Source organism: Panthera uncia, chromosome F1 (genome assembly GCF_023721935.1).
Source record: "Panthera uncia isolate 11264 chromosome F1, Puncia_PCG_1.0, whole genome shotgun sequence".
In the NCBI taxonomy this organism is placed as follows: domain Eukaryota; kingdom Metazoa; phylum Chordata; class Mammalia; order Carnivora; family Felidae; genus Panthera; species Panthera uncia.
Window position 1 is genome coordinate 56,271,490 of NC_064813.1, and position 142,679 is coordinate 56,414,168.

The following is a 142,679-nucleotide window of genomic DNA, read 5'->3' on the forward strand; positions in this document are numbered from 1 at the left end:
GGGACTCTGACTCTCTATCCCTGTTCCTCTCCTTAGTAGATGTGAGGGATTCTCCCTCATTTCCCAAGTTAACAGCTATAATTGGAGCCAACTGCAGCTCGTCTACCTCAGGATGGGAACTTTAAAGAATGTTCCCAAGCAGTTCTTGAAACTCCATTTGTTTCGGGGAAATTCCCGGTCTTCGCTGGCATGATGTGGACTCCATATTTCCACTCTGATGGAAAAAAAACATGGCGTCTGCTCCTCTGTCTGAGTTACGGTTTTGAATTAGGTTTTCCTTCTCCACCTTCTACTGGCACCTTGCCTCTTCGGCCTTCCCCTCCCCCTGCTGTTTATGCACCAACTTGGGTGTGGTCTACATAACGGGTTCCTTATACCTTCCTCGTTGCCTCAGGCACCATTGGCTCCTCCTCTCATCCTCAAGGTCAAGGAGTAAAATGCACCCCCTTCCTTGGACATCAAGGTCTTTTCCAAGTAGAATGAATTGCTAAAGCTTTGATTACTGAACATAGGCTTGTGTTTTTAACTTATTGCAGAGAAATTAAGGCTATTTGGACCTACTGGAAAGCATGCTTTGTACTTAATTGGTTCATGAATTTACCATCTAAAGATTCTGGTGTAAATACCTCTCAGTTGGTTACTAAGTCCTCAATTGGAGACTAAGATTTCCTAAGAGTTAAAACTCTGCTAAGTGTACTTAAGACTGATGAAAATGAGGAAAGCAATTCTGTATGTAGGAAAGTAGGAGGTATGTAAGAAAGATATAAGGAATGGAAATACATTTTTGTTGAGGGTAGAAGAAAGTAATTTTGTCCTAAATGAGACTGGTTATTTGGAGAGAAATGGCTTTGGGACAAAGTTTGAAGACAAAGGAAAGTTGCAGAAAGTTCATGAAGGGAAATCTTTGGAAAGGAATTTTATGTATGCTCAGGAAGGACTAAGGTTGAGATGAATGGCATTTTTTTTTTTTTAATTTTATTTTTAGGTACTCTCTATACCCAACATGGGGCTTGAACTCACAACCCTGAGATCGAGAGTCTCATGCTCTACCACCTGAGCTAGCCAGGCCCCTGGCATTTTAAAAGTATACTGGTATAAGGTTGAAATTCTTCTTTTCTCTCTGCTCAAATGACAAAGTTTTCTTGGACTGTTGATCTGCTCTTGAATGCTGTAACTGTCCAAATATATATGCAATTCCTAAGGTTTTAATGTTTTGGTATAAGGTCATCACTTAATATTGTGATTACTTGAAGTGTTATGTGTCACAGAAATAACCGAATTTCTTTGTCAGTTGCATCACAATGAACTCTCATCAGATCCTTAACAATGTCTATTTCTGAGATTTTGTCATTTATAATTGTTCTTACTCTCTCACAAAATGTGTTTCTTCTTCAAGAAGATTTATAAAAAGGGCTTTGGGGACAAATACAGGTATTCGACATCTTTAAGATTAGTACTAAAATGGGTAAGAATTTCCAGAACTAAAGAGCTGCATTCAAATTGAACAAGAATTAGGAACATGGGATTAAATGAACTGAGGAAGATTATAGTTTTGTGATTCTTGCTGAAAATAATGCTGGTTCTCTAATGCTTGCTCTTCCAAATTAAGGAAACTTTCTCTTAAGATATCTATGATATACAGAAATGTCATAAAGTATCCGTTTGTAAACTGACGCATTTATCTTTTCTCTCTGCATAACTCCCCTGAAATTCAAAAACTTTCAGTGAGTATTCTTTCTTTCATGGCAATTACAATTGTTTGCATGAGTTCAATAAGAATCTGTTCATCTTGTAACAGGTTGCCGTTGGAAATACTGGTTATTTTACCAAGGCTTTGACTGGAATGTCATATTTGAGAGTGACATTCATAGACTCAGTTATGACCACACAGCTTTAAGGAACTAAGGTTGGCTTTATGAAACGTGGAGCCATAAAGCCCCTTGGAAATGTTGGCCTGATGCCTTAACAGAGTTCCCAGCAGCCTCACCAGGTGAGTAAAGAAGGCCACTTCCTGGCAGGCGCAGGAACCTCAGGCTATCTCGGGGACCTCATGAAGAGGAATTCGCCCAATTCTACAGGTATTGCAGGCCTGTCTGATAACAAGTATCTGGCTTGACTTCTGGCCTGGAGAGGCTGCTGAAAGTTCAACTTGGAGATTCTTTCTAAAAGGTTCCAGCAAAGCAAACTTTAAAAGATCCTCATGATCAATCGCTATTCTTGCTGAACTTATGTAAATAATTAAGACAGGTTTGTTAAGACTGGATTTGTTCTACAAATGCGTTGGTCTCAATTTGGCTATCTCTGGAAAGGGGGGTTTTTTTAGAGAGAAAAACTATGTTTCAACAATGCACCATTATGGATGTTAAATTCTAGTACTGATTGTCTTTAAATGTTTGTTATTGACCTAAACTAGACAACTTGAGGTAAACTTCAGAAAAATTGTCACAGTATTTCACGTATAGACAATCTTCTGGGCTTGTTATTCTGTGGGGATAATACTAAGAGCCCACGGGCATAAGATTATTTAAACAACTGGAAAACAGGATGGATCTCTAAATATGCAAACCATATCTTCCCTAAACCTGATCTGACAGTTACCAGAAAACCACCCTTTTCGAAGACTTGGAGGTGAACTTTACAGATATACAACCAAACAGGGGATTCAGTTTCAGGTATCACCCCATGGCTCCATCACTCTAGAGCTAAGAAGGCCAACTCAGAGGAACACTCAACCTGGCGAAGTGATCCAGATCTAGTCAACCCGCTTAAACTGACCCTCAACAAGACACTGGCCCCTGAGATCTCCAGCCCTGCTCCAGCCACACCCCGGAAGCCGGCTGGCCTGTGCCTGGCAGAAGCTTGAGTAATCAACGTATGGACCGAGCCCAAGGGGGTTCGGATGCAACTCAGCCAGCCCTTGCCCCTTACTGGTGTCATAGCCCGCATCTTGCTTCTTGCTGTTGGGCTAACAGAGACTGCACCAACAAGCTGGACATGGGACAGCTGGCAGGAATCCCTGGTAACCTTACAAAGCCAGATAAACTCCCTGGCAGCAGTGACCCTCCAAAATAGGCGAGCCCTCGACCTCCTCACTTCAGAAAAAGGAGGGACTTGTATCTTTCTGGGGGAGGGATGTTGCTATTTCATAAACTAGTCGGGAATAGTTAATACTAAGGTGAAGGAACTCAAGGAAAGAATTCAACGTAGACAACAGGAAAGTATCAATCAATGGAAAGGATGGGATCTCCCAGACTGGGCATCCTGGCTCCCTGCCCTGGCGGGGCCCCTCCTTTCCATAATTTTACTTGTGACCGTCGGCCCCCGTGTACTAAATGCCCTGGTACATTTTATTGAAAACACTGTTGCTCGCCACGCATCTTAGCTCTCTGAGGGTACCAACCCCTAGAGCTAAAAAGGGATGCCTAATAAAAGATTGTTTAAAAAGGCATCAAAGGGGGGAATGTTGGGAAAATGAATAAAGTTTCACACCGTAAGATGGCCCAGGGGACTAAAACAAGCTCTGGTCTCCGGCTTGGAGACCCCTCTTCCGGGTTCTTCCTGCCCTGTTTGCCGCTCGAGGGAAAACCCGCCACAGATATGGAAGCTGACAACTGTTAATTACCCTTCCCCCTTCATTCGGAGCTCAGATCTTTGGAGAAATGTCTCCTCTGAGCCCGCCGGTGTTAAATAAATCTCTGATCCGCTGAGATCTCTGAGTGCCACTTGGTTTGTCCGCCAGCATTCCAGCCTGGTTCCGTAACGCTATTACTGATGGAAATCTGTCCTTACCACTTTCGTGTGTCTGATTTTGTGTAACATCTTTAACCATGTAAGTTCAGCTAAGCCCATCTAAACAATCCCTGATTGCTCGGGTTAAGAATGCATAGAAGAGGGGCACCTGGGTGGTTCAGTCGGTCATGATCTTGTGGCTTCAGCTCAGGTCATGATCTCGTGGTCAGTGGGTTCGAGCCCCGCGTCGGGCTCTGTGCTGACAGCTCAGAGCCTGGAGCTTGCTTCTGATTCTGTGTCTCCCTCTCTCTCTGCTCCTCCCCTGCTCATGCTCTGTCTCTCTCCTTCAAAAATAAAACATTAAAAAAATTTTTTTTAAAAAGAATGCATAAAAGAGACATTGAACGATAAGGGATAAGAAAGAAAAAGGGTCAAAAGATATAAACTTTCAGGCTTAGGGTAAATAAGTTGTGGGGATTGATGTGGGAAACAAGGGCAGAAGGAAATGGCAGATAAAATTGAATTTCCTTATAACCTGCAGCCCATCGACAACTACTTGAGGCCAGCAGAGTAAAACATTTCCCCAGGAACTCCCTACTGTCTTAATGCTAATGCTTTGCTGGAGGGAAAAACAACGTTAGCTTGACAATAGCTAGGCCTCCTGTATCCTGTGGGTCTTCTTTAGCATAAGAAAATCTCACTGGAAACTTCCCCTGGATTTTAGTTCCCCCACCTCCATAGTATATAACCAGTCTCTCCTCATGGTTCCAGAGCAGCTCTTCCTGCCCACAGGTCCCGTCCCTGTGCTTTAATAAAGTCACCTTTTTGCACCAAAGATGTCTTCAAGAATTCTTTCTTGGCGGTCGGCTCCGGACACCACAAACCCACCATCACCCCCAAAAACCTCATCAGGGATGTCACATACAGCATGCTGACTGTAGTTAACAAAACTGTATTGTATATTTGAAAGCTGCTGAGAGAGTAGATCTTTAAAAAAAAAAAAAAAAGTTTATTTATTTTGAGGAGGGGAATGGCAGAGAGAGAGAATTCTAAGCAGTCTCTGAGTGAGTTTCCATCTCACCAACCATGAGATCATGACCTGAGCTGAAATCAACAGGTAAATGCTCAATCGACTGAGCCACCCAGGCGCTCCATTAAGAGAGCAGATCTTTTTTTAATGTTAATTCATTTTTGAGAGATAGAACGCAAGCAGGGGAGAGGGGCAGAGAGAGAGGGAGACACACAATCCGAAGAAGGGTCCAGGCTCAGAGCTGTCAGCACAGAGCCCAATGTGGGGCTGGAACCAAAGAACGTTGAGATCATGACCTGAGCCAAAGTCGGACGCTTAACCAACTGAGCCACCTGGCGTCCGAAGAGAATAGATCTTAAACGTGCTCATCACAAGAAAGAAAAAAATTGTAACTATGTGAGGTGATTTTTTCAACAGTGTTTTTTAGGGGGAAGGGGGCACCTGACTTCAGCGCAGGTCATGATCTCACAGTTGGTGAGTTCAAACCCCACTTTTGGCTCTGTGCTGTTGGTGCGGAGCCTGCTTCAGATTGTCTCCCTCTCTCTGTCCCTCCCCACTCTCTATCTTCCCTCAAAAGACAAAACAATACTATTTGTTAAAGTTTACTTATTTTGGGAGAGACAAAGACAGCGTGAGTGGGGGAGGGACAGAGAGAGAGAGTGAGAGAGACAGAGAATCCCAAGCAGATTCTGCACCATCAGCTTGGAGCCCCATGCAGGGCTTGAACTCACGAAACCGAAACCGTGAGGTCATGACCTGGGCCAAAACACAAGAGCTCAAGAGTCAGATGCTTAAACGACTGAGCCACCCAGGCGCCCCTGAGGTGATTTTTTAAATGTGAGGTGACTGATGTTAATTGTGATCTTTTCACAATACATACATGTATCAAATCATTATATTGTATACCTTAAGTGAACACAACGTTATACATTAATTATACCTTGATAAAACTGGGGGGAAATGGAAGGGAACTTCACACACTGCTGGTGAGAATGTAAAATGGGGCAACCACAGTGGAAAACTTTGGCATTTCCTCAAAAATTTAAATGTCGAGTGACCATAGGACCCACCAATTCCAGTCCAGAATATATCCAAAAGAATCAAACACATATGTTCCCACAACATTTATACACAAATATTTACAACAGCATTATTTATAATACCCCAGTGTGGAAACCGATGAATGGTATATCCATTCAATGAAATACTACTCCTCCACAGGAAGGAAGGAAGTGCTGACACATGGTACAACAGAGATGGACCCTGGAAACATTCTACTAAATGAAAAAACCAAACACAGAAGCCACATGTTGTAGGATTCCATTAACATGGAATGTCCAGAATAGCAAAATCCACAAAGACAGAGAGCCAGGTGGTTGCTGGAGAAAGGAGGTGGAGGAGAGGTACGGGGCTTCTCTTTCGTGGTGATGGAAATGTTCTGGAATGGGATAGAGGTAATGATACTAAAACCCCCTGGATTATACACTTTATTCAATTTTTTTAAATTAACTAATTTATTTTAGTTAACATACAATGCAATATTGTTTTCTAGATCGTACATTTCATCAATTTAAAAAAAAATTTTTTAAGCGTTTTTACTTATTTTTGAAGGAGAGACAGGGCATGAGAGGGGGAGGGGCAGAGAGAGAGGGAGATACAGAACCGGAAGCAGGCTCCAGGCTCCGCGAGCTGTCAGCAAAGAGCCCGATGCGGGGCTCAAACTCACGAACTGTGAGATCATGACCTGAGCTGAAGTCAGACACTTAACAGACTGAGCCACCCAGGCGCCCCTAGATTGTACACTTTAGAACGGTCAACTCTATGTTATATGAGTTGCATCTCGAAATTTTTTTTTTTCATTTTGAAGTTTATTTATTTATTTTGGGAGAGAGAGTGCACACACGTGCATGCATGCAAACAGGAGAGGGGCAGAGAGGGAGGGAGAGAGAAAATCCCAAGCAGGCTCCACGCTGTCAGCACAAAGCCCAACACGGGGCTCGATTTCAGGAACTGAACCATGAGATCATGACCTGAGCCAAGATCAAGAGTTGGACGCTTAACAGACTGAGCCGCCCAGGCACCCTGGTGAATTGCATCTCAATTAAGAAAAAGAACACAGTGCTTGCAACCCAAGTGTCCTAGAGTAGATTGTACCTGTGTCATTAGTTTTTGGTCATAGTGACTGATAGGGGAAATGAAAGCCAAAGATAAAATTTAAATTTCCTAACAACTTACAGCCCATTAACAAGTCCTTGAGACAGGCAGAGTGGCATTCCCCTAGGGGCTTAGCTGCCTTGGACACTTTGCTAAGGGCAAAAGGCCCCAGGATCCTGTAAATCTACTTGAACATATAAAAGTTCCTTTGGAAATGTCCTTTATCTCTACCCCCTAAATATTTTAGCAATTATCCTCTGAGTATATGGCCCACTGGTACCCATCTGAAGGGTCTCATGACTAAGGTTTTACGGAGCAGTCATAAATGACCTTTTTTTAACAATAGCTACCCGCCCCCAACCTCCCTTCCCTCCCCCGGCCCTGGAAACCTTGTTTCCAAAATACCTTGGAGGTTTGTGCTGTGCCAAACTCCCTCCCAGCTTGAAAGTACAGAATATAATCAATCATCCATCACCGGCCCATCACGGCTCTTTCTGTCCACTGTCCTGTCCCCACGCTTTAATAAAACCACCTTTTTGCTCCAAAGACATGTCAAGAATTCTTTCTTTCTTGGCTGTCAGCTCCAAACCCCAATATTTCCACATCAATTACTAAAGACGTTCAAGACTTTTGCAGCTTAAAAAAATAAATAGAGTGGAAGGGAGCCTGGGAAACAGAGGTTATTTTGAGGCTAACCTTGGGTGAGGAGGCACTCTGCCTGATGTTTTCTTGGGGAAGTGAGTGGAGAGAGAGAGGTTGGAAGGCCATTACTTTACAAGGGCTGTGGCTGTGTTTGGAAAGGAAGCCCCAAGCAGGGAGATTCTCTTCCCTTCCCAGATGACTGTATCCTGTTGTAGCCTTCGTCCTTCGTTCTGACCAGTGCACATGCTGCTCAGATGAAAAGCAAATCTTCCTGCAGCTGCCAAACAAAACAGACACAGAGAAAAGCAACCGAAAATGGAGAGGAAGTAGGATTCTGCATCCTGGCTGATAACATCCTCAAAATCCAAGCTGCAAGGACATTTGGCTGTGGCCACTGGGAAGCTTGGGGGACACCCAGGACCAGACTGGCCACATGTGAGGGGGGCCTCAGCGTCATTGGTGCAACCCCACAACTTTGCCTTTGACATCAAAGGGACATCAGTGTCCTTCCTGTATACAGGTAGAGGCCAACGAACCCCTTGCATCACCTCTCTATAAAATATAAACTGATGGGTGCCTGGGTGGCTCAGTCGATTGAGCGCCCGACTTCGGCTGAGGTCATGATCTCGCAGTTTGCAAATTCAAGCCTCACGTTGGGCTAGCTGCTTTCAGTGCAGAGCCTGCTTTGGATCTTCTGTCCCTTTTTCCCTCTGTCTCTCCTCTGCTCATGCGTGCACACGCGCTCGCTCTCTCTCTTAAAAAATTCTATTTTAAATACAAATTGAGATTTCGTTGTGCCCGAGATACACAGGCCGACCTCCCAGCAGGTTGAAGGCAGTCTTACTTGGAGGATGTTTGCTGGGACAGACACATGTCAACTTCTTTCTCGTGGCCCATCCATTCCTTGCTCCCCTTTTCTAGCCACATGTTCTTGACTCCCTATCCTCATTCGGGGCTTTGTCTCTCCCCCTCCTTCTCCCTATCAAGGGACGTGTGAGGAAGCCACCGCCAAGGGGACCTGCCTCTTCCTTGCTGGGTGGGTACTCTTAGGAAGCGAGCCGAGGGTTCAAGGGACTTGGCTAAAGCAAGTATAACACCTTTTCCTATATTTGACCCAGGATTGCTGGAAGGACCAGATAACATTCTGTCTCTGACAAACGTTTATTGACTCCAAAGCATTATTCCAATGTCAGGGGTAATATAAAGTGTGGGTTTGTTTCTCCCCTTCTATTTCAAAATACTTGGCCTGCGACTGGATTTTACTCCCTGACCCTTCACTGTGTTGGGCCACAGGAAGCTCTGCCTTAGGACTCACGCTCCAGGAAGGAAAGGAGGGCCTCCTTTCTCTGCCTGTGGAACCGGCTCCGGGCACTTCCTCCCCGCCCTTCTCTCCAAAACGCTGATCACAGCGCCCCCTGGTGGAACCCCTCGCAGACCCAGGACAAACCCAAAGCCTGTAGGGTTGAACTTGGAGGTCAAGGTCATGTTGTCTGAAGGGACAGGTTCCAGTCAGGTCCCGCTGATTGCTGACATGCAGAACACAGATGTCGCATTATGTGGTATTAATTTTTCAAGACCAGCTAGAAACTTCCTGATTGAAAAACCAAAACCAAAACCAAAAACCAACTGTAAAAGCCAAAGAAAACAAGCGGTGGGGGAGAGTTTGGGCTGCAAACCAACAGGAAGCCTTGATTTTTGTGGAAGAGACCAAACATTGATAACAGTTAATTCCAACACATAAACAAAGAACATCTTGGTAATGGAAATCTTTTCAATGACATATAAAAATCACAACTATGAACATATTTGACAAGGAGAAAAAAAAAAGAGCAAGCTATTTACTTGCTTTGGAACTTTCCCATATTTGCTTGTTATACTGATTTTTTTTTAACCTCTTATATTAATCAACAGAAACTGGGAGGTTTCAGTAACAATTATGGGAAGAAAAATACAAAATACAAAAATTGTTTTCATAAGTTATTTTTTTCCCTGCTATTTGGGAAAAATATAAATCTATCCTAAATTTGCTACATAGTCACCAGCTGCCAGAATACCACCATCCGTGCAGGTATATTTGAACTTTCTAGGAGAGAAAGTCATCCACCTTTAGGAAAGAAATTCCTCTAACATGCGAAGCCTGCACAATTTGGCATCATCTTGCCTGATAGCCTCACCTCCTACTATCTCCAAAAGTATTTTCCTCCAAAAACATTTCAGTCCTTTCTGGGAAGTTCTAGTCCTCTTTGAGGTCCTCCTCTCTTTTCCAGTTCTTAAAGCTCCGATGCATTCTTCAAAACCCAGTTTACATGTGACCTTTCACCAAAATCCAGATTACGTGATACTTCCTCAAGCCTTCGGGCTAGTAAACTGCCCACCACCAACCTGTGCTTTCAAAGTTCTAAGCCCAAATCTCTAGTATAACGATCACTTTGCTTATGTTATAATGATTTGTTTATATATCTCTTGACATTGGCTGTACCCAATGGTAGGCTGTGTCTCTGATGAGATGTATTGTTTTGAAAAACACCTCCTAGGTTGGAAGCTGGTAGGGTAGGTTTGCTGTCTGTTATGCTCACCCAAAGTTTAGTACACAGCTAGGCTCATGTAAGTAGTATAATTAAAAAATATACTGTAAAAATACTTTTAAAAAACGTTTATTTAGGGGTGCCTGGGCTGCTCTGTTGGTTGGGCGTCCAACTTTGGTTCAAGTCATGATCTCACCACTCGTGAGTTCGAGCCCCACGTCCGGTTCTGCGCTGACAGCTCAGAGTCTGGAGCCTGCTTTGGATTCTGTGTCTCCCTCTCTCTCTCTCTCTGCCCCTCCCCCGCTCACACTCTCTCAAAAATAAGTAAACATTAAAAAAAGTGTTTTTTTTTTAATGTTTATTTAAAAATTGGAAACAAAAATTTAAAAAAATTTTTTAACGTTTTTATTTATTTTTGAGACAGAGAGAGACAGAGCATGAACGGGGGAGGGTCAGAGAGAGAGGGAGACACAGAATCTGAAGCAGACCCCGGGCTCTGAGCTGTGAGCACAGAGCCCGACGCGGGGCTTGAACTCACAGACTGTGAGATCATGACCCGAGCCGAAGTCGGACCCTCAACTGACTGAGCCACCCCAACACCCCCAAAATACTTTATTTTGGAATTTGTGGAATTTTTTGGAATAAGTCATGATTTTCATGGCTCAAAATGCAAAAGGTATCAATGTGTACAAACGACAAGTGTCCACCTGTCCCTTGTTTCCAACCACTCAGTTTCTCTTCTTATCAGTAACTAGTTACTCATTTTTAAACATCGTCTGGATGAAGGTCATATTCTTTTACACACAGTGGAATTCTTCCTGCCATCTGGGTTTGTTTATCTTCCCAGCCCACTCCCTCAACCCCGCCTTTGCCCCCTACTTTCCAGCCTGTACTAAATTTAACTGCTCAAAATGTTCTCTGTCAGACTCTCCCGCGACCCTTGCATCAATTAGCAGTATGTTTCCCATGAGCCTGGCCTCAGTTTTTCTGTCCAATGGGGGACCCGTTGTGCGTGAGGCTCCAGGAGCTCCCATTCCTCCCTTCCTCCAGTTCTCTTGATTCCCTGTTTACTGATATGGATCCCAGGCAGGCTTCTGGCTCCTTGAGATCTGAGACTCTTTAGTCATTATTAAAGACTAAAGACCAAAGACCAAAGTCTAGCCCACGACAGGGCTGAAGTGAATGTTGCTGTCCTTTGGACGACGATTGGCCATTGTACTTGTTGTAGAAACCTGAGTTCTCAGCCTCAGGGAGTTTTGAGACTGACGTCTGGCAGCTAAGGCATGACCTCCGTGGTGTCCCCACCCAAACTCCCCCTGTAACAATCTGGACGCGTCTCCTCCTGGCAGCCTGCAGGCGGCGCCCGCCTAACACGCAAGGCGGTTGTTCTCCCTGTTGGATCCTCATTGGGAGGAAGAGGCATTATTGGTCACACTGATGTGCAAGCGTGAGGACATATTTCTTATTATGAATGAGTAAAATGGCGCGGATGTTTTCATCATCAGTCTCCTGTGAGTCTTTTCAGCAAGGGTTCGTGTCCCTGAGTCCACGTCAACTCCCGGATACTGAAAAGTTAGACTTTCTACTTTAAAAGGCTAAAAGGCAGATTCTGAACCATGATGAATTTGCCTGGATTAAGCCTCCCAGTGGGAACTTTCGAGATGGACACCCCACTGTCTCTAGTCTTTGCCGTGCCCCCAACCTTCCCAGGGCAACGTGCAAGCTTTCTTTCTCTCAGACTTCAGCCCCGACCTCTCTGCATGCCAAATTAGTCCATGAATTGTAAAGTACTATAAAATGCAAGGCGTTTTGATGATACCATTACTATGATATGAATACAGATTCTCACACAAAATTTGCGTATGGTAACTCTGGGGGGTCACGAAAGCCCAGCTATGTGTATATTTTGTGCAAGGACCCTAAAGCCCTAAAAAAGGCTACTTTTTTTTTTTTTTGTTATTTTATTTCCTTAAGTTTCAAGTTCAAAAATCTCCTTCAAGCAAGGGAAATGCCGTATGATTTCACTAATATGTGGAATTTAAGAAACAAAACAGATGAACAGATGAACACTGAATTTTACTCCTGAAACCAATATTGCACTACCTGTTAACTAAATAAAATTTTTGAAAAAACTCCTTCAACGTTTCTTTAAGATTTTTATTTTTAAGTAACCTCTATGCCCAATGTGGGGCACAAACTCACAACCCTGAGGTCAAGAGTCACATGTTCTACCTACTGAGCCAGCCAGGGAGGGGCTCCCAAAATCTCCTTAAATTTTTCTTGGCCCTCCTTTTTTCTTAAGATATTTTATTTTTATTTATTTTGAGGAGAGAGAGAGAGCGCTCACATGCGCACAAGGGTGGGGGGAGGGGCAGAGAGAGAGGGAGAGAGAGATTCCCAAGCAGGCTCCAGGCTGACAAACATTGAGATCATGACCTAAGCTGAAAACAAGAGTTGTTTGTTTGACCCATTGAGCCACCCAGGTGCCCCCAAAATTTCCTTAAACTTTTTTTTTTAAGTTTATTTGTTTGTTTGAGAGAGACAGACACAGTGTGAGTGGAGGAAGGGCAGAGAGAGAGGGAGGGAGAACTGTGAGATCAGGACCTGAGCCGAAACCAAGAGTTGGATGCTTAAGGGACTGAGCCACGCAGGCTCCCCAATCTCCTTAAATTTTAAACTCACTTTACATAGCTTATTATTCTTCTTTTATCATTCATTCTTTTTTTTTTTTTAACAATCACTTTTATTTATTTATTTATTTATTTTTAAATTTTTTTTTAACGTTTATTTATTTTTGAGACAGAGAGAGACAGAGCATGAACAGGGGAGGGGCAGAGAGAGAGGGAGACACAGAATCTGAAACAGGCTCCAGGCTCTGAGCTGTCAGCACAGAGCCCGACGCGGGGCTCGAACTCACGGACTGTGAGATCATGACCTGAGCCGAAGTCGGACGCTTAACCGACCAAGCCACCCAGGCGCCCCAACAATCACTTTTAAAGGGGCTTTTGATTCATGTTTGGCATTAAAGACTTTTGAATTGCATTTGTAAATTTAATGTTTTTCTTTCTAAGTACTTCAACTGTTTGACTAATAGAGATTTCCAAGTATTTCAATAGTTCGTACAATCTAATAAATGAGATGTATAAATATTGGAATTCTTTAAAAATTTTTTTTAACTTTTAATTTTTTTAAGTTTAGTGAGAGAGTGAGAGAGAGAGAATGAGTGGGGGAGGGGCAGAGAGAGGGAGAGAGAATCCCAAGCAGGCTCAGCACTGTTGGTGCAGATCTCCATGTGGGGCTTGATCCCACAGACTATGAGAGCGTGACCTGAGCTGAAATCTGGAGTCAGCTGTTCAACCGAGAGAGCCACCCAGATGCCCCTAGGACATTTTTTAGTTATGATATTTAGTCACCAAAAAAAATCTAAAGCAAGCAAGCAAGTGCACAACTTAAATTGGAATCTCAAGGTTAATCCTTTAGATATTCTTTTTCTCCCCCCAAGTTTTTATCTGCCTTCCAGTTAGTTAACATACAATGTAATATTAGTTTCAGGTGTAGAATTTAGTGGTTCATCACTTCCATACAATGCTGGATGCTCATCACAGCAAGTGCCCTCCTCAATACCCATGACCTATCTCACCCATCGCCCCACCGCCCCACCCACTTCCCCTAATCTTTTAGATATTCTAACATTCCTCACTATTCTCTTATATATTTAACTCACTTAAGTATTAAAATACTTGAGCTACCGAACCTGCAAAGATTATTCCTATGTTTAACACTATTGTAATAACTTTTACTACTGCATTATGTCTCAAGTAAATTCTAAATCTTCCTGTTATTTCATTAAGTTTGAATTTTGGAGATCTTATTGCAGGTGAGTGAGATTTTAAGTTGAGCAAATATTTTGGCTGAGACAGGGGATTCTAGAGCTATAGACACCCCAAAAGATTTTTCTGATCCGCAGGCTAGGAGGTGGAGCCCTTTTACCAGCTATTACGCCAATAAACAACTTCAAGCTCATGTCCTATTAATGGGGTAGCTGCTCTCCTATTCCGCGATCCTCACTACTGATGATTTTGCAATGTCGGCCAGGTTGCCACAGCACTTGACTGAGCTCAATCAGCGTACTGCAACGTCCATTCCGTTTTGTATTTTTTTAAAATTCTTACTCACTAGCAAGGCCACACCTTTTGCAGATATTTAAATGCACCCGTCTTCATGTAATTTATATATGTGGCTCATGCTGTGGTTACAGTTTTAATGTCCTTACGTCATTCTATGAGGAGCAAGAGGCAAACTCCGCACCAATACCCTCCCTCCAAACTCAAATAGAAGATGTCATTGTTCTTTGGGAGCGGGTGTTCCCTGAAGTCCGGAAACTCACTTGCAATTAACATGAAAACAGAGCCATTGGTGGGGGGCAAACATATGCCTTTCTCTAGAAGAAAACTGTACCAGCATTCGATAAATGAAATACTATTAAATGAAATGAAATCAATTATACATCTGCAGGCGGCCTGACCTAGAATGAAGCAAAGCATTCCTAAGCTTACTCTTATATGGAAAAGCAAAGGACTATCCATAGGAACGTTGCAGTGGCAAAAAATACGTAGTGCCAGTTGTGGGCACCTATTTCTGCCAAACACCGTGGCCTGAGACCGAGCATCTGAGCATGGGAGACGATCGCCCACAATCCCACAGCGAGATCTCTCTCTCTCTCTCTCTCATTGGTTCAGTTGGAACCAATCTCATTGGAATCATTGGTTCAGTCGTGATCATGTGCCATTTGACATCACATACTACTCATATCGCAAGACATCGCTTGTTTATCAAGTTAAAATTGGTTAGAAATGTTTCCTTGTGTTGTGGACCACTCGCAGAACAAGCTACTCGCAATCCAAGGCTTTATTTCATTTTCTTATTTTTAGAAGATGCTCAAATACTTAAAAATAAATGCCATGATGTCTGCAACCCATTTTGAAATGTTTTAGGCAATATATGTATATATACATGGAAAGAAAGACAAAGAGAAACACATGCGGCAAGTTAACTACGTATAATGTATACATTTGTTTTGTTTTATTTATTTTTCAGAGAAAGAGAGACAGAGGATGATGGGGGAGGGGCAGAGAGAGACTGGGGAACACAGAATCTGAAGCAGGCTCCAGGCTCCGAGCTGTCAGCACAGAGCTCAACGTGGGGGCTTGAACCTGTGAACCACGAGATCATGACCTGAGCCACAGTCAGATGCTTAACTGTCTGAGCCATCCAGGCACCCCTAATCATGTATAATTTAGATGAAGGATTTATGTAATTTAGATGAAGAATTTCGATGAAGGGAGTTGTATCATACTTCTAACTTTTCTGTAGGTTTTTTTTTTTTTTAAGGCATCTCTACACCCAGAGTGGGACTCGAACTCATGACCCAGAGATCAAGAGTTGCACACTTCACTGACTGAGTCAGCCAGGCGCCCTTTTTCTGTAGGTTTGAAATATTTATAAATTGTAAGTTGGGATGAAAGAGAGATAGTGATCATCGGGGCAAAAAACAACTACCAGGTCCTATAAAAGCAGAACAGGGGAGAGAGGGACATGTACGTTGGCTTGGGAAGGAGCAGTTCAAGACGTTGTGAGGATGGAAGCCAGATTGTATGGAGTAGCAGGTGAGGGGTGAGAAAGACAGGGTCTGTAGACAATCCATTCAAAAGTGTGATTGTAAACAGGAGGGGAAGGGGATAGATCAGGGAGTGTTTGTAAATGATGGAAAATCCTTTTGTGTGTTTCAGTCAATGAGAGAAAGCTCCTGAAGGCTCAGGAGAGAAAGGTGATGCTGAGTCAGTAGATCCCAGGGCAGGGACGGGATCCCAGGCGCCAAGGCTGAGTGAGCCTCAGGCAGCAGAAAGCACATCTGACCCGCCGAACAGGAGAAAGGGGAGAAGGGGCGCACAAAAGGGGTGAATGAGAGTGTGCACATTTAGGGGCACGGAGGGGGGGAGGGAGGAAGCCTTTTCTGATGATGCCTTCTATTGCTCCAAATCTGGAAGCAAGGTCGTCTACTTAGAGTGAGACAGGGAGGAAGACAGAAAAGGATTTGAGCAGAGTGGAGCAGAGTGGGCCCAAGAAACCACCGCTCAGAAACATGGGGCTGCTGGAGATTTGTTCAGTGACCCTCCTTTCCTGCGTGCACCTCCCATTTATAATTTCTTAGCGCTCTTATTGGGCCACTTTGTGCTATCCAATAAGGACTTTTCTTGCCACATAAGGTCTTGGATCAAATCACTTCATAGATGGTTGGTTGCCTTACTGTTACTTCTGGTTTCATGGTCAGTGTAGTAAAGATCTACTGATTCAACACAGGAGGCCCATGTAATAGCACGTTTGTATAGAAATAATCCCGAGGGGGCTATTCTCCGAAAGAGGCTCTGGGTGCTGCACCAGCACGGGTAGAGATTGCTCGTGTTATTAGTTCCACATTCACCTCTTCTGGCTGGGAACAGATAGACCAGATTTCGTATCCCCTCCTCCCTCTCTTACTCAGCTATACGACATCTGCCGTGAACAGCCCCGCACACCGTCGAGCCTCTCAGCCTTTCTACTGATGTGGCTGTGTGCTTGGATGGGTGTAAGAAGAGTCGTGCGCTACTTCTAGGACCACCCCGTATAAAACCTGTCACGCAGGGGCGCCTGGGGGGCTCAGCTGGTTAAGTGTCTGACTTTGGCTCAGGTCACCATCTCACAGTTCCTGGGTTTGAGCCCTGCTTCAGATTCTGTGTCTCCTTCTCTGCTCCTCCCCCACTTGTGCTCTGTGTCTCAAAAAAAAAAAGTGTTAAAACCTCCAACTCAAGAGCCTTGTTTTCTTTCTCCTTTCACTGGCTGAATGCGGAGGTCGTCCAGTGTCTAGATGAGGGGAGAGCAACAACCTAGAAGGTGCCTGGGTCCTTGAATGGCTGCATTGACTAGGGCTCCAGTGCTGGCCTGCACTGAACTGGGATCTAAGCGAGAAATAAATTTTTACTTTATTAAACTGTTGAGATTTTGAAGTTGCTACACTATTTTAGCTTGTCTCACCCATAAGACCTGTTATATGAGTTGAAGGTTGATTATCACCATACTCCGATCATCTGATTTGCACATCTCCCCAGGAGAGATGTACTACTGGGTGGCCCTAATTAATATTTCTGTTGGTTGCTCTGTTGGCTGCCGGGAACCCACCTTCCCTTCGAGGGGCTGGCTGGACAAGGGCAATATTCACCTTTTAGACTCTTTTTTCCCCCTCTGCTTCCTGGGTCGGTACTCTAATCAACCGTGTTTTATTTAGATATATATTTGGAGAGGGGGAAGTTCAGGTGGGGGTTTGACTTTCACAAGGAACAGTGAGAGGGAGCCTTTCTCCTCCAGCTCCCTTTCCCTTCTCCAGCCTCTTCCCGCCGCGGAAGATGGCCCTCTTCCCGGGAGGGTGACTGATGCAGATTTGGGAGGTGGTTCATGGTTGCCTTCTTAAATGTTCCCAGAACTGTGCCACAATTTAAGAAACTTTTTTTTAACTTTTTTTTTTTTTTTTTTTGAGACAGTGAGAGACAGAGCATGAACGAGGGAGGGTCAGAGAGAGAGGGAGACACAGAATCCGAAACAGGCTCCAGGCTCTGAGCTGTCGGCACAGAGTCTGACACGGGGCTCGAACTCAGGGACCGAGAGATCATGACCTGAGCCAAAGTCCGACACTCAACGTACTGAGCCACCCAGGCGCCCCCCTCCCCCCGCCTTTTTTTTTTTTTTTTTTTTTTTTAATAATAAACAGCCTCAAACCTGAACTAGTCTAAGAAAATCCCCTGTTCACTAAATAGCCTGCATGAATGGAGCTGGTCAAGATGAACTACAGCCAGACATTACTTAAAGCAGGGAAAACAAATTTTATTCAGTAACTAGTGACAGGAGGGGAAAGAGCTGAGATTCAGTGCCATTTGGGCAGAGGCAACTGGGCAGGTTAAAGGGAGAAGGGGGGGTGGGTGGCGCTCAAGTGAAAAATGACAAAAGGCTGTGTCTGCCAGCTGGCAATTACTGAAGACAGGATTCCGTCCTCCCACAGAGACCGGAGACAAGCCCTGTCCTTCTCGACGACTCTCTTTCAAAAGAAAGGCTCTCAGGTCCCTGAGAAAGACATTTCTGAGTTGCAGAAGATACATGCACATCTCAGAGGGACAGAGGAAGGATTCACACTTGTGAGCCCTTCTGAGCGAATGTTCTAGGACCTGGAGGTCAGGGGTGTGTCCTCAGATGTGGGCCGGAACAAGCAGTGAAGCGTCCTTGCAGCAGGGAGCTCTGTCTCGGGCAGGCATTTTATTGGAGGTGGGGGGCCGGGGTCACCCCGGGGACCGGGCCTCACCCTGCCAGAGGCCACGCTGGCCTTGAGTCCGCTGTCGGTGCAGAGGTTTCCGGGGAGCGGGTGGGGGGGCCCAAGTCCCGCAGTGCCCGGAGGGATCGGCCAGAGCAAGTAGTTGCTAAACATTTCACAACCTCGTGCTCCCCCGTCTGCGGTTTTGCTTCCCGGGTTCCGTTGGGAGCGCGCGACCCGGCCGCCGAGAGGCGCGCGCGAAAAGGGGCGTGGAGAGCGCGGGAGGGGGGGGCGCGGCCCGAGGGGTGGTCCTGCGCGGGGACCGTCGCGGCGCAGGCAGAGGGCGCACGCAGCGCGGGGAGAGCTGCGGCCTCACGTCCGGTTACCGCGCGGCCGCCTGCCACCTGGACGCGTGCTGCAGGGACTAGAGGGCCGGCGACCCGGCGACCGCGGCTCGTCCCGCGCGCCCCGAACCTCCAGCGCCCCCGCGCCCCCCCCTCCGCCCGCGTCCGCTCCCCCCCCTCCGCCCGCGTCCGCTCCCGCTCCGCCATGGGCGCCGCCGGCTCGTCGGCCCTGGGCCTCCTCGGCCTCCCCGCGTCGCGCCTCCCCGCGCAGCCCCGGCCCGGCTGGCTCGCGGTGACCGCGCTGGGACTGGCCGCCGTGGCGCTGGGGACCGTCGCCTGGCGCCGCGCGCGGTCCAGGCGGCGCCGGCGGCTGCAGCAGGTGGGCACGGTGGCGCAGCTCTGGATCTACCCGGTCAAGTCCTGCAAGGGGGTGGCGGTGAGCGCGGCGGAGTGCACGGCCCTGGGGCTGCGCTGCGGCCACCTGCGGGACAGGTAGGGCCGAGCCGGGCCGAACCGGGCCGGGGCTGCGCGATACCTCCCGGGGGTCGGGTGGGGGCCCGCTCGCGGGAGGGAGAGTAGAGGTTTGCCTCCGGCGTTTCCTGGGCTGCCTGTTGGACGCCTTGCCTTTGATCCTTTACCTGGGAAGGTCAGTTCCTGTCTTGTTCAGATTTGGAAAGGTAGGTAGGTAGGGGCAAACCCCTGCCCCTCTCTAGATGAGAGGTTCCTCCTTTGTAGAAGGACAGGGCTGACCCGGTCGTCTCCCAAGTCTCTTGCTAGTTCTAAACTTTCTGATTCTGTCTTAGGTCTGTAGCACAGTGGTAGAAAATAAAATGCTATGAGCACTCGTGGGCGGACCGCAGCAACGCTGAAACCAAGTCTTGTTCAAGGACACTGGCTTTGGGCTTGCTGGAGTTTGTTCCTCACACATCTCTCTAGTCCTGGGGAAGGTGCCTAGGAGAACCAGGAGGTGGGGAGACTTGACCCGCTTTCATAAGTAATGAGCAGAGTGAAGTTTTGTGTTGGGGAGAAGGCGTATGGGGGGCTGCAAACGTAATATTTGCCATTAAGGGAAGAGTGTGTCCCCTCTCTCCAGAGGCAGAGTGGTCCTCAAGGAAGAACTTTGGGTAAAGTTTCCACCCACATAAGGCCTGGCGCATGGAAATTTCATTTCTCCTCTCTCAGAAAAGAAAAAGGTATCCTGTCATTTAACTCATCCCAAAGGTGAGGCTACAGAAACATACTCCTTGACACAGAATTATGCAGGATATCTGGAAGGCTCGCTCGATATGGTGAAGGATGCTAAACTCTAGAAAGAGTGAACAAGGAAGAACAGAATGCCCATCTTTTGTTCGTTTCAGTTAAGATGCCTTCCTATCTGGGATGGTTTTGCTGTGGTCCTCTCTGTATAGGGAGGAGGAGGTTTGCGAGGTGATTGTTCAAGGAATCTGCTAGCAGCGGCCGTCTGCTGCCCTGAGGTCCCTCTACGACACATGGATTCACTATTCTCCGAAGACAGCTGTCTTTAACAAATGTGGACGCTCACAGCTTTGAAAAACTCCACACCCTGTCCTAGAGAAATATCGTGTATGCCGACCGTGTAACTCTTGGGGAGTTTCCGTCCACCTCCTTCCGGATTTCTAATCCTGGAGAGATTTTTAAAACTTAAATGTCCTGGGAGTCCCATCCCAGACCTATGGGATCAGAATCACCAAGAGTGAAGCCGTCTCAAGTCGTGTCTCAATCTCCCCGGGGGAATCTGATTCTGTGATGAGAGGGTGGTGTCTGGGGGCCAGTAAGGAGAAGAGCTTGGTCGCAGCTTGTTCAAGCGTGACCGATTAGAAAAGCCTTCTTACTGCTGGGAAGACCACTTCACTTTAGTGATACTGGACAGACTCCAAAAACAGGGAGGAGCGAATTCTCATGATGCACATCCAGAGAAAGTGGCTGTGCTACTTCCTTCCCCGCTTGAAGGACCGAAGTGATTTCTCAAGAGGGATTTCCGGTTCCTATCCGTGTCTCTTTTGATCGTCTAATGACTGTTTTCCCACTTCTGGTTGTCACTGCTTCGCTGTGATTATTGCACTTTCAAAACAACCCCTTTCTTCCGTCAATGAAAAAAAAACAACAACTTTGTTTTGAACGACAAATGCTTGGGGTTTTGTGCGGTGGTGGGGTGTGGAGACTGGGATGAGACAGGGCAAGGCAGGGGAACGTTGACTCAGTGCGTCGGATGCCTCAGACCCCGAGCTGAATCCTGTCACGTAGATGATCTTATGCAAGCCTCATCACAGTCTTGTGGGCTAGATATTATCTCCACTCTGCAAAACAAACAAACAAGCAAACAAAAACAAAACACAGTATCAGAAAGGATGAGCGTCTCACCCAAGATCACCAAACAGTTATGTGCTGGGGGGATTTGAACTCAGAGCTCTGTGGGTGCAGCAATCACGTGCTTTTTTCTGAAGGCAGTGTGATTTAAAAAAGCAAAGGTTGTACTGAGCCTCAGGAGACCCGGGCCCAGTCATCTAACCTCCCTGCACCTCATTTTTGTTTTTCATTCACAAAAGAGAGGGGTTGGACTTGACGGTCTCAAAGAGGCTATTTAATCTAGGTTTCATTTATTGAAGGATAATCGAAAGCAAGCTGGAAAGAACTCTGCTAAGTGACCGCTGTTCTCTCAACCTAAGACTTTCATAACGAAACTACTACTAGCCTTTAACGCAGGAAAAGACCTCTCGTATTTAATTCCATTTTGAACCTGTGTCTTTGGAACCCTTCTAAGAAGCTGGGTGGGTTCTTCCTCTCTAAAGGGCTCTGTGTCTCCGACTTCTAGAACTGTTTGTTCAGAGCTCTGAACAGATCTGTGAATGTTTGGCTTGGGCACCCTGAACTTTGAGCCGGTTTAGAGGCCGCCTAGCAGAATGCTGGCCTTGCCTGATTGGCACAGACAGGGGGAGGGTTGGCTGCCCTCCTTGACCTTGTAAATCCGGCTCTCCTTAGTGGGCATATATGACTCAGTCTTTTGTGCATCTGCCGTACCCCTGCTGAAGCCAGCCCTTTATGTTTTGTGCACAGACTGTGATCTCCTGGAGAAATGAGATTTCTAATTTATTATCCTGAGTGTCATTTCCTCCTGACTTTACCCTCCTGCTGTCACCGGGTCCCTGCTCCCCCCACCCCCCCCACCCCCCTTTTCAGGCTCAGGCACTTCCACTTCCCAGGCCAATTTCTAAGTTTAGAAATAAGGTTTTCCAGCTGTCCTGGGCTCTGCTCTCCCACCTCTGTGGCTGTTCAGGGCACCGCTGTGGTTTTTTTTTTTTTGGAGAATATGAGCTCCAGCCTCTGCATTGATTCTTACACCACACACCCATGCTTTATGCGTAAAGGAAGGTGTTCGTTTTGGGACAACTTGGTCATGAAGAATCCACAATCCAGACTTAACGTTCTTTCAGATCTGGCAGAACAGAGATGATTGTTCATTCACTGGGCATCATTTGTGTGCAAGAGATGACAAATGGCATTACCCCAGTGGACAGGGTAATGAGGGTGGTCGAGGTATGTTACAGGCAGCAGCGTTTTATCTTGGGTCGGTGTCTCTGTCCCGTCCCGGTGTTAGACTTCCTGCAAGCTGCCACTTGCCTTTCCGGTTGCAGCAGGTGGCGTAAAATGTCCAGCGCCCCCCCCCCCCCCACTGTGAACACCCAGGGGTGACCTCCTGTGCTGCAATACCACTGGCTGGAGCGCAGGGCGGCGCTTGTGAGCCCGCGGGAAGGGCTAAAGTGGAGGTGGATGGGGAAGGGGGGGCGGGATGAGAAAACTCAGCCCAGCGAGGGACTCGCTGTCAGAAATAACCTGCAGACACCTGTTGGGACATGGGTCTGGCTTGTGTGCAGATCTCAGAGGGAGTCTTGTTTGGTGCTAAGACTTGTGGCCAGCTCGGAGTGCCGGCGGCAGTGGTGGGGTTGACCAGAGCAGGGTCACCCGGAACTCCGCACCCACGGATGAGGCTGGAAATAGGAACAGGGCCCAGCCCGGGGGGGAATGGAGCTGTAACGGAGGAGCAGGGATTCCCTTGGCCACAGAACCCCATAGGTGAGTAGGCCAGACAACCCTGGGAACCTTCTTTACCTAGAAGGAAGGAGGTGGCTTCTCAGAGGGATGGAGCCTGCTACTCCCCAGCGTCACCAGCTCCGGGATGGGAACAGCCGAGACAGTTCCTAAGATGCCTTTGCACGGTCCTACCTCCACTGCCATACCTGGACACCAACACGCATGCTGGTTAACAGGGCACAGGTGCCAGCGAGGGGGGAAGGGACACCACTAGGGTCCGGTGAAGGCAGGGACTGAGCTGTCTGCACTCTGAGATCAGACATCCTCATCAGGTTCTTGCAGGCGTTCCCACTTGGTTCCAGTCATATTTGGAAATGTCTCTCTTAGAGGAGCTGCTCCTCATTCTGGAAGGCGCTGTCCTTTTTGTCCTACTCACGTTTGGAAAGCCCCAGCTTTCAGCTGCTGCTTGTACATCAATGCCCGCAGAGTTCCTCACCCGCTGCACTTGTGTTCTGTCTAAAATGGGTATTGAGGGGCGCCTGGATGGCTCAGTCAGTTAAACATCTGACTTTGGCTCAGGTCATGATCTCGCAGTTCGTGGGTTCGGGCCCCACATCAGGCTCTGTGCTGACAGCTCAGAGCCTGGAGCCTGCTTTGCATTCTGCGTCTCCCTCTCTCTCTGCCCCTCCCCGGCTCACACTCTGTTTCTCTCTCTCTCAAAACAAGTAAACATTAAAAAATGTTGAAAAAAAAGGATATTGAAACTAACTCTCTAGAGGGCAGAACGCTTTTTAAATTCTTTTTTTTTTTTTTTTTTTTTTTTTTTTTTTAGTAATCAAAGAGTTGTGTGGAATAACCCAAAACATGCACTCTGCTGAAGATCAAAGCATAGGCGACCTCCCCGGACCAGCCTCCCTCCCCCTTTCCAGCTTACCCATCCCCCCCACCCCCACCCCAGATAGGATGCGGTGTGAAAACCGTGGCCAGAATAGCAGCTCTCTAGAGATGAGTCGAGTTCTGATCTAACTTGTGGTTTGTGAGAATTTTCATTCTCTGAATCAGAACATGCGCACAAGGAAGAAAGGCTAATTGGGGGTCTCCTGACGACAGATCTGCGGGCCATGGGAGGTTAAACAGAGCGGAGGCCCGTTTGCATCCTTCGGAATCACAGGAATAACAAGAATCTGTCTAGGGTTCTAGATGACTTGGGCCAGCAGTTTTGGCCCCGTCTGGTTCCACAGCGAAAAGACCTAGAAGACGTTTCGCTTCAACCAGGGGCTCGGAGGAGTGTTGAACAGACACAGGGAAGTTTCTGACCAAAGCAAAGCCCCAAACTGAGCACCATAATTACTTAAGCGGTGAAGGGAAGGTCCCTAAATCAGCCTCATTTTCTGGATTTTTGGAACTGGGGATTTTCTTTTCTTCAAAAAAAATTTTTTTTTAACGTTTTAAATTTTATTTTTGGGAGACAGAGACAGAGTGCCAGCAGGGGAGGGACAGAGAGAGAGGGAGACACAGAATCCAAAGCAGGCTCCAGGCACTGAGCTGTTCAGTACGGAGCCCGATGTGGGGCTCAAAGCCACGAACCGTGAGATCATGGCCTGAGCCAAAAGTTGGACGCTTAACTGACTGAGTCACCCAGGTGCCCCTTTGTATTTATTTATTTTTTTGATGTTTATTTTTCGGAGAGAAAGAGAGAGAGAAAGAGATGATGTGAGTGCACAAGCAGGGGAGGGGCAGAAAGAGGGGACAGGGGATCTGAAGTGGGCTCCATGCTGACAATAGCTTCAGTGCAACAAGCCTGATGTGGGGTTCGAACTCATGAACCACGAGATCATGATCTGAGCCCAAGTTGGACTGAGCCACCAAAGTGCCCCAAGAACTGGAGATTTTCACGCATTGGCCACATGTTCTCTCCCAGGGCTGTTTCTTGTAAAGAAGCTCCTTTTGGGGGCACCATGTTTTGGACCCAAAGAATTTGGCCAGGTCTGGATAATTGTCTGGGAAAAAATGGTTGGATCCTGAGTGCGGGTAGGGGGAGGGTTTTGGTGAAATAGAAAGCTAGACGGAAACCACTGAGAACGTGGAAGAGGCCTTTCTGAGTGTGTTCTCGTCTGTTCCTTGGCAGGTTTTGGCTGGTGATTAAGGAAGATGGGCACATGGTCACCGCCCGGCAGGAGCCTCGCCTGGTGCTGGTGTCCATCACCTATGAGGGCGACCGCCTGATCCTCAGGGCTCCGGGCATGGACCAGCTGGTTTTGCCGGGCAAGCTGCCTTCTTCAAACAAGCTGCATGATTGCAGGTGCGCTGCCTGGGGCCCCCGGGGACCTGCAGCGGACTTGATTTTCCTGCGGGCTTCTCCCTGCACCCTGTCTTGTTACAGTGTCTATAGTAGCTGATGAGTTTGGTCAAGGAAATATTTTTTAAAAATGTTTGGTTATTTTGACAGCAAGAGAAAGAGAGAGAGGGGTGGGGGAGGATTCCAAGCAGGTTCCATGCTATCAGCATGGAGCCTGACTCGGGGCTCAATCCCATGAACCCTGAGATCATGACTGAGCCGAAATCAAGAGTCTAATGCTTAACCAACTAAGCCACCCAGGCAGGTGCCCCGGTAAAGGAAATATTTAAGAGGTTTGTCCTGGGCTGGGATCAATCCCGTGGTCAGGTGCGAGTGGATGAGGCAGAGAGCTGTTTCCAGGGTCCCTGGGATTTGTCTTAATCGGGTATGCTAAGGAGTGCAGATGTGGAAATGACCGTGATGTGTAAGGACATACAGATCCCTGGAAACAGGAGGCTTGGCATGTCATAGAGGGCCACATAGAGGGACCCCAGGGTTGGTCAGGAGGTGGGGGCTGAGGTAGGGTGGGAGGTCAGGGGGAACTCGAGCAAGAGCCTTTATTGTGGTTTCCACAGGAGGTACCGGGCACGGCAGGATAAACAGCTTTAGGATTGGCTGGTTTGAGTAATTCCAGTGGTCTCTGGGGCATAGAGGTCCTGTCTCTGTTTGTCTGGTACCTGGCCCTGAGTATTCGGGCAGGGTGACAGTGGCCTGGAGCATAAAAGCAGACAGGGGAGGAGGCTGGGGTGGGGGCTCTGGATGGATTGTCATGCACACGAAAGGCACCCTTGCAGGTGGGTCGTTTACTACCCGTAGGAACTGACCAGACTTGGGAAGGACAGTTCCTTCCACGTCGGCAAGATCCCAGGATGTCAAAGCATCAAAAAGACAGGAAATACAAAAGCATGATTGATACATATGGGGGGAGGGGGCGGACACAGGGCCAGTCTTTAGAGTTTGTCTCTGTTTATTCAAGTTGGAGGGGCTTCGCTTCAGCAGTGGCAGCCCGCGCCCAGCCAGGCAGACGAGGCAGTGAGTGGAGACTATACCAGCCGAATCTCAGGGTTGGGTGAGAGGGGTGCAGGAGCTTCTCGAGGTGATGTTGCAGCCTCTCAGGTCTGGGATTGAGACTGAGGCACCTGTTGCACCAGTCAGATGTGGGAGATTCCCACCTCTGGCCTCCTAGACACGTCTCCAGCCCTGGGCTTCCTTCCAGTCTGTAGGACCCCTGCAGGGCTGTCAAATGCCACGGCTCAAGGGGGCCTTGTCCGGTGCTGCCCGGAAGTCCTAGAGGCTAGGGCACTTGTCATTTTCAGCATGTGGAAACTGAGGTTGTCCATAGGTCCCCAAGGCTCAGAGGACGGCCACAGAGTGCTCCCTGTGCCCTGATTGTATACTTTTTCAAGCAAAGTGTCTGAGCTTAAAACTACCCTTTGGAGCGCCTGGGTGGCTCAGTCAGTGAAGCGTCCAGCTTCAGCTCAGGTCATGATCTCTCGGTCCATGGGTTCCAGCCCCGCGTCGGGCTCTGTGCTGACAGCTCGGAGCCTGGAGCCCGCTTCGGATTCTGTGTCTCCCTCTCTCTCTGCCCCCCTCCTGTGTGTGCTCTGTCTCTCTCTCTCTCAAAAATGAATAAACATTAAAAAAATTAAAAAGGATTATGGAACATTTTGTGTCAAATGTGGAAGAGCGTGGATTTTGCATAACATTCTGGAAGAATAGGAGAAGCCGAAGGGTTACCCCTAGAATAGCTGAGGGGTAGGTACCGCCTGCTGCAGGGATGGGGAAGAAGGGACCAGTGGAAGGGCAGCATTCGGGAATGAGAAAGAGGTTTCGCTGTTAGTATTTTCTTACCCACCGGCTGCTTTCTACTTTTCAAAGTGCCCACAGTAGGCTCACCTGGGGGACAGAAGCGTGTGCTCATCCACGGGTGTTGCTGTGAGGGGTTGAGGAATGTGCTGGATCCAGGAGCAGGTGCTGTGGGAACTGATGAACAGTGGGGTCGAGTCTGTTCCAAGTAATTTGTTGTTTGAGGAGACTTTTAGGGGCAAGGCTGAAGGCCAGGAGGGGACCTTGAGAAGGCTTTGGGACTGAATTAAGAATTAATCAGAGGTCAAGCAATGGGTCCCTGAAGAGGGGTTAGAGAGAGAGAGAGAGAAAAAAAAAAGAGCCCATGAAACTTGAGAGCAGCATGGAGATTTGACAGGGGGCTGGAGAGGCCATTTGAAAAGAAAGTGAGTCTAAAGGTCAGAGTGGGACTGGGGACATCGGAGAGCACAGGGCTTTTTTAAAAAAAATTATTTTTTTAATGTTTATTTACTTTTGATAGAGACAGAGTGCGAGTTGGGTGGGGGATTGCAGAGAGAGAGGGAGACACAGAATCTGAAGCAGGCTCCAGACTCTTAGCTGTCAGCACAGAGCCCGATGTGGGGCTCAGACCCACAAACCATGAGATCATGACTGAGCTGAAGTCAAATGCCCAACCTGCTGAGCCACCCAGGCACTCCAAGCATCCGACTCTTGATCTCAGCTCAGGTCTTGATCTCCAGGTCGTGGGTTTGGGTCCCGTGTTGGACTCTGTGCTGGGCTTGAAGCCTATTTGAAAACAAAAAGTAGGGCGCCTGGGTGGCTCAGTCAGTTAAGCATCTGACTCTTGATTTTGGCTCAGGTTGTGATCTCACAGTTCATGAGTTCGAGCCCCATGTTGGGCTCTGTGTTGAGTGTGGAGCCTGCTTAAAATTCTCTCCCTCTCTCTCCCTCCCTACTCCCTGCCCCGCCACTTTTTCTCTAATCATGAGTATACTCTTTTTCTCTGTAAAACTGTCTCTGGCGGTCTAGTGGTTAAGATTCGGCACTCGTGTCTCTAAAAAAAAATGTGGACTATTAAAGAAGACCTTAACCATATGTTTTTAAAATGGATGGGAGTGGGTGTCAAACCACCATGGCATTTGGATTCCATTGCATGCTTTCAGGGCATAATTTTATATATTTGTATATTAGTATACATAATACACTTTATAATAATTTTATTTTTATTTTTTTAAGTATTTATTTTGAGAAATAGCACAAGTAGGGGAGGGGCGGGGAGAGAGAGAGAGAATCTCAAGCAGCGCACAGCTTGATGCAGGACTCGAACCCAAGAACCTCGAGACCATGACCTGAGCCAGAGTCAGATGCTTAACGGTTTGAGCCACTCAGGCGGCCCTGCAATAGTTTTATTTTAAATGTCAGTATTTATAACTCAATGGAACTTATATCTTCCACAACAAATTAAACTTACCATAAAAATAGTTTACATGTCCACTTGCAATTCTGTGAGGGGTGCGTAGCTTTTGAACATTTTTTTTTAGTAGTGCTCAAGCAGAAAAAGCATTGTGTTATCTAATGGAATCTGTGCCTGCCTTGTGGGTAAGTACTGTATTATTATCTCCAGTTTACAACCGGAAACAGCGTCAGGGGAGTTGAATGCTTGGCGTGAAATCACAGAGTAGAGCACGGTGGAGTTTCAGGTGCTGCCAGACTCTAAGCTCAGGCTGCATCTGCCACACCAGAGTCCCTTCTGAGAGCATCCTGCATCCTTGCTACTCAAAGTGTGGTCCGTGGACCAGCAGCTTAGCCGCCCCGAAGCCTGTCAGGCATGCACAGGCTCAGGCTCCAGTCAGACCTTCTGGATCAGCGTGTGCATTTTCACACGATCCCAGTGATGTGCAGGCATATTAGGCTTTGAGAAGCTCTTCCCTGGAGCACATTCTGCAGATTCCCCTCCTGCTTCTGTTCAGCTTTGGCCGTTGGCCTGAAGACGTGCGGTCCAGCTACTCTGTCTTTACAAATTTTTTTTGAATGTTTATGTATTTTTGAGAGAGATTGAGACCGAGCATGAGCAGGGGAGGGGCAGAGAGGAAGAGAGGGAGACACAGAATCCGAAGCAGGTTCCAGGCTCTGAGCTGTCAGCATAGAGCCCGACACGGGGCTCAAACTCAAGAACCGTGAGATCGTGACTGGAGCCAAAGTCGGACGCTCAACCGACTGAGCCACCCAGGTGCCCCCAAGCTGTTCTGTCTTTAGCGCTAATCTTTCAGGGTGTTGAGGCAGGAGAATAACTCTGGTGTTCTCTTGTGACCCTTCCAGGCTGTTTGGGATGGACATCAAGGGCAGGGACTGTGGCGACCAGGCAGCTAAGTGGTTCACCAGCTTCTTGAAAACAGAAGCTTTCAGGTTGGTTCAGTTTGAGGATCACATGAAGGGAAGGTCATCGAAGAAAATTTTCTCTACCCTTGTACCGAATTACCAGGTGAGCTTACAGAGAGCTGCCCTTGGCTTCTGCCAGTCAACCCTCTGTGTCGGGCTTCCTTCTTGGGATCCCAGTTAGGAGAGTGTAGTCATGGCCCAGGGGAGGAGGACGGAGGGTGCATTCTGGGCAGGTGTTGGGGACGGAGAGGGAAGGGCCTCCAGGTGGAGCGTGGAGGATAGATTGCGGCAGGTACCATGGAGGGAGAAGCTAGGGGTGACCCCCAGGGAGGTGGGGGGCTCAGGAGAAAACAGGTTGGGAAGGTGAAGTGAAAGGTTCGTTTGGGACTGAACCAGGTTTCCTAAAATTACAGAAGCGGGCTTTCTCCCAGGGCTCCCTTGGCCATCAGTGTGGTGTGGTTATTTCGGGCACTGAAAGGGTATCTTCTGAAGGAGGCCACCTCTGGGTCAGCCGTAGCCCAGAGACCACAGCCTTTGATTTTGCAGTGAGAGAAGGTTTAAAATGCTAGCTGCTTAGGCAGCCCTCCCCTTCCTCCCTGAACTACAAGCTTTTTGAATGCTTTGTTCACTGCTGTTATGCCATCTAGAACAGTGCTGGGTACAGAGCAGGTGCTTAATAAATGCACGTGGAGTGAATGGGTGCCGCCTGAAGAAATTATGGGGACAGTGTGGTGGATTGGCAGCCTGTTTTACAGCAGTGCTGTGGGAAGGGGGTCACTGCTGGGCGCTGGAGTGAGGAGCAGGGGGAGTCCTGGAAGGTGACGCAGCCCTGAGCCCTGGCTGTTGCCTTGTGTGTGTGTGAAGGGAGCCCCTGCGAGGCTCCGCGGCAGGAACCGGCCTGGCACTGACTTTGGCTGTTTCTAAGACCACGGGGTCTTCTCCCCTCATTGAACACCACTGTCCCTCTGCATTGTGCCCCCTGTACACACCACTTCCAGACTTTGCTTAGCTTTCTGTTGGGCTGAGGCATTTCACGGGCCAGTGAGGTCTGATGGTGCCATGTTCTTGGCTCAGGTGGCCTACCCAGACTGCAGCCCGATCATGCTCCTCTCGGAAGCCTCCCTGGTGGATCTGAATACCAGGCTGGAGAAGAAACTGAAAATGGACCAGTTCAGACCCAGCATTGTGGTGACAGGCTGCGATGCCTTTGAGGAGGTAAGAGGCTCATAGCTTCTGTGCATTAAGCTCTAACGTGCTGATGCTAACAGAGCTGCTGTTCCTTTTACCCAGCGCCAACTCAGACCCTCCATGGGGTCTCTTCTTCCCTGAGACTTACCTTAACCTTGTGGACTTGTGTCCCTATTGCTGCCACCATCACCTTGCTGGCCTTGGGTGAGTTGCTCACCCTTTCATGCCTGGGCCCCAAAGTAAGCAATCAGATCTCCACATTGCATTAAGTCTGAAATGAGGCTAGACTGTATCATTATAGCTCAGAGATCACTAAAAGGAAATGAAGATGAAGAGAACAGCCAGGAGTGCTCAAGGATTTGAGATTCCCGGAAGGCCCAGACCCCAGAGTGGAGGCCGAGAGGATACAGGAGATCTGCCTTGTGAACAGGGCCCTGGAGACATTGTATGCCATGGCCTGAGTTCTCTCCCAGAGGACCCACATGCTCTCCTGCATGGCTGATGGCAGAAATTTCCACCCTCTCCAGACACAGCCCCTTGTAGCCCTAAGGGGACAAGCACATCAGAGCCCAGCTGTCCTGCAGTCTGTATGGAAATACATAACTGGGTGTTGCTCTGTGCTAAGAAATGTTGGCAGTCCTATTAAACATTGGGGGTGGGCTAAGCTTTATGGACCCTGGAAGTAATGACAACAAATCCATTTATTGGGTGTTTTCTGGGTACCAGGCACTGAACTAACGTATTACTTCATATAAATTACTCATTTGATCCCGACAAAAACCCTGTGAGGTCTGTACTATTGTCTCCTTTCTATAAGGAAATTGAAGCTGGGAGGTATTACCCACTTGTTGGTCATGTAACGGATGGTTCTGGCATTAGCACCTCAGACTTGTAACTCCAGTTTCTGAGGTGTAGGAGTCGTGGTTCCAATTTAGAAATACCAAATAGCTGACTCTGAGGGGAGAGGCTCTCCATTCATTGCCCCCTTGGGTGGTTCAATCCGTTGATATCAGCTCAGGTCATGATCCCAAGGTTATGGGCTCCATGCTGAGCGTGGAGCCTGCTTAAGATTCTCTGTCTCCCTCTGCTTCTCTCCCTGGCTTGTGTTTGCTCTTTCTCTAGAAAAAAGAAAAAAAAAAAAAAAAAGAATAAATCTTTGCATCCAGTGTAGTATAAATTCTTTCATACGTAGGCACTTTATTGTTTGGTAATTTAAAAAATAGCAGTGTATACAGAAGTTTTCTACTTGTTGATGTTATCCTGTCATATGTTATCTATTTCCTATAATTTCTCTTTACATTCATTAAAATGTTTTTCTTTTAAAGTTTATTTATTTTTTGAGAGAGAGAGAGGGCACAAGCAGGTGATGGGCAGAGAGAGCAGGAGAGACAGAATCCCAAGCAGAATCCCAGACAGAATCCAAAGCAGGCTCCAGGCTCTGAGCAGATAGCACAGAGCCCTATGTGGGGCTTGAACTCATGAACTGTGAGACCATGACCTGAGCCAAGATCAAGAGTCAGATGCCTGGGGCATCTGTTGGTTAAGTATCCTACTTCAGCTCAGGTCATTATCTCACGGTTCATGGGTTTGAGCCCCGTGTCACGCTCTGTGCTGACAGCTCAGAGCCTGGAGCCTGCTTCAGATTCTGTGTCTCCCTCTTTCTCTCTCTGCCCCTCCCCCACATGTGCTCTCCCTTTCTCTCAAAAACAAATAAATAGACATTAAAAAAAAAGTCAGATGCTCAACCAACTGAGCCATCCAGGTGTCCCCAAAATGTTTTTTTTCCCAAATTGATAATCTATAATGGGCCAGGCACTGTGGCTGGGAGCCCTGGATACAGAGGTGAAAAGATACAGATCCTACCCTTCAGAATTCCGTGATATGAGCAGAAGAGCCTCAAGGCAATGACAGCTTGGTGTGAGAAGAACTGTAATGCACATGCTTAGCCGGTGCCTAGGATGTTTAGAAGTAGAACTGCCTAAGTCTGCCTGTCGAAGGGGGATGTGGGGGTGGGTCAGATCAAGCCACCTCGAAGCCATGCTGTGTATGTGTATAGCTGTGTGTGCTCTGTGTGCCTGCAAGGGTGAGCGAGGGTCGTTGTGGGTATTAGAGGCAGCCAGTTGAAGACCTAAAAGCACGAGAGGCCATGACATTGAGGGGTGCCCGGGAGCATTTCAGAAGCACAGAACTCTGGGGGCGAAAGAGAAGTGTCAGGAGGAGGCTGGACCCGGAGCTGGCTGGATCCCGCCAGGCCAAGGGGTTTGCATTTTATATTGTGGATATTGAAAGCAGGTGATGGTTTTGAACAAGGAAGCAATTCGTATTTATATCCCTCAAGCAGATGTTACTGAGGGGAGCACAGTGTGCCAGGCTTGCTGTTACTCTGGCAGCTCTCTAGAATGTGCCCGGAAAGGAAGGGAGACCCAAGACTGGAACACCAGTGCGGTGCTTAATCACCAGAGGGTCTTTTTGAAAAGCTGTAGATTAGTGGGCCTTACCTGGAGCCCGCATGAAATGCGTGATAAGGCCCGTGACCGCACTGGAGGCCCCAGCCCGCGGGAGTCTCATGCCAGCGGCTACAGATGAGGCAGGACAGGAAGGGACCTTGATGCTCTTGGGCTGTCGGCACCTTGAGGGAAGAGTCTTGATTTTTCTCCCCAGGAATAAATCCAGATTTTGTGGGACTTAGAGTTGATAACAGTCTGGGGGGCTTCCTTTAGAAAAGAAAATAGCAGTTAGGTACAGGGCCTAGAAAGGGTCTGGTGCAAGAGAGGGGCCTAACCTGCCTGTTTCTCCCCCGTGGTCTAGTAGTGTGCACGAGGGTGGAGCCCTTAGACGCTGCATGCTCTGCGGTAATGCAAGTGGCCGGGAATTGGATTAGAAATTAGTCCGTGGGGACGCCTGGGTGGCTCAGTCGAAGTGTCCGAAGTAAGACACGATCTTACGGATCGGGAGCGCGAGCCCTACATCGGGCTCTCTGCTGTCTGCGCGGAGCCTGCTTTGGATCCTCTGTCTCCCTCTCTGCCCCTTCTCTGCGCTTTCTCTCTTTCTCAAAAAAAGAAAAAACAAAAAAGAAATTAGTACATGAAGCAGAAATTCTGTCACAGGAATCCTATAATTGCTCCATCATTTTCTGAGGAATTTTATTTTAGGGAATACAATTGTTCTTGATTTATCTCTACTGAAGATACGAATTTAAAAAACATTTTTTTTAATGTTTATTAATTTTTGAGAGACAGAGACAGAGTGCAAGCAGGGGAGGGACAGAGAGAGAGGGAGACACAGAATTGGAAACAGGCTCCAGGCTCTGAGCTGTCAGCACAGAGCCTGACTCAGGACTCGAACTCAAGAGCTGTGAGATCATGATCTAAGCCGAAGTCGGACGCTTAACCGGCTGAGCCACCCAGGTGCCCCTGAAGATACTAATTTTAGTAAGATTTTGAGCCAGGGGAATAAGAAGAAAAGATACTTTTTTTTTTTTTTTTTTAAGTTTATTTATTTTGAGACAGAGTGAAAATCCCAAGCAGGCTCTGCACGGTCAGCACTGAGCCCAACGTGTGGCTCAGGGCTTGAACTAATGAACCGTGAGATCATGGCCTGAGCAGAAACTGAGAGCTGGATGCTTAGTCGACTGAGCCACCCAGGCGCCCCAAAAAGATGCCCTATAGCCATATTCCAGGCTAAAGATTTTTGCTTTCCTGGAATTTGCTAAGAATTTTTGTTCTCCTATAACTTGTCAAAGTGAACCTAAGGCTAATGTGAGCCTAATCTCATCCTCTTAGGCAATTTGAGTAGGTGGAGTTTTATTTTTTTTAATTAAAAAAAATGTTAAGTGACCTTGTGTTCTCTGTTTTATTCCTGCATGGTGATGGGCTTTCTGACATAATACCTAAGGCAGAATACTCTTTTTTTCTTTATTTTTAAATGTTTATTTATATTTGAAAGAGAGACACAGTGCAAACAGGGGAGGTGCAGAGAGAGGGAGACACGGAATCTGAAGCAGGCTCCAGGCTCTGAGCTGTCAGCACAGAGCCTGTGACGCGGGGCTCGAACCCACAGACCACGAGATCATGACCTGAGCCGGAGTTGGATGCTTAACCGAGTGAGCCACCCAGGCACCTCGGGCAGAATACTCTTCTTTTTCTAGAAAAGTCCTCTGATGGTACACATTTTAAAAAATCCTTGGTATAAAATGATGCTCATGTTGCCAGTTTATTCTGCCTGAAATTAGGAAGCCCAATAATTAAGGGCCTGATGCATTAACCTGTCTACCCGGTGCAGTTGTACAACCATAACCTTTCAATTAGTGGGACTGTATGAAATATTAATGATAATATTCATAAATATTTAATAGAGCAACTAATAATAAAAAAATAGCAAATCTAAGCATGGTGCAAAAAGTCAGGCCATTATTTATTGCAAAAATCCAGAGCAATAGTAGAATGCATTGTGCAACATTTACTCTTTGTAACCCGAAAAGTACTTTGTACTTTTTTCTACTAACTCCGAATAGTAAGCACATTTTCAAAGGTGGCGTCTCTTGGGCCAGTGCAGTGCGTGAGGGTTCTGGGAAGGCAGAGCAGTGGAATTTAAAAAGAGGACAATTGACTAATGCTTCTTATCTGTGTGGTTGGCCATTGCAGGGGTCAGTGTTTCCCAAACTTTGCTCACTATTCTGGTGAACAGGACTTGGCTTTTTCCCACCCCCCCCTGGAATATGTTGTTCATATCCTTTCTCACTCCGCAGTATGGAAGAACTGGGGAGAGCCTGCCAGAGATTTGGTGTGTTCCCTGTCACTGTCACTCTGTCACTTCTATTCTTCCAGAAGCTTCCAGAGAAGTGGTAGGTCTTGAAGCCAGGCGGCTGTGGTTGGGTCCTGACCCTCATCACTCTCTGGCTGTGTGGACTGGGGGTTCTCAGTACTCTCTCCTTTGCAGCTGCTGAAAAATAAAGTTTTTGCAAACCATCATCCCCCACATTTTCATTCCCCCAAATCTGATTTGGGACGAGTTGGGATTTTATTTGGGGGCTTAGATTAGAAGTCTCCATTCTGGAATAAGAATGTCCTCTGCCTGGCTTCAGGGATTCCTGAAGTAGCAATGATAAGAACACCATATAAAACAGGAACAAAACAACAGTAACCACAACACTCACAATTGTCATGTGTGTATTAAGTCACAGGCACTATGCCGGAGGTTCACATGGGGTATCTGTTTTTTTTGTTTGTTTCAAGTTTATTTATTTTGAGAGAGAGAGAGAGAGAGAGAGAGAGAGAGAGAATCCCAAGCAGGTTCCAGGCTCTGAGCCGTCAGCACAGAGCCCAGCTTGGGGCTCGAACTCACGAATGGTGAGATCATGACCTGAGCTGAAGTCGGCCGCCCAACCTACTGAGCCAGCCCAAGAGCATGTGACTCTTGATCTCAGGGTTGTAAGTTCAAGTCCCACATTGGGTATGAAGCCTACTTAAAAAAAATTGTTTTGCAAAAATTTTGTTTAAGTTATGTCTGCTGTGTGCATGCATGTGTGTGTATGTGTGTGTGAAAGAACATTAAGAAACAGTGTGAAATGTGATTTTTAATTTATTTATTTTAATGTAATTTTTTAAAAAACACTTTTATTTTTCTTTCTTTAAAAATTTTTTTTAAAATTACATTTATTTTTGAGAGACGGAGTGAGACAGAGCGTGAGCAGGGGAGGGGCAGAGAGAGAGAGAGAGAGGGAGACACAGAATCCAAAGCAGGCTCCAGGCCCCGAGCTGCCAGCACAGAGCCTGACTCGGGGCTCGAACCCACGAACCGTGAGATCATGACCTGAGCCGAAGTCGGACACCCAACCGACTGAGCCACCCAGGTGCCCCTATTTTTGTTTCTTAAATATTTATTTATTTTAAAGGAGAGAGAACACACACATGCACTAGTGGGGGAGGGGCAGAGAGAGAGAGGGAGACAGAGAGAATCCCGAGCAGGCCCCACAGCACTGCCAGCCTGGAGCCCAACGTGGGGCTGGAACTCACAAACCGGGAGACCACAATCTGAGCCGAAATCAAGAGTTGGACGCTTTACCAACTGAGCCACCCAGGCACCCCAAGACTTTTTTTTTTTAGAGAAGTTATAGGTTAACAATAAAATTGAGAGGAAATTGTGAAGATTTCCCATAGACTCCCTGCCCCGACATATGCACAGCCTCCTTCGTTAGCAAAGTTGGTCACCAGAATGATACATTTTTTTTACTAAGGATGGACCTACACTGACACATCATGGTCACACAAAGTCCACAGTTCACCTGAAGGTTCTCTCTTGCTGTGGTACATCCTGCGGGTCGGGACAAATGTATAATGACACCCCCAACACTGTAAAACTTGCAGAGTGTTTTCACTGCCCTAAAAATCCTTTGTGTTCTGCCTGTTCACCTTCTCCCCACCCCACCCCCACACCTCTGGCAGCCACTGAGCTTTTTATAGTCTCTGCAGTTTTGCCTTTTCTCCAGTGTCCCATGTTTGGAATCGTACAGTATGTAGATTTCTCATATTGGCTTGTTTCGCTTGGTGATACGCATTTAAGATTGCTCTGTGTCTTTTCATGGTTTAATAGCTCATTTCTTTTTAGCGCTGAATAATTTTCTGTTGTCGGAACGTACCACAGTGTGACGTATCCATTCACCTACTGAAGGATATCTTGGTTCCTTCCGAGTTTCGGCAGTTATAAGATGTCATGTTTTACGTTGGTTCAGGGTGAAAAATGTTCGCTAGTCATTGAAGAAGGTAGTGTTTTCACCTCTCTTATGGAGCTGTGGAAGCTGAGACTCAGAGAAGTTGAGTTACTTGCCTCACATCGCCTAACTGGCCTGTGGCCGGTGACAATTTGTGCTGTGGCATAATGTTCTTTGGCAGAAAGAAGTTAAGCCCAAATCTCGTGTTTATGGACTTTGCTAGAAGCAAGCTGAAAGCCCCAAACAGTCATTTTTCTTTCTGAATGAATGAAAAGCACCAAGATGAGGCCTGAGGAATGTGGGTGCGGATTCAGGGGCCACACTCAGCCCCCTTAGGCGATTCCTGCTTGCCTTTCAAGTGAGGGGACCCATGCCCTCGTCTGGGCTGCTTTCCTGACCTGCCCATTTTGTTAGGAGCCTCAAGCAAGGCCCTTGCACAAGCCTGTCCTTATTTACAAAAGCCAAAATGATGAAAAGGGAGACAGGACTCCTGGGTAGGGGGCAGAGTAACCCACATTTCTAAAGAATTTTCTAGTGGCGTCGGTACCTTGACTTAAGGAGAGCTCCTTATGCATTTGCCTTTTTGTTTACATCTCAGTAACTTGAAGCGTTTACTCTAGACATGTTTAGGGTCCGGAAAAGGGGGAGCTGAAGAATGGAAAGCCAAATCCTAGGGCTTCAGCTCCTTTCCGATCACGACGAAATGAGAATACCTCTGTGGGATTCCGCATGGCCCCACACTGCTTCGTCCTCCACTGCACCCACCGGGCAAATGAAACACCCCCTGGGAAGCCCATGGCCGGGAAGATGAGCGGATGTTGGCTAAGAAGGAATGTGTTGAGGTCTTCCTGGGCAGCTGTTTCCAAACTGGCTACACATCACATTGGAGGGGTTTACACAGGCCTGATGCTGGGTCCCTGGGGCGGCCTGGGCAGAGGAGCCTTTAAGGTCCCCCTGATGATTGCAGCCTGCAGCCAGGCTGCAGAGCCCCTGGCCTGGGGTCTTCCTGGGAGCAAGATAATTACAGGAGCTGCAAGTGGATGTGGAGACCAGAGGGGCCACTCTGTGAGCTTGACCTTACTCCTCTCTGAGCACTCTTTTCTGATTTTATTAAGAGGTTTTTTTTTAACGTGTGTTTATTTTTGAGAGAGAGAGACAGAGCATGAGCGGGGGAGGGGCAGAGAGAGAGGGAGACACAGAATCCGAAGCAGGCTCCAGGCTCTGAGCTGTCGGCACAGAGCCCGATGCGGGGCTCGAACCCACAAACCAAGAGATCATGACCTGAGCTGAAGTCGGACACTTAACCGACTGGGCCACCCAGACGCCCCTGTTTTCTGATTTTAAAGTTGACAGATTTTGCTAACGGATTTTAAAGGTTCTTTGCAGCCCTAATGTTGTATAATTTCTTTTGTCTTTTTCTTCTGTTAGGCTGTGTGTGTGTGTGTGTGTGAGAGAGAGAGATCAGTAAAGGCACTTTATCACAAATATCTCTCAAACCTCTCCAATATGACCTCTTTCTTGGCTTTTTTTTTTTTTTTTTAACAAACACTTCCTTTGTACATTCTACGTTTCATTTTTTTTTTTTTTATAAGTGAGCACGTTTAATCTTTCTATCAATCACATGAGGTTGGTTTCTCAAGATCTTCTTCACTCTCTTTTTCTTACTTATCCCTGGTCCCGAATGAGCAAACCTTTAAACTGTTGAACTGAATTAGGGGCGGGGATCTGGCTACCGAGTCGTGTTTAACATATTTTACCTGTGCCTGTAGATATGTTAACTTTTCAGATCACGAAGGAAATAAAAGCCTTCAATGACAAAAGTACGTGGGTATTCCCTTTGAGCAGGTATGATCCCACAAACATACACATTTATGCATCACAGGTAAGGTGCTTATCTTAAAATGGAAGTCTACTTACCATACAGGGTTACGTTGGTTTCAGGTGTACAAAATCGTGGTCCAGCAATTCTGCGTTTTAGTGCTCACCATGATCAGGGTAGTCACAGTGCAACATTATTTCTGTATTATTAACTGTATTCCCTACGTTGTACTGTTCATTTCTGTGACTGAATTATTTTGTAACCGGAAGTTTGTATCTCTTAATCCCCTTTACTTCTTTCACCCATCCCCTCCCGGACCGTGAGATCATGACATGAGCCAAAGTCAGATGCTTAATTGACTGAGCCACCGAGGAGTCCCTATTTTGTTTTGTTTTGTTTTTTTTTTATATTCCACATGGGTGAAATCGTACGTATTTGTCTTTCTCTGTCTGACTTATCTCACTTAGCGTAATACCCTCTAGGTCCATCCATGTTGTGGTAAATGGCAAGATCTTTTTTGTGGCTGAGTAATATTCCATTGTAAACGTATACCACCTCTTTTGTGACCATTCATGTATTGATGGACACTTGGGCTGCTTCCGGATCTTGGCTACTGTAAATAATGCCGCGATGAACATAGGGGTGCATGTATCTTTTTGAATCAGTGTTTACATATTCTCTGGGTAAATACCCAGTATTGGAATTATTGGATCATATGGTAATTCTATTTTTAATTTTTTTATTATTACTTTAATTAAAATTTTTTTAAATGCTTATTTATTTTTTTAATCTTTATTTTTTTTGAGAGAGAGACAAGAGTGTGAGCAGGGGAGGAGCAGAGAAAGAGGGAGACACAGAATTCGAAGCAGGTTCCAGGCCCCAAGCTGTCAGCACAGAGCCCGACGTGGGGCTCCAACTCACAAACCATGAGATCGTGACCTGAGCTGAAGTCAGACACTCAACCGACTGAGCCACCCAGGCGCCCCATGTTTATTTTTTGAGAGAAAGAGAGAGAGAGAGAGTGAGCAGGGGAGGGGCAGAGAGAGAGGGAGACACAGAATCCAAAGCAGGCTCCAGGCTCCGAGCTGTCAGCACAGAGCCCGACGTGGGGCTCGAACCCATGAACCTCGAGATCTTGACCCTAGCCGAAGTTGGACGCTCAACCGACTGAACCACCCAGGCACCCCTTCTAGTTTTAATTTTTTAAGGAACCTCCGCACTGCTTTCCACAGTGTCTGCACCAATTTGCGTTCCCTCCAACAGTGCACGGGGGTTCCTCTTTCTCTGTATCCTCGAAGAGTGGCCATTTGCTTTAAAAGCTACCCTAGAGAATAGGCCACAAATACAGATGCTGAGGTAGTGATGGAAGAATAGTGGAGGTAGGAGTCATCTGGGGGACTCCCCCCCCCCCCCACTCATCCCCCTCTCTCGTCTGCTGGAGGATTGTGATTCTCAGTGTGGGCCGTGGGTGCTGAAGGCAGTTCAAAGCCCCCAGGCTGCTGCCTTTGGGAATGGAACTGGTGGCCGCTTCTCCCCGACTCTGCTATTGGTGGGTGTGGGGCCCCTTAGCATCCGTCAGGAGCTGAGCCTGAGGGGAGACTGGGGTCTCTCACGTCCACGAGGCACTGGAAACCTCGTGGTTCTCACCTCCCTGAGAGGAGCCTGGGACAGGTTCAGCCGCATCAGCCCCGAAGAGTATCCAACCCAGCGCATGCACCTCAGAGATGCACAAGCAGCCAGGATTCAGGGTCTCCCCTTTCCACTTTTGTAGCTTGTGGCTGCCGTTGCTTACGTTCGGCGGCCTCCAGGGAATGGAAGCTAGCTTGGCAGAAAGGCTGAGGCTTCCGTCCTGCCCTTCTGCCTGGATTTCCCCAAACAACAAATTCCTCCTGGCACATTTGTTATGCATGGAGGTTTACAGGAGTGTGTCTCCTTTGATTCTGTAGGAACATACACCAGCCAGCGTGTAACAGGAGGAGACTTACACTCTCAGGATAAAACACACTGCGTCTCCAGCCAGTGTTCTCCAGCATACACGAGAAAGCCTCGAGAGAGAATCTGGAACCCCGGCTGCAGAGATGGGGAAAGCTTTTCAATGATTCAATTCAAGAATCTTTTTCAGATAAAGTTAAATTTTTTTTTTTTTTTTTTTTTTGGCATAAAGGTAATTTCTTAAGTGTGGCTTACTCTGGGGACGCCTGGGTGGCTCAGTCGATTAAGTGTCTGACGTAAGCCCAGGTCGTGATCTCACAGTTTGTGGGTTCAGGCCCCGCGTCGGGCTCTGTGCTGACAGCTCGGAGCCTGGAGCCTGCTTCGGATCCTGTGTCTCCCTCTCTCTCTGCCCCTCCCCTGCTCGCACGCTGTCTCTCTCTCTCTCTCTCTCTCTCTCAAAAATAAATAAACATTAAAAAAAATTAAAAAAAAAAAAAAGAACCACTTCCTCTGTGGTTCTGTATTAGTGTATCTTTGAACTATGCAATGACTCACTTAGCCATTTCTTTGTGATTGAGCCTGTAGGTGGTTTTCCATTTCCCCTTACATAATAAGCAGCTTTGTAAAACAGTCTTTGCCTACATTTCTCAACTGATTCTTAAGAAAGGCTGAGTCAGAATTTTATTATTTATTTATTAAAAATACCGTTTAGGGGCGCCTGGGTGGCTCAGCGGGGTAGGCGGCCGACTTCAGCTCAGGTCACGATCTCACAGTCCTTGAGTTCGAGCCCCGCGTCGGGCTCTGTGCTGACAGCTCGGAGCCTGGGGCCTGTTTCGGATTCTGTGTCTCCCTCTCTCTGACCCTCCCCTGTTCATGCTCTGTCTCTCCCTGTCTCAAAAATAAATAAAACGTTAAAAAAAAAAATTAAAAAAAAATACCGTTTAATGTTTATTTTTGAGAGAGAGCAAGTAGGGGAGGAGCAGACAGAGGGAGACACAGAATCCGAAGCAGGCTCCGGGCTCCGAGCTGTCAGCACAGAGCCCGACAAGGGGTTGGAACTCACGAACCATGAGATCGTGACCTCAGTTGAAGTTGGACACTTAACTGACTGAGCCACCCGGGCGCCCTTAAGTCAGAACTTTCAAGGCTTTCCGTATATCTTGCCAAATTGCTTTGCAGAAGCTTACCGATCATACCAATTTATGTTCCCACAAACTGAGCAGAAGAGCGCCTTTTTTCTTATGCCCCTGCCAGCATCGATGCCTGTAATCCTTACTAAATCTGCTAAGTGAAAAGTCGCATCTCATGTAAATTGCTAATTCCTAGTGTATGGCATCTTGTGTTAGTCCGTGAAGGAAGTTTGGCTGTGAGGTGGAGTTTTACTTCAGCTAAGGAAACTTGTTCCCTGCAAGTTTACACATTGGCCTAGCTTCTGGAACACTCATGCTTGCAACAGACGTTTATCGAGAGTTTACTGGGTGCTCATCTCTGAGATAGATGCTGAAATTACAGAAATGAAGTCACTGTGTCTGACTGCAGGGGTCTCAGGACGAAGCAGGATCAAGGGCTCAGTAGCTGGATGGTTGAGGTACAGATAAGGGCTGAGATGTGTAACCACACTCGAGGGAGCCCAGAGAAAGGGACACTCCGTGCGTGGTGTGTGTGTGTGTGTGTGTGTGTGTGTGTGTGTAGGAAGAATGCCACAGGGTTTCTTTTTAAAAAAATTTTTTTAATGCTTATTTATTTATTAAAATTTTTTTCTAATGTTTTTATTTATTTTTGAGATAGAGACAGAGCATGAGCAGGGAAGGGGCAGAGAGAGAGACACAGAATCTGAAACAGGCTCCGGGCTCTGAGCTGTCAGCACTGAGTCCGATGCAGGGCTCGAACTCACAGACCATTATAAGCTCATGACCTGAGCTGAAGTCGGACACTTAACCGACTGAGCCACCCAGGTGCCCCAATGCTTATTTATTTTTGAGAGAGAGAGAGAGAGAGAGAGAGAGAGAGAGAGAGAAGAGAGGGGGGGGGGGGGGGGGCAGAGAAAGAGACACACACACAGAATCCTAAGCAGGCTCCAGGCTCTGACCTGTCAGCACAAAGCCCGACACAGGGCTCAAACTCATAAACCATTAGATCATAACCTGAGACAGAGTCGCATGCTTAACCGACTGAGCCACCCAGGCGCCCCTAATTTCATGCATTCTCAATTCAAACTAGTTTTAATAAGGGGGCCTTATTATTTTCATCTAAGAAGTGAGTTACTAATTACATTTAAACTTGCTTAGTGTTTTTTTACTGTAAGTAACCCTTTGCACCCAAAATGCCAACCATGATCAGATTAGGATGAGAGTGATGTTATTATATAAAGTTATTAATATTTTCATAGGTGATTAGAACTGGGGAGCCTCAGACAATTTCTGTGAATGCAGACAATATGTTATTCTAAACTGGGTCCTGCAGTTCTCTAAGAGTGAAAGACCAAGATTGAATCTGTTTTATTAAGCTAGGAACCCCAACTGAACTCTTCAGACTTTCCTGCCTCATATCATAGTCATGAGGTAGAGTTTCCACAGATCTGTGGCTTAAAATATGAAATTCACCATCCCTTGTACGAAGGCATTGGAAGGGAGCTACTTGAGGGCGAGCAACCCTCTGGGAACCTATGGGCTCACATTCTTTGGGCCGCAGCACCCTCGTGTGGCCAAGTGTGGCCAAATCCACCCTTTTGGACTGCCCCCAGGCCAGGGTAGCACCACGCCCATCACTTACCTGTGCAGAGGCCATATTACTGGTCATGCTCCTGGTGGGGGATGGTGGTGGAAGGGGGGGGGGGGGGGGGGGGGAGGGGGGGGGGGGGGGGTCACATTCTGCCAGGTGAACCACCTGTTCTGATTGTCTTGCAGTTTTGCTGTTCGCATAGGGCACGTAATAGATAGGGTACAGAGATTCTGTTTGTTACCTGGTGATCCTTGCCTTTTACGAGGGCTGTGTAGTTCATCCGTCGACTGCTGGTTTGGAACACAGACTTTATTTTTTTTTTTAATTTTTTTTTTTAACGTTTTATTTATTTTTGAGACAGGGAGAGACAGAGCATGAACAGGGGAGGGTCAGAGAGAGGGAGACACAGAATCTGAAACAGGCTCCAGGCTCTGAGCTGTCAGCACAGAGCCCGACGCGGGGCTCGAACTCACGGACCGCGAGATCGTGACCTGAGCCGAAGTCGGCCGCTTAACCGACTGAGTCCGCCCCGGGAACACAGACTTTATTTCCTTACAGCACTGCTTTCATAAATGGTGGGTGGGAACCCAGGGCATCCACAGAGACCGCTTTACGTCAGCTGTGCTTGTATCCTATAGGAGATTTGTGAGGTGGGGAGACCCCATTAGGTACTGGAGTGCCTTTCCTGTGTTTGCTAAGTCACCCCGCTAGTCCTGGGGGGTTAATGCACCCCTGCAAGAGCGTCAGAGCATGACTGGAACCTGGTTATCGGGGTGGAAGAGGAAACATTACATGTTAGTCCCTCCCCATTGCTCTGCCCTGCCTCCAGCAGAAACTCTCATGTCCCCTGAGGGGGAGTAAAGGACCAGATGAGACGAAATGATGCCTCATTTCCTTACCTGGAGACTGACTTCTCACCAGATCCCTTGGACGTATGGCTTCCAAACCTCACTTGGGTTGAGAGCAGGAAACAAGTTCTCAAGGGACATTCTTATCGCATGTGATTCAATAACAGATGGCTCCCTGTTAGCAAGAGAGTCCTATAACATGCCCTTGTTATACGTGTGTGCTGTGTGTGTGCTTGTGTATGAGTATATATATCTATGTATATATAATGTCATCTGTATGATCTCCATCTGTGTGTATATACATGTACATATGTGTATGTGTAGACAGATGAATAGAGACAGAGATTGATTTACAAGCTGGGTGGTTAGAAGCCCTGCCCTCAGAATCTGAAGTTTTCAAACCTAGCTGGCTGTGACCCTGAGAACATTTTGCAATCTCTGCAGGTCTGTGTTTCTTTGTGCAAAATGGGGATCATAATAGTTCCTTCTTCAAAGTTGTGAGGATTTATTAAAGCCCTGAGGCACATGTCGGCACTACCCGCTGTTCAAGGGCGGGAAAGCAAGGCAGGGCCCGTGACTGTGGACTCTGCCCACACTCCCCGCCCCCAGGGCAGGCTGCCTCTCCGTGGATGTGGAAGTGTTGAATGTGTGAATCTCATAACTGACTTCCCTTGGGTGATGTCCCACTTGTCAAAGAACCATCAGATTTTTTTAAATGTTTAATGTTTATTTATTTTTGAGAGAGAGAGAGAGAGGCAGAGGGGCAGAGAGAGAGGGAGACACAGAATCCGAAATGGGCTCCAAGCTCTGAGCTGTCAGCACAGAGCCCGATGCGGGGCTCGAACTCACAAACTGTGAGATCATGGCCTGAGCCGAAGTTGGATGCTTAACCAACTGAGCCACCCAGATGCCCCCAAAGAACCATCAGATTTTAACTTGGCTTCCACTGTAGCTTAGCTATTAAGGACAAAGTGGGATTGTCTTGCAAGTTATACATTTCTCATTATATATCAATAAGTTGCCCTTCTAGTTCGCTTATGATTCTCATGGCCAACTGCCCCCCAAATAAGGTCTGTTCTTGCCGTACTGATAGAGTCCGGTTTCTGAGACCGTGAGGGAGGAGCTGGATCCTGGACACCGATGTGCTGTGTTCCCTCGCGTCCCTTTGGGACATGTTTCTTGGTGTCTTGCTCTCTGCCTTCTTCTTGCTCCATAGTTGGTAGCGGCCAAAGAATAAACTGCTTTGAAGACTAATGAAATCACAAGATGACCTATCCTTTCCTCTTAGGATACCTGGGATGAGCTCCTCATTGGCGGTGTAGAGATGAAAAGGGTTTTGGCTTGCCCCAGGTAAGCGTTCTCTCGAGAGTCAACCTCTGGGGTGTGGCACGTTCGTTGGCTTGTGGCTCTACCTAACTCTTGGTTTTTGAATGACAGGTGCGTTTTGACCACTGTGGACCCAGATACCGGAGTGATAGACAGGAAGGAGCCACTGGAAACCCTGAAGAGGTAAACCGCAATGTGTCCAATGTACTTTTAATGTTATCCCCGTCCTAGAATTACCTGTGGGTGTAGGTGCCCTGTGTGAGCACCTTTCACTCCACCTTCTGTTTGGTATGTGTCTGTTGGTTAGTGGAAGTTGCCTCCTCTTTTTTTATGGACTAATCTCCTGGTACTTTTAGCAAATTTTTTTTTAAGTTTATCTATTTATTTTGATAGAGCGCACAAGCAGGGGAAGGGCGGAGAGAGAGAGGGGGAGAGAGAATCCCAAGCAGGCTCCGCACTGTCAGGACACGGCCCGATTCGGGGCTCAATCTCACAAACCGTGAGATCATGACCTGAGCCGCTATCAAGAGTCAGATGCTTTGTGTCTCCCTCTCTCTCTGCCCCTCCCCCGTTCATGCTCTGTCTCTCTCTGTCCCAAAAATAAATAAAAAACGTTGAAAAAAAAAATTAAAAAAAAAAAGAGTCAGATGCTTAACCAACTGAGCCACCTGGGTGCTCCACTTTTGACATTTTTTAAATTTTTTTTTAACGTTTATTTATTTTTGAGACAGAGAGAGACAGAGCACGAACGGGGGAGGGGCAGAGAGAGAGGGAGACGCAGAATCGGAAGCAGGCTCCGGGCTCCGAGCCGTCAGCCCAGAGCCCGACGCGGGGCTCGAACTCACGGACTCACAGACCGTGAGATCGTGACCTGAGCTGAAGTCGGACGCTTAACCGACTGAGCCACCCAGGCGCCCCCACTTTTGACATTTTTTTTTTTAATCTTTTTTTTTAACGCTTATTTATTTTTGAGACAGGGAGAGACAGAGCATGAACAGGGGAGGGTCAGAGAGAGAGGGAGACACAGAATCTGAAACGGGCTCCAGGCTCTGAGCTGTCAGCACAGAGCCCGATGCAGGGCTCGAACTCACGGACCGCGAGATCATGACCTGAGCCGAAGTCAGCCGCTTAACCGACGGAGCCACCCAGGCGCCCCCACTTTTGACATTTTTAATTGCATAATACTATGTTTTGAAATTTTCATACCTCTCACATCAATTTTTTTTAAGTTTATATATTTATTTTGAGAGAGAGAAAGCCAGCAGGGGAGGGGTAAAGAGAGAGGGAGAGAGAGAATGCCAAGCAGATTCCAAGCTGCCAGCACAGAGCCTGACGTGGGGTTTGAACTCACAAAACCGTGAGATCATGACCTGAGCTGACACAAGAGTCGGATGCTTAACCGACTGAGCCACCCGGGTGCCCCTCTCACATCAATTTTTAATAACATTCAATATGTATTTCTCAATTAAGACCTCAAATACTGTAATTATTTTTGTTTATTAGACTCAACATCAAGGAATGTGAGACGAATTGAAGTTGTATAATGAAATATTAGAAAAACTGGAACACAATGAGTTGTCTGTTTATTGAGGAACTTCTTTTATGGCAGGATGTTTCGTTTTGATATTTAAGGAATTTGGGTTGACTTTAGTTATAAATGCAGAACGTGTTTTTAAAACTAAGTTAACAGTTTTTGGGGAGGTGTATTCTATTTTGTTTCCCTTTGGTCTGTTTTGTTATTTGTTTCCAATGGGTTTAAGTCAGAAGAAGAGGTTAATGATAGACTCCCACTCTTTGGGGTCTATTATTCAAATATACGGTTGTTTTGTTTTTTGATTTTTGAGATTCAGTTAGTTTTCTTTAGACAGGGCTTTTGAAAAAAAAAAAAAACTTTGCTAGTAGTCAAGCCCCATGCCATTTTTTTTTATTAAATTTTTTTTTAATGTTTATTTGTTTTTGAGAGAGAAAGAGAGTGAGTGGGGAAGGGGCAGAGAGAGAGAAGGAGACGCAGAATTGGAAGCAGGCTCCAGGCTCCAAGCTGTCAGCACAGAGCCCAATGTGGGGCTCGAACCTATGAACTGTGACATCATGACCTGATCTGAAGTCAGATGCTTAACCGACTGAGCCCCCCAGGCCCCCCAGGCCCCCCAGGCCCCATGCCATTTGTATCTGTGTCTTCATTTTTGTTCACAGAAGAAACTCAGCTTTAGGCTTGTAAACCTACGGGGTGGAAAGCATAGTACTTAAAACTTAGATGCCCTGAGCAGAAGATTTGGAGAGTTCAGGGCAGTTCCTTTTCGAGCTTGGGTGAGCATTTGTTGCAGACAGTTGTGAAGTTGGAGATATACATGCAAACATTCCACATATTTATTTATTAAAAAATTTTTTTTTAATGTTTATTTATTCTTGAGACAAAGAGTGTGAACAGGGGAGGGGCAGAGAGAGAGGGAGACACAGGATCCGAAACAGGCTCCAGGCTCTGAGCTGTCAGCACAGAGCCTGACGTGGGGCTCGAACCCACGAACTGTGAGATCATGACCTGAGCTGAAGTCGGACGCTTAACCGACTGAGCCACCCCGCCACCTCGTTTATTTATTTTTTAATGTACTACTTATTTTGAGTTACACATACAAGTTTTTTTCTTTTTGGCCTCAAGCAGAAGCCAGGGAAAAATTGGTTAGACTCTGAGGATACTTCTTGAAAAACCAGGATTATGTGCAGTTTGACTAATCACCCCCAGACTTCTCTGTCCAAGGAGCAGAAAAGGCTTGCTGTTTATTTATAGGCCTTGAGGATAAAAACCTGAATTCTGTTGAGAGCACTTAGATTCCTATTTCCCTTTTGTGCCTGACGGTGAATTTTTGCTTCTTTCAGCTACCGCCTGTGTGATCCTTCTGAGAAGCAGATCTACAAGTCGTCCCCACTTTTTGGGGTCTATTACTCAGTGGAGAAAGTCGGCAGCTTGAACGTTGGTGACCCCGTGTATCGGATGGTACCGTGACATGGTATGGCGAAGGGCCGGCTTTGCTGCCGGAACGCAGCGCCTCAAAGCCACGGCCACGTTCTCCGGTGTTGAGATGTTTTTATGTTTTGCTGTTTTAACTCTTAGCAGAATGAGCGGTCTGGGTCCTGCTCTTGGGAGTTGGAAAAGTGCCTTTTCTTTTTCTTCCCTCACCAATCTGATTTAGTCCAACTGGGCTTCTCTCACACTTCGCATTCGCTTATAAAATGCTGACGCAGGAGCCCCAGCAGAAGACAGGTAGATGTTCTCAGTTCATTAAGGAATAAGGAAATAAAGGTGAGCAGGTCACCAGAGTTCTGTATTGATTTTTTTTTCTGTCTCTGTTAGTGAAATGAAGGGAAGTGCTTCATTATTCAATATCAACTTGGAGAAAAACAGTGAATACTTTTTGTAAAATTTATTAAAAGATTTTTAAAAATTTATTCTTGAGAGAGAGAGAGAGAGAGAGGCAGAGTGCAAGTATGGGAGGGGCAGAGAGAGAGGGAGATGCAAAGTCTGAAGCAGGCTCCAGGCTCTGAGCTGTCAGCACAGAGCCTGATGTGGGGCTTGAACTCACGAACTGTGAGATCATGACCTGAGCTGAAGTCAGACACTTAACCAACTGAGTCACCCAGCCCCTAAAAAATTTATTTTTAAAATATGATTTAAAGTTTGAAAAGTATCAGTGCATCAAGGTGCCTGGATTCTGAATCGCGAGGTATAAAATAATGTTCTCACACTGATTTCATCAGGCCAAATAAAACCTTGATGCCTGGAGCATAATGCCTGACCCCCAAATTATAGAAATAAAGTCATTTGGAAGACTTTCTCAAATGACTCTTCTCAAAAAACCAAACTGAGTTTTGAAAGTTACCTCATGTCTGAAACTCTTGACCATCCTTCTTTCTAATTCTGGCCTGACCTTCTCACCTTCTCGCTTGACAATCATTTTTTTTTTTTAATGTTTATTTTTGATAGAGCATGAGCAGGGGAGGGGCAGAGAGCGAGGCAGACACAGAATCTGAAATAGGCCCCAGGCCCTGAGCTGTCAGCACAGAGCCCGATGCGGGGCTTGAACTTACGAACCATGAGATCATGACCTGAGCTGAAGTCAGACCCTTAACCGACTGAGCCACCCAGGTGCCCCTCACTTGACAATCCTTGAGGACAGTGTGGGGCAACAGTCCAGACAGTCTAGATCCAGCAGCGGGTAGACTTGGGTTCAGGATCCTAGCAGCTCCATTTCCTAACTGGGTTGAGTTATTTAACCCCTTAGCCTTAGTACCCTTATCTGCAAAGTGGGAATACAGATAGTTCTCCCTAAAACAATCAAAGTGATTTTGAGGATTAATTTACATAAAGTTGCAGCATTACAACAGAAATGTGGGGCATCTCGGGTGGGGGCAGCTAGCATGGGCCAGGAAGGAATTTACCCAGGGAAGAACAAAGGAGGTAGAAGTTTACTGAATACACAGCAAGGGAGCAGGGGCGAGATCCCAGAGGAGGGACTGTCTGTCACGAGGTGGTGGTGGTGGGGCTATAGTTATAGAGCAGAGTGATGGAGTGTGGGGACATGTGGAATTTCCCCCTTTTTGGCAGTGTTAGGAACCGTGGCCAATTTTAAGTAGATAGTTAGGGCTTAAAGCTTAACGAGCCTGTTTGCATCCAGCTCCGTGTTCGCTGGGGGCCCTTTTGTCTTGTTCAAGTTTCCATAGCTCAAGCCTGTTGCCTAAAAGCAGGCTCTACAAGAAACATAAGAAATGCTCAGTAAATATTAGCCATGATTTTTATTGTCATCATTGCAAAGGGCCTCCTAGGAAGACTGGCAGAAGTCAGCAAAGGGTAAACATTCTTACCAGAATCAGCTCTTCTGAATCTGTCTGTAGTGCCCAGCTGAGAGAGAAAAATACAATTTCACGTTCCCCCTTCCTTTCCAAATCCAAACCTGTTGTTTATAGATCCTTTCTCTCCCAGGGTTAACCATTGCCTTTCTGCTTGTCTTGTTTTGTTTAACTGGTCTTGGCTTTCTGCCTGTCTGGAATTTGGGGTTGTTGGTTCTTTCTTTTAGCTGTCCTTGAGACTGACTCTAGCTTTGGGGAAGGTAATATCCATTGCCCCCTCATTGAGGACCATCTTTTATCCAAGGGGGGTTATTCAGTACTGCCAGAAATACTTCATGTTTATTTATTTTTGAGAGAGAGAGAGAGAGCAAGAGAGCGTGGGGTGCGGGAAGGAGCAGAGGGAGAGGGAGACACAGAATCGGAAGCAGTCTCCAGGCTCCGAGCTGTCAGGACAGAGCCTGACACAGAGCTGGAACTCACAATACGCGAGATCATGACCTGAGCTGAAGTTGGATGCTTATCCAACTGAGCCACCCAGGCGCTCCTGTCAGAAATCTTTAAAATTCAAACTATAAACCAAGAAGGAGAAAAGCAAATTGGGGATAATGTAGTTGGATGCATGGATCAACCCCTACTATCATTTAAGTTGCAATCCAAATTTTTTAAGGAATCGAAAACAGCCGTCCTTATCTGACAGATCTTTTGCAAAATACAAGTCAGCTCTAGAGGCAATTCAAAATTCACCTGTTCCTTTACCAATCCCAAAGCTGCTCCTGTCTATTTCAAAAAGCTTATAAGTTATTGGCCTAAGGAAACAAAAGTCCTTGGCAGACCTTCCATTCTTTCTGTGTTCCTTAAAGTTGTACACATCTTATCATGTCTTTGAAATTTAAGCATAGCCCACAATCAGGTACCTAAGACTAAGGGGAAAAAAGAAAAAAGAAGAGAGGCCTTTTTGAAAATATAAACTACTCTAAGGGCACTTGTGCCCAAACTCTAGCAGGCCTCCTTAATTCCAGACACAGATACAAATCTTAAAGCTCTTCGTCAGCAATACTAGTAACTGTAAGGTTTTTACATGTGTGCGTTTTGTGTGTATGTTATGAATGTGACATATTTTCCTGCCTCTGGATGGTAGTGCTAAAATTAATTTGTAAAAGAGCTCCATTTGGTTGGTGTGAAGGCAAGCATTTGTAAGGATTGGACATTCTAGAACTCCAAAAAAGAAAGAAACTAACCCAGATGTTTTTTAGCTTCACATGATCTGAGGAAATATTTGGTATTAAAGCTAACCCAAGGTCGTTGGTCTATTAAAATAGACATGTCTTTAGAGTTATCAATATTAAATATAAAACTTTTATCCTACTTGAGTTTACTAGCTAAATAAGTACTTGTTATCACTTAGAGGGTTTGTAAACAAAAGCATAATAGCTTGGGAGAATGAATGAGTTCTCCTCATGTCTCATAGTTTTTGTGGTTAATCTTTTTCTTTTTTCTGTTTATTTATTTATTGTGAGAGGGAGAGGTCATGAGTGGGGGTGGGGCAGAGAGAGAGAGGGAGAGAGAGAAACCCAAGCAGGCTCCACAGCTGTCAGCATAGAGCCTGATTAGGGGCTCATCCCATGAACCATGAGATCATGACCAGAGCTGAAACCAAGAATTGGACGCTTATTCTACTCAGCCACCCAGATGCCCCTTTGCGGTTAATCTGTACATAATTGTTGGGAGCTGTTAAAAAACAAAGTTCAACCAAATAAATTTGAAGATCTAACTAGCTTTATCAGGCAGCAACCCATCTAGCAAGTAGTGGGGAGCTCTGAGGAGTTGTACAAGATGGAGGGTTTTTATTGAAACGGTGTTGGGGGGGGTGGGCAAGAAAGTTATTAGCAAAAGAAAAGGATAGTTCCAGGCAGGAACAGGAGGTCTTGTCATGCAGATCACTTCAGCTTCCTCTGGGAGATGGAGAGGGCCTAGGTGGTGATTCCTTGGTCCCCATCAGAAAATTCCTAACTGATTCATTAAGACTACATTTCTGGGGCAATTAGATTAGGTTTTAAGCCTCAGTCTACTGACTTGAGGCCTTACCCCAAGCGATACCATTTTGGGCCTGTGGTTTTCTTTGTAACAGAGTAAATGACTTAGATATAAATTTGATTTATATATAAATTTAGATATAAATTTGAAGTAAGAGCCTGTAGATGCGATTTTTTGCAACAGTTCTATATTATGGTATGTGTACTTACAATTAGTTTCCCCAAATCTTTTTGTAAACTGAAACAAGTTTTGCTAAGTTAAATTTCTTGAGTATCTAGATTATTTCCAAATGAGATAAAATACTGGAACATTAATTATTAAATCTAGGTTTATCTACTTTGGCTTCCTTATTACAGAGAAACTAAAAATAAATTTGGGTCTGTTAATAAGCGTGTTTGGGTTTGTTAATAAGCCTTCATTGGAAGGCTGTACGTTGAAAAAGCCCATCATGGTGTCTGTTGTCAATCGGATGGGGGCCCCCAAATGTGGAACGAATGATTAGGTGGAAGCTGGTGGAAAGGGCCAAGATCAAGAATTCACCTGAGGCAAACAAACAAACAAAACAAACAAAACAAACAAAGAGTTCACCTGAGGAAGAACAAAGGTACAAGTTTATTGAATACACTTCAAGGGGTTAGCAGGAAGGACAGCTGAGGAGAGATTGTCTGCAATGAAGCAGTGGGCTGGGGCTGTTTTTATTTATTTATTCATTTATTATTTTTATTTTTTTATTTTATTTTTTTGCTGGGGCTGTTTTTATTTATTTATTTATTTGTTTGTTATTTTTATTTTTTTATTTTATTTTATTTTTTTTTGCTGGGGCTGTTTTTAAAGGGGGAAGAGGAAGAGGTGTGGCGACATGGAATTTTCCCTTTTTCCCTTTTTTGGTACCTGTGCCTGGTTGTAAGTAGCCTATTGGTCAGTTAGGGCTTATGGATATTTCGAGGTGGGTCACCTGATGGGCCTGTCTGTATTCAGCCAGGTGGTCGCTGGGGACCCTTTTGTCTTGCTCTCTCATTCCTGAAAGTGGCCTCTAGGGGCACTTGGGTGGCTCAGTTGGTTAAGCGTCTGACTTTGGCTCAGGTCATGATCTCATGGTTTGTGAGTTCAAGCCCCGTATGGGGCTCTCTGCTGTCAGCACAGAGCCCACTTTGGATCCTCTGTCCCCTCTCTCTCTGCCCCTGCCCTGCTCATTTTCTCTCTCTCAAAAATAAATAAACATAATAATAATAATAATAATAAAAGGGGCCTCTACTCCCATGTGTCTAGAAATTAAAAAATGTATTGATAAATTTACATATCTAAAGAACACTGGTGTAACAGTTCATAATTGCTTACTGCTTAGTTTTTACTTTGTTAACGTTTCTAAAGGTTAAAAATTTGAGTTCATATATATCATTAAAGTTACTAAAATTAATAAGAGAACATCTCCATATGCCAGGAATGTAGGATGTGTTTTCAGTAACAGAAGGTATAAGAAATAGAAATGTATTTTTTTTGTTGAGGGAAAAGAAAATAATTTTGTCCTAAGGTGAAGCTCATTGTTTAAAGAAGAAAAACATAGCACAAAATCAAAATGTAAAAAATAATAGTAACGATAAAGTTGTAGAAGGTTTGTGGAAAAGGAGTCCTTGAAAAGGAATTTTAATGTGTGGTCAACCTGGCTAACATTAAAATTAATTTATTTACAAATAAGTTTTATTTATTTATTTAAAAAAAATTTTTTAACGTTTATTTATTTTTGAGACAGAGAGAGACAGAGCATGAACAGGGGAGGGGCAGAGAGAGAGGGAGACACAGAATCGGAAGCAGGCTCCAGGCTCTGAGCCATCAGCCCAGAGCCCGACGCGGGGCTCGAACTCACGGACTCATAGACTGTGAGATCGTGACCTGAGCTGAAGTCGGACGCTTAACCGACTGAGCCACCCAGGCGCCCCCACTTTTGACATTTTTTTTTTTTAATTTTTTTTTTAACGCTTATTTATTTTTGAGACAGGGAGAGACAGAGCATGAACAGGGGAGGGTCAGAGAGAGAGAGACACAGAATCTGAAACAGGCTCCAGGCTCTGAGCTGTCAGCACTGAGCCCAACGCGGGGCTCGAACTCACGGACCGTGAGATCATGACCTGAGCCGAAGTCGGACGCTTAACCGACTGAGCCACCCAGGTGCCCCTACAAATAAGTTTTAATATCAAAACTAAGTTGGTGCAAAATTAGAATTTGGCGTTCTGTCTGTTAAAAAGACAAAGTTTTTCTTTTTTTCCCCCTGGACTTTTGGTCTGGTTAAGTCTTTTTGAGCTGGAACATTACTAACAGATTTGCTAATAAACTAATTGGACTTATCTGATACGTCACATTACATGAGAAGCATTGTCAAATAAGCAGTAATTCTAAGCCTTCTTTATGTTGCATTGTAAAATTGTGGCAAGTGGATGAGGTCCATTGTTCTTCTGGAGAAAAACAAGAAGGCCCCTCATTGCCAGGCTTTTGCCACCTTGACGTCCTTACAACATGGCAGCGGTCTGCTCCTGACGTAGGAAAATGAAGGCGGGCAAACAGTGGCTGTAGACAAAATGAACAGTCGGAATTATGGGAAACCCAAGAAGGCCGCTTGGTTCTCCCTGGCTCCCTGACCAGCCCCATGTTTCAGCTTTTGCGTTCTTTCACCCACCATAGTACATTTAAGATGACTCCAATTACACACAGACATTGGTGGAGAGACATCTATAAAGCTGCAAAAGTCTGAAATAAAACAAAACAAAACGAAACCGTTTTCATTCCCAGAGACCCCAGACCTCCCTCTCTCTAGACCCTTTGCGCACCTGTACCTTGGAATCATTCGACGGCCAGTCGGTATGGGTTATCAGTATGCCCCTTCAGAAAAGGACCAAAGAGGATGATAGACTTGAAGTATGTAAACCTCGAGTGTGTGACTATCACAAAGAAAAAGCAAAAACATCGGACCTGTGAATGCTGCACAGAGGGTCAACAGAAGGTTCGAGAACTACAGAGCACAGCTGACAGTGGTGCAAATTCCTTAAATTTTGAGCACAACTCTGTTAAGCTGAGGGTCTGATCAAGAAGGGGGAATTGTAGGGATGCCTGGGTGGCTCAGTTGGTTAAGTGTCCAACTTCGGCTCAGGTCACAATCTCACCGTCCGTGAGTTCGAGCCCTGCGTCCGGCTCTGGGCTGATGGCTCAGAGCCTGGAGCCTGCTTCCGATTCTGTGTCTCCCTCTCTCTCTGCCCCTCCCCCGTTCATGCTCTGTCTCTCTCTGTCTCAAAAATAAATACACGTTAAAAAAAAAATTAAAAAAAAAAAAGGAAGGGGGAATTGTTAACAAGAAAACCACAGCCCCACAATGGCTTCACTTAGGTTAAGGTTTCGAGTCAGTAAACCAAGACTTACTGCCTAACCTGACTGCAGTTTCAACCCCCCAGGAATGTAATTTTTAACCAGGCAACGTGGAATTTGCTGGTCAGTAGCAGCAAATGGCTGGATAGACCCCTTGCCTAAACAGGCGCACCCTTGCCTAAACAGCACGTTCCTTGCTAATAAAGTCCTTCCCTCCCCCCCCCCTCCCCCCCCCCCCCTCCCCTCCCCTTTCTTTCTTTCTTCCTTCCTTCCTTCCTTCCTATCTTTCTTTCTTTCTTTCTTTCTTTCTTTCTTTCTTTCTCTCTCTCTTTCTCTCTCTCTCTCTCTCATCTTCTCTCTGCCTTTAAAAACCTTCCTTTTGTTTAGCACAGGTCCCCTCTACTTGCTAGATATGATGTTGCCTGATTTATGAATCATTTAATAAAGTCGATTAGATCTTCCAGTTCACTCAGTTAAATTTTGCTCTTTAACACATGCGTGGGGTGGACTGGAGCCAAGAGGGGATGTGAAGGGCCAAGCAGGGGTGACGGCGTAAGACGTATGCAGGGTGCACGCTGTGGGTGTGGTGAGGGATGTGTGAGTGCCCAGACCCTTCACGTGACAGAGATGCTGTTGACCACTGGGCCCCAAGCTCCCTTTCAGCTTTATTATCCAGCACTGCCCCCCGCCCCCCGCCCCCCGCCCCTACACACCACAGGCACTTGTCCTGCCGTCCATGCCCCAGAGCATGGAGAACTTTCTTCTCTGCTGGGCATTTCTGTTCGGCTTTAAAAATAATGGTAACGTTACTTATCTACTTTGTGAGCCTCTATGGTTTTTGCATTCTGAATCCTTAATATGACAGGTTGATTAAAGCTTTACAAAAATAGCAGTTAATATTTGCACTGGGGTTACTTACCCATTTAAAATTTAAAACTTAATTATATAAGAGTTTACCTGTTCCATTATGGATGCAATACATGTTCCTCATGGTGGATTTAGAAAATACCAGCAAAGTTGAGGAAAGAAATCACCCCGTGTCACTGTTTAAAAATTTTATTCTGGAGGCACCCGGGTGGCTCAGTTGGTTAAGAGTCCGACTCTTGATCTTGGGTCAGTTCATGATTTCATGGTGTGTGGGATCGAGCCCCACGTTGGGCTCTGTGCTGACAGTATGGATTCTGCTTGGGATTCTCTCTCTGTCTACCCCTGCTCCACTCTCTCTCTCATAAAAATTTTTTTTTTTAATTCTGGTTTTTTTTTGTTTGTTTAATGTAGCCATAATTTGTGTGTGTGTGTGTGTGTGTGTGTGTGTGTAATATGTACATATAATCATTCATAACATATGCATGTATAATATATATCATACAGATATATATTGTATATCATATATGTATGCAGATATATATCATACATATATGATAAATATATGCAGAAGTATGTATCATACACATTTCCAGAGACCCCCAGCCTTTTCAAAGGTCATTCCGATAGCTTCATAGCATTACGTTGTAGAAATAAATAAGCACCATTTTAGAGTATTTGACACTGGGACTATATCCAAATTTGTTGTAAATAATATTATAATATATATCTTTGTATGCAGAGTCACTTTCAAATTAAGTTTTCTGTAAGGTAGATTGCTAAAGTGGAATTATTGACTCATGGGAAACAGACATATTCTTTAACATCTTGACTAATGGCTTTGCTTTCTTTTTAATGTTTTTAAAATTGTTGTCTTAATGTTTATTTATTTTTTGAGAGAGAGAGAGACAGAGTGCAAGCTGGGGAGGGACGGAGAGAGAGGGAGACACAGAATCCGAAGCAGGCCCAGGCTCTGAGCTGTCAGCACAGAGCCCAACGCGGGGCTTGAATCCACAGAGTATAAGATCATGACCTGAGCTGAAGTCAGACGCTTAACTGACTGAGCCACCCAGGCGCCCTTTGATTAATGGCTTTCAAAAGTGTTCTTCCCTTGTGTGCCACCTCATGTCATGTGAGAGAGATCCGGGCTCTGGGCCCTTGCCAGAACTGGGCGGGCCACTCAGTCTTAATAGGCTGCTCTTTTCCATTAACGTAATTTGGCCCAGGACATCGTTCACGTTTCCTGCATTTTAACTATATTGAGTGACTGTTCTGTGAGTGTGTGAGTTATTTATGACCTGTAGGAGAAAAAGCCAAATAATCAGAGGTCCTTGTCATTTATTCAGGTTTCCACGTCCCGGAGGCTTTGATGAGGACGTTACCGACAGCCGCCAACACCACCTCGGCACGTCCTGTGCTACCCAGCCCTTGACCGTCTTCACCCTGGAGCCGAATCTCTTTGTAACTTTTTGAAGTTACGCATGCTCCACGTTAATGCAGGAAAAGTATTAGAGGTGATTCAGCAATAAGGAGGTATATAGATTGGACGTAATGAGGACTCTTTAAATAAATAAAATTGTCTATGAAATCACTTCGAATGTTCCTCTAGCGATGACACTTTTCAACCCCTGACGTTACTATTGGTGAGTAAAGAAAGTCTAAAGAATCAGTCAAAAAGCCGCAGATTTCTTTTTTTCCCACGTGTTTACATCCTCTCCCCTGTCGTTCGTGTTTTTAGGAGAAATGGGAAACAAGATCATTGTTTTCTGACGTGCCTTATACGTGTTCCCACAAATCCTCGGTGTTGGCCTTCACACGGCGGTTGAATCCTGTCAACTTTTGCTCATGTGTTCTGGACCCCAAATTAGGGAATCGGGTTGTACTTGAGTATGGAAGTTATTTTGTAGATCTTGTTTTCATTTTCGATTAAGCCCTATATAAAAGCAATTTGTCTGTAACCACCAGGTCCACTGCCTGGAATTTTAAGTATGACAAAGAAAACATGGGCTTTTAAAACAAATGGAATGTTGAGAGCAGGCGTGAGGAGCACGAGCGCATTTTTTTTAGGTGCAGATAATTTTCAGGTACAAATAATCCGGTGCAAAAAAAAAAAAAGAGAAATGAACTATTTTGGTATGACTAAACAAAAATCCTCACTGAAGTAATGTGTGGATGCGTTAACCCACTTACGGTGTTGGGGTTTATTATTAATAAATGTGAATTTCAGTTGTACTTTCCCTTTGGTATTTCTGAGTCTGCTTCCATGTCTTTTTTCATTTTATATTAGAATTTCAGTCACTGTCATGCATTTTTCTTGACCCTTTTCTGAGTAGCGTGGCAGAGAGCTTCCTTGCAAAGGAATGAGCGGACTCCACGGACGTTTACCTCCTGTGGTTGGTGGGGGTCGGGGTGCATCGTGAACGACACAATCCACCTGAGGCATGACGGCCAGTGACGGCGAGGAGACTGGCCAGTGGCCAGTGAAGAGCAGCTCTTCCTTGGCTGGGTTCTGGGACTGAAATGAACCTCCATTCCCAGCACCCTGTGAGGAGAAAGGGTTAAGTTAGCTCTGTCCCCGGCTAAGGTTTGGAAATGATGACGTTGAAAAATCATGCCAACTGTAAAGTCGGCCATTGAAATGGAGAAGCAGATTTTTCCTTTTAAAGTTCTGGAGAGGGGCGCCTGGGTGGCTCAGTCGGTGAAGTGACTTTGGCTCAGGTCATGATCTCGTGGTCTGTGAGTTCAAGCCCCGCGTCGGGCTCTGTGCTGACAGCTCGGAGCCTGGAGCCTGCTTTGGATTCTGTGCCTCCCTCTCTCTCTCTGCCCCTCCCCCACTCATGCTCTGTCTCTCTCTCTCTCTCTCTCTCTCTGTCAAAAATAAGTAAACATTAAAAAAAATTTTTTTTTAAAGTTCTGAAGAGAAAAAATTTCAGAAGAGAGGTGCTTTGTTGGCTCAGTCAGAAGAACGTGTGACTCTTGATCTTGAGGTCGTGAGTTCAGGCCCTACATTGGGTGTGGAGATTATTTAAATGAATAAATAAATACAAATTAAAAAAAATTATGTTTATTTTTGAGAGAAAGAGCATGGGCAGGGGAGGGGCGAGAGGGAGGGAGACCCAGAATCCCGAGCAGGCTCCAGGCTCCGAGCTGTCAGCACAGAGCCTGATGCAGAGCTCTAACCCATGAACTGTGAGATCATGACCCGAGCTGAAGTCGGATGTTTAACAAACTGAGCCACCTAGGTGCCCCAATAAATACAAATTTAAAAAATAAATTTCTGAATAGAAATCAGGGAGGGGGATAAACAGAAATACACAAAATTAGTGCCCATGAGCTCTCTCGTCTGTGGAGAACGTGGAGGATAGGGGTGAGTCCTGTGTCATGCCGGGGAGTGTTGCCCTTCACTCTATTCTCATGGCACACTTCACCATCAATCACCATTTCTTCATAGGAAGCTAGATTTACCGAATCCCCTTCTTCTTCCAGCTCATTCCTAGAAGGAGCAAGGTCATTGATGTACCGTTAACAGTTGAAGCAATTCTGACCTCTGTACTCTGAACACAGTTCCTGGCTTTCACTGGAGTCAGGGAGGGAGAGGGTGACTTGGGATTGGAAGAGAGACTAGGACACATTTAATCTGTTTAGGCCTAAATAACTATGGTGAAGAACAACGTTCAAGGACCGATCTTCCCAGAGCACTAAAGGGCCCCCAGTGTGTATTGTCGGCTGGGAAAAAGGATTCGCTGTGCTTTGGGGATTTTCCCTTTATCGATTTAAGATAATCTCCATTCGTGTGGACAATTCTTTCTCCTTCTCTCTCTCTTTTTTTTTTTTAATGTTTACTTATTTTTGAGAGAGCACTAGCAGGGGAGGGGCAGAGAGGAGATGACAGGATCCAAAGCAGGCTCTGCATTGTCAGCACAGAGCCCGACTCGGGGCTCAAACGCACAAACCGTGAGATCGTGACCTGAGCGGAGGTTGGACGCTTCACTGACTGAGCCACCCAGGCGCTTCTTTCCTCTTCACTTCTCTTTTCTTTTTTTCCCCCTAATCTTTGACGATTCTGGTGGATCTTGAATTGTACCGTCCTAACCCGACAGTGCCTCTCTCCTTGACCAAACTCGTCAGGTTCCTCTGAAGCCCCTTCTCCACTAGGCCTCAACCTTGACCCTGGCCAGGCCTGCATAGCCCAGTTTAGCAAGAATCCTGCTAAATCAGTTGAGAGAGCACCCTCACCCTTGATCTCTGATCACTTTCGTTATTGGATTGAGTTCCTCATCCACCGTTGCTGTGGAAGACCTCGGCCTGCCTTCAGCAAGAATCCTGCGAACTCGGTTTATCAAGAATCCTACTACCCTTGATGGTCCCTGTTAAGTAATTTTCCATCCACTGATCCCCACTCTCTGCATGTTGGCCGTAAATCCCCACTTGTCTTTGCTGTGTTCAGAGTTGAGACCTATTGTAATATCTCTATTGCAATCGCCTTATTTTAAAAAAAATTTTTATGTTTATTCATTTTTGAAAGACAGAGACAGAGCACAAGCAGGGGTGGGGTGGAGAGAGAGGGGGACACAGAATCTGAGGCAGGGCCCAGGCTCTGAGCTGTCCGCGCAGAGCCCTACGCAGGGCTCGAGCTCACGAACTGCGAGATCATGACCTGAGCCGAAGTCGGATGCTCAATTGACTGAGCCACCCAGGTGCCCCCTTTTTGTTTTCATGTCTTAATTTTTTTTATGTTTTAATTTTTTATGTTTATTCATTTTTGAAAGAGAGAGAGCACAAACGGGTGGGGCAGAGAGAGGAGGTAATTGCCTTATTTTTTTTTATTGACGTACAACATTGTATGTAAGGTATGCAGCATAATGATGTGTGTGTGTATTATGAAATGATCACAGTTAAGTCTAGTTAACACCCATTACCTCACACAGTTACAAGTTCTTTTCTGGTGTTGAGAACTTTTAAGATTTAATCTCTCAACAACTTTTACCTTCACAGCACAGCATTGTTAACTATAGTCGATAGACTGTATGTTACGTCCCCAGAAACCCATTTATCTTACGACAGGAAGGTTCGGTCTTTTGACACCCGCACTTACTCTGCCCACCTCCCCACCTCCTGCCTTTGGCAAACCAGTCTTTCCTCAGTATCAGCGCGTTGTTTATGTTTTTGTTTTGTTTTAGGTTCCACATGTACATGAGATCATTTGGTATTTGTCATTCTCTGACTTATTTCACTTAGCGTAATATCCTCAAGGTCTATGCACTTTGTCCTGAATGGCATGATTTCATTTGTTTTTAATAAGGCTGAATAATATTCCACTGTATACACGCACCGCATTTTCTGTATCTGTTCATCTGTCCAGTGGATCTTTATGTTGTTTCCATGTCCTGGCTATTGGAAATAATGCTGCAGTGAACATGTGGGTGCATAAATCTTTTCAAATTCGTGTTTTCACTCTCTTTGGATAAATACCCAGAAGTGGAATTGCTGGAATCTATGGCGGTTCTGTTTTTATTTATTATTATTAGTTAATTCTTTTTTTAAATGTTTATTTTTGAGAGACAGAGTGTGAGAGGGGGAGGGGCAGAGAGAGAGGGAGACACAGAATCCGAAGCAGGCTCCAGGCTCCGAGCTGTCAGCACAGAGCCCGACATAGGGCTCGAACTCACGAACCGTGAGATCGTGACCTGTGCTGAAGTCAGATGCTTAACTGACTGAGCCACCCAGGCGCCCTGGCAGCTCTGTTTTTAAATTTTAAGGATCCTCCAAACTGTTTTCCATAGTGGCTGCACCAATTTGCATTGCCACCAACAGTGTACAAGTCTTCCCTCTTCTCCACAGCCTCCCCAACACTTACCTCTTTTTGATAATAGCCATTCCAACACATGTGAGGTGATACCTCACTGTGGTTCTGATTTCCATTTCCCTGCTGAGTGATGTCAAGTACCTGTACCTGTTTGCGATTGTATGTCTTATGTGGAAAATGTCTATTAAGTTTTCATTTTTTAAAAGATTTCATTTTTTAATTTTTATTAAAAATTTTTTGATGTTTATTTTGAGAGAGAGAGAGAGAGAGAGAGAGCAGGCGCGCAAGTGGGGGAGGGGCGGAGAGAGAGGGAGACACAGAATCCAAAGCAGGCTCCAGGTTACGAGCTGTCAGCACAGAGCCCCACGTGGGGTTCGAACTCATAAACCTAGAGATCATGACCTGAGCCAAAGTCAGTAGTTTGATTGAGCCACCCAGGCGCCCCTTTAAAATTTGATTTTTAGGGGCGCCTGGGTGGCTCAGTCGGTGGAGCGTCGGACTTCAGCTCAGGTCATGATCTCGTGGTCTGAGTTCGAGCCCCGCGTCAGGCTCTGTGCTGACAGCTTGGAGCCTGCAGCCTGCTTTGGATTCTGTGTCTCCCTCGCTGCCCCTCCCCCGCTCATGCTATGTCTCTCTCTCTCTGTCAAAAATAAATAAACATAAAAAAAAATGTTTTAAAGGTTTTATTTTTAAGTAATCTCTACACCCAATGTGGGGCTTGAACCCGAGATCGAGTTGCATGCTCTACTGAGCCAGCCAAGTGCCCAATGCTGCTCATATTTAAATTGGATTTTTTTTTCTTTGGCAATTTAATTGTAGGAGTTTTTCATAATTTTTGGATATTAACCCCTTATCAGCTACATGACTTGTAAATAATTTTTCCCATTCTGTAGGTTGTCTTTTCATTTTGTTGATGGTTTCTTTTGCCAGACACAAGCATTTTAGGTTGACTAGTTCAACTTGTTTATTTTTCTTTTGCTTTTGGTGTCTTGTCACATATTTTGGTGATTCTTGTGTCTGATGTAAGGTAGAGGTGCAGTTTCATTCTTTTTCAAGTGTCAGGATAATTAAAAAAACTTTTTTTTAATGTTTATTTATGTTTGAGAGAGAGGTAGAGTATGAGTGGGGAGGGGCAGAGAGAGAGAGAGACAGAGAGAATCCAAAGCAGGCTCCAGGCTCTGAGCTGTCAGCACAGAGCCCAACGCGGGCCTCGAACTCAGACTGCGAGATCATGACCTGAGCTGAAGTACGACGCTTAACCGACTGAGCCACCCAGGTGCCCCAGGAGCCTAATTCTCTTAAACCACCTTGACCCTGATGACTGACCTTGTGGTTTGAAACATGACCTGATTTGAAAGAGACCAGTGACTGTGGTCAGTGCCTGCAGCGCCAGTTGGACATTCCCTTCTGCCCTGAAGCCTCCGGATCTTGTGCCAGTACCAACCTTCCAAACCGTGGCCCTGGGGAAGGCTGCCGGGAGGAGCGCACCGCGCCCTAAGCCCTGCAGAGGGCGCTCTCGTCCGCCCAGTGCAACTCCGACCTGCGGCTCGGAGAGCCCGGGCGCACGGCCAGCTCCCCGCCAGCCCCTGTTCTCCGGCCCTGCGCGCCTGGTCGCATCCGGCCGCCCTGATTCCGGCTCCCGCAAGCTCCCTGGTCCTGCTTGGCAGGCGGGGAGGGTGGTGGAGGTCAGCGGATACTCCGTGCCAGCCCTCCATTATCCCCAAGACAGGGATCTCCCCGCTGCCTGCTTTCTAATTTAGAAATCACGCTTTGTCCTGCAAACTTGGTATCTGACCATTTTACGTTTAATAAAAACCCATAAATACGTAAATAAAGAGGTCACTTGTAGCGGTAGCGGTCGTGGGGGAAGGCGCACCGCCTTGCAGCCGCAGGCGGCGGAAGGCGGAGGAGGCGGTGGGGCGAGGACCTTGCAGCAGCGGGGCCACCCCCTCCCACCGCAGCGCCCCAGGGGCCACCCCTCGGTAGAAGGTCGTGCGATACTGCGAGCGGCCCGGAAGGGGTTCGGGAGCGGCCCTTCCTTTGGGCTCCGGGCCAAGGGCCGCACCAGGCGGCGACCGCTCTCTGGACCGGTGGCGGCTGGGCGTCCGCGGAGGGCCCGCCGGAGCTGTCGCCGCCCGCGCCCGCTCCGCCATGGGCGCCGCCGGCTCGTCGGCCCTGGGCCGCCTCGGCCTCCCCGCGTCGCGCCTCCCCGCGCAGCCCCGGCCCGGCTGGCTCGCGGTGACCGCGCTGGGACTGGCCGCCGTGGCGCTGGGGACCGTCGCCTGGCGCCGCGCGCGGTCCAGGCGGCGCCGGCGGCTGCAGCAGGTGGGCACGGTGGCGCAGCTCTGGATCTACCCGGTCAAGTCCTGCAAGGGGGTGGCGGTGAGCGCGGCGGAGTGCACGGCCCTGGGGCTGCGCTGCGGCCACCTGCGGGACAGGTAGGGCCGAGCCGGGCGGGGCTCCGCGGGGAGGGCTTCGGGCGGGGGCGGGGGCGGTCTGCAGAGTCCGCCAGCGGGTCCTTCCTTCCCTTTCAATGGGGCAAGGACAAAGAGAACGAGGGGCAACTACGTCCCAACAGCCGACCCCAGGGGCCCGAGACCCAGGGCCTAAGTGTCCCGACCCGCTTTCCCGAGACGGCTGCATTTCCACCCCCCACGGGCGCTTTCACGTCTGCGCTCCTGCCGAGCAGTGGTCGGGGCGCCCAGGTGTCTGTCGCGTGCCCTCCAACTTCTTCAACCCCATCTAGCAGAGGCGGCGAGCTTCCAGGGATTGGTCCCCGCCACATTAGTTTCATTCAACTGTCTCTGGAGAACTTGGGGGAAACTTGGGGCGGCGGAGCGCAGCCCTCAACGGGCGCACCCAGGTGGAGCGCCCCTAAGGACGGCTGTTGAAGCTTAAGCTTCTTGCGGCCGGAGAAGTGCTATTGCCTCTGTTTCCCTAATGCGCGCCGGCACTCTTTTTATGAACAAAGGAACTGGGGTTCGCGCCACCCAAAGGGGGAGCCAGGACTCTTGTTTTGTTTAGCACGTGGGTGCTTTGTGAAGAGTCGTTTTATTAATGGCCTATCAGGGTAGTCACGATCTGCGTGCATTCCTGGGGTTCAGCGAAGGTTGCAACGGCCCGGAGTGAGCGGCTTTGTTCTCTTCCGGGTCTGGCGTCAGGCCAGCCCCGGGCCTCACTAAGGCTGCGCCTCAAGCTCTTTCCTTCCAGACGAGCCCCCAGCTCCTGCAAGTAACCCAGAACTGGGCAGGGGGGACGGCCGTGGCCCGCCCCCGCCCCTCCCCCCGCCTTGCAGCAGAGAGGCGGAGGGCCATTCACGACATTTGTGAGTGGTGAGCTCTGCATCTTTGCTTCTGGAAGCAAGGCGAGAATCCTAGATATTTCATGGTTTGTACAGAGGTCACCAACTCCGAAAGACGGTCCGATGTATTGAATTTGTTTTGTAGGCCCCGGAGGCAAAGGGTATTGTACTGTACCGACTGAGAGTATTTACTGAGCTCATACGATAATAAATAATTACAAGAGCTGGCATTTGTGGCAGGCGCTATTTTTGTCATCATGCTACCAGCAAGCCTGAAGGAGAAGGGGCATAGCGGACTCCGTGTGACCAGTGCCAGGGAGCACAGAGAAGGAGCCCCAGAAACTCTCTGGGGTGGCCAGGAGGGTAAAGACCCCGGATTCGGGGGGGAAGGTATGCTGGGGGAAAGGCTAGTGCCCTCTGAGGGAATGACCGAAAGGGACTGAAAACGGAGATACAAGTACACCAGCCTTCACTGCAGCATCACCCACAGTAGCCCAAGGGTGAAATCAACCCACATATCCATCAACAGATGACTGGATAAACAACATGTGGTATAGACGCACCCCGGAATAGTGTTTAGCCACAAAAAGGAACGAAGTTCTGATCCACACTGCAGCATAGATCTTACAAGCATCATGTTAGGTGAAATAAGCCAGACACAAAAGGGCAAATATTATATGATTCTAATGATATGAAATATCTACAGTAGGCAAATTCATAGAGACAGGATGTGGATTGAAGTTTCCCAGGGGGTCAGGGGAGAGGAGAGAGAAGGGGGAGTTATTGCTTAATGGGTTCAAAGTTTCTATTTGGGGTGACGACAAAGTTTTGGAAATAGATAGTGGTGATGGTTGCATAACATTGTGAAGGTACCCAGGGTCATAGAATTGTGCACCTAAGATAGTTAAGAACACATTAAAAAAAAAAAAATCTGTTTTCTGTTGATGGACACTTGGGTTGTTTCCTCCATCTTTCGGCGTTGTGAACATTGCTTCTGTGAACATCACGGTATGCGTATCTGCCCTGTTTTCAATCCTTTTGGATATACGGAGGAGCATGCTAGACATTTGATGTTGCATATATTTTACCATAATTAAAAACATTTAAAAAGCTGGCCTGCGTGAGGGCACAGGGGGTTGTGAATGGCTGGTGAGCAGCTGGTTATGAAGGGCCTTGCCTGCCTTGCTGAAGATTCAGGGTTTTATCCTGAAAGCAGGAACCATGGAGGGATTTTTCACGGGGGGGGGGGGGGGGTGGGGGGTGGGGGGGGGGTGGAATTTTCTAGATTTGTAGTTTAGAAAGATCAGACCGCCATCATCACCTGGAAGAATTATTACACGAAGAAGACTATTCATGTGCTGGGAGCAAGGATCTGGGGCAGGGCAGAGCTCTGACTGGGTCCAGGATGAGGGCCGATCGGCAGTTCAGGGAAGGGCTTCCATTAACCTTATTTTTCTCGTGTAGCTGAAACATCTCAACCATGATGACCCACTGGGGGTGGCGCACAGGAGCTTTAACGCCCTAACGTATTTGCCGTCTTTCAATCTTATGTCTGTGGATTCCAAGAGCACGAGCTCACTTCTATAACTGTAGTCACTCGACCCAGTGAGAAATGATCAAAATGTCAATATATTCAGCTTCCTTGGTAGCTGAGAAATAACCCTTAGGAATGGCTCCCCCCCCCTACCGCCCCACCCCCCCAGAGAGTTTCCTGTTGCTCTGATTTCTCCATGTATCTTTTTTTTCTTGGAAGTACCTCTAGGTCAGGAGTCTTGGGTTAGAAGAAATATCGTCCATGGTAACAATAGACCTTTGAGCAAATTGCAGCATCCACAGCCCTGAATATTGAAACATTAATGTTTTAAAAGGCGGGGGTGGATTTGGCAAGGTACATGTAGCATCGTATGCTTCTCTGCCGAAGTCCACGCTCTGAGAACAATAGAGCCACAATCTCGTTATTGTGCTTCCTTCCGTGTGCCCTTCAAGTCTTTCTGGGAAATCGTTTCCTGTCGTCTCTCGGGGCACGTTTAACGAAAAGTGGTCAGACCTTCTCGCAGTTGAGATGAAAGTATGATAACGTCTTTGATTTCTGTGTCATCAAGGAGCTCTGCAGGTTCTGAAGAGATTATATACATTGGATGCTTGAGTGGTTACCAAACCCTTTGAAATAATGGGACAGACTCAGCCTTGCTGTGCTGTTGAGTTGATGTTTAGGACAGACAGACAGACACGCACGCACACGCACACACACACACACACACACACACACACACAGTCACACACACCAGGCTTATGGGGAGGAAATGAAAGAAGACTGTGCATGACCAGAGCTCCCGCAGTGACTGGATGCCTTTCACATTGGGCCACGCATCTCTTGGGTTTTCAACATGGCAGGTTTTGGCTTGTGGTCAACGAGAAGGGGAACATGGTCACTGCTCGGCAGGAACCCCGTCTGGTCCTGATTTCCCTGACTTGTGAGGGCGATGCCCTGACCCTCAGTGCAGCCTACACGAAGGACCTGCTGTTGCCCATCAAGACACCTGCCACAAATGCTGTGTACAAGTGCAGGTAAGGGAAAGGTATGTCGTACTCCTTGTGTGAGTATTTATTCACGCAGTTTTGAGGGAGCGTGAACTAGGAGGAGTCCTGAAAAAAAGACACTGGTGATAATTAACCATTGATTGAGAACATACTGTATGTAGGGCCAAGTCCTCAACATCATGATGATGTAAAACAAAGAGGAACAAGGAAGCAGCTTCAAAAAAAAAAAGGAAGGAAGGAGGAAAGAAAGGAAGAAAGAGAGAAAGAAGGAAAGAAGGAAAAGGGGCAGCTGGGTAGCTCAGTCTGTTAAGCATCTGACTCTTGATTTTGGCTCAGGTTGTGATCTCACGGTTCTTGGGATCGAGCCCCACATCAGGCTCTGTGCTGCTTAGCACAGAGCGTGCTTGGGATTCTCCCTCTCTCTCTCTCTCTCTCTCCCTCTCTCTCTATTTCTCTCTCTCTCTGCCTCTCCCCTGCTTGTGTGTGCACATGCACTCTCGCCCACTCTCTCTCTCAAAACAAGTAAATAAACTTAAAAATAAAAGGAAGCAGCTTCAGAAATGTGTGTTAATGTGGGGCTGAGAGACAGAGAAGTCCTATGTAGAAGTCCTATGTAGAAAACCATGGGAAAAAAGCATATTCACATGTCAGCGAGAGAGAAATAAGGATAAAGGACAAAAATGGGGTGGGAGTGACAGTGGAAAATGTCCAGGAGGAGGTGAGATTAGATCTACCATTACCGTAGGACTTGCCCTATTTTGCCTGGAAAGACTGGGAACCTTCCACACCTAGGAAAGAAGTCGCAAATGTTTTTGTAAACTATGAAGTCGCAAATGTTTTGTGAACATTTGGTACTAATGAAAGGAAGTTCTAGACAGAAAGTTCTAGACAGAAAACCTACGTCCAGAAGAGTGATCTGAGCCACAGATGCCCATGGGTCTGCATGTAGTGAGGGCACAGACTCAACCAGGAGGTCACTCTGTACAGAGGCTCGTTCCCCAACATTAGAAGGACTGCCAAGAAGCGATTAGTGTAGGAAAACTAGCTTCGCTTCTGAGAGCTCATGTCTAGAGTTGACTTTTTATCCCATTATGGGAAAATAGAATTGGGTCTAATTCTACTCTTGTCACAGTTTCTGTATGTCGAATTAAAATGCATTGTGGGGCGCCTGGGTGGCTCAGTCGGTTAAGCGTCCAACCTCAGCTCAGGTCATGATCTCGCGGTCCGTGAGTTCGAGCCCCGCGTCGGGCTCTGGGCTGATGGCTCAGAGCCTGGAGCCTGCTTCTGATTCTGTGTCTCCCTCTCTCTCTGTCCCTCCCCTGTTCGTGCTCTGTCTCTCTCTGTCTCAAAAATAAATAAACGTTAAAAAAAATTAAATTAAAATAAAATAAAATGCATTGTGAATGCATTTTGTTTTTATGTAGTCCAAGCCTATCATAGAAAGTAACATCACAGCAAAAAAATATAGATCCGAGTTAGCTGAAAAGTATCTGAAGACCCCAAGAAGTTTATAAGATGCAATACCAGTATAGTTTCGACACTGTCTTAGAGTTTGAGACCTGATATGTTCTTATTTTAATTTTGATGATTTTTTTATTATAAACATAATACATATTCATTGTTGAAAAATTGTAAAATGCTAAACTAAAAAAACAGGAGTCAACAAAAACCTGTGAGGTAACTATAAATAATATTCCAATGTTTTCTTTCTGTCTTTGTAGCTCATACTTGGAAAGAAACAATGTAAAAATAATATAAAAATATAAAAATACACGATTAATGTCATATTCTTAAGTTGATATGTTGAGTACCTTTTCATATTATTAAAAATCTTCAAAATAACAGTTTTCATGTTAGCATACTGTTTCATCCTGAGGGTGTCCTAATATGCATTTTAACATTTTAAAATGAGAGCAGACTGAGATGATATCAGAAATGAAAGAGGAGGCATTACAACTGATACCACAGAAATACGAAGGATCATAAGAGACTGCTATGAAGAAAGCTAACCTGAAATAACTGGACAAAACAAAACAATAAAACAAAACCAGAGTGATTACTACCATCTACTGAGCACATCTGAAACCTGAGAATTGCTTTGGGGGATTTTGTATAGATTATCCCTGACCCTCAGAAGAAGGTTGTGATTTTATCCCCATTTTACTATTTTTTTGTTTTTGTTTTTGTTTTATTTTTATTAGTTTTTAATTTAATTTTTTATTTTTTAAAATTTACATCCAAATGAGTTAGCATATCATGCAACAATGATTTCAGGAGTAGCTGCCTTAGTGCCCCTTCCCCGTGTAGCCCATCTCCCTCCCACCACCCCTCCAGTAACCCTCTGTTTGTTCTCTATATTTGAGTCTCTTAGGTTTTTCCCCCTCCCTGTTTTTATATTATTTTTGTTTCCCTTCCCTTATGTTCATCTGTTTTGTCTCTTAAAGTCCTCGTATGAGTGAAGTCAGATGATTTTTGTCTTTCTCTGACTAATTTCACTTAGCATAATTTCACCCTCCAGTTCCATCCATGTAGTTGCAAATGGCAAGATTTCATTCTTTTTGATTGCTGAGAAATACTCCATTGCATATATATACCACATCTCCTTTATCTATTCATCCGTCGATGGACATTTGGGTTCTTTCCATACTTTGGCTATTGTTGATAGTGCTGCTATAAACATGGGGGTGCATGTGTCCCTTCAAAACAGCACCCCTGTATCTCTTGGATAAATGCCTAGTAGTGCAATTGCTGGGTCGTAGGGTAGTTCTATTTTTAGGAACCTCCATATTTTTTGAGGAACCTCCATACTGTTTTCCAGAGTGGCTGCACCAGCTTGCATTCCCATATCCCCATTTTATAGATGAAGAAACTAAGGCACAGAGTAAGAAATATCCTCCAAGGTCACTGGGCTAGTCATTTGTGGGAACAGGATTCACACCCAAGTAGGTCTACCTGACTCCTCTTTCTCAAACGTTGGGCATTTGCACAACACAACCGTGATTCATGCTGGTCACAGACCACCTCTCTCATGGTTGAACCTTGAACAATACAGGTTTGAACTCTGCACATCCACTTACATGTAGATTGTTTTCAACACATACAGTACAGCATTATAAATGCATTTCCTCTTTAAGATTTTCTTAGTAACATTTTCTTTTCTCTTGTTTACTGTATTGAAGGAATATGGTATGGAATACATAGAGCACACAAAATATGTGTCCATCAACTGTTTACGTTACTGTGGAACTTCTAGTCAACAGTTGGCTCTGCATAGTTACATTTTGGAGGAGTCATCAGTTCTAGGTGGATTTTTGACTGCATGGGGGGTTGGCACCTCTAACCTCTATGTTGTTCAAGGGTCAACTGTTTTTACGTAATGCTTTTCTTCCAATTGATTCAGCTTAAAAACAAACAAACGTTGAATGCATTTATTTAAAAAGGGAACCGTATAGGGATACCTAGACAACTTTCCCGGTGGAGGAGTTCACTGAAATAATAAATATGCTACAAATGGAATGTTACCTAATTCTAGCCAGAAATTATTGCCCGTAGAGGTTTCTGGACCTGAGGTCTGTTTTTCCTTTTTAGAAAGAGATTATCATCACGTGTTGCTGGACATTCGGGACTTCCTATCATGAAACTGAATAGAATTACTTTCTCTCTGTGCAGTTCACCATTCTTTCCTGTTGTACCCAAGTACTACCATTGTCTTGAATACCCACAGTAGCAATGGTCCTACACTTTAGAAACACTGGCCTATCCGAAGTGTTTCTTTCCTCTCTGCAGCTGTGAGATACGTATAACTCCCATACTGTCCTGCATGCTGTATATCAGGGAGAGTGGGGGAGACTTCAAATCCTATGCTTATTAGTAGCAATCAAATCAAATTAGATTATTATTTTATTTATTTATTTATTTAAGTTAATTTATTTTTGAGAGACAGAGAGAGACAGAATGCAAGTAGGGGAGGGGCAGACAGAGAGGGAGACACAAAATCTGAAGTGGGCCCCAGGCTCTGAGCTGTCAGCATAGAGAGAGCCCAACTCGGGGCTCGAACCCACGAACTGTGAGATCACGACCTGAGCTAAAGTTGGACGCTTAGCCGACTGAGCCACCCAGGGGTCCCTATTATTGTTATTATTAAAAAAAATTTTTTTTTAATGTTTATTTATTTTTGAGAGACAGAGTGAGAGCAGGGGAGGGACAGAGAGAGAGGGAGACGTGGAATCCAAAGCAGGCTCCAGGCTCTGGGCTGTCAGCACAGAGTCCGACGTGGGCTCAAACCCACAAACTGTGAGATCACGACCTGAGCTGAAGTCGGACGCTCAACCGGCTGAGCCACCCAGGTGCCCCCTGTTATTTTATAATGGGACATGTTTTGATGCAAATTTTATCTTTTTAGTTTAATTAAATTAATTTAATTAATTAATTTGATTTTATTATTTTTAAGCTTATTTATTTTGAGAGAGACAGAGAGAGCCTGCCAGTAGGGACGGGGCAGAGACAGAGGGAGAGGGAGAATCCCAAGCAGGCTCCACGCTATCATCACGGAGCCCCACGCAGGGCCTGATCCCCTGAACTGTGAGATCATGACTCAAGCTGAAACCAAGATGCTTAACTGAGTCACCCAAGGTGCTCCCAAATTAGATTATGAGTATTATCTATACTGTTTTAGATTTTATAGAACATTTTCACATACGTTGCTGAATCTAGTTGTATTATCATCATACTGGTAAAATATCGCCGGACCCTATTAATAAAGACTTCTGGCTGCTATCCAGCTGCGTGGACCAGATTTTGCAGTAATTTTGAGTTTACTTGATACTGATGCATTTGTTTTCCTCTGGAGAACTCAGTATCTTTTCAAACATCCGATCTGATTTTCTTCTCCCGTGCATTCCTTCCAGATAGGGAGGCACAGGCATGTATCATTCTATTGTAAACCTGGATAAAGCAAGGCTGGAAACTGTGACTTCATTTGTGTTTACACAGTGGTTCAGAGGCAGGACCAGGCTAAAATCATGTTTCCTGATAATTAAAGAATCGCAGTGACATCACAGCTTTTCTTTCTTCTCCTTCTCCTTCTCCTCCTCCTCCTTCTTCTTCTTCTTCTTCTTCTTCTTCTTCTCTCTTTTAAATTTTTAATTTGAGAGAGAGAGAGAGAGAGCATGAGTAGGTGAAGGGCAGAGGGAGAGAGAGAGAGACAGACAAAGAGAGAGAGAATCTTAAGCAGGCTGCATTCTCAGCATGGAGTCCGACATGGAACTTGATCCCACCACCTTAGCATCATGACCTGAGCTGAAATCAAGAGTCGGATGCTCAACTGACTGAGCCACCCAGCTGCCCCAAGACATCACAGCTTTTTGATATGTGTAGGACATGGTAGGGTGTCCCATGTTTTCAGAGCCATGACCAGGCTTTACTCCTGCCACTCCCTGCAGAGTGCACGGCCTGGAGATCGAGGGCAGGGACTGTGGGGAGGCTGCGGCCCAGTGGATTACTAGCTTCCTGAAGACACAGCCCTACCGCCTGGTGCACTATGAGCCTCACATGCGACCGAGAAGTTCTCACCAAATAATGGATGTGTTCCAGCCCACAGACCAGGTCAGAGGAGCATTCCTTGGCTTTGGCCTTCGGTGTGTCCTGTGGAAGGCAGGCTTTCTCAGGAGTGCACAGCAGTCACGTGCAGCCCATCAGGCAGGGCAGCATGTCGCTGAGTTCTGCTCTGTCATTTTGCCAGACAGCTCCCAGGAAGCTTGGCCTGAACAGCAGCTGGGGATTCTAAGGAACAGGCAAAATTAAAGCCCTTCCTTTGGGAACTTCCTCTGTGTTTCTTGATTTGGGGGACTCTTGCATTTTCCTGATGGCCATCTACCTTCCTATTTATGTAAGCCTTCCAGTGCCAACAGGGTTTCAAAACTTTTCCACTCTATTCTGTAATTGTATGTGGAGCTCAACCTTTTTACGGTGTGATTGCAATGGTCAGATCATGCTTGGGCAAACGAGTGTGGGCATGGAGATCCATAGACTTAAAGTGACTAAGTTGGCCCTTATAGGAATGTAAGGATTCATGGTAAAAGGAGGGGTTGGTAGCACAATTCCTATGGCCATTAAAAAAAATTCCATATATAGTCAGTAAAAGTACTTGATGTTGATTTGCAGGAGGCATCAAAATAGGTATCCGTGGAATCAGGGAATATTTTTATCATCCATAATGAGGTCATGAAGCTCATCAGCACTGGAGAAGTTGAGGCTTAGAAAGGTGGAGTGACTTCCTCAAGGGGACTTGGCCAGTGGCAGCTTTAGGATCCCAAGGCCACGTTTTTTTTTCATTCCATCATGTAATTCCTATTATCTGCAAGGCTCTTTAAGATTTCTGAACCACTGTGACTTTTCTATATAAAGAACTAAAGAAATACTTAGAAATAGTGTGTGTGTGTGTGTGTGTGTGTGTGTGTGTGTGTATGTGTGCTGGGAACTGGGGAGGGGAGGGTTCTAGGAACTAACCACATATGACCTCTGTGTGCCACGTTCTAACCACTTCTGTTTCCTTCCCAGATTGCGTACTCAGATGCCAGCCCCTTCTTGATTCTCTCTGAGGCATCTTTGGCAGATCTCAACTCCAGGCTGGAGAAGAAAGTTAAAGTGGCTAACTTCAGGCCCAATATCGTCATTTCAGGGTGTGGTGTCTATGCAGAGGTAACAAGTTGCTTTCCTTTGCCCTTTCCTTGGATTTAACTTTTTTTTTTTTAAGGTATGAAATTCTTTGATGTTGCTTTAGATTATTCCAAAGGATTCATGCGTTATTGGTGGTATGCTGGTCCATTCAGTTTTTTGAGTTCTTGAGCACCTGATTAGTTCACACATCAGCACGGAGGACACAGATATAGATGAAGTGGAGGTGCTGGTGTACAGGGAGCAGTTCAGGGTCTGAGACTCCTCAGCATAATTCCCAGTAGGTGGATTGGTTTTTGAGCCAAATTTACGTAGCATAAAATACGTGATGTGTGTGGGCCATGGAACAAAGGCAGGGTATACTCATGTCTTGTTGAAGTTAGCTTTCCTGTTCAACTGATGGTCCCTGGGGAAAGATAGGCATTTACAGTATGGCTGCTGCAGCGTCGGGGGTGGGGTTCCCCAGCTGGATGGCCTATAAAATTCTTCCAGTGCCACCCTCAATCTGCCCTCAGATGCCTGCACTGTGGCTTAGCATGAAGGGCTTCCACGGTGTCACATGATTCTGGCAGCAGATTTACCTTTGTCATTGTCTTTGGATATTTCATTGGTTCTTTTCCTTGTTGACCATGAAGGCAGAGGTCGGTGGCCTAGAGGCTTGGTGAGTGGCAACCATCCAGATGTGGGTACTTGACAGAGGCACCAGCTCTCAGATGGGAGTTCCAGAGTTCTGGTGGTGGGTGTTTGTAGATGGAAAGTGGAGGTAAAGGGCAGGGGAAGAACTGAGTCCAAGTGACTGAGTCTTACTCCCTTATACTCAGGGAGACGGATTCTGCCTTTCCGTCTTACTGTGAGGACAGAGCTAGGTGTGCTGAAAGAAGCAATCTAGGAAACTGAAGCCCACACTCAAACCCGAGGCTCTGAGGTCCGCCTCCAGCTTCCTTGCTGGCCTCTGCATGACTCTGTGTAGGCTTGTGTACCTGCCTGGAGAATGGAGTGATCCTTTATGCCTAGGATTACCTTACGGGTTTGTCAAAGGGTCAGGTTGGCTAAGGTGACTCGTCAAAAGTATAAATGCAGTATCAGTCAGTGACGGGCAGTAAAAGTACCTCCAAATCCACTTCTGATGTTTTACGTCAAACGCTCTAAACATGCCAAGCTTTCCAAAGATGGCAGGTCAGCTTCTAGTATAAGGCGGGAAACGTGCGCTATCCCCGAGAGCCTGCCCTGGGCTGTCCCTCCACGTTCCACTGTGACAAGGGAGCTCATCTGTCCTTGCTCACATCCAGCACAGTTCAGCTGGACTCAGACAAGAGGGGAAAATCAGTGTTGGTTGCTTTTGATCGTCTCATTGATATTTGTCTTGTACCAGTGGAGGCCAGGAAAGCAGTTTCTCCTGAGGGTTTTCCTTCTCAGAAAAAGGAAAAGGGTAGTGGCTTCCACCTAATGCTCACACTGTGCTTTGCAGCCTGGGGAGGTGAAGGTCATTATTCCCTTTTTATAAGGTGGAAGGGAGAGGCCTGGGGAGGTGACCTGGCTCGCCTAAGGCTATCCCATGGCACAAAGTGGAGGAGCTGGGTCTTGAACCCAGACAGTACCATGTGCCAAAGGAACTCTGAACATTCTAAGGGGCATATGTGAGGTTGGGACACCTGGGTTTGAATCCACCTGCTTCAATAAGTGGCTGTTTGACCCTGGACAAGTCCTTGAACCCCTCAAGGCCTTTGCTTCTTGCAGTTGTAAAATGCAGATGATTTCAGCTCCCCTGATGGCAGCTGTAAGAATCAAGGTCTATACCAATCTGTGGAAAAGCTCTTAGAAAGTGTCATAGAGAGGTGGGGGATGGTCTCTTTCCTATAATCAGAGTGAAGGAGCCTGACTGAAGCATTCCCTCAACTGTGACCAACTTTAAGCTTCCTTCCCCTTTGCGATCCTTGTGCCCTGGGTCATGTTGATGACGTTTCCTGCCCCAAAGTTCTGAGATGGTCAGATGTAGATAAAATGAGCGGAGACAGCTCTCTCAGAGTAGGACCTCAGATTTACATTTGTTTGAACTGAATCTTGTTTTAGAGGCCTTCATTTCTTTATAACTCTGAGTGTTTCCTAGCTGGGAACATTTCACATTTTAAATTGGATGTTAATACAACACTGTGGCTGAGCTCATTTTATAATAACATGTCACTCTTTTTTTTTTTTTAAGTTTATTTATCTATTTTGAGAGAGACGGAGACAGCCGAGTGGGAGAGGGGCAGAGAGAGAGGAAGACAGAGAGTCCCAAGCAGGCTCCACGCTGTCAGGGTGGAGCCCCATGCAGGGCTCGAACTCACGAAACCATGAGATCATGACCTGAACTGAAACCAAGAGTTGGACACTTAACTGACTACAGTAGTATGTCACTCATTGCACGATGAGTTAGTCCCACTGGGTCCCCTGCACTGTGGAAAACAGGATTGAAGAAACATGGTTGTTTCTCCTAAGGCGATCAGATTGTGAACAGGCCAGCAAGACAGGCAACGAAGGTGGTGAATGCAGGGTGTTAGGTGACCACAAGGATGTTGTTAGCACCGACGGATTGGGAGATGACAGGGCCGCTAGGGGTCAGCTCAAGGCCCGAGTATCACAGGGCTCAGGGCTTGGACCCGCTTACATCTCTGGCTTCCCTTATTATGGAATTTTTTACCTTATTTATCTGTGACTCGATCCCCAACAGTTTCTGGTGCACATAAATTAATTAGTAATTAATTAATTTCCTAACAGAGCCCACATTTCTCGTCTCTTGGATCTTTTATGTTTTTTTATGACCATGGTGCCCCCTGGTGGACAAACACACACAGAACAGGCTGGGGCTTCTCTAACCCCAGGGGCCCAGCTTTTTTGGACCTATGGTTAAGAGACCCATTTTATGCTTAAAAGCTGCAATACCTCACTCTCTCTCTCTGCCCCTCCCCCACTTGTGCGCGCGTGCTCTCTCTCTCTCTCTCTCTCTCTCAAAAATAAATAAGAACATTAAAAAACCAGCTGCAATACATATAGCAAGAATGATATACACTCCGAGAGTTAAATTTCTGAGTCTCCAGGTCTCTGGCTTGTGATCACACCGGACAGGGCAGGTTGGTTTTAGCTCATGAATTTTTGTCTTCAGCCCTGAGGCAGCTGGCACTTCTCTCCCAGGGTAAGAAGTTCAGGACTATGATTAGATGTTCTATGTCTCTTCCGTGTCTTCCTTCTAATTATTTCCCCAGTCTCCTCACCCTTCTTTTGTGCCTTCCAAAGTCTCTGTTCTGGAAGGTTCCATTCAAATCCTATCTTTTCCTTAAAACCTCCCCTGACCAGAGCAGCCTGAGGGCTTGTTCTTCTAAAACCTCCAGGTCAATTCTTGCCTGTGTAGTTAAACCCACGCACAGTGTGGGTTTCTCTCCAATTTTTGCTTTCTCTCGAATTTTCTGGAACCCTCAAAAATATATTGATCATTAACTTTTCCTGTGTGTATGCCCTGTCTCCCCTGCTGGATTCGAGGGGGTGCTAGTCCATTGATTTTATTTGTCCTGAAAAGTAGGCACCAGTGACCCCGGCTGTGGGCAAATGCCTGAGAAGCTCCCTGCGGTGGAGCCCATAAGGGTGTGGGGAGTACTCTTGATTTGTTCGTATCTGCAAGGGGAGATTCAAGGTGAACATATCAGTGTCCTAAGGATCTAGGTCCAGCAGAGGCATGCATAGTTTAGAGTGACCCCCTGTCCATGTCCTTTCTGTCACCCACACCCTCTGTCAATCCCAACCCCTCCATTCACTCCTCCTTGAGTCCAATGGGATCAGTCAGGAAGGGGAGTTTCTTTTTTTTTTTTTTAAGTGTATTTATTTATTTTTTAGAGAGAGCACAAGTGGCAGGGGGGCAGAGAGAGAGAGGGAGACACAGAATCTGATGCAGGCTCCAGGCTCTGTGCTGTCAGCACAGAGCCCGACGCGGGGCTTGAACTCATGAACCACGAGATCATGATCTGAGCTGCAGTTGGACGCTTAACCGGCTGAGTCACCCAGGCGCTCGGGAGATGAATTTTGATTGCAGTTTTATCAGTGAGAGCAGAGGGAGCATTTCACTATAGGGGCATGAACTGTCATAGGCAGAGAGAGGACAGGAGGGTGTGTGGCTTCTCGGGACTGGTGTAAAAGTCTCCCATCTATGGTATAAGTGGCTTCATTAGGTGTCAGCTCATGCGAAGTCCCTACACAGGTGTGTCACAGCTAAGGCTCGGAAGTGCCCTTATGAATTTTGTGCTTTGTCCCCGTAGGATTCTTGGGATGAGCTTCTTATTGGTGACGTCATACTGAAAAGAGTAACGGCTTGTTCCAGGTAAGGCACTTCCTTCCACCCCCGGAGTGGAGACGGTGGGAGGGCCGAGGTCAGCCTGCTTTGTCCCTTGTATGATGCTGTGTGTGTGTGTGTCCAGGTGCATTTTAACCACGGTGGACCCAGACACTGGCGTCATGAGCAGGAAGGAGCCGCTGGAGACCCTGAAGAGGTAGGAGCAGGCACCTCAACGTCTCTGGGAAGCAGAGAAAATAGCACGAACACACAGTCTTGAAGCCGAGGGGGGTCCTAGTGACTGGGTAACTGGGGAGATATTCCTGGGTGCCATGGTTCCCAGAATGTCTCCTTGCATAAATAACTATATTTCTCATTCAGAATTCATGATTCAAAGGAACCGATTTAAGAAATGCATTGTTTAGATATTTTGGCAAATTTGGAACTGAGTATTTGATGATACCAAATGTTTATTAGGTGTGATAATGGCACTTGGATATAAGATAGATACATATATTTTGGAGAAGGGTGTTGAAGTAATTAGGGGAAATGACATGATGTCTGGGATGTGCTGTATTATTACTACAGCACACACACACACAAAAGGTCACATGGAAAATTGTGTCAAAACTTTGATAAATAGAATCTGGGTGATAATTATATGGGCTTTGATGGCAGTATTTCTACTTTTTTTTTTTTAAATGTGTATTTATTTTTGAGACACACACACACACACACACACACAGAGCAGGGGGAGGGGCAGAGAGAGGGGAACAGAAGATTTGAAGCAGGCTCTGGGCTGACAGCAGGGAGCATGATGTGGGGCTCGAACTCTCGAACCGTGAGATCATGACCAGAGCCAAAGTCAGACGCTCAACCAACTGAGCCACCCAGGTGCCCCATCAGCATTTCTACTTTTATGTTAACTTTAAAGTATTCATAATAAAACATTTTAAGTGAAAGATACAGTTACAGAGATAAGTTTAAATGGCATCGAAAGATAGTTAAAATAACATTGTTTTAAAAGCTGATAACAAAATAGCACACATATTTATTTTTTATTTGATTTTACTTTTTAAAATATATAAAAGCACATGAGTAAATAAAGGGCTGGAAGGTTTTGTTTTGTTTTTTGTTTCCTTTAGAGAGACAGAGAGTGAGTGGGGGAGAAGGGCAGAGGGAGAGAGAGAGAGAGAGAGAGAGAGAGAGAGAGAATTCCAAGCAGGCTCCATGCTTAACCTGGAGCCTGACATGGGCTTAATCCCATGACCCTGGGATCGTGACCTGAGTTGACATTGAGAGTTGGACACTCAACCAAACGAGCTACACAGGCGCCCCCAGGACTAGAAATTTATAAACAAAAACATGAATGGAGGTGCTCTTGTGGTAATGGAATTATGAGAAAAAAATATTTTTATATGCAGTCTTTAAAATTCTTTTTAAATGTTTATTTATTTTTGAGGGAGAGGGACAGAGTGTGAGTGGGGGAAGGGCAGAGAGAGAGGGAGACACAGAATCTGAAGCAGGCTCCAGGCTCTGAGCTGTCAGCACAGTGCCTGACGCGGGGCTTGAACTCACGAACCACGACATGACCTGAGCCAAAGTCGGACGCTTTGGCTGAGCCACCCAGGCGCCCCGGGAGAGGTATTCTTGAAATGAATAGCAAATGGCTGCTTTTCACCTGGGTTCCCACCGCTGGGTGTAGAGTTGCAGGAACATTCCAAGAGAGGTACAGACAGCCCAAGGCAGCTCTCATCATTTTCAGGGGCACTGTGGATTCCTCAATGCTCAAAACAACATTAATTAACTTTCTCACTTTAACTTAATATTTATTACCTAATATTAAGAACTTAATATGATCGAGGCATCTGAGTGGCTCAGTTGGTTAAGCGTCCAGCTCTTGATTTTGGCTCAGGTAATGGTCTCAGGGTTCGTGAGATCGAGCCCCGTGGGGGGCTCTGGACTGTGAGCACAGAGTCTGCTTGGGATTCTCTCTCTCTGCCCCTCTCCCACTTGTGTGCTGTCTCTCTCTCTCTCAAAAATAAAATAAACTTTAAAGAAGAACGTAATATCATAGCATACTTGAGAGTTGTATATTTCACTGCATGTACATTTCCCCCCCACCCCAGAAAAAGTAACGAAAATTTTAACTCTAGGATATGATATGCCAGCTGAACTGTGTAGAGGTGAAGTCCACTGATGTCCGCGAATTATTTGCAAATGCAAAAATGTACATATAATGAATTGAGGGATGGATAAAATGTGATGAAGGAAATACAGTAAAGTGTTACATGTAGTGTCCAGGTGATGAGTAAGTGGGTGTTTGCTATAAAATTCTTTTAACTTGTGTGCATGTTTGGGAGCTGTAATAATAAATACTATGTGTGTTGGAATATTAGTAAGGGGAGTGGGGTTTTGAGAAGCAGCAACGACAGACCAGCTATGCCTCCAAATGCACTCACTCATTCAGCGGCAGAACAAAGCAGAACTTGGTCTTCCTACTTCCTGTGGCCGTAAAGGAGCTGCCGGGAGAGGGGCAGGTGGCCCGGGAAAGAGCCCTGTCCCGGGAGCCGGGAACCCTGGCTCTGCGGCCAGCTGTCCCGAGCGTCGGCTGGTCCCCCTCTCGTGCAGGCCATGGGTGTTCTTCCCTCTGAAACAAGCCGGGTAGGACAGATCTGGATGCTTCTGTGTGCAGACCAGCTGAGCGATTGTAGGAATTGACCATCACCCTTTTTCTGTGCGTCCTGTTCTCTCTCTCCCCCATCACGTGACTTGGTGTCTGTCACCCCCTTCCTCTGGATTTAGAGAGTGTCTCTGTTGGTGGGAACAGCCTCCTGCATCGGGAATCTGTGTTTAGAGAGGGAGGATAATTGACCCCCACACAGAGTGAGGACAAGCAGGCGGGGGTCGCGGGAACCAGCAGAGCTCTCCCAATGGTCTGCAGGCTTTCTGCAGCCCAGCACCCCCCAACCCGCCCATGGCTCCTAATCCCCCCGGAGAGGGAGCAGCCCACCTAGGTATCTTCCCCTGTCTCTGATGGGGATTGGAGCTGCCATAGAGGTAGTAATTTATGCTCTCCCCAGGACAGGTGGCCATAAATCTGGAAGAGAGAGGCCGGGCCTCGGGACATAAATCACGGGAAGCAAAGCAAAGCAAACAGTAGCGTCCAGAACACCTTCCCCACTCTCAGGCAGGTCGCTCCGACGCCAGACTGCTTTGCGTTTTGCCGTGTCCTCAGGTGCCCGGGAGTGTGGTGCCTGCTGGTCCCCAGTCAGGAGACCTGTCTGCCAGCCTCACCCGCGGAGGCCTGGCGCCCGCTGGCAGAATGCAGGTGGCAGAGCAACAAGAGAAGAAATAGGTCAGGCGCTGCAGACCATCCGTGGGCCAAACCCAGGGGAGCCCTTGCCTGGGAAAAGTTCAGAGCGGGCGGCACAGAGGAGGAGGGGAGGTGGGAAAATATGGAGATGGAACTATTCTTTTCTTTAAAAAAAAAAAAAAAAGGTTTCTTTAAACATTTATTTATATTTTGAGAGAGAGAGAGAGAGAGAGCGAGCGAGCATGAGTGGGGGAGGGGCAGAGAGAGAGAGGGAGACACAGAATCCCCCAGGTGCCCCCCAGTGCTGTTTAATTCTTACCCTGGCCATTGAGGTAGTAGATTGTGAGGTCTCAGAAGTGGCCTGTGCCCCAAGGTGGGGACCCAGACGTGACCAGAGACCATGCTTGTAGCCACGGCCTGGGCATTGACCAGTAAGCGAGCAGACCGGGCAGAGTGATAATGGGCAGCAGCCGGCACCGGTGCACGTACTTTACAGGTGGCAGCGTTTCCAGTCACACTTACCCTTGCAGTTTGGAGACCTCTGTTGAAGTTAAACACAGGGGCTTGGACCTCCTGCTCAGAGAAGTTGTAGGTTCCCTACTCATTAAAAAAGGAAAATGCATTAAGAAAGGAACCTTTAAATGCGTTTGTAATTTATTAATCCCCACCAAAAAGTACATATGCGGGGAAGAAAAATCGTAGGCGATCCCCACAAGATACAGCACTCTGCCGTCTGTTGAACAAAGCTCGGTGTGCACATGAATTTGCAGACCGCTTGCAGTACCCACTCATGTCCACAAGGGGTCGCCGATGAACTCGTTTATGGGGTCTTGCCGCGTCCCTGCGGGGAGGGGTGGGGGACCGTGTTAAAGGGACCGGAAGGTGGGACAAGAGTGGGGGAGGGTTGTAGGGGAACCCTGGAGGGCTCGACCGCTGCCACAGCGCTTCCTGTTTCGATTCCCAGGCGCCGAAATGGACTGCCGCCTGCGAACCAGGTGACCAAACCTGCGCTTGTACAAACCAACCTTCTTGCCCCGTTTTGCGCTGTTTGAGGGGCCGGGCTGCAAGGGGCCCTGCACTCTCAGTTACCTGGTGGGGGGAGTGAGTGTATATGTGAGTGGTTGATGGGAGAAGGCAGGTGAAACCTATGAATGGCCAAACCTTTGTGTAGAAGACTTAATAGCAACCCACTCAGTTTTTCCAGGCCTGTGTCCACACTCGCAAGGAATATGGATGACCAAGGATCAGTCGCATCCTGGGTAGGAAGCCTAGTGACTGTGGGTGGAGGGGCCAGACCTCGGTTCTCAGGCGCCCTTGGCAGTGAGCCGGTCAGGCAAGGTGCCTGCAGCCTGGCGAGGGGCCTCTGGATTTGATCCTCTCCAGTGGCTCATCTGCCCCCTCTGATCCGATGAACGAAATTAGGACCAGGTTGCCACAAACGTTTTTTTTTTTTCTTTTTAAAGCACTGTAGAATAAAATTAATGTTTTCTATCAAAATGTTTTGGAGTGCCTGGGTGGCTCAGTCGATTGTTGAGCATCCGACTCTCGATTTCCGCTCAGGTCATGATCCCGGGGTTGTGGGATCGAGCCCCACATCGGTCTCTGCACTGAGTGGGGAGCCTGCTTGAGATTCTCTCTCTCTCCCTCTGCCCCTCTCCCCTGCTCCCGTCATTCCTCCCTCTCTCCCTCTCTCTAAAAAAATGTTTTAAATAAATAGGTGATGTAAAATTGGAGTTAGCTTAAGTGCGAAACTGGAGGAAAACTTTCTCCCGGTTCAGGGGGGTAAGGGGAGAATCTTGCCATGTTATTCCCACACATCTGCCCCTGTGCCCTCCTGTGCTGCTCGTGTTTTCGGCCTGACGAAGATGTTCATACTGATTCGACTAGAGGGTTTTGCTCACCAACACATTCATCCATTCAACAAATGATTGTGGGTCACTGGTGACCTGTGAGCAGTACAAGGGAGTTTGCCACAGTCCCTGCTCTCCAGGGACCCCCCCCCCCCCCACCAATCTTGCAGACAGGTAGACATGTGCCTTGACTCTAGGACAAGGCATGTGAATGTTCCAGGAGCCGGCAGGGAAAATCGAGGGTGGGAAAGATACTCCCGGCTGGGGGATCCTGGGCTTCCTTCTTAGGAGATGTGGCATTTGAGTTAGGCCTTGAGGAAAAGGTAGAATTATAACGCACGGGGAGGTGGACGAGGGGTGGTGTCCCATAGGAGTCTCTGAGCCAGTAAAATGCAAAGCAAGATAAAAAGACATGGAGAAAGGACACCTGAGTGGCTCAGTCAGTTAAGCCTCTGACTCTTGATTTCGGCTCAGGTCATGATCCCAGGGCTGTGGGATCACGCCCCGCCGCCCGAGTTAGGCTCTGTGCTGAGCATGGGCCCTGCTTAAGAGTCTCTCTCTCCTTCTGTCTCTCTGCCCCTCCCCCCCATTAAAAAAAAAAGGACATTTAGTAATCCATTGGAGAGCTACACAGGTTCATGTAAAGGGCAGAGGGGTGACAGGCTTGGAGAAGCTGCTGGGGCCAGGTAGAGAGCCTTGCACGCCCCGCTGAAGAGTTGCAATGCCGTCTTTAGGCACCGGGGAGCCATTGACAGTTTCTGGGCCTGGGAACGACAAGACCAGAGCAAAAGGAAGGAAGTGGTGTAGCTTCGTCCCAACCATGAATTGGAAGCCCCGGGGGGTGGGGGTGGGGGTGGCGGTCGGAGAAGGAGGAAAAGAGATGGGTTGGGAAGTTGTCACATTGGTCCGAGCATGCCGAGGGCAGGGGGGAGAAGCAGTGAGCCAAGGCAAGGCCGTGGCGCAGGAAGAAGCTCAGGACTTGGCAGCTAGGGACAAGCGGCGGAAAGTGAGGGGCAAGGTGGACTAGATGACCCCGGGGCTCCACACCCAGGGGCTGGTAGGACGGGCGGTTCTAGTGACAGACGCAGGGGAGCCGGCAGGAGAGCCGCCTGGGGCAAAGGAAGCTGGTAAAGGGTGTCCGAACGTCCCGAGTGCCTCATCTCGAGTGCCTCATCTCATAAGGCCGGCAGAGGGAACATTCCATGGAGAAAAGAAGTGGGGGGCTGGGTGCCTTTCAGGGTTTGTGCTCCGGGTGGGCTGCTCCCCGCACGACCCCAGGAGGCGCCGTCCTGTCAGACCTTGATGGGGTTGGTGCTGTCTGGAGCCGGGCCCCCGGTGGCTGTGGGTTGGGGACGGGGCGGGGGGCGGGCATTGACTTCAGCTGAGAAGAACCAAGAGGCCATTTGAGCTCTTGCTTCGTTCGGCCAAGACTCATCATGCTCTTTCTCCCATTGCAGTTATCGCCTGTGTGACCCTTCTGAGCAAAAGCTATACGGAAAATCGCCTCTCTTTGGGCAGTATTTTGTTCTGGAAAACCCAGGGACAGTCAGAGTGGGAGATCCTGTGTACCTGCTGGGCCAGTGACAGGAATCCTGTCCTGGAATATCAGATACCTTGAAAAAAGATATCGTCAGAGACGCCAACGCTGGGAAGCACGCCTGTGGAACCGATACCTCAGCAGCTTCTTTGGGTCTGTGACTTCCGGGTTTTTTTTTTTTTTTTTTTTTTTTTTGCCTTTTAGACTTCTTTGTGCCTCAGTCCTTCCCAGGGTCCCAGTGCACAAGGCAAAGAAATAAGTCCTTGGGAGCTTAGTAGGACATCTGCAAGGCACTTAAATGACAAGGCAGAACACCGAAAATCCCTTGTTTAACTGTGATTGTGGAATCTGTTCCCCTTTTCCATTCACCTATCCAGAGGGCTAACCTCCATCGTCTCATTACCACTCCGGAGGAAAGAGAAGAGAAAGAGGAAGAGTGGGGAAGTGTGAAGAATGTTCTGGAAGAATGCAATGGAAATGACATAGCTCCCCAGATAAGGCTGGAGTGTCACATCCCTTTTCTCCTCAAGCCCTGGACTACGTTTTGAGGAGGCATAAAGACCCCGATCTTCAGGAAACACTTAAGATGTCAACCTCTTATAGATCATCATGGAACTGGCACTTCTACTTCTCAGACAACGTCCACAGGATTGGATGGATCCTTCAATAGCACGCAGTGCCTCTGGGCTGTAGAACAGCAGAAATGTCATGGTGCAAAGTCAACCATTGAGAACAGCCATTGCTGGCAGACGCCCACAGGCAACACGTGGAAAGCAAGACAGACACAGACTTCCTTGTCTTGAGACAAATGTCAAGTACATCTCATTAGTGATCCAAATGTTTTTCCCAACATAGGAGAGTGGGCGGTAGCCCCAGAGAGGGGAAGACGACCGAGACGCTGTTAAATGTTGCCCAGTGAAATAGTGGCGCCCCTCTTGGCGGATGAGCAAAAAGAAGCAGAAAGATGACGCCCCCTGGTGGTGGCGAATGATAGCTTAGCCCATGCTGTGGAAAAGATTGAAAAAAAAAAATACCTGTGATTGGGTTTTAATTTTCTATCCCTGATTTTTTTTTTTTAAGGAAGTGGGGACACCCTCCAGGTACTCTCTGCTTCTCAGCTGTAAGTATTTGATTTCCTAAAAGCTCTCAGGAGGGTGGCTCTGTTGTCACAAAGCCCCCTGGGATCCTTGCTGGTCTCATCAACTCATGGCTGGGTGCTCCTCCTCAAATTCTGGGTGAGAAAGTTCTGGAGTCCGTGGATGAGAAGAAGCGTGATTTTGTGATTTGAAATGGGCCGCTGAAAACCTTTCAAAGAAGAGGAAATCATGTCAGTTCATTAAAAACCGCTATCTAATCTTTCTACTTTCTAATGATTTAGCTCTAAGAGCTGAGGAACCATATCCTTCACTGCTGTTTTGTCCTTAGGAAGCTGACTAAATCGTGAAAAAATGTTCCCAAACTGTAAATAAACGGAAGCTACTCTAACTCGTTTCAGGTCTTACTAACTTCTTGGCACAAAAATCGGACTTTGAAGCCTGACTGATGTGAATGGGCGAAGCCGGTAATTGTGCCGCCCGACCAGAGCTGGGTCTCTCACAGATGGAGCTGCTCACACACAGCTTCCCCAGGCGAACACCCATCTCCGATGGGCTGTCAAGCAAACGTGCTTTTCACGAAAAGCTGTGCGTTCTCCACGTCGGTTTTATAAAAGAGGTTAGTAATCACTGGAATCTAGCCCAGCTCCGAGGTAACCTTGGAGGTCAACAGGTGCATCTATGTGTGTTTTCTGGTTGGTGATTCGCTCCAATTTGTTTTCTGCACCCTTGGCACGAAGCAGAGAGCGAAAACGATCGGTCAGGTCACCTGGCCCATCACCTTCCCCTAGTAAATCCACTTTGTGCTGAAACTACAGGTAGACTGAGGCAAAAATAAGAGTTCGGCAAGTAACGTTACGAATGGGACCTTGGGAACCCGTGGTGGAATGCAGCCGGGAGTTAAGAAACCATGTGAAGATTGACTCTGAGAACAGCCAATAGTTATGCACCAGTGACAAACTCAAGGTTGGTTCGGTAGCTGTTCCTAGGGATTTGTGATCGGTGGCAAGCTGAATGCCTTCGCCTGAATTTCTAGCCCTTTGTAAATAGTAACATCCACTTCCCCAGCGACCCATTCTGTGTCAAAGGCCACACTTCCTGCAGACCCTGTCGTTGTCTGTGGTGCAGAGCAGCCCTCGAATGGAGGGGGCGTGCGGACACCATCGTTTGTCGGGGGTCCCCTTCTGCCCCTCAGGGTGGGAGGAAGATTCCTGTCTGGAGAGAGAAGTTCCAATGACCCCTAGAATCTCAGAGGACCTGCCAAGCTTTGTGTCAGTGAGATTTAAGAGCCATTTACTTGTGTTGATTTTATATTTAATGAGTTGGTTCATGCCCAAGGCCGGGCTGATGCCTCGTTTGTGTTGGATACTGACCATTTGCACACAATTCCACTTGAAATATAGGATCAGGATTAGAGACCGTCACAGACCCTCAGGACGGTCTTACCGCGTGGGCGATGGACATTCGAGGTCAGGCCAGAACATCCACTCCTGCTGGGTGTTGTGTTTCATTCTAGGTGGCAATTTATGCTTTCATCGCAGCAGAGAATTAGCAGCCAAGAGCTGGAGATGCTGAGAAGGAGAGTTTGAGAGAGGCCCCGGGCAGGCTGCTCAAAGGCTCACGTTCATGGTTGTTCCACAGAAAAAGTGGGAGCTGCACGCCCAGGAGACAGAAGCAGCGACGTGTACATGCAAGGACAGACAGAAATCAGGCTAGGCACGCTGGAAATCGGGCAGTTGTCCGGCACTGAGAGATCTCCTCCTCCTCTCTTTCTGCCCTTAGGGATGCAGGGGCAGGGTGAGGAGGTGCGCTCGGGGATCGCGGCCAGTTCGGTGAGACCGTGCGGAGGCCGGGCCAGCTTGTGACTTTGGGAAGCCGTCTGTGAGGCTGTGGCCCACAGTAATGGCAGGCTGGAGCACCAGGCACGCGACCCCAGGACTCTGATAGGGTGACAAGTTGGAGCGGCCCATGACGGCGGAGAGTCCCTCAGATGTGCCCGAGAGGCTCTCACACCAGGCCGCGACTGTAGGTCTAGCCAGGGCGCTGGTGCCACCCCCGAACACGACGCTGCCCTAGGTCTTGTTGGTCCATGAAACCCTGAAAGTTTGCCTGCAGGGACGCTCCTGAAAAGGCATTTCTTGGACCGGTGACTCTGGAAAGTCCCGCATACCTCCCTTCGGGCTTTCTTCACAGGCCCAGCAGCTCATGGGACGTGTGGGACCTAAAATGAAGGATTCTGCTTGACCCTGCCCTCCCCTACACTCTATACCTGACCCCCTCTCAAGAAATCTGCTCTGACCGCTAGATCTCTAGAGGGAGCACCAGCCAGGGGCAAGGAATCATGATTAGCAGGAATGGTGCCCTCCCGAGAAGGCCCAGCCACATGGAGGAGGCCTCTCTTGGGATGTTTCCTCTTGTCTTTTCTCTCATCCCTCTGACTGGGGCTGAAGGGTGGGACTGAGGCTCAAAGGTGAAAGGAGGTGTGGAGACAGCATCTTTAACCAGCTTCGCTATTGTGGCGGACCTTGGGGAGAAGCCTTCCTTTCCTCTGGACTCATTTTCCAAACCTGCGTTCATGGATGGATGGCGGGAATCAGGGTTGGCGGGGCGGACGCAGACTCTAGTCCTGGCCTTACGACACCACACAAGTGCTCCAGGATGCCCTCCGCACCAGGGAGGGGCACGATCTTTCCATCTGTGAGCTTTACCTTTCCCTCGCAACCTCTCAGTTAGAGCTGCCTCCTACTACTTTATTTGTATTATTATTATTTTTTAAATGTTTATTTATTTTTGACAGAGAGAGGGAGACAGGGCATGAGCGGGGGAGGGGCAGAGAGAGAAGGAGACCCAGAATCGGAAGCAGTCGGCACAGAGCTGTCGGCTCCGAGCTGTCGGCACAGAGCCCGACATGGGGCTCGAACTCACAGACCGTGAGATCCTGACCTGAGCCAAAGTCGGACGCTCAACTGACTGAGCCACCCAGGCGCCCCACCTCCTACTGCTTTAAGCAGAACTACCCCAGGGTCTTAGTGCTTCTGACCATACACATATACTCCCTTTATACCATGATCTTTAAAAAAAAGTTTTTTTAATGTTTATTGATTTTTGAGAGATAGAGAGACAGAGCATGCGTGACGGAGGGGCAGAGAGAAAGGGAGACACACCCTCTGAAGCAGGCTGCGGGCTCCGAGCTGCCAGCACAGAGGCCGATGTGGGGCTCGAACTCGTAGACCGTGAGATCATGACCTGAGCCGAAGTCAGACGCTTCACTGACTGAGCCACCCAGGTGCCCCCCTTTCCACCGTGATCTTATATCAGTAAGAGCACCGTTTGGTTCTACCACTTTCTTAGAAATGGACAAGTGAGTTTTGATAGTGCCTGAATTTGCCCAGTTTCAAGCAAGGGGAAGAATCTGGTTGAAGGATTCAACAAATACTCTTGGAACTGGGATAATAGAAATGTGCCTGAGGTATCCCTTTGTCTGCTTTGACTGCAGCGTCTTCAGAGGAAGAGGCCCAGGCAACAGCTTTGGCCATGATCCTGGTCTCCCTCAAAACACAGCTGATAGGGGACTGGTGGGGTCATCTGGTCCCATCCTCTTGGGCCGAGCTCAGAAAGAGGAGTTGCCCTAATCACATTATTAGTCTTCCTGGACAGGCTGTAGTAACAAAAGGGGCTGAGAAGTGCCTTCTGATTTAACTTGTTCCAAGGCCAATTTTGATGGGTGGGTCAAGTTCAATCACGTTTGGATATTGACCAACCTAATCTATTCGCCCTTGGTGGTCGTCAGTCGGGCCCCCATACCTTCACAGGGCATTCTAGACCGCACTTCCTCCCACTTCCCTCATGAAGCCCACAGACCCTGATTCTTTCCCTTCCTTTCCTTCTCCGTACCTTCTACCAATCCCTGACCTGTATCTTCCGTAGTCCAGACTCCAGTATTGGCGGAGCTCAGTGGGACCTAAGTTAAGGCTAACTTCTAGCTCTGTCTTTGGGATTTGCTGGGAGTAAGGTAAAGAAAGTATTGTCATAATTATTTCTGATTAGTATTTTTACACCTAATAAAGTCTCAAAGGGATTGTGGTCTAGGGGAGGGGCACCTCCCAGATGACCTTGCCCAGCAATTAAATCGGCTTGTTAGTTGGAGGCCCAGGATGGCCGAGGACAGCTGGAGAACTCTTCTTTGCAAGCAGCTCTGGTTAACATCAACCGGGAAAGCTCTCTGTAAACACATGAATAATTGATCGTCCAGCGCTCACATAGCTACTGAGGATCTGAGCCTGTATGACTCATTTGCAAGCCATTCCTGTCGTCTGGATGCCATAACATTGGAGGAATGATGATCGTTTCTTGGAGATTCTTCTGTGGCCAGAGTTGCCAAGACCAAGGCTGTAATGGTTTGTTATGATGACCTTTGTTATTCCATTAAGCTCAATTGCTTTAAAAAATGATGTGTGCATACTTTAGGAACGTTTTTACCCTTTACGTTGACCTGACATCATAGTTTATATTACAAAATGTATTAATGACAGAGGAGTGTTTTCATGTCCCAAGGACAAATTTTAACAACCATAATCTGCCCTTAGTCACCATAAATATAAATGTATTGGTCAAACAGATCTCGTTAATGTGGCCAAGATAAATGCAAGTCTATATTTTAAGGCAGTTGAAGTTCTAGAGAATATTTGGAGCTTTTTGTGGGGCTAAGAGATCTTGTGTATGTGCTATCAAAAGGCTGAGAAAATTAACATGTTCCCCCCTCTGGTTTTCTCTTTGGACCGATATAACGTCTTGGGATGTCAAGTAAGATTGTTCACATAGTTTCTGGACTCCATTAATGCCTGATGGGGTGAAGCTTAGTTCTTAAAGCTGTATTCTTTTCATTGTGCTCACAGTGCTTTTGAAAAGAAACAACGTATTTCAAGGCTTTAAAAAAATTTTTTTTTCCTAAATGCTTATTTATTTTTGAGAGAGAGACAGAGCGTGAGCAGGGGAGGGGCAGAGGGAGAGGGAGACACAGGATCCGAAACAGGCTCCAGGCTCTGAGCTGTCAGCACAGAGCCCGACGTGGGGCTCGAACTTACAGACCGTGAGGATCATGACCTGAGCTGAAGCCAGACGCTTAACCGACTTTAGGTGCCCCTAAAGATTTCAAGTCTTAGCGATGTGTTGCTCAACGACATTTTCCTGTATTACACTGTGCCTTCAAGTTTTAATTATATTAGTGCCCCCTGCCCCACCATCTTGCTTCCTGTAGGAGGAGCCCCTTTTCAACAGATGTGAGGCTGACATTTTGCATCATTTTAGTTGACAACGTCTATACACTGGCAGACGACCTTCTGGCCGCGGGCTGTAGGACTGGTCGAACGCTTCGTCTTCCTCTCTGTGACGCCACACTCAGAAGTGTTGGCCTTTGCTGGCAGTGTCCACATTTTAAGCTTCTCAGGCAGAAAATAAATCCTTGTTTAGAATCCTTTTTAATCGCGTTCTTATTTTGGACCATGAAAACGTGTTTAATACAGTAATGTCTCAAGTGCTACTCTCTGAGAGAGCACACTGTTTACAGGGCTGAGTTCATCTCCCCTGGATATGGTAAACACGGAGCCACAATTGAATTCTGTGTGGATTATGGTCACCTGGCAATGACCGAGGAGTACTTCAGATAAAACCATTTCCCCTTCTTCCCTTAGAAGAATCTTCTCTTCTGAATCTGCTGTAGTCCTTGTTAGCACCACACAATGGGCTTTTGAATCACGATTTTGCCTGGTTAACCTCCCTGGGATTGGGGATTGAATTCTTTTCTTTCTTTCTTTCTTTCTTTCTTTCTTTCTTTCTTCTTTCCTTTCCTTCCTTCCTTCCTTCTTTCTTTCCTTCCCTCTTCCTTTCTTTTCTTTCTTTCTTTCTTTCTTTCTTTCTTTCTTTCTTTCTTTTTGGTTTATTTTTATGTATTGTGAGAGAGAGATAGAAAGCAGGGGAGGGGCAGAAACAGAGAGAGGGAGACAGAAACCCAAGCAGGCTCTGCATTGTCAGCACAGAGCCCAACTCGGGGTTCGAACTCACAAAAAACGTGAGGTCATGATGAGCCGAAGTCAAGAGTTGGACGCTTAACTGACTGAGCCACCCAGGCACCCCGTGGGACTGAATTATTTTCTCAATTTCGTGGTGTGGAGATAGTTCCGTGATAACCTCCTGTGTGGCTTAAACCTTTGATTCATTTAGAAAGTGAGGCACGGATACCCATGTTCATGGCAACACTATTCACAATAGCCAACGGGTGGAAACCACCCAAGGGTCTGCCGATGGCCGAATGGGTAAATAAAATGTAGTGTATGTCCAGAGTGGAATGTTATGCAGCCTTAAAAAGGAAGGAAGTTCTGACAGGTGTCACAGCATGGACGAAGCTGGAAGACATTATGCTAAGTGAAATAAGTCACCAAGCCAGTCACCCAAGGGCCCAAACTGCACGATTCCGGTTGTAAGAGGTAGCTAGCGTCTCGGAAGCAGACAGTAGGACGGTGGCTTCCAGGAAGCAGGGGAGGGGGTGGGGGTGGAGACAGATTCAGTTTTGCAGGAGGAAAGAGTTCTGGGGATGGGAGTGGTGGTCGTTGTATAGTCGTGTGAACGGACTTCATACCACTGAACTGTATACCTCACAGTGGCTAAGAGAGTACATTTTAAGTTATGTGTATCTCGCCACAGAAAAAAAAAAAAAAAAAAGAGTAATAGAAAAATTCGGGCTCATCAGAGAGTTGGAGCTGATTTAATCCAAACCGAAAGGCCTCTTTTCTGGAAACAGCCCAACGCTAGCCACTGAGGACCCCCACCCTCATCCAGAACATCAGAACTCCCCTCGCTGAGACTAAGGAGAATAAGAAATTGACACATAATGGCTTTAACCTCAGTCTTGATGGAGGGTGACATAATTTAACTTTAGACTTTACCTTTTTAGTCTTAATTTCTTTGGAGCTTAACTTGTAAGGGGATTTAATTTTGAGCTTCAGACTCTCTGGTAATTTTATATATATATATATATATATATATATATATATTTAAAGGTTTATTGATTTTTGAGAGAGAGAGAGGGAGCATGCATGCAAGTGAGCAGGGGAGGGTCAGAGAGAGAGGGAGACACAGAATCCGAAACAGGCTCCAGGCTCTGAGCTGTCAGCACAGAGCCCGACGCAGGGCTTGAACCCATAAGCTGTGAGATCATGACCTAAGCTTAAGTCGGACACTTAATGGACTGAGCCACCCAGGCACCCCATAATTTAATATTTTGAGAGAAGTTCAAATGCAGAACATCTTATTGTTGGCATTTTATTTTTGGGGTGCCTTCATGATGTCATTGGATTAAACTGCATCATTTCTAATAGGTTACGTTGGTCGAGGAGGCTGAAGATAAACTGAGATGGAAAATAGAAGAGAATCTATATTTTCTGTCTTGACTACAGAAAGGCCTCGAAGAACACAATGTCCTGTATTGACCCATCTCAGAATCTTATGGGACAAAAACCCACACTGCTTGCCCAGGAAGATCTATGATGGAGCTGTGGCTGGTGTTAGGGGTGCTGAAGGGTACTGTCCCACTTCTGGATGGCCAGAGGCATTGTGGGTAGACACGGTGGGTCCAAAGAACAAAAAATGGAAGAATTTCAGGGCAGAGGTGGCAACTTCCCTATAATAAACTGCTTCAGTATTACAATCACACTTACCCTTAATGTACCCCAAGGAAGGGATGTGAATTAGTCTTGGCCTCTCTCTGCCTCCTCACATCCTCCTACTCAGGAGAGATCTGATTGGGGAACCTGGGAGCCACAGTTGAGCTCTGCCCCCCGCCCCCCTTCCACCTTGCTTCTTGGGCTCTGCTCATCTTCAAGGTGCGGGGTCCCGGGTGTCTTTGGGCCAGGTGGTGAGCTTGGCAGAAAAGCCCTGCCCTTATTGGAAGAAACCCTGCAGCTTTGTCTGGTGCTGCCTGAGGCTGGATGGATGAATTCAACCCCGCGATCCAGTGGGAGAAACTCCATTGCCTCTATAATTCTGAAGCACGTCCTTGCCAAGCGAACTTTTATCAGTAATAAAACAGACACTGTGATCTAAAACGAGAGGATTTTTAGAAATCTAATCCATGGCCACCTTCTCGTTATGCCTTCGCGTGTGTAGCATGTCATGAAGTCTGCAGAGCCCTGTCACCCGTACACGCTGTTTGACCTTCTGACGATCCAGGAAGGTCGGATGGATGTGAAAGCTTTCCGTGAGCTCCTTCGGTATTGTAACCGCACTTTCCCTACCCACGTCAGTCGTGTCTGTGAGGTTTGAAGACGTTAAGGGACTAGCCTATGTTGTAGGCGAGTACAATTAGATTACTAGAATTAGATTATTAGGTTGATAGAAGTCGATGATTAGCTATGGTTACTCACGCCTTCTGGCTTCTGGAAGTGTGCTGCTAAAGAATCAGTTGGCAAGAATTATTTCAAAGAGTGGTAGTATCTTCAACTGGAAACTGGTTTAATCCTATAATCAATCTCGTTTTGAAGCGTTTGCTTATGACTTAATGAAGGGACCTTTAAGATCAGTGTATGTAAGTCGTAGTGTGTCTGTGACTCACGTGGGAACCCTGGGTCAAGTGGATATTCCTGTATCTGACATGTAGGTGTCCTGATGTGGGTCTGCAGCGGGACTTAGGAAGTCCCATTTTTATAAAATCCCAACTGTCCTCAACTCTTACCTGATTTTCTGTAGACCAAGTTCTTACAATCCTCACCCTACTTTAGTGCTGATGTTCTCCTTAATGGTGGCCAAAGAAACACTGGAGTAACAGATCCCAGCTTTCTTTGAAAAATGGAACTCACTAAATACGTATAGTGCAACATGGACGCACACAGTTTGGATGATGGGTTTATACTCATCCAAACACACAGAGGCGCCTCCAGCCCTCAGGGGTCCAGAGTCCCCCTTCTGGAGGCAGTGGAGGACCATCTGTGCCCTGACAGAGAGTAGAGCTCTGAAGCCACCAAACCTATGACCCAAGCCTCCGAGCAATTGAGTTCACTGCCATGTCATTAACTACTCCTGAATTAATTTGCCAGGAAGGGGCATTGCTTGGGGTTTAAGAGTTGTTTACAAGTTGGGCAACAAACGCCACGTGCACGTGTGTGGGGGGGAAGAAATGAGAAAGTATGCTTTGTAAGAACATTTGCTTCTTTTTTAAATCAATTAATGCCTTTCAATGAATCAACACATAAGAAGGAGGACCAAAATGCTAATAACATAAAGAGTAGGGGAGGCGGTGGTATGGGTTTAAAAAATGTTTAAAGACAAGGTAAGGATGGGGCGCCTGGGTGGCTCAATCGGTTAAGCGTCCGACTTCAGCTCAGGTCGTGATCTCATGGTTTGTGAGCCCGAGCCCTGTGTCGGGCTCTGTGTTGACAGCTCAGAGCCTGGAGCCTGCTTGGGGTTCTGTGTCTCCCTCTCTCTCTGCCCCTTCCCCCCTCAAAAAAAAAATAAACGTTAAAAAAAAAAAAAGACAAGGTAAAGATTAGTAATGGATGGGTAATTGCTACATTCTCGAAGGGCGCAGGGAGACGCTGTGTGCCTACTGGTTTTTCTCTTTCTACCTCCCAGCCAAGCTTTGGAGGGAACCCTTTCCATGCGAACTGGAAAAGATGAATTTCAAGCTTCATTGAGAGCTCTAAAACCTTAAATCCTTCTTGAAAATAACCTGCCTCTCAGGAATTTTTGGTCCCCTCAAATTATAAAGCTTTTCCTTGGGCTGTGGAATGGCTGCATTATTAACTGTGATTACTTAAGTCTCTGAATAGAAGGATGTAATAAATCTGAAAGTATTTGTTCTGGTTTGTGACTAAGCAAAACTGTATAATATTAAATCAGATGTTGTTATAAACATATGAAATGGCACATTTTTTTCCAACTTGGGGCATTGTGGTACAAAGCTTCTGAGAACCTAAAAAAAAAAAAAAAGAAATGTTTTTACATTCTTGGGTACTGAGACTGGTTTCTGCTGGGTTTTCTTCCTTCTGAGCATGAATGCCAAATACGAGTCCTTCTGTTTAGATCTCTGTGTTTTCCCAGTGAGCTAGCGAGGTTGAGTCGAGGTGTTCTTCCTTCTTTGCAAGCTCTTCTCTGGGGTGGAACCGGTGACCCAGATCATGTGTGTGTGATTGTGTGTGAGTCTGTTTGTGTGTCCATGTGTGCCTGTCGGGTGGAGAAATGAATGCAGCCGAGTACCCTGGAATGTTCTGGTTGGAAGGGCTCTTAGGCACGAGCTAGATCACCAGCCTCCTCATTACCCAGGACATGTTTTCAAACTTAGGTTCAAACATGTGTGGGAGAGAAAGCCATACGAATCTGGGGGTGGGGAGGAATTTCGAAATCCAAGGCCAGGTTTCTAGGTTAGGCTCGGTGGCCTCTAGCTTTGTTAGGGAACAAAGCTACGCGTCTGACTTCGGCTCAGGTCATGATCTCACGGTCCGTGAGTTCGAGCCCCGCGTCGGGCTCCGTGCTGTCAGCACAGAGTCGTCTTCGGACCCTCTGTCTCCCTCTCTCTCTGCCCCTCCCCTGCTCGTGTTCTCTCTCTGTCTCTCTCCCTCTCTCTCAAAAATAAATAAACATTTAAAAAAGTTTTTCAGTTATTACAGTTTTTCTTGTGTTGGCACCTATGGGTAATTTTTCTATTATTTTTCACAATTAGGATAATACATTTACATTAAAAATAGAACTATAGCCTCAGAATACTTGTGTACTTAATAATCACCTTTTACAAAGATGATTTAGGATATTAATAGCGTTCTACAAATTGTTTAGAGCTGCACTGTCCAGACGGTAGCCATTAGGGGCTATTGACATGTGGCTGGTCCAAACTGAGATACGTTGTACATGTAACGTACATACAGGATTTCAAAGACTTCGTAAAAACGAAGGAGTATAAGGTATCTCAGCAATCGTTCTTAAAACGATTACATGTTGAAATGATAACAATTTGGATAAATTGGATTAAGTAAATTATTGGAATTCATTTCATCTGTTTCTTTTTTTCTTTTTTTAAATTTTAAAAAATGTATTTGTTTTATAAAATAAAATATTTTCTAATGTTTGTTTATTTTTGAGAGAGACCGAGTGCGAGTGGGGGAGGGGCAGAGAGAGAATCACAGAATCCAGAGCAGGCCTCAGGCTCCGAGCTGTCAGCACAGAGACCGATGTGGGTCTCGAGGTCACAAACCTCGGGATTGTGACCTGAGCCACAGTCGGATGTTTAACTAAATGAACCATCCAGATGCCCCTAATTTTTTTTTGATGTTTACTTATTTTTGAGAGAGAGAGAGAGAGAGAGACAGAGCATGAGCGGGAGAGGGGCAGAGAGAGAGATACAAGAGAATCCAAAGCAGGTTCTAGGCTCTGAGCTGTCAGCACGGAGCCTGATGCGGGGCTTGAACTCACAGACTGCGAGATCATGACCTGAGCCGAAGTCGGCCGCTTAACCGACTGAGCCACCCAGGCGCCCCTCATCTGTTTCTTTTTAATGTGGCTACTAGAAAATCTATTTATGTACTTATTTATTTATCCTTAAGTAATCTCTACGCCCAACTTGGGACGTGAACTTACAGCCCTGAGATCGAGAGTTGAATGCTCTACCGAGGGAGCCAGCCAAGCGCCCTGCTACTAGGAAATTTAAAATGACATATGTAGATGTTGCACGGAGGAGAGAAGGTCAGCATCCCCTTTGACAAGGATAGAAGAGGGGGCCTGTGCGGCACACACATAGTTACAACACACTGCCACCTACTTGATGGCATCTAAACGTGGTTTTGAGAAAAGGAGAGTGACCCCTGAGTGGGTACCAGGTATCCTTTTGGGGTAACAAACATGTTCTGAATAAACAGTGGCGTTGGTTCCATAATAGTGTGAATGTCCTAAGTGTCACGAATGATACATTTTATGCTCGGTGTATTTTACCAACATAAAAAATCGCATCTGTGTCTCCCGTTACACTTCTGTTTTCAACGTTTGTTTCAAGCTGAGAGGTGGGGGTGTGGCTTTGCTGAAAACAGCGTCTCTAGAAATAGAGAAAAAGGTGGAGAGAGGCAAGGACGGGCTGACGTCTGGTGGGAGAGGTTGGAACGCTCTTCTTCCGGGGCCCCCATCTCCTCATACTGGCTTCCCCTTATCTCACTCCATGTCCCTCCCCACTTGGCCTTCCGCCCGCTGCGTGGGGGTTTCTCCCTGAGATGACTCTTTCCCTAAAATTCCTCGAAGTTTATGTGGCGTTAAGGAGTTAGGGATCTTGATGGTTGGAAATAGAAGACAGCTGGGGCGCCTGGGTGGCGAGGTCGGTTAAGCGTCCGACTTCAGCCAGGTCACGATCTCGCGGTCCGTGAGTTCGAGCCCCACATCAGGCTCTGGGCTGAAGGCTCGGAGCCTGGAGCCTGTTTCCGATTCTGTGTCTCCCTCTCTCTCTCTGCCCCTCCCCCATTCATGCTCTGTCTCTCTCTCTGTCCCAAAAATAAATAAAAAACGTTGAAAAAAAAATTAAAATAAAAAAAAAAAAAAAAAAAAAAAAAAAAGAAGACAGCACCCAGCTCGGGCTCAGCCCCCGCCTCCCAGATATTGCTGATGAAGAGAAAAAATAAAATCTTTTCTGTGCACCTCTGGGATCCAGCTTCTTCAGAGGGAATCCCATGAGGCGAACTGACATGTGGTGTTGGAAGCCGGGACAGTGGTTGAGGGGGGTGGGGGCTCGGGGTCGGGAGGAGGTGGGTGGTGGTGAGGTTGGGGGCCTAATAAAGGGCTGTGGGACATACTCTGTTATGGGTCTGGTCGCCGATGATCTCAGTGTCTCCATCTTGTGAAACTCTGTGGGGCTTGGGGCTGGGGTACTTTTCCGAACGCCCCGAATGCACATCCATAAAAGGTTAAAAAGCCAACAACACATCACCCTGTGAGGTGCACGCTCTTTTGAGTGGAAAGCTGACAGCTCTGGAGAGGGTGAATGCACGTTTCGTGAGCATGGCCGCCAGGGACCTGGCTTGACAAGGGCTGTCGGCAGAGGCCCAGACGAGGGGGCCTTTGGAGGTCCTTCCCCGGTCTAGAGACCTGTGAGTGACCTCAGAAAATTCACCTTGGTACTTTATCTCCTGTCTCTCCATCTGGGGGCATCCACGCCCTCAGAGACCAGGGCGGAGGGGTGTCAAGGGTGAGGTGTCGCTGACCAAGAGGCGGGCTGAGCTGTTGGTGTAGGTGAGACCGCTGAGGACGGTCGCGTTCGGAGGGACAGCCCCGGGGTGAGCGGGGCCCTGGCTGCGGTTATCACCCACGGAAATCCTGTGTGGTGGTACATCCCACCCTCAGCCAAGTCTGGAGAAGAGATGCCGGGGAGCAGGGGGGCCGGGAGTTCTAATGGGGGACCTCGTTAGCCAGATAGCGGCTGGGGAGAGGCACCGGGGACGTGGGTTGGAGGAGAATAAGCGGAAGCGGGGAAGGAAAAATAAATAAATGAGATAAGCAGCTTCATCTGCTTTCTCCCTTATTACTCTTTTATTCTGTGCTGAGGACTGCAGTCCCCCCACTCTCGCTGGGCCCCCCCCCCCCCATCTCCTTTCCTGGAGAAAACAGCCTGGAGACTGATTTTGCAAACCAGGCCCGGCTCCTCCCTCCTTGCCCTGCACCCACCCCGCCGCAGTGAACTTTCCGGGCTGGACGGGCTTCCCAGAGCCACCCCCCTCCCCGGGGCAGGGGCTTCACAAACTCGGACCCCGGCCCCCCACCTCTGAAGTGCAAAGAACACAAGGCCATACGCGCAGGGGGACCCCCTCCCCACTCTCCCCTGCACCAAGGACACCAAATGCTGGGGTCACCACGAGGTAGCCAGGTCAAGAGAGCTTAGTAACAAGGTCGTCGGCCTGTGGGGAGGTTTCCCTTGCGTTGGAGCACAGCCGGGAGAGGTCAGACTGGCCCCCTGCTGAAGCGCTCACATCCAGGGGTCCACCTGCCTGCTTGAACAGAAGGCTCCAGGTCCCAACATCATCATCGTCCGCTTTCCTTGGAAGAAACTCTGGCCTTCATGTGACAGGCAAGAGGGAACGGGCAAGTGGCTGGGAGAGCAGCCCGACCACACTCCAGCTCTGGTTCCACTGAATGTGTGACCAGGGCTTTGCCGACCTCTGTGCAGACATCCATAGTAGAGACATGATGTTGAGGGGAGGAACAGAGAGAGAAGGAGACACGGAAGCTGAAGCAGGCTCCAGGCTCCGAGCTGTCAGCACAGAGCCTGACGTAGGGCTCGAACTCGTGGACCGTGAGATCACGACCCGAGCTGAAGTCGACGCTTGACCAACTGAGCCACCCAGGTGCCCCGAGACTCACTTCTTCTACAGCAACTGATGCCTTTAGAAGTTTTTCTACGTTGCTTATTTGGACCCAGGCCAATGGACTCCCCCTCTTCTATACCTGCCTCCTCAAGCACATGCCTCGGTTTGGAGATGAGATGTGCCAGGGAACATTTGAGAGGGGAAGGGAGGCCAAGGGCAGCCATTTTGAACACCCGTTTACTGCTTCGCTGCCCTCTGAGTGTTGTCCATAAGATTGTGAGGTCTTAGAGGTAAGGATGAGATCTTGAAGCCATTCACTAGATACTTATGGAGAACCTACTATGGGTGAGGCACCATTAGTCATGAGCAAGACAGACACAGGCATTGCAGTCATTAACGGAGCTGGTGGTGCAGTAAGGGAGCCTGGCATTAACCAACGAATGACACAGGTAATTAATTGCAAGTGTGATGAGTGCTCTGAAGGGGGAAATGCAGGGTGCCAAGGGGGTGTTTTAGTTGAGTCCTGAAGAATAATGGCCTCAGCCCAGGGAAGGGTGTGGCGGAGGTTAGGGTCAGACGTCGGGAAAAGCATTCCCAGCAAACAGTCCATATGTCCACATTCCTCCATGAGAAGGGCGTAACGCCATAGTCTGCCTCTCCCCATCCGACCCCCAGCCTCTCATCTCGACACCTCTGGAAGTCTGCGAATGTAGTTTCTTGACTGGACACAGAGAGGCTGTGCTTAATTATGAAACCATCCCAATTTGTCCACTTTCCTATTATCCACGTAAAACTTGCCTGTTCCATGGGGCACCTGGGTGGCTCGGTCGGTTGAGCATCTGATTTTGGCTCAGGTCATGATCTCTCAGTCCGTGAGTTCCAGCCCCACATCGGGCTCTGGGCTGACGGCTCGGAGCCTGGAGCCTGCTTCGGATTCTGTGTCTCCCTCTCTCTCCGCCCCTCTCCTGCTTGTGCACGCTCTCTCTCTCTCTCTCTCTGTCTCTCAAAAGTAAGTAATAAACGTTAAAAAAAAAAACAAAACACTAAACTTGCCTGTTCCTTTTTGTTGTCCTCTCTCAACCCCTTACATAAGTGACCAAAAGAGAAACCCGAAGAAAACACACACTCCCGGAGTTTATTATAGTTATTATGACCGAGACAGACTTGAAGACTAGAATTTAATGGAGTTTTTTCTCACATTCCCTGGGGATTTGAAGGGCTTCCCCTGCCCCCCTCCCTTCCCCCCTCCCCCCGCCACTGGCCATTGAAGTGGATGATAAAAACACATTCCTTTCTTAAAAGAAAAGAAAAGACCTTCTGAATTCAGAGTTGATTATCCTAAAAGCAGAGCACTTGTTCCATATTCTTGTCTCTGTGAACCTATCTCTTCCCTCTCCTCCCCTTTTGATGTATTTCTCTGGTGGGGTAATAAGCAAAAGAGAGAAGTTGGGTTTTAGTCTCGGCTCTTAACCTTGCCGTGTGACCCTGGCTAACCCACTTTTCCTGTCTCAGCCTCAGTTTCTTCAAAGGCAAACGTGAGGACGGATCACAGGCCTCCGGTTTCTTTGGAGCGCTAACACTCCTCGTCTCTCCTGGGAGAACCTCAACAGAGAAGCAATTCAACCAGCAGCTCCCAGCCCCATCCTGAGAAGTCAGCATCGACTGAAAATCTCCTTTCTCAGGAGGGAAACTGGAGGCGAGGCCTTCCTTGTCCTCAAAGGTCACTTAGGCGGAGCCAATGTAAGTGTTAGCAAAGGGTGAGCTGCCCTCTCTCCAGCTTGCCTTGTCCCCACATGCACCTGTCTGCACTTCTACCGGCCTTTGGGACTCCAGAAATCTTTCCTTAGTTCCCCCAGCTATACCTACTGTTCCCCACATGCATTTCCACCATTGTGACCATCCAGACCAAGACTGAAACACCTCCAGGATCCTCGTCGGTGACACAAATGACAGAAGACGTCTGGGTGAGGCGCACAAGTCCACCCGGTATGACAGGTAGGGACACAATCACCTCTGGGCCTGCGCTCCATTGAAAGGGATCTAAGTTCCACGTAGCTCGGACCAGGTGGCATCATTCTGGAATAAGCACGCACTGTTTGCCAGAGAGTCCGCTGGTCTTTCAAGAGAATCGATATGTATATCTTTTTTAATTTTATTTTTTATTTTTTAAAATTCACATCCAAATTCGTTAGCATATCGTGCAACAATGATTTCAGGAGTAGATTCCTTAATGCCTCTTATCCATTTAGCCCCTCCCCCCCTCCCACAACCCCTCCCGCAGCCCTCAGTTGGTTCTCCATATTTATGAGTAAGAGAATGGATATTTTTAAGTCAAATGTGGCTCAGTTTCTAAAAATCACGACGTGGGCCAAAGACAAAAGTCCGTGGATCAGATTTAACCTGTGGCTGCTGGTTTTGCTACCTGTGTGTGTAGACACAGCATTCGGTCCTTTATACATTCTACCTGGTGTTTGCAAAACCTGTAATGCTTCTCTGTGCACTCATTCGTTTAATAAGTAGTTGCCACCGACCGTGAGCTGGTCCTGTGGAGGACGCCGGGGAGAGTAGGTGACTAAAATGCAACTCACTGGAAGTTTGGGACAGCAGTGCGAGCTGGAGCTGGGCCCGAGCTGGCCCGCCGATTATTGCCTATCATTCAGGGCTGTGAGCAAGGGAGGGTCTTCTTGTGTTCTACTCCGTCTCTCTCAGCCACCACTTTAGAAACACTTCGGTCCTGGGGCGCCCGGGAGGCTCAGTCGGTTAAGCGTCTGACTTCGACTCCGGTCACGATCTCGCGTCTGTGTGTTCGAGCCCCGCACGGGCTCTGCGCTCTCATTGCAGAGCCCTACTTCAGATCTTCCGTCTTCCTCTCTCTCTCTGCCCCTCCCTCGCTCTCTCGCTCTCTCAAAAAATAAATAAATAAACATTAAAAAAAAAGAAGAAAGAAACATTTGGGTCCAAAAACAAACAAACAACCAAACCAAATGCAAGGACGGCCTGGGATCAGTCGGTTAAGAGTCTGAGTCTTGATTTCAGCTCAGGTCAGGATCTCACGGTTTGCGAGTTCCAGCCCCACGTCAGGCTCTGAGCGGGCAGTGCAGAACCTGCTTGGGATTCTCTCTCCCTCTCACTCTGCCTCTCCTTTCCCTCCCCCCCCCCCACTGCTCTCAAAATAAATATAAATACACTGTAAAACCAAACCAAAACAAATTAACAACAACAACAAAAAGGCAAATGTGAATTGTCTCGAATTAGGCTACTTTATTTCTACCTTTTACCCATCACCCCCATTGCCTTCCCCCAAATGTGAAGAAGCAAAACCATGGGAACAAATAAGAAAAAAAATTTTATCTCTGAAAACCAAGGTCAGCCATTCATTCAGGATGAGAAACCTAATTCCATTTAACAGGTGAGAGCCTTATTTCTTATTTTTAAAAAGGTGTTTTATTTATTTATTTTGAGAGAGAGAGAGAGAGAGAGAGAGGGAGAGAGAGAGAGGGAATCCCAAGCAGGCTTTCTGCTCTCAGCGCAGAGCCTGATGCAGGGCTCAATCTCACCAACTGTGAGCTCATGGCCTGAGCCAAGATCAAGAGTCTGGATGCTCAACCAACCAAGCCACCCAGGCACCCCGAACAGATGGGAGCTTTAAAAGGCAGATTTTAGGGGCACCTGGATGGCTCAGTTGGTGAAGCATCCAACTTTGGCACAGGTCAGGATCTCGTGATTCGTGGGTTAGAGCCCCACGTAGGGCTCTGTGCGAAGGGTGCTTTGGATCCCCTTTCCTCCTGTCTTTCTGCCCCTCCCTCACTCACACGCTCTTTCTCCCTCAAAAATAAATAAACATTTAAAATAAAATAAAGGGCAGATTTTAACAATCATTATTGGTAGAAAAACCATCGGTGAGGAGTCGGATCACCCGGCTTCCAGTCCACCTCTGCCACTGTGAGATCTTAAGCTAATGACTGACTCCATCGAGGCCTCAGTCTCCCCCCACCCCTGTAAAATGAGTTCTTTCTGACTTTCACCATCTGAGTGAGTCCTGGCAACCTGGTGGAAGGAAAACCTAAAGAAGGTATGTGGCCAAACCTACACCTGCCTCCTTCTGCAAGAGTGGCCAGAGCTCTGCTCTGCACAGAACAGAACGAGGGAAGGTGCAGTGGAAATCTCATGCCCTCCCCTCTTCCTCAAGAACGGAGAGACTGATTAAGGCATATTGAAGTGCAACATAAAACGCAGACCGGGGGCGCCTGGGTGACTCAGTTGGCTGAGCATCTGATTCTTGATTGCGGCTCAGGTCACGGTCCCAGGGTCAAGCCCTGAGTCGGGCTCTGAGCTGAGCGTGGAGCCTGCTTAGGATTCTCTCTCTTCCTCTCTCCCTCTCCCCCACTCTCTTTAAAATAAAATTAAAAAAAAAAAAAAATAAAAGAACAAACAGACCACACCAGAGTCCAGATGAAGCTCTTAATAGCACTTTGATACTTGGTATATTTGTTTTTTTAAAAAAAATTTTATGTTTATTTATTTTGACGGACAGGAAGGGAGAGACAAAGTGCAAGCAGGAGAGGGGCAGAGAGAGAAGGAGACACAGAATCCAAAGCAGGCTCCGGGCTCTGAGCTGTCAGCACAGAGCATGATGTGGGTCTCGAACTCACAAACTGTGAGATCGTGACCTGAGCTGAAGTCAGACGCTTGACTGAGCCACCCAGGCGCCCCTTGGCATATTTATTTGGATTTTATTAGTTTTTTTCAGGCTGAAGCTCTGCACCTCTCCATTCATCCAGGAGCATTCTCTAACTGGGGCTTTGGGGATATCCATCAAGAAAAAGAGAGCGGGGGAGCAACGGGAAGTTTGGATGAAGAACTGGGAAACGCTTCCTTGGGGGAAGGGGAAATCTGGTGCCATCAATAATGCCGAGTCTATAAAATCATTTTCCTCTGGGGTTAAGAGCTTGCTGCATGTACTCTATTTATCAGTCAGTGAATCTCATTAACTGCCTTGTTGAGAATTTCCACTTCCTATAGCTGACTATGTTTGGCCCATGACCTGTCATATTTCTCCTACGGCTACTATGTTGAATTGCAACTATGAGAACTCATTTACCAAAAACAAAGCACAAATCCCCAACCAAACAAAATGTGGTAAATAACAAGTTTCTTAAACATCTGAAAAGGGTTAAGTGTTAAGAAAGTTGCTAATGAGGCTTTCACACCTTTTAAAGAAATCTCTCACCATCAGGGGTTTTCTAAAGAAGTGGAAATTAAACACATTGAGAGCTTCCGGCTCCACGAAAGATGGTCACCTAGCACAGGGTGCTGGCTTCCTCCCAGAGCCCAGTCTTGGAGAAGTGAGAGGGAGTTGATGGATCCTGGAGCTTAAGAGAAGAGTCTAGGGATCATGGTGAGGGTGGGATACAGGAATGCAGAGTGGAAGGGGGCAAGGACAGGACATGGCGATTACCTCTAGGCGTCAACTTGACTGGGCCATGGGGTGCCCAGACATTTGGTCAAATGCTGTTCTGTGTCTGGATGAGACTAATATCTGAATCTGTAGATGACTAGGGAAGATTACCCTCCCCATTGTGGATGAATCAAAGACTTGAATGAAACAAAAAAGTCTGAGTTAGAGGACATCCCTTCTGCCTTACTGCTGAGTGGGGACATCAGTGTTTTCTGGCCTTCAGACTTGAACTGAAATGTAGTTCTTCTCAGGTCTTGAGCCTGCCCACTTTTGGACTGAAGCTTACATCATTGGCTCTCCTGATTCTTAGGCCTTCAGACTTGGGCTAGATCAACACATTGGCTCTCCTGGATCCCTATCTTGTTGGCTGTAGGTCCTGGGACTTATTAAGCTCCATAATTGCAGGAGCCAATTCCTTATAATCTATCTATTGATCGATTGATCACCTATTCATTCTGTTTCTCTGGAGAACCCTGACTAAGGCACAATAGTTGTGCCAGGAAAGTACTTTCCAGTTGGATTTTTTTCTCTCCTTCATATTAACTTAGATGAATCACGTCCACCAGACGGACCTTACAGAACAACAAAAAAATTGTGTATCTCAAAGGCAGCAGAATATGATCCTAGCTTTTGCTTAGAAATGTTAGTGGAGGCTAGCTAGCCCCCTCTGAGTACTCCCTCACTAAAACATCCCTGCTGATGGTTTTGGGTTTGGTGATGACCACAGAGAAAGATCGTCTCTGAAAAAGAGCAGGTCCAGGGTAGAGGTTCTAGGCATTTCCTGAAGGGGTAGTTACATAGGTAATGATTATAGTGAAATTGTGGCATGGAGAGACTCTCCATCTCCCAACTCACTTGGATGTCATGAAGTCTAGGGCTTTTGGAGTGTCCAGTGGATTTAAATTCAGAAGAAAAAAAAAAAAAAAAGAGATCTCCAAGGAATACAAACATCATGAAAAAAAGGCCAAAAACTGAACAACGTATACTAGAGGAAGCAGAATTAATGAAAAGGGAAGAATGGGAATGTAAAATAAACTTAATAAATATCTTCAAAGCCTTAATGAAGAATATTAAAAACATGAAGCAGGAATAATAACTTATGAATATGAGCCATATTTCCATTTGGCAATCCTGAATATGAAAATAATAATAGTTGAAATAAAGAACTCAGTGGTTGAAAGTACTCCTTTTTTCTCCTTAATTTCTTGAAAACGTATGACTGTTTAAAGCAAAAATAATAGTACTCTATTTGGGGATTTATAATGTACAAGATGCAATATATATATAACAATAGCACAAAGGCTGGAGGTGGGTAAAAGGAACTATACTGTTGTGCTATCTTTATACTTCATGTTATATTTTATATTAACTTATATTTTCATATTAACTCTAATATGAAGGAACAGACAGATAAAAAAAAATGGGAGAAACAAAAAACAAAGAGCAAATGATAGACCTGCATCCAACACATCAGTAATTAAATCAAATGTAAATGGATCAATTTCATAAAGAGAATTTGTGGGAATGGATTAAAAAAGCAAGACCAAACTACCTGCTGTCTATAAGAGAAGTACCTTAAATATAAGAACACAGATAGTTTGAAAGTAAAGAGCAGATGGTGATATACAATACAAACAATACACATAAGAAAGTTTGAAGGACTGGGGCACCTGCATGGCTCAGTCGGTTGAGCTTCTGACTTCAGTTCAGGTCATGATCTCTCAGCTGGTGAGTTCGAGCCCTGCATCAGGCTTGCTGCTGTCAGTGCAGAGCTTGCTTTGTATCCTCTGTCTCCCTCTCTCTGTCCCTCCCTCACTTGCTCTCTCTCAACAAGAAATAAACATTTAAAAAATAAAAACAAAAATAAAAAAGAGGAAGTTTGAGTGACCATATTAATATCAGGCACAATAGACTTCAAAGCAAGGCATAGTGTCAGAGATAAGAGAGGCATTTCATAATCACAAATGGTGAATTCATCAGGAAAACCTAACATTACCCAAAAGATGTGTGTGTGTGTGTGTGTGTGTGTGTGTGTGTGTGTGTGATAACAGACCTACAAAATACATTGAGCAAAAATCAATTGAACTAAAGGGAGAAATAAACAATCCCACAATCATAGTTAAAGATACTTTTACCTCTCAGAAGTTGATAGAACAACTATACAAAAAAATAATTAGGGATATGGAAGATCTGAATAATATTATCAACATATCTTGATCTAAATGACATTTATAGAACATTATAACTAACACCTGCAGATTTTGCATTCTTGTCACGGCACATGGAACATTTACTAAGACAGACTCCATGCTGGGCTGTATAATTAGTCTGAATACATTTCAAAAGATCGAAATCTCACAGAGTATGTTTTCTATAATTAGATTACAAATCATTATATAATGTATGTTACATATATACACATATATATAATTATATATATACACACATATATAATTACATGTATATATACACGCACTCACATATAATTACAGATAGATAGATAGATAGATAGATCCTCAAAGGAAAGGCTGATTCCAGGGCTAGGGGAGGAAATTTCTTTTTATTTTTTAAATCTTTTTAATGTTTATTCATTTTTTGAAGACAGAATGTGAGTGGGGGAGGGGCAGAGAAAGAGGGAGACACAGAACCCGAAGCAGGCTCCAGGCTCTGAGCTGTCAGCACAGAGCCTGATGTGGGCTTGAACCCATGAACCTCGAGATCATGACCTGAGCCAAAGTCAGATGCTTAACCGACTGAGCTACCCAGAGCCCTGAGGGCAGGAATTTCTAAGGTGAGTCCAGAGCATCTTGTTGTGCCAGAAAGTCAGGAAGTGTTCAACCAATAATTGGGATATGTCAAAATGATATTGAAGCTAGTTTGAAGTGGCTATCACTAACGACATCTGTGACAATTTTATAATCAAAATAAGGAAAAACAGTAAAGGATTGAGCTCATTAAATACAATGAGAATCTACCAATCCATAGTGATACGAATAAACAAATGAATAATAAATAAATGTGGGTAAAGAGCAAGCTCTTTCTTATGATGGAAGGCACAGTGGAATTAGAAAATAATGGGGGCTCCTGTGTGGCTCAGTTGGTTCAGCGTCTGACTCTTGGCTTTGGCTCAGGTCATGATCTCACGCTTTGTGGGATCGAGCCCTGCATAAGGTTCTGCACCGACAGTGTGGAGCCTGCTTGGGATTCTCTCTCCCTACCTCTCTTTCTCTGCTCCCCCCCTTCTCTTTCTCTCTCTCTCTCTCTCTCAAAATAAATACACTTTAAAAAAATCTTAAAAAAAACAAAATACTCAATGAACGCTGAAACTAATGACTGAAAGTTTGGAGAGGAACAGAATATTTACATGGTGTCAAAGGATCTTCAAATATATTACTTATTATTCAGGAAGGAAAAATGTGCTCCTGTTACAGTGGCACCACCTTATATCAAGAAACCTTAGACAAGCCCAGATTGAAGAACATTCTACAAAAGAACTGTTCTGCACTTTTCAAAATGTGAAGCTTGAGAAAAGGGCTGAAAAAATATTCCAAATAAAAGGAGATTAAAGAGGGGGTGCCTGGCTGGCTCGGTCAGTGGAGCATGGGACTTTTGATCTCGGGGTTGTGAGGCCGAGTCCCATATTGGGTGTAGAGATTACGTTAAAAAAGAGAGATTAAAGAGACACAAAATGCATGACCCTGGGACTGGGAAAGCATAATAACTTTATACCATTAGTGGGACAGCTGATGAAATTTGAATATGCACCCTGAATTATGCACTCAGTAACTAATATCCTGATTTTGATAATAAAACTGTGATACCTATGAGCAAATTCTTGCTCTTAAGGAAAAAGGCACTAAAAATATTTAGGGAAGGGGCGCCTGGGTGGCTCAGTCGGTTAAGCTTCTGACTTCGGCTCAGGTCATGATCTCACAGTTCATGGGTTCGAGCCCCGCGTCGGGCTCTGTGCTGACCGCTCGGAGCCTGCAGCCTGCTTTGGATTCTGTGTCTCCCTCTGTCTCTGCTTTCCCCTGCGTGTGCTCTGTCTCTCTCTCCCTCTGCCTCAAAAATAAATCAAGATTTGAAAAAATAGTTTTTAAAATATTTAGGGATAAAGAGGTCTGATGATATCTCCAAACTTACTTTTAATTAATTAATTAATTAAAATTTATTTCTTTATTTTGAGGAAGAGAGAGAGTGAGCAAGCAAGAGAGAGAGAGAGAGAGAGGGGGGGAGAGAGAGAGGGGGAGAGAGAGAGAGAGAGAGAGAGAGAGAGAGAATCCCATGACCCAAACTAAAATCAAGAATTGGTTGCTTAACCAATTGAGCCACCTAGGCGCCCCTCCAAACTTACTCTTAAATGCTTAAGAAAGCACACATATAGAGATGATAGATAAGGCAAATGGTGCAAAATGTAAATAATTGGTGAATATGGGTAGACTAGATGGGAGTTCCTTGTGCTATTCTTTCAATTTTTCTGTGAGTTTGAAATTATATCAAAATTAGAAATTCTTAACAAAATCTACGGAGAAAGAGTTGATTGTTTAGTAGGAGTAATGGAAATAGTGGAGAGCTCGAGGCAATCTCTGTCCATTCTTTTTTTTTTTTTTTTTTAAACATTTATTTATTTTTGAGAGAGAGAGAGAGAGAGGGAGACAGAGCTGTCAGCACAGAGCCCCGACATGGGGCTCGAACTCAGGAAAGGCGAGATCACCAGCCAAAGTCAGACACTTGACCAGCTGAGCCACCCGGGCGCCCCTCATCTGTCCCTTCTTAAGGGAACAGATAAATCTAAGATGCTATGCATACACAAACGGTGGAAGAGAATGTGGTTGTCAGAATTAAAAATAGGTATACACGGGATGCGTGGGTGGCTCAGTTGGTTGAGCATCCAACTCTCCATCTCGCCTGGGGTCATGGTCTTAGGGGGGTGGGATCGCGTCCCGAGTCCGGCTCTGCACTGAGTGTGGAGCCTGCTTAGGATTCTCTCTTGCTGCCCCTCCTCCGCTCTCTCTCTTTCAAATTAAAAAAAAAAAAAAAAAAAAAAACCCAACATGTGTAGATGTACAACAACATGACTAGATTTTTATCATATACTGTCTCCTGATGAGAAACAGACTGAGGTCCGCGGTGAATGTGAGAAGCAAACACACATGCACAGGGATAATACCGCGGTATTTACAAGTGCGCCCGGAATTAAGAACATAAATTGGATACCTTGGGGCCGGTGAGGAGAGGGAGATGGGAGTCGGGCTGGAGGAGTAGGGGGAGGACGTCACACAGTAAAAGGTAACTAAGGGAGGGGACTTGCAAGCACTGATGATGACGGTGTGACACGGCCGAGAAAGAGGTTTAGTTTCAATACCTGCCACTCGGGTCCAACCAACTATCACGACAACAGCAGAACAAAGCAGAGGGTTGATGGAAGAAAGGAGAGGAAGTGCTGACATGCCTCTTAGACTCAGTTTTTTTTTTTTTTTTTAAGTTTTTATTTATTTTGAGAGAGAAAGAGAGTGTGTGAGCAAGCAGGGGAGAGGCAGAGAGAGGGAGAGAGACGGAGAGAGAGAACCCCAAGCAGGCTCCGTGCTGTTATGGCAGAGCCCAACAAGCCCTAGACTCAGGTTTTTATTCGTTATTTCATTCATACAACACATACTGAGCACCAAGCACCTTGCCAGACGCTGGGTGAATGGTCTGGGTAAAGTAGGAACATTCTGGGCCCTCGCTTTCCCGTCCAGGACACTAAGCCAGAGGAGTGAGCATTCATCACGCGCCGCCGGGGAAGGCCCAGGGTGGCACTGGAGAGGAAGGGGTCGGGAAGAACCGCTTTTGGCTGAGTCTACACTACTCCTTCTGCTTCTGGGACTGCATCACAGCAACCAACTTTCTCGTTCCCTTTCAGTTTATGCTTCCTTGCCCTCTGCAGTATTTCCTCTTAGTTCCTGGTGTCTATAATGAAGCATCAGTTTTGTTTTGATAAATTTGATCTGTGAAACGAGCCCCACGTCTGTTAAGAGTGATCTATAGAATCGCGAGGCCCGAGTTGGGTCTAAAATCCCCTTGAGGGGTGCCTGGGGGGCTCCGTCGGTTAAGCGTCCGACTTTGGCTCAGGTCATGATCATGCAGTTTGTGGGTTCGAGCCCCGCGTGGGGCTCTGTGCTGACAGCTGGGAGCCTGGCACCTGCTTCAGATGCTGTCTCCCTCTCTCTCTGCCCCTCCCCCACTCCCACCCTGTCTCTCTTTCTCTCTCAAAAATAAATAAACATTAAAAGAATTTAAAATCCGTTGAGCCTCACGCTCTTTGTACGTACCATTCGTCTGCCCCCGTTACTGTCCTTTAGGGTCTGGGGGACACATCAGGCCCTTTCTGTGAGAATCTAGGCTCTTTTCATTCTCCTCACCCCTAACACTCCGTTACAATGAGTTAATACTTAAACAAAGATGTTCTAACATGAAGTCTGGAATGATTTATGTGCGACCTCCGACCCTTGGTTTCTCCCGATGCCCGCAGTGACGTCTAATCGGCACCATTGTCCGTTTCAGTAGAAGAGAAAAGAACTGAAGCCTGTTTACAAATCTTAGCATGAATTACTATAGCGTTTTGTCACTCATAGCGGCTCAGGATGCAACGAATGAGAATTACATTTTCCCACAGACAGTCTAGGATGCAAAACACATTGTTCATACTTTTGAAAAAAAAATGAAGGAATAATAAAAATAAGATATTGTGAGAGCTTTGAAGTGCTTCGGGGCACAATGGCAGGTTCCTTTGTTGAACAGCGGATTTTCCTAATGCCACTCAGCTAGATTCTTATCAAACACTTCTGAGCAGGAGACAATGAAAATGAGCCCGCGTGAATAAAAGAGCAGATGAGGAATGTGCTGTGATAAAGTCTGAAAGGAGGCGGGCCAGTGCCTGGGTCCTCATTGAAAACAAAGACCTGGAGGTGGGGAGAGATGCAGACTTTATCTTCAACGTTCTTTTTATAGCTCCGATGCAGAGCTGTTTTCCCTCGAAAATGAATGGAGTGCTGGGGAAAGCCGCGCGGCCTTGTTCCTTGGCCTTTTCCTCGTACCACACAGCCATTTGAATGAGTTATTTCTGAGTCACCCCACCGGGCAGGTCGTCATCAATATCCCCGCTTTAGAAGCAGAGCTTAAGCGATGCAGGGGTTGAGGAGTGACCCGGTAATGGGCCTTAAATATGTGCGGGTCATGTGGCTGAGGATGGGGAACAGCTGTCCTGGGTTCAGGGGAGAGGATGTGAGCAGAGCCTCAACAGGGAGGGAGGGATATGGAGGGAATAGAGTTCTGGGTCTAGGGGGGTCACGTTCCCTGTGAAATCGAGAAGCTCGGGGCAACTGGGTGGCTCAGTCGGTGGATTAAGCATCTGGGTCTGGCCCAGGTCACGATCTCACGGTTGGTGTGTGGGTTTAAGCCCCACGTTGGGTTCCACGCTGAAAGGGTGGAGACTGCTTGGGATTCTCTCTCTTTTGCTCTCCCTCTGCCCTCCCCCCCCCCCCACCATTCCCTCTCTCTCTCTTTTTATTTCAAAATAAATAAAGTTAAAAAAGAAAAAGAAGTCTTTTGGGGGCAGAGATCTGTCTCCCATCTCTTGGTTTGTACCGCCACAGCATCTACTAGATATCTATTCTCAGAAACAGATGCCCGATTGGTTGATTAATGAATGGTATGGACAACTACTTATGTAGGGATCTTTCAACCAAGACTAGAGATGCATTGTTCTTGGCCGACTTGATCTACTGAGATGAAGGACCAAATGATCTTACAAAGTCACTACTGTTTCTTGGGTTCCATAGTTAGCTCCTATCTCATCCTGGCCTCTTTACTTCAACTGAAAATTTGATCAAGTCAATACGTCTTGGTCTTGGGCTATGTGGAAGGCAATGGGCAAAGCTTTGCGTGCACTGCGGAAACGAATTAGTCATGACTCGCGCCCTCAAAAAAGGAAAAGGTGGAATGGGAGAGAAAGAGATGTACATAACTTACTATATTACACCTGTTTCAGAATATGAGAAGTGGTATCTTAGCAACCAATCAAGGTTCATGAGATCATGGGATAGGAAATGATGCACTCAAGTCTGGGAACTGGGAAAGGAGTGACAATAATAACAGACTAACGTGACTATGTTCTGGGCAAGTGCTAAGTGCTCTACTTGGGTTCTTTTCTATATTTTGTTCACATATTTGTTTGTGTGTTTATTTATTTAGACAGAGCATGCGTGCACACGTGGAGAGGGGCCCAGCAGGGAGCCCGACGTGGGGCTTGATCCCACAACCCTAGGATCACAACCTGAGGCAAAATCAGGAGTCGGATGCTCTACAGACTGATCCCCCTAGGCGCCCCAGGATGATTTTCTTGAATGCTTACAATAACCAAATATAGTAAGTACTAATGCTGTTTTCATTTCATTCATGATGATACGGAAGCAGAAAGTGAAGTGACTTACCAGCAAGCAGCAGAGGCAGAATCAAAGCTGGTGGTCCCACAGAGCTCAAGCGACGTCTTGGAGAAAATGAACGTATGTAGCACGTGTGGTAGTCCAGTCTCCGGGCCAGGAGTTCATACAGATAATTCGCGTACTTCTTGTGATAACCCTGGAAATTATATTGTTGTCTCCATTTACAAGGCTGAGACTCAGTGAGATTAAATGAACTGACCAAGTTACCTGGCTAACAAATATCATTAAAAAAAATCTTTTTTGGGGTGCGTCGGTGGCTCAGTCGATTGGGCGTCCAACTTTGGCTCAGGTCATGATCTCGCGGTTCTTGGGTTCAAGCCCCGCCTCGGGCTCTGGGCTGACAGCTGAAAGCCTGGAACCTACTTTGGATTCTCCCTCTCTCTCTGCCCCTCCCCCACTCGTACTCTGTCTGTCTCTCTCTCTCAAAAATAAATAAACATTAAGAATTTTTAAAAATCTTTTTTTAATGTTTATTCTTTTTTTTTTTCAACGTTTTTTGTTTTATTTTTTTTATTTTTTTATTTTTTTTGGGGACAGAGAGAGACAGAGCATGAACGGGGGAGGGGCAGAGAGAGAGGGAGACACAGAATCGGAAACAGGCTCCAGGCTCCAAGCCATCAGCCCAGAGCCCGACGCGGGGCTCGAACTCACGGACCGCGAGATCGTGACCTGGCTGAAGTCGGACGCTTAACCGACTGCGCCACCCAGGCGCCCCTTTAATGTTTATTCTTGAGAGAGAGAGAGAGAGAGAGAGAGAGAGGGCATGAGCAAGAGAGGGGCAGGGAGAGAGGGAGACATAGAATTCAAATCAGGCTTCAGGCTCTGAGCTGTCAGCACAGAGCCCCACATGGGACTCAGACTCACAAACTGTGAGATCATGACCTGAGCTGAGGTCGGATGCTTACCTGACTGAGCCACCCAGGCACCCCTGAAGGGGCATTTAAACCCAGGAGGATATGGTCTCAAAATATGTCATGTCCCCCAACTATCCACAATGCTGACTAAAGAAAAAAAAAAGTGGCCACTGGTCCCTGAGGGCCTCAGGAGCTCCAGGAAGGCAGTCATGTGTCACTGAAAGTCATCGAGAGATCTCAGGCACGGACCCTGCAATGTCTTCTGCCCACCGTCGGTGTATCCCCATAGATGAACCGCCATTGATTTACCTACAGCAATAGCGGACGTCAGGTAGAGCTCTACCATTTCCCAACTGGTCAAGTTGTCCGTGGGGCACTTGTATCAGTCACCTATCGCTGCATAACAAATGACCACAAACGTAGTGGCTTACAGAAACACCCATTACTGTCTCACAGCTGCTGTTGGACATGGGTTAGCTGGGTCCTCTGCTCAGCGTCTCACAAAGCTACAGACAGAGCTATTGGGCTGTTGTGGTATCATCTGGACCTCAGCCTCCCCATCCAAGTTCATTCAGACTGTTGGCAGAATTCAGTTCCTGGCAGTTGTAGGACTCCTTGACTCCTAGATGTTGCCCCTCTCCACGGGCAGTCGACGGCATAGCTTTCTGCTTCTGCAAGGCCAGGAGGAGAATATCTCTCTTCTGAGGAAGGACTGAGGCTTCCTTTGAAAAGGCTGTTCACTTGATAAGTCAGATCCACTTAAGACAATCTCCCTTTTGCTTGAGACTGACTGATTTGAGATCTCAATTGCATTTGCAAAATCTCTCCGTCTTTACCTTAGAATTGCCTTAATCACAAGAGTGATACTCCACCCTGCTTACAGGGCCTGTCCACACTCAAGGGGAGGGGATTACATTGGACATGTACACCCGGGAGCGGTATTTGGGGGCCATCTTAGGAGTCCGCCTGCCATGTGGAACTCGTTCCTGGTGCCTGTGGAGGTGTTGGCCTCCTTCAGGTGAAAACAGGACCCCATCCCATTATGCAGGCAGGGCCAGCGCAGATTCTGTTCGTGAGCTACGCGCACTTGGAATTCTGTGTGTCCGTTTCCTCTCGTGCAGGGCTCACTTACCACCCATCAGTCAGTTTTGGTCACGGGTCAGCATTTCCAGCGCAAGATTTCATGGGAAAACGGCGACATTTATGTCTAAAGTTGATTTGGTGATTAGATTTGGCGATTATCTTTTAATTATCTCTGCTTCCCCTCTCCCCTATTGTTGTCGACAGTCAAGACTTAGTTGTACATATTATTTATTGAAAGAGCTAAAAAGGAAAAGGCCAAGGCTAACGCCAAATAATTGAAAGGAAGCAGCATGTCTGAGGACATCTAAATGTCAATTGATGGAATCAGCTTCTAGACTTGAAGATTTTATCTTTAAACAGTCTTGGGAAACTGCTATTCAACCAAGGAACTCTTATAAATGGAATTTGATTGCCTTTTCAAGGGTTGTCTATTGAGACCCTATCTTAAGTTTTTTTGGTTTTATTTTGCTTTGTTCTGTTTGCCATTTTCACATACATACACTTAGCCTAAGAAGGGTTGGGCAATAAAAAAGGCCAGGACTGTGACACTAACCAAATATGTACGAAAGCGATTTAGGGATTTCAATATCATTTAAAAACGCCCAAGGTTTCAATATCCTTAGACAGTTCATGCAATAGGGCTGCCAAAATAGAGACAACTTTTGCTCCAAAGTCAACTCTGATGGTGAGCCGGCTTTTACAGAACAAAACCAAAACCCAAAACCCCACCATTCTGCTCAAAAGCTGACCTTTACACTTGTTCCTCAAGAGTGAAGAGGGGTTAATGCCTACCATCTCCCCTGGCTTCAGAGCTAGCTCACAAAGGCTCGGTTCCTATAGCTGGGTGAGGAAGGTCTTGGCGAGACAGCAGGGCAGAGGGATTTTTGTGGACTTGACTTCTGGGCCCAGACTGGGACCAGGGTAAGCCTGGAATAGCTTTCGGTGCCCATCTCCTCCACATCACCCACCCGTTCCGAAGTCAGCCTTGAAGGCCTTGGTGACTTTAAATATCTTTCTGAGTCTGTAATGAAGCTGCTTATAAATATTGCAAGAGATTTATCACCTCAGTGTGAAATTCTCTGATACCAGCAGGGAGTTTTTAAACACAACTGGCAACAAGAAGCATATGGTCAAAGATTCAAGTTACAGCTTTTTTTTTTTTTTTTATTGTTGTCTGCCAAGGACAATATATTTTTTTTCCTTCTTCAAAATAAACATTGTGCAGGAATGTGCCTCAGCAAATGGCTGGGGTTCTATTATATTTCATGCAGCTTTCTAAACAATTTCCAACCCTGGGCTGGCCTAGTGTCAAACAGAAGGCGACCAACAATAGCAAAATCCCATTAAAGCCGAGAAGGTTCCTTCCTGAGGTGAGCCTGGCCAGAAATAGTCATCTTGGCTCATTCTCCACTTTGGCACCGGGGACTAATAATGCACGGTCTCCTAATGGAAATTATCTAATTTCATCCAAAAGTTCCTCCAGAGAGAGCAGGGCTGACGCACTAACAGTCAATATAACAACATTCTTCTTGAAGCGCTGAACAATGGGCCTTTGGAGAGACTGTGATAAACCACGTCAGACTCCGGACAAACATGAGTGTAAAAATAGGCATCAGAGGCATTGACCCAGCCACCTAATTTCTCAGGAGGGAGGCCCACAGAGGACGGTTTGTTCAGAGTGCTTGCGGGGAATACATCAGACCTGGTAGGAGAAGGATAGTGGAGAACGAAAGGAGGAGTGAGAGAGAGAGAGAAAGAAAAGATAGAACAAGATTAAGAATGGGGAGAAAATTAAGAAAGTGGCAAACGAATGGGAGAAGAGTTAATTCTCCATCGGTGGCCCAAAGTATCAGCAACTATATATAGCTGGTTAATATAAATCATGCTTTGGGTATGATTCCCATAAATATCAGAGGGCTGTGTTTCAAATGCTATGTGCAAGGAACAGCCAGCAGGAAACAATGCTCCATTTAAAGATATATATTGGAGTTCTGTGAAATACACACACACACACACACACACACACACACACACACGAGTTCTATAACACTATATAATATATATTATATATCAAATGTACCATAACCATGTGTAACTAACTCTATTATCTATCTATCTATCTATCTATCTATCATCTATCTATCATCTGCCTATCAGTTATGTAAACTATCCCAATAGCACTTTCTCACACCAACAGGATCATCCTGAAGCATAGAGCTGATTTTATGTTTTTCATGTTATTACTTGTTTCATGAATATTTTTAGCTGCATGTCAATTTTAAGCTTTCCAATGATAGGAACTAGCTTGTGTCTGTGATGGTTATCTACATGAAGACAATGAGCATCGGTTGAAATTGCTGGTTGATTGATCAGTTAATTATTGAGTACCAAAGTTTTGAAATGCTAGAAAATCTCTCATGTGTGGGCATTTCAAGAAATAAAAATTGGAAAATTTCTTCAAGATGAGTTAAGTCAGGGCTCAAACCTATGTCAACATTTCCACACCCACTACCCTTTCCTCTCTCTTCTCCCACCAACAAACTAAAAAATAGTCTGGGTCCTGGAATACAGTAGGGCTTTCCTAGGCCACAAAGCCCTGAGATGGAACGATCACAAGAAATTCTTTTAGGGTCTGATGTGAGAATTTACAACTCTAGACTAATGCAAGATTATATATACTCTGGCTGCATTCACAACACTGGAAAATAATAGTCAGAGACTGAATCAAGACGGCAGCTTGAGCTTGTGAGCTGGCCTTCCCTACTCCTTCCCAAATCCAGATATATATTAAATACACTGATAACACTTGTGTCCGGGGAGGGAAATTCTACGGCTGGGGAGAGCTGGAGTGAAAAGTCAACTTCTCTGGATATGTCTTTATTTCTTTTCAAGTTTGGAATATGTGACTATAACACTACCAAAAATTTTTAATTAAATTTAAATTAGAGTATGTATATAAGATAAAATGGAATTTAGAACCAAAGGTTAAAAGGAAGGGGAAATGGATTGATATTGATTAAAAGTATAGTCCACCGAGAAGCTGTTAACCTCAGCATCTGACAACAACTTCAAAAAAAACCAAAATAAAACCAATAGAAATGCAAGGAGAAACTGATGAAGATACACAAAAAACAGATAAAGTCTACAAAAATAAGTAACGATATAATAATAGCATTTGAATAACCTGTATATACCTAATAGATATATGTAACACTTGGCCCTCACCAGTGACAACACAGATTATTTTTTAAAACATTACAAAAATTAGAACATATGTTGAGCCACAGAGAAAATTTCAACACATCCCAAAATAAATGGAATCACACAGGTTGCATTTGTTGAGTGCAATGCAATAAAAATAAAAATTGCCAAAAGTGACTGTCACACACATATATTAACCTCTCCACTTGGAAAATTTTAAATGTCTTTCTAGGTTCTTGGGGTTAAAAGTAAATCAAGCCTATTTAGAAATAAATGATAAGAAGTGAAGTTATCAGAACAAATGATATGGCCAAAGCAATACTTAGAGGAAATTTTGGAGTTTTAAAATGTATATCATTTAGGAGATATAAAGTTTAAAAATAAAGCATCCTGGGGCACCTGGGTGGCTCAGTTGGTCAAGCGATTGACTCTTGATTTTGACTCAGGACATGATTTCACAGTTCGTGGGATTGAGCCCTGCCTCGCTCTCTGCACTGACAGTGCAGAGCCTGCTTGGCTTTCTCTCTCTCTGCCCCTCCCCTGCTCTTGCTTTCTCTCCCTCCCCACCTTAAATTAAGTAAATAAATATTTAAAAAATAAATAAAGCATTCAATTCAGAAATAATAACAATCACAAAGTTAAACATAAAAGAAGAAAATAATAAGATGGAAAAGTACTAACGTGCACACATATGGAAGCATTTTATTTAAAAACATTTTTTTAATGTTTGTTTTTGAGACAGAGAGAGACAGAGCGTGAGTGGGGGAAGGGCAGAGAAAGAGGGAGACACAGAATCCGAAACAGGCTCCAGGCTCTGAGCTGTCAGCTCAGAACTCGATGCGGGGCTTGAACCCACGAACTGCGAGATCATGACCTGAGTCGAAGTTAGATGCTCAACCAACTGAGCCACCCAGGTGCCCCCCATCTTGAACCATTTTAAAAGGAAACTTGTGTTTTGGAGGGATTTCTTCTTCTGAATATATTAAAATGGACACTGTCAAGTATCTCTGTAAAGAAAGTCTCCACGATTTCTACTGAGAAAGCAGTTAGTTACCTTGAGAATTCCTCATACGTGGTGAGTACGTCTCTCTTGTTGCTTTCCAGATATTTTTTTTGTCTTTCAACAGTCTTATTATGATTTGTCTGGGTGTAGATCTCTTTGTATTTATCCTACGTGGAAGTGGTGGAACTTTTTGGATGTGTAGATAAATGTGTTTGTTTTTTTTAAAAAAAGCAAATTTGGGACTTTTTTTTAAAGCTGTATTTCTTCAAATATCCTTTCTGCTGTTCCCCCCGTCTCCTTCTCAGACTCTCACTTATGTGTATGTTAGTGCACTTGGTGAATTTCTGTACATTTTTCTTCATTAATTTTTGTTTCTGTTCCTCACACAGGGCACCTCAATTGACCTATTGTCAAGTTCACTATTTCATTATTTTGCAACTCAAAGCTGCTGTCAAACCTCTAGCGTATTTAAAAAGCAATGTCATTTATGTGATTTTTCAACTTCGGAGTTTCCATTCAACTTTTTAAAATAACTGTTTTTATTGACGTTCCTTCTTAGGTGACATCCCATTCTCGTATTTTCCTTCCACCCTGTAAACATGGTTTCCTTTAGTTCTTTGAACACATCCATAGGAGCCAATTGTAAATCTTTGTTTAGTAAGTCCAAAGTATCAAGTGTCTTTGGGACAGTTTTTTTTTTTTTTTAATTTTATTTATTTTTGAGAGACAGAGAGAGAGAGAGGGATCAGGGGACGGGCAGAGAGAGAGAGAGAGAGAGAGAGAGGATCCCATACAGGTTCTGCACTGTCAGTGCAGATCATCACTAAGAGTCACTGAAGGATTCGCTCAGTTAGCTTAGTGGTCAACTAGTGATTGGGAAAACATTTCTTTTTTTTTTTTTTATTTTATTTAAAAAAAATTTTTTAACGTTTATTTATTTTTGAGACAGAGAGAGACAGAGCATGAACAGGGGAGGGTCAGAGAGAGGGAGACACAGAATCTGAAACAGGCTCCAGGCTCTGAGCTGTCAGCACAGAGCCCGACGCGGGGCTCAAACTCACGGACTGCGAGATCATGACCCGAGCCGAAGTCGGCCGCTTAACCGACTGAGCCACCCAGGTGCCCTTAGGGAAGAGATTTCTTTATATACCTTGTACTGGTAGGTCTTCCTGCCTCTGCCAAGAGGCTCTGTGGATGTGTCGAGGGTGCATGTTTAATGCTGTGGCCGGCAGTTTACGATAAAATTTTAGCCTTTATTTCCTGCTTTTGCACATCCTCAGGGTCAGCCAGAGATGGGAGATTAGGGCTCCTCAGATTTTCCTGAGCACATGCCAACCTTTGCTTGTGTGCATGACCTTACAGATTCTCAGGAATATGCCAGAGATTTATAAAGCCGCCTGGAGACCTCTCGTTCCCCGACTTAAAAAAATTTTTTTAAATTTATTTTAGAGAGGGAGAGAAGGAGAGCACATAAGTTGGGGAGAGGGGTGGAGGGAGAGAGAGAGAATCCCAAGCAGGCTGTACGCTCAGCACAGAGCCCAATGTGGGGCTCAGTCCCATGACCCTAGGATCATGACCTGAGCCAAAATCGAGAGTTGGCCACTCAATGACTGAGCCACCCAGGAGTCCCTCATTCCCGACGTTTTAAAAACATACTTTGATCAGGTTCTTGTTTGCCCCAACTGTTATTGCAGATTCAGGTAGATGTGAGGTTAAACGATTGTTGTTGATTGTTTTGATAAATGACCCCAGGAAAAGGCCATTCACACCAAGTAAACTCTGAATCAGGTGAGATAAAAGCTAGCCCTGTAAGTGGAAGTTTCTAGTGAACTGCCAGAGAGATCAAATAGTGACAATTGTCTGCGGATGGGACTTTTGGGGAACTCCAAAATTATTCAGCTCTAATGATTGCTGGGCTGCTAGTTTTCATGGTACTATAATTGCAAAGCTGCTGGTTTTCATGGTGACTCCATAACTGAAGAGAGGGGGTCAGAATGGGGTAAGCTGAAGTGTCATAAAGCTTGCTGTTATTAACAAGATCCAGCCATTGTATTTTATTTTATTTTATTTTATTTTATTTTATTTTATTTTATTTCCTCTATTCTATTCTACTCTATTCTTTCCAGTATAGTTAGCATATAGTGTTATATTCGTTTTAGATGTACAACATACTGATTCAACAATTCCATACGTCACCCAGTGCTCATCACGACTTAATCCCCATCACCTCTTTCACCCATCCCCCCATCCACCTCGCCTCTGGTAATCAATCATCAGTTTGTTGTCTAAGAGTCTGTTTCTTGGTTTGACTCTCTCTCTTTTTTCTTTCATTTGCTCCTTTGTTTTACTTCTTTTTTTTTTAAGTTTTTGTTTATTTATTTTGAGAGAGAGAGAGAAAGGGTGAGTGGGGAAGGGGCAGAGAGAGAGGGAGAGAGAGAATCCCAAGCAGGCTCTGCATTGACCGCAGTGAGCCCGATGCAGGGCTCAAACTCACGAACCATGAGACCGTGACCCAAGCCGAACTTGGACGCTTAACCGACTGAGCCACCCAGGTGCCCCTATTTTGTTTCTTAAATTCCACATATGAGTGAATTTATATGGCATTTGTCTTACTCTGACTGATTGATTTCACTTAACATTATACCCTCAAGCTCCAACCAAGACTCAGCCAGTTTTCTCAAATAAATACTTCTCAAATTGTTGTAAGGTTTTGGCTAATTTCTAGAGTTCTGAAAAAAATTGACTTTGACTATTTTTCCCAATGTTCTGATTGTTCTTATAAAGGGGTGGATTTTCAGAGGCCCTCAGACCATCATTTTGCCTTCTTTTGAATTTCTCTCGGTTTTGTCTGATTGTTCTTTATAGGTTTTTTGCACCGCATATTTGGTAATGTGCCTTCTAAACGTCTCTGTCAACATCATGGATACTGGTGTGGATCAGGACTGAGCCAGAAACTGTTTGAGGCATATTCCTCAACCAACCTGTGGCTGCGTCCACTACTGGATGTCAGGCTCGGAGAAGTCAATCAACTAGTATCACATCAGTAATTCATATTTCACTGTCTTGTCCTAAAGTATGTTATGCAGCTACTGCTGAATGTTTTACTTATATCAAAATATGGTTTTCCAGTGTTATTCCTCTTATTTTTGAATCCTTTTCTCCTGCCTTATCTTTCTGCACAGCATTTATCACCATTAACACACGATAGATCTATTCACTTTTTGCCAGCTTCCCCTCTACAACGTATGCTTCTAGAAAGCAAGGACTTGTCTGTTCTGTTCTGCTAGGTTGCCTGCTAAAATTCTCTAGTTATCTAGGAGAGTTCCGGGCACGTGGTGCCTGACTCAATAAATACTTGTGAATGAACTGAATTAATTGTTTATCAACTTTGGAAGAATAAATGTCATTAGTTTGACATGACTTGTTCTTTAAAAAAAAATCCATTTGTTTCAAAGGAATTCTATCTGCTTTTCAACAAAGCAAATTATGTGCTTAATATTCCAGTCCAGGATTTCTAGAGAATAATATCATACTTAATAGTCTGAAGTTGAAAAATACTTTACAGTTTGGCCTAATTTTTGCCTCTGGGCTTGGCACCTCTCCATTCCTAACAGATTCCCCAAAATAATAATTAATCTAAGATTATATCTGAATGCTTTTTAACACTTTGGGACATAGGGAATATGAGCTCAAAGACTGAATTTATTTCAAGTAACTGTTTTTTATTTTAGCACCTTCCATACTAAAGTGGATATAAAGGAGTGTATTGGAGTGAACTTCAAACCTACATTAGCTTTTTAAAAATTATTTGCAATTTCAAAACCATTCTTTCTTAGAAGACTTGAATAAAAAGTTGATTAACTCTGACTTCTCTGTTGTCTACTGATATCACACATTTTTCACTGAAGCCTGGTGCTTTTCCAGCCTTCTTTGAAGACACAGATTTAAAAGTCCTCTTTGTTGGGGCGCCTGGGTGGCTCAGTCGGTTAAGTGTCTGACTTCGGCTCAGGTCATGATCTCGCTGTCTGTGAGTTTTAGCCCTGCGTCGGGCTCTGTGCTGATAGCTCAGAGCCTGGAACCTCCTTCAGATTCTGTGTCTCCCCTCTCTCTGCCCCTCCCATGCTCATGCTCTCTCTCTGTCTCTCAATAATAAATAAATGTTAAAAAAAATTTAAAAGTCTTATTTGTTACCAATCACGCATTTTAGAAAGTTTCCCTGGGCTCTATCCTGCAGCCATACTCAGAGGCTCCTGCCAGTCTTTTGGATTTGATCTTGGTAACTGGATGTGATTTAAAAAAGAAAAACAACTGAAGGCTATTGAAGAGCCCCCACCTCCCTATACAACCATGTTGGCTTCTCTGGTATCTTCCTTTCTTCCACTGGGGCTACCCACAGTTGTCAAGTCTGGCGTTTGCTTCGAGAATCTTCTAACTTCTCTGAGACATATTCCTTCTTAAAGTCTCTGTCCACACGATTGAAGTTACATTGTTCACCTAGGAGTTCTAGAAACACCTACGTTTTTTTCCTTGTTATTAGGCAACGTCCAAGTGAACAAAGCACTGAGGTACTTCTGCCTCAGAGAAACAAACAGTCCTCATTCTGGAGCTTATATTGAGAGTATTAAGAAGAGGAATTTCTTGAAAATAATTCAATAAGCAAATTAAAAATAACATTACAACCCAATTCACTACACAGTTATATTAAACATATATTTCAAGGCAAACTGTAATGAGTTGTGACCACTGATCCCGGCTCATCATCGGACTGGCTGCAGATTTTTGCCTGGGTGTATCTTAAGTATCACTGCCCCCTCTCTCTCTTTTTTACATTGTGGTATGTTTAGCCTTGAGAGGGTGAACTGAGGACAGGTGAAACAGAAAATAAGCAGTCCCCGCTGCCAGGAAAGCTAGACGGGCAAGTAGATTGAGTCGACTGTTCTGCACACAGAAGCTGTCAGCTCCGACTACTGGTACAGGAAGTGATGTCACAGGAGAGGTCTAACAAGGAGGGAGGGGGTTGTCCCCCAGGTGTAGGGACTACAGCAACGGCTGTAAGGCGGCCGTGGTACTTGGATATCCGGGCCTGGATAGCAAGGCCCCAAGTTCTCCTGAAAGTTTAGGGACAAAGCCAAAGGGGGGAAAAAAAAAAGTCAAGGCAAGCCACAAGCTGGGAAAAAGGAAATAGGACCAAAAGTCATAATACATCTTCCATATATAAAAGTTCACAGCTACTAATAAGGAAACTATTAAGATCTCGTCAGGAAGAAATGAGGGAGGGCCAAGAAAAGGCAATTTTGATAAAGGAAATTGAAAACAACCAAACCCTGTGAAAATGTCAGTTGAACCCAAGGCCGCATACAGAATTGAATAGTGGCCTTGAGAAACATCTTTACCCTGATAAGACATGTTTTGTGTCAAGCCACTAAATTTGTGGTGATTCGTTCCTCGGCACCGAAAACTAATACACCCTAGATTTGTGGCCAATCTCAAGTAGGTTCTGGGCAAATATAGGGAGAAAACCAGATCTGAGAAAACCAGGTCTGACTTCATCAGTTAATATTTGTGATCTAATAAGTAATTGCACGAAGTTGAGAAGTACACTGATAGGTCCTGTAAACTGGCCCTTCTGTTGACACTGAACCTGTGCTAAGCTCAGTATAAGCATCTACCCACTTGCCCCTCATTCTCAGCTCTATCCTTGCAAATTTTTCCGAGGAAATACTGAGGATTCACTTAACTATTGAATATTTATTGGTAAAATAACAAAGCAGCTTAGGGGAGCAGACCTATCTCCCCAGTGTTTTGCTAACTCAATGCGATCCCTTCGATCCTGCTATTGACACTGGTTACAACGCAGGACCAATGACACCAAGGCCTTTTGCGTGTCCTGAACGGCCTCTACCAAAGACTGAGAATCACAGACTTAACAGAAACTAGGTGCATGATAGGGCTGTCAGGATCAACTAACACCATGTCAGGTTCATTTTTCAAATAAAAGGTTGAGGCTGACAGTATTTGTTGGAATTTGGATTCAAAGCTGTGGACAAACTACTTTGAGGACTACACCTATATTTTTCTTTCTTTCTTTAAAGGTTTATTTATTTATTTATTTATTTAGAGAATGCAAGTGGAAGAGGGGCAGAGAAAGGGAGAGAGAGCCTCAAGCAGCCTCCGTACTCTCAGTACAGAGCCCTATGTGGGGCTTGAACTCACAAACTGCAAGACCGTGACTTGAGCCAAAGTCGGACGCTTCACTGACTGAGCCACCCAAGCACCCCTATATGTATATATTTTTAATGTTTATTTTTTTTTGACAGAGAGAGAGAGAGAGACGGAGCGTGAGCAGGGGAGGGGCAGAGAGAGAGGGAGACACAGAATCGGAAGCAGGCTCCAGGCTCTGAGCCATCAGCCCAGAGCCCGACGCGGGGCTCAAACTCACGGACTGTGAGATCGTGACCTGAGCTAAAGTCGGACGCTTAACCGACTGAACCACCCAAGCACCCCTATATTTTTCTTTTAAACTGTCTGGTATGTCTCATCTTCTGGGAATATTGGAGAAAGAGCACCCACAAAAATAGAATGCCTGAGACATTCCACATGGAATGGCATCGGAAAAGTGAGGAGACGTGAGGACTGTAGTGAGTGAGAAATGAGCTTCTGTAGATTTCTGGAAAAGGGACACTGAACACATATCATGAGGAGGAACTAATCGAGGTGACCCAGTTTGAACTGTGAAAGAAACGGTAGGTGTAGATTTGTCCGGATAGACCTGTGGCAGCGGGGATGGGAAAATGAACAGTTCCCGAGATGCGTTCTGGTTAGCAGTCAACCAACAAACAGTTATTGAACATTTACTATGTGCCTCGTGCTGTTTATGGGAGAAACAGCAGTGAGTCTGCAGATAAAGACTTGACCTCAGAGAGTTTACAGTCTGGTGGGGATAGACAGACAATAAACACGTCTGAAAATATAAATGCCAGAGTTCCTGGTACCTAGAAATGCACTGAAGAAAGTAAAATAAGGTGGTGTCATGGGGAGTAATGAGTAGGTTTCAAGGATGGTCTCTTTTGTAAGATAGCATTTGAGTTGAACTCTGACCGACCCAAAGTAGATAGCCATACAAAACACAGGGAAGGGTATTCTAAGTAGAAGGAACAGCAGGTGCAAAGTCACAGAGCTTCGTATGTTGCAGGGACAGAAAGGCCAGTGAGCTGAAATGCAATGAATGGGAGAGAATGAAGGGCAATGAACTCAGAGAGCCCGGTGTGTGCACCACTCGGGCAGGAGAGAGTGGAGCAGAGAGCAGACGTGATTAGGTGGGGGGAATCAGGCTGAGTCAATGATGATGGAAGATTTCAGATACAAAGGCTGGAAAAGACTCTTGATCAGGATACTGCTGTGCAAGAGGCTATGGTGACTGGGAGAGAAGATTCTGGCTCTTTACCTCAAGAAAGAACAAGAACAAGGAATGGCTGGGAGAAGGATGAACAAGGGCCCTTCGTGACCAAAAAAGCGGTTTCAAACCCAAGGTGCACCAATTACTAACTGTGACGTTAGGCAGGTTACTTAACTGTTTAAAACTCCATTTTTCCCCAGTAAATGGAAATCCTATGGAAAGCTCCTTTCTAGGTTTTTTTTTTTAAATGTTTATTTATTTTTGAGACAGAGAGAGACAGAGCCTGAACGGGGGAGGAGCAGAGAGAGAGAGGGAGACACAGAATTCGAAGCAGGCTCCAGGCTCTGAGCTGTCAGCACAGAGCCCAACGCGGGGCTCGAACTCACGGACCGTGAGATCATGACCTGAGCCGAAGTCGGACGTTTAACTGACTGAGCCACCCAGGCGCCCTCTAGGTTTGTTTTTGAAATCAACTGAGATCATATCTGTAAGAGCTTAGCAGAGTGTCAGGCCCTCGTACTCACTGTTTTTATCTATCTAGGCATAAAGCAAGGAGTCTCTGAACCCAGAGGTGGCAATAGGTTTGCAAACCTAAGGAAAGTTTCAGAAGAGTCTCCATGACTTTAATGACTCAATTGTATGTGTTACAGGGGAGGGGAAAGAAGGGCAAAGGAAAGACGAGGGTCGAGGGTCGAGGGTCGCCGATACCCTTTTACCTCCCAGCAGATCGGGATAACAGGCCAGGCCTGTCTGTGTGGAGGCTTCCTGCTGTCCCGGACGCCTGCTTCTGGGCGCCTGCAGGGAAGCCACTTAAAATCCACTCAGCCTTCTGGGGTTCCTGCCTCAGGGGCTCCTCAGATGCCCCCTTTCCCGTGGAATTCTCCATCGTGCGTGGCTGCTGTGGAAAGATGGGGGTGGGAGCCGGGAGTGGGGGTGGGCGGTTGGGCACTAGAGAGAGGAGGCCACATATAAGGCTGAGAGGCATTTTTAGGTCCCGAGGGTCATGGCTCTCAAGTTGGGCGCTTTGCCGGCAATCAAAATAGACCCTGCTCCCAAGCTGCAAAGGAAAAAGGTGACCTGAATGTTATGATTGAGGGCAAGACCGGAGAGTGAGCCGGTTTAGATAAATGCCTTCCTTGGACTGTTTTCCAAACCATACTTCATTGGTTGAAGATTTTAAATATTCAGGGTGATGCGCTTTGAGTAGTGCACAGGCACTGAATATAAACAGAGGGATGTCTTTTTGTTTGCACATGTGGATTGGGCAGAGTCTTGTGTCCCTCGCTGGGCTCTGATCACAGACGGCCTCATAGAAGGTGGGAGGCAAGGAAGTGTGTGCACCCAACGCTGGAGAGAGAGATTTGGGCTCGTGAGGAGGGTTCACGGAGCTGGGATTCTTCCCGACAAGGGTGTGTTGAAAACAGGGGCCACTTGAAGAGTTACTGTGTGTTTATCATGTAGAGAGGCAAACAAAGATGGCGAGCATCCACCGTGGAGAGGGTGGGACAACTGTGCACTCTGGCCAGAAGTCCGGGAAATGCAAGTTGAAATGATAATGAGATACCAATTGATGCCTATCAGGTAGGCAGGAGCTAAAAGGACCAATACGATCTACGGGTGGCGGGGATGTGGGGAATAAAGTTCATGTCATGACTGGCAGCAGGAAGGTGATTTGTTACAGCCTCTTTAGAAAACAATCTGAAAACATCTACTTGAATGTATATGTATGTATATACGTATATTGAAATATACACACACCCAGCTTCTCTCTATATATATATTTATAGAGGGAGAGGGAGAGGGAGAGGGAGAGGGAGAGGGAGAGGGAGAGGGAGAGGGAGAGGGAGAGAGAAACCAGTATATAAGGACCAACACACAAGGGTGCTTATTGCAAAAAAATATCACTGATCATGGGGGGAAAACCCTAAAACTCCGATAAGTGTCCATCAATATAAGAATGATATGCTACCATACATTCACATTGTGGGATACTATGCAAAGAAAGGCAATGAGCAATGAGGGAGAAACTAAGTTAGAGCCCATAATTTTCAACAGGGAGGAACAAAGCCCTGGAAAGAAATGGCACAATAGTGAAATTTGCCAGGGGCGGCCAGGAGCCTCAGCAGCACACCGAATACCAGATGTTGATATCCAGACTCTCTCTCTCTCTCTCTCTCAGTTCTTCTTGGCTCCTCTCTTCGACAGGTTCCGTGTTCTTGATGGGCATCCAGGCATATGTTTTCCTTCGAACCAGTAATTCCAGGGAGAGGGAGAGATCCTCTCTCTCTTACCTTCTCCACCAACCTTGGAAAATGAGTCTGATTGGTTTCACTGCGGTCTCATGCATCTGGTTGCATGTGTGCCTGTGGCGTACTCGTCCTGTGCAGGGTCCCGTGATCCACCACCCGCAGCTCTTGGAGGCAGTTCCCAAAAGGAAAAGGTGCCAGGCAGATCAAAAGATAACAAGGAATGTGTAAAACACATTCCTATACTATTTATACAACTTCCCATAACCCTCAATTTTTCATGATACTGGCTGCATAGAGAAAAGGGGACCTTATCTAGTGCCTTCTATTTGTCTGCTTTCTGTCGATACTACTATATAAAGCCAGACATCTCGAATAAGGGGAAGACCCGTGTGTGAGAAAGCAGGCTCTCCCAGTAAACAAACAGCCCCCTTCAGCAGTTGGAACTAAGGAAATTGCCAAATTACAAATAAAAGGAGTGGAGGGAGCATTGCTCCCCATTTCTCTGTCCATTGATTTAGTTCTTCACGTGGCCAGTGGAAGACAGGCAAGAGAATATGCGACATCAGTGGATGGGAGATCCTAAAACGAATCAACCTAGACGTGAAAGCAGTGAGCCAATCCATTATGTCAACCCTTAACTAGTCCACAAGTGTTTCCTGAGCCCCTAATATATATCTGGCACTTCACTAGCTTCCCAAACACAGGCCCTGTCCTCATAAAGTTTAGAGCTGGTTGTGGATAGGCGGAGGACAGGTAGTGGACAAAAGATGTGATGGGGACCAATTCAAAGAGATGCTTGGAGCTCCGGGAGGGAGCAAGGAAGGGGCAGCCGTTACTTAGCTGGCATCAAGAGGGGCTTCTTTAGAAAGTGTCCTGTAAACTGACAGCCGGAAGTGAGAGGTGGCCAGACAGAAGGGTCCTGGGACCGAAGGCTGCTCCAGCGTCAGGAGACGGGGCCGGCACGGGCCCCACAGCAGAGAGGGCACGGTGCACTCACAGAATCTAGAGAGGGCTGGCTCAGCTCCCACGCAGAGAGTGAAGCCCGCGGAGTTGGATGGGGTTGGGCAAGTGGACGGGGCCCTAGATCCGCAGAACGCTGTAGGTGATGCGTAGGGTTAGGGACTGTGTGCTGAGGGAGGTGGAAAACCACTGCAGGATTTCCGACGGAGGATAGGTATGCTTGGAAGTGAGTTGTTAATAGAACACTGCGTTTGCAGACTATGGACCGGACTGAAGGGAGGCAAGAGGGGCTGTAGGGAGGTGGGTCAGGACGCTGCCATGATAGTTCGAAGGAGGGACAATGGTGGCCTGGATTGAGGAGGTGGCCAGGGGAGGGAGAAAAATGGAAGGGTTTTAATGTTCTCGGGACTTGGAAGACTGGTTGGATGTACGGAATGAGAGAAAGAGTCCAGGATGATGATCAGGTTTGAAACAAATTAACTAACTAACTAAACCAAAAAAAAAAAAAAAAGTGAGGCACCTGGGTGGCTCAGTCCGTTACGCGGCCGACTTCCACTCAGGTCATGATCTCAGGGTCTGTGAGTTCGAGCCCCGCGTCGGGCTCTGTGCTGACAGCTCAGAGCCTGGAGCCTGCTTCCGATTCTGTGTCTCCCTCTCTCTCTAACCCTCCCCCGTTCATGCTCTGTCTCTCTCTGTCTCAAAAATAAATAAACATTATATGGGGCGCCTGGGTGGCTCAGTCGGTTGAGCATCCGACTTCAGCTCAGGTCACGATCTCGCAGTCTGTGAGTTCGAGCCCCGCGTCAGGCTCTGGGCTGATGGCTCAAAGCCTGGAGCCTGCTTCCGATTCTGTCTCCCTCTCTCTGCCCCTCCCCCGTTCATGCTCTGTCTCTCTCTGTCTCAGAAATAAATAAATGTTAAAAAAAAAATTTAAAAAAAAAAGAGAAAAAAAAACATTATAAAAAAAAAAAGAAAAAGTGGGGGGTGGCAAGGGTGACTTTACCAAGAACCCTGGAGGAGAAGCGGCTTGGAGAGGTAAATGATGAGCTAATTCTGGGACAGCAAGTGTGAGGTACAGATGAGACCAACAGCAGAGGTTTTGAGTAGGTAGCTAGATATACACGGAGAAGTCAGGGAATCAGTCACATAAGCTCGTCACAGCAAACCAACTTTTTCTGGGAGTTTGGGCTGGAATTCCATGGGTAATCGTCAACCATTCACCTACTCCGAGTGTAAAGAAAGAGTGACCTGCGTGTGACAGGTTAATTTCTGTGTTTGCTGCCTGCTTCCATGATTTCTCAGCCAAGATTAAGCCTTCATTTAATAGTATAAGTCCTCATCTGAAATGTTGGTATTCTTGAAGTAAAACTCCTTTCTTTTGGGGATTTTGAAAACCACAACGAGCAAACAATCCAGTGAGGTCCACTAAGGGGATTGCAGGGAAGGAACCAGAACTCATAATGTCCTAAAATGGCAGTTGGTTCTGTGATGGTGTTCTTCTCCATCACCTAGAGTTCTCACATTCAAAGTGAGGTGCTTTCTCATTTTACTGGCAGAGTGCTGTTAAATCTCACCACGAAAGGAAAAGCAAGATTAAACATACCCTCCTGGGCTTTTATTTTCTAAAAAGTGAGGGTACTGTAATACTATTAGGCTCTAAACTCTGCCTTCCTTAGCAGGCCAGTGGCCTTCCCAACTCACCAAACTGCACTTTTGTAAATATTTCTGTTTTGTAAACACGTGCCGTGTTTTGTAAATGCTTCCGAACCTAACGGCTTATTTACATGTCTTAATTACAAATAAACACAACAATGAGCCCTGGGCTCAAAAGTACAAACTCAAACACAACTGTTCACTTTGAAGATTCATGCATGTGGTGGTGGCATCTCCCAATACAGGAAGCATCTGGGCAAGAGAAAAACCGTAAAGCTGGGTGTTAAATTAGCGACGGGTTCTTCATCCACACATTTATGATTGAACACGGTGATATTTGTGTTGGGATACAATATGTTCTTTAACAGGAATGGTTTAAAGCTGGTCTTTTCTGCCTGTCCATTCTACCTCCCAAGCATCTTTAAATTCTTCCCCTAATCTCCATCTACCCCCATCACCTGTGCTTTAGTTTGGGCCATCCCTGTGTGTCCTGGGACCAAAGTTTCTGAGGCCAGGCTGAGCTAGGTGAATACTGGTTAGCAGGAGAATCGTGGTCCCGCTGAAGTCTTCTGTAAATCCAGGCTCACCTTTCTGCTTCTTTACGACTCTGATTCTCTTTCAAGACCCATAAAGACGAGTACCATAAGCATTTGCCATACCTATGACTCAGATAAAAGAGCTTCCAGCCATGAAATACCTGTATCTAAAAGAAATAATCATATAATGCTTATACTCTTATATAACTATGAGCTTCAGGAGTGAAAGATTATTCTTACTGTAAAGTTCAACAAGGCACTGAAATCCTACAAAACTTGCAGCCACTCTGGAAAGCAGTGTGGAGGTTCCTCAGAAAATTAAAAATAGACCTACCCTATGACCCAGCAATAGCACTGCTAGGAGTTTACCCAAGGGATACAGGAGTACTGATGCATAGGGGCACTTGTACCCCAATGTTTATAGCAGCACTCTCAACAGTAGCCAAATTATGGAAAGAGCCTAAATGTCCATCAACTGATGAATGGATAAAGAAATTGTGGTTTATATACACAATGGAATACTACATGGCAATGAGAAAGAATGAAATATGGCCCTTTGTAGCAACGTGGATGGAACTGGAGAGTGTGATGTTAAGTGAAATAAGCCATACAGAGAAAGACAGATACCATATGGTTTCACTCTTATGTGGATCCTGAGAAACTTAACAGAAACCCATGGAGGAGGGGAAGGAAAAAAAAAAAAAAGAGGTTAGAGTGGGAGAGAGACAAAGCATAAGAGACTCTTGAAAACTGAGAACAAACTGAGGGTTGATGGGGGGTGGGAGGGAGGGGAGGGTGGGTGATGGGTATTGAGGAGGGCACCTTTTGGGATGAGCACTGGGTGTTGTATGGAAACCAATTTGACAATAAATTTCATATACTGGAAAAAAAAGAAAAAGAAATCCTACAAAACTATTTGGTGCTGGTGGGAGAAAATGAGTAGCAGAGCTCCAGCGTGGGGAGTGCCCATTTAGAGCACTTGTAGACAGAGGACAGACTCTAGAAAAACGGACACAGCATCTTCCAATCCCCTCTTTAGGGCCCTGCAAGGGGCCGTGTCCAATGCTCTTTATAATATGGCGCCCTGGGTGCCTCACTAAGGCCTGTGTCCTTGTTTGTATCTTAAGCTCAGGACCTCCTCCTGGCTTCTCCTTGTCAAAACAGCTCCTTACCCTCAGGTATTTGCACAATGAGAAGGGTCAGAGACACGAATTCATAGTATGATGCCTCTTCTCCAAAGAAGGAATCCTTCAGGATTTGGATTTCAGCTACTTGGAGAGGAAGGGGAGAAACATATGGTGAGCCCAGGGGCTGCCTGATACATCTGGTCACACATTCATAACGCAGTCGCCAATCTGCCCTTGCTTGACAGTGTTCTGGGGACAGCCTCGGTTCCTGGGTTAGACACAGTTCTACCCTCCGGCCTCTGCCTGAAGCCAGTGCACATTCTGATTGTGGGCAAGAGTTTTTCCTCTGAATGAACGGTTTCCCCTCAAGAAATTGGCCGAGCGGTATGGCTCTGGCTGATGAGTCAGAACATGTAGCCTCTACTCCCGGCAACAAACACCATTTCCTAACTATGCAACCTCGGGCAAGCCACTTAACCTCTCTGAGGAGCAACATCCTAAACCCAAACAGGGATAATCATACCTCCTCTGCATCCTTACAATTGGTTATTTTAAAGAACAGGTGAGATGATTTATGTGAACTGGGCTCGAGATCTGTAAAATGTAAGGTATTAGTCCGAAAGGGTGACCGCTTTCTCGCCCTCTCTGGTCACTTTAAAGACGTAATACAAGATCTTTCCATATTGCTGGCAATATCGAGGGCAACAGCTGCTGGTGCTCGCGGATTTTAGAAACCTGTGTTTTCGCAAAAGGAAGCGTCAGCTTGCATCACAATAACGTTGCTGGCACAGGACGGGCACAGCCAGGCAACGATGTAGAGATGGCCCAGCAGGTGTCAGCAGAGAACCGAGTTTTGGTACTCCGCCGGCTCACCAAGGGGTGTAGGGGATGCTGGGGCCTGGTGGGGCCAGACAGGGCCGGCAGGAGTCTGCCACCAAATGCAAAGCTGTCTCAATCCTGGTGGGGTGCAGGTGGGCAGATTGGGACAGAGATGGAGACAACCCTCTGGCTCTGCCTACAGAGCTCTCATTGGCTCCAGGACCCTCTCCCTTCCAAGGGCCCCTTCCATTCCTGCCTTTTAGTCCCTCTCCGTCTTTGGAACCTACGCTATACGTTGGAAAACTTATCTCAAAGGAAAGAAAGGTTTTGTTTGTTTGTTTGACTGTTTGGTTAGGGAAATATAACTTTGGGAGTGATTTGCTTTTTCCCCTCTCAACACCGAAGTTGTTTTGAATGTATGATTTTCACCTACACCTCCTTCTCCTACCTTAACATTCAGCTCACTCACTAGAGACCAAACCTTGGCTATTAGGATCTGGTAATTTAGGCAACCCACCCAGCTTCCACAAGGCTAATCTGCTGAGAGTGTGCAAGCTCTCTCTCAGCTACCAAACAGAATCTGTTGAAGGAAGTACTAAATCTTATGTGTTAAAGATGGTCTCTCATAGTTTACTCTTCTGGGGAGATGATTTCACTGCAACTATATGTGAGTCTTTGTTACAATGTGCCCTGTTAAAATGGATTCTACTATTAAGTTTTATGAGGTCTGAGGTCTTTCTTGGCTGCGTGTGGAGAAGGTGACTTGGAAAGACAGACAAGTAGCTCTTTGCAACAGGAGGAAACCCCAAACCGCTTGCTTGCTCTTCTGCTCGGTCTCTAAGATCCCCAGTGAGCACACGAGCATGTGCATATGTGTGTATGGGGGGGGGTAGTACACGTGTGTGCAGTGGTACATCCTAATAATGGAGGGAAGGAAATAGGTGAGAAACTCTGTGAGAGGAAACCGCAAATGGGATCAGACCCAGAATGTTATCTGAGTCTCTGAAGCCAGAGCTGTGGGCAGGAGGTCAAGGGTAGGGCCATGATCACATAAAGAGATGGCCACCTATGAGTCAGCCGCACCTGGGGAATGAGAACAGGGCAAAGGAAGAAATCCAGTGGCTATGGACCTTGTAGTGCTGTCACACTGTTATTTGCCTTTCCTACCCCATATCAAAGTCTAACTATCTTCAGAAAAACTTAGGAACTTTATTTAGTTCTGGATTAACTAAAGTCTCCAGGAAAGGGGAGTTGGGGTCTGCTTAAAATAATCCAAGGTGTGTGTGTGTGTGTGTGTGTGTGTGTAGTATCTAGAGTCCTCAACTCCAGTATGTAGCATCCACAAGGAACAGAAGTCCCATACCTACCACTAAATGTGAGGGCTGAGCCCCACAGTCTATAAATCTTCAGCTGGCAGAATGACAGCAGAATATAAGCAGATTCCTACATTATTGGAAATCTCTCATATCCTCGGCTGGGTAAGCTAGGCTTCCTTCTCTTTTTGACTGTGAAATGTTTAGTGATTTCCTTCTTTGTCTTTGAAACCACGAGGTACTGTGATTGAAATATTTTAAAACATTTTAAGGGCCAGGGAGAGTCCCCAAGTCCACAGAGCAATTACCTAGCACATTATTTTGCCTAGAGTGTACCAGAAAAAAAAAAAAAAACAAACAAAACAAACCCACAACAAAAGCAGATAGCAGATCTGGACAGCGTAAGCCCTTGTAGAGTTATGTCACTGCAATAAACAAAGGTCAGCGTTCAGTCTCCTTGAGCTTTTAGGCTCAGTTGGTGTGTATTTGTGTCCTCAGGTTTGGGACAAGAATTTGCACTGGTGCTTTAAATATAGAGGCTCAAGGGACAGCCAAAGGGTAAGGGGACCCCTCTCTTGCTTCAGTCAATGCAGAAACCTCTGTTTTCTGCCCCTTCTTTCAACCCTAGATGCCATCCCCATAAGCAAAAATGTTACATTATGAAAGGGATCTTATCTGGCATTGTCCATTCCCAGTATGGTGAAATAGTTTTTGGCTGGGTGTACCCAGCAAAAGGGGAGAGTGGAATGCATTACAGACAGCCATCAGAATTGATCAGAAACCCCTGCTATTGTGGCCTTTGAGTATAAACAAGTACTTCTGTTACTCTATTGTCAATTGTAATTTGCCAGCACAGCTTTGCGGCCTCAGACGAAATTGTCTTTACAGTTGCGCTTCCCCGAAGGCAACGCAGCCACATTTAAGCTCAAATTAATTCGCTTAAGGGAGGCCCTCTTTACTCCTGCTCGAGCCTGGAGCCTCGTGGCTACCAGGCCCCCGGGAGCCCTCGCCTCTGCCCCCAGGGCCTCCCCGCCCGTCTCAATTGCTCTGGACCAGTTCATTTCGCCACAGCTCGGAGCCGCTCGGAAAGCAAAGATTAAAGGGGAAAGTCGCAGCTGTATATTTATATTTTCATTGCTAGAAGGGAATTGATTTCCGCGCATTTATTTTGGTAGTTGTAATACACAAGGGCGGATTTGCGTCACCCGAGCAACTTGTCGGTGGAGATAAAGTTGCACAAATATTGAAAGGGGAAGTGCTAGGAGTCATTATAGAGTTTTTCTCCGGAAGAAATAAGGATTTCTGCAGTATCCTAAAATACTAAGGCCGCTTCTATTTTGAGACCAATCTCGCAGGCACATCCGCTCATTTAGTACGAGTTTGAGCCCATCAAAAAACAGGAGATGACCTGAACTCCGGCGAGCCCGGGGTTTCCTGCCGCTTTCTTGGTTCTGAGGGGTGGGCAGTATGGAGGAGGGGAGTCAGCGGACTCAGAAGGGAGCGAGGGGCCAGCAGCGGCGAGACCTGATCCCGGGAAAGGGGTGTGTGAGGGGGGGAGGTGGGGGGGGGGAAGCAGGGGGTCTTTCCAAAGGTTTCCTTTTTTTGCGTTTCCCTCCAGAGTTGAGAGTAGGCCCGGGTGGCGCTGACGCGGTTGCAAGGGGGCCGAGGGCCTGGAAGAGCAGAGGAGAGCGCTAGCGAAGTTGCAATTTACAGCCAAGCCAGGGGGGAGGGGGCTTTCGGGGACACAGGAAAGCGCGGCTGGCTAGCAGTCTGCAGGAAAACCCCCCTCCGGGCCTTGCCTTCGCCCGTCCCGCCTGCCCCGCGCTCGGGGCCTTCGAATGCTGCGGACGCGGGTCGTGGATGCCTCAGGACACCCCAGGGGCGCGCGTTCAGCTTAGTCCTCACCCCGCACCCACCCGCCCCCTGAGGGACGCGTCTTGTTTGGGGGCGGGAGGCAGGGGTGAGGCCTGTAGAAACTTGAGTTTGAACTTAGGCCGCTGTTTGAAAGTTTGCGGTCAAATTGGAATTAGAAGTGACACTAGAAAACACAAGAAAAAAGGGTGTATGGCCGTCCCTAAACACACTTGCGCTGGTGACCGGCCCTGGGAGCCGTGAAGTCACAGCGAGGCCGCGCCCTTGCAGCGGAGTCTCGCCAGAATCCCCGGCCTCGGCCTGAAACATCGCCACTGGAGCATTTCAAGGAGGGTCCAACGCCCCAAGCGGCTTATGCCTGTCACTCCTTTGCCTCTGGCTAGAAACAGAAGTGGGCTTCCTAGATCTCTTACCCCAGGTGCCCGTGTCCTCAGCAGATCCCACCGCTCCATTCCATCTCTGGAAATAACACCTCTGTCCTTGCTGCATGGAGCCAGGCATGTCCTTTAATAAAAGGAGAGAGGGAGACCCCGAGAGGGAGAGAGAAAGACCGAGAGGGGATGGGGGCGCGGGTAGGGAATGGGCGGGAGGCGGTGTTCCAGTGCTGACCGGTCGGAAGTGATTGATCAGTGATTAATTACTTTCCAGGAGAAAGTCAAAAGCTTAAAATGACAGCAGCTGCAACAAAAGTCTAGAAACGACTAGAAATATATTTAATTAGCCCACATCCTGAGCCTTGACATAGGCATGGCAATTTCTGTTGCCTCTGGGTTTGTTTGGTAAGACCTCTTGGTGCTGAAGCGAAATAAAAAATGTCACAGAAGCTTTACTGCAACTGTATTAAAAGTTTTCTGGGGGGGGGGGAGAAATACCGTAGAAGCGAAGAAGTTCTGTTAGGAGATGCTTATTAGGGCAATCGAAAACAAAAGATTTCGTGTTTCATTATTGTTATTATTTTATTTTCTTCCTGAAAATGTGCAAGAAGAACTCATCTGGGTGGCCTGTGGTTTGTTTGGGAGAGGGGTGGGGAAATCCATTCTGACTGTAATTTAAAAGAGAACGAATTCTTAAAATAGAGATGTTGATGTTGCAGAAAACCCCCACTACACCCACCCTACGCTCTAAAGACCCAAAGCACGAATGGAAGACGTCGACTTCACTTCGTCTTCTTTTCCGACCAGGCCCAAGGGGTTCCTGGGGAAACCGTCACTGAATTGAAAGTAGTATTTAACCCCAAGGAAATGTGCTCTTGTGGGCGCTTGCAAAACAATGGACCCCACGTGATCTGGGGCTGTGGTGGAGCTGAGAGGGTGACATTTCCTACAAGGTGCAGCAGAGGAGGGGACGCGCGTGCCGCTTTCCCGGGTTTCGGGACGGCGGCCTGTTTTGTTGTCGTCTGAGGCTCCCGGGAGGGTTTGGCTGAGACCAAGGGAGCCGTTCGGAGACATCCATCTTATTTTGTTTGAAAAGTTACTCGTCCAAGTTGTCACTGCGTGACAGCCTGGAATAAAGCTAATTTGCGACCGCCCCTCCTCTCTTCCCTGAAGGTCTCGGAGGCAGCAAGGCTGACGCGGTGCTAAATTGGGCGGGGACTCCGCGCCCCAGCTCTCCCGCGCCAGAGCTCAGAGCTGAGCAGCTTGGCAGCCGGAGCCCACGAAGGATGAGGACATCGACTTTCGGGATAAAGGCTGAGTGAAGAAAAATCAGGCCCGAGTGAAATCAGGAGGAGGGAACCCAGGGGGCCGCCTCCCCGTGCCAGGAGGCGGGCTTTGCACCCGTGAAAATACACGGGAGCACCAGCTGCTCTGGGCAAGCGCCCCAGGAGCGCTGGGACCAACTCGCCACGTCCGATGCCGGGTTGGAGCTGCAGAAGTTAGCGGAGGGCCACAACTCCCTGCAGCCGCCGCCCGGGCCCCTACGCGCGGGACCCTGCTCAGCCCACGCGGCAGCAGCAAACACTTTGGCGTGGCCGGGGGCGTGGCCGAGGGAGCGGGCCACGCCCCTCTTTCCCAATTCCCCTCCACTTCCCGCTCCCATTGGTCACGAGGATGGCCAATGAGCGCTCGGATCGAGGTCCTACCCTGGGTCTGACTCCCAAGCTCCTGCCAAAACTTTGGGAGTTTTTAGAGAGGAGTTTTTTTTGTTTTTTTTTTCTCTTATTACTTTTTTTTTTTTTTAAGCTAACGGATTATTATTGTTGTTGTTTTAAATTTAGCTCGTAGGGCTTAGCTGTTTGGGTTTTCTTGGGTGCCCGGCCCCTGTCTCCCCGGCTTCCCTGGAGTGTGCGGAGCTGCGGCCCCTGCCCGCCTAGCAGCTCCAGAGCCCCTCGCTCGCCTCCGGCCCGCGGGGAGCGCGGGCGCCTCGCCGCCTTTAAAGTGAGGCCAGGGGCCGAGGCTGTGACCGGCCGGGATCCGGGCCTCGCCTCCTCCCTCGGTGGCGCTAGGGCTCCCTGGCCTGTCTTCAGTGCGGACGGAGAAGCGAAAGCGGATCGTCCTCGGCTGGGCTGCCGCCGCCTCCGCGACTCAGAGCGCCCCTCCCCGCGCACCCATCCACCCAGCTACCCGGCCGGGCCCGGCCGGGCCGCGGCGGCGCTCGGCGCACCCAGCCAGAATGTTCGCCGCCGGGCTGGCTCCCTTCTACGCCTCCAACTTCAGCCTCTGGTCGGCCGCTTACTGCTCCTCGGCCGGCCCGGGCGGCTGCTCCTTCCCCCTGGACCCCGCCGCGGTCAAGAAACCCTCCTTCTGCATCGCAGACATCCTGCACGCCGGCGTGGGGGAGCCGGGGGCGGCCCCGGAGGGTCTGGCGGGGGCCTCGGCCGCCGCCCTCACCGCGCACTTGGGCTCGGCTCACCCGCACGCCTCTTTCCAAGCTGCCGCCAGATCCCCGCTTCGACCCACCCCGGTGGTGGCGCCCTCCGAAGTCCCGGCTGGCTTCCCGCAGCGGCTGTCTCCGCTCTCAGCCG

General features: G+C 46.6%; 3 protein-coding genes and 2 non-coding genes across 5 annotated transcripts in view; 4 read left to right on the forward strand and 1 right to left on the reverse strand.

Moving 5' to 3' along the window:
- Nucleotides 1-995: 995 nt before the first annotated feature.
- Nucleotides 996-1,068, reverse strand: TRNAE-CUC (transfer RNA glutamic acid (anticodon CUC)). Its single transcript has one exon. It is a non-coding gene; the product is annotated as a tRNA-Glu (tRNA).
- A 17,656-nt stretch (nucleotides 1,069-18,724) lies between these two features.
- MTARC2 (mitochondrial amidoxime reducing component 2) lies at nucleotides 18,725-58,987 on the forward strand. Its single transcript, XM_049634582.1, has 8 exons — nucleotides 18,725-19,251; nucleotides 24,938-25,111; nucleotides 29,273-29,435; nucleotides 30,407-30,547; nucleotides 45,838-45,899; nucleotides 45,987-46,058; nucleotides 48,750-48,880; nucleotides 58,316-58,987. The coding sequence occupies exons 1-7, from the start codon at nucleotides 18,965-18,967 to the stop codon at nucleotides 48,874-48,876; spliced, it is 1,026 nt and encodes a 341-aa protein (XP_049490539.1). The 5' UTR covers nucleotides 18,725-18,964; the 3' UTR covers nucleotides 48,877-48,880; nucleotides 58,316-58,987.
- Nucleotides 58,988-64,296: 5,309 nt separating this feature from the next.
- MTARC1 (mitochondrial amidoxime reducing component 1) lies at nucleotides 64,297-92,865 on the forward strand. Its single transcript, XM_049634583.1, has 7 exons — nucleotides 64,297-65,213; nucleotides 68,471-68,644; nucleotides 74,059-74,221; nucleotides 75,176-75,316; nucleotides 79,579-79,640; nucleotides 79,738-79,809; nucleotides 86,216-92,865. The coding sequence occupies exons 1-7, from the start codon at nucleotides 64,927-64,929 to the stop codon at nucleotides 86,340-86,342; spliced, it is 1,026 nt and encodes a 341-aa protein (XP_049490540.1). The 5' UTR covers nucleotides 64,297-64,926; the 3' UTR covers nucleotides 86,343-92,865.
- Nucleotides 92,866-99,092: 6,227 nt separating this feature from the next.
- On the forward strand, nucleotides 99,093-99,213 carry LOC125926062 (U6atac minor spliceosomal RNA). Its single transcript, XR_007458992.1, has one exon. It is a non-coding gene; the product is annotated as a U6atac minor spliceosomal RNA (small nuclear RNA).
- Nucleotides 99,214-141,800: 42,587 nt separating this feature from the next.
- HLX (H2.0 like homeobox) overlaps nucleotides 141,801-142,679 on the forward strand; it is a 5,672-nt gene continuing 4,793 nt past the window's right edge. The window contains exon 1 of the mRNA XM_049634584.1: nucleotides 141,801-142,679. This exon is cut by the window's right edge and continues 243 nt beyond it. Coding sequence (XP_049490541.1) covers nucleotides 142,328-142,679 — 352 coding nt within the window. The 5' untranslated portion in view covers nucleotides 141,801-142,327.

What these genes read in the sequence shown, in the direction of transcription:
- MTARC2 (XM_049634582.1), top strand. Translation starts at nt 18,965, where the DNA reads ATGGGCGCCGCCGGCTCGTCGGCCCTGGGCCTCCTCGGCCTCCCCGCG. An exon ending in TGCGGCCACCTGCGGGACAG is followed by an intron (nt 19,252 to 24,937) that starts GTAGGGCCGAGC and finishes GTTCCTTGGCAG; the next exon opens with GTTTTGGCTGGTGATTAAGG. An exon ending in GCTGCGATGCCTTTGAGGAG is followed by an intron (nt 30,548 to 45,837) that starts GTAAGAGGCTCA and finishes CTTTCCTCTTAG; the next exon opens with GATACCTGGGATGAGCTCCT.
- MTARC1 (XM_049634583.1), top strand. Translation starts at nt 64,927, where the DNA reads ATGGGCGCCGCCGGCTCGTCGGCCCTGGGCCGCCTCGGCCTCCCCGCG. An exon ending in GGTGTGGTGTCTATGCAGAG is followed by an intron (nt 75,317 to 79,578) that starts GTAACAAGTTGC and finishes TTGTCCCCGTAG; the next exon opens with GATTCTTGGGATGAGCTTCT. An exon ending in AGAGTAACGGCTTGTTCCAG is followed by an intron (nt 79,641 to 79,737) that starts GTAAGGCACTTC and finishes GTGTGTGTCCAG; the next exon opens with GTGCATTTTAACCACGGTGG.